This window comes from Lepisosteus platostomus, chromosome 5 (assembly GCF_059453375.1).
Source record: "Lepisosteus platostomus isolate fLepPlt1 chromosome 5, fLepPlt1.hap1, whole genome shotgun sequence".
NCBI classification, from domain to species: domain Eukaryota; kingdom Metazoa; phylum Chordata; class Actinopteri; order Semionotiformes; family Lepisosteidae; genus Lepisosteus; species Lepisosteus platostomus.
In genome coordinates this window covers 44345276-44489454 of record NC_142615.1, presented here as the reverse complement: position 1 = coordinate 44489454, position 144179 = coordinate 44345276, and the positions used below count along the sequence as shown (strand labels likewise).

General features: G+C 45.2%; 3 protein-coding genes, 2 long non-coding RNA genes, 2 other non-coding genes and 2 pseudogenes across 10 annotated transcripts; 6 read left to right on the top strand and 3 right to left on the bottom strand.

Annotated features, from left to right (window-relative positions):
* Positions 1-167: 167 nt before the first annotated feature.
* trnav-aac (transfer RNA valine (anticodon AAC)) lies at positions 168-240 on the bottom strand. The gene has a single exon. It is a non-coding gene; the product is annotated as a tRNA-Val (tRNA).
* A 9897-nt stretch (positions 241-10137) lies between these two features.
* Positions 10138-10209, top strand: trnav-uac (transfer RNA valine (anticodon UAC)). Its single transcript has one exon. It is a non-coding gene; the product is annotated as a tRNA-Val (tRNA).
* Positions 10210-17640: 7431 nt separating this feature from the next.
* LOC148666982 (uncharacterized) lies at positions 17641-20377 on the top strand. The gene is made up of 2 exons (XR_015937065.1): positions 17641-17823; positions 18229-20377. It is a non-coding gene; the product is annotated as an uncharacterized LOC148666982 (long non-coding RNA).
* Positions 20378-27144: 6767 nt separating this feature from the next.
* Positions 27145-28782, top strand: LOC148666981 (uncharacterized). The gene is made up of 2 exons (XR_015937083.1): positions 27145-28443; positions 28682-28782. It is a non-coding gene; the product is annotated as an uncharacterized LOC148666981 (long non-coding RNA).
* A 5302-nt stretch (positions 28783-34084) lies between these two features.
* Positions 34085-48704, top strand: LOC148666980 (E3 ubiquitin/ISG15 ligase TRIM25-like). The gene is made up of 5 exons (XM_088632496.1): positions 34085-35805; positions 39119-39214; positions 39358-39591; positions 39741-39900; positions 48010-48704. The coding sequence occupies exons 1-5, from the start codon at positions 35215-35217 to the stop codon at positions 48354-48356; spliced, it is 1428 nt and encodes a 475-aa protein (XP_088488622.1). The 5' UTR covers positions 34085-35214; the 3' UTR covers positions 48357-48704.
* A 1352-nt stretch (positions 48705-50056) lies between these two features.
* Positions 50057-61528, top strand: LOC148666978 (E3 ubiquitin-protein ligase TRIM39-like). Of its 3 annotated transcripts, XM_088632457.1 has the most exons (8): positions 50057-50715; positions 53058-53153; positions 53299-53532; positions 53657-53816; positions 54308-54367; positions 55445-55477; positions 55626-55652; positions 60730-61528. In XM_088632457.1, exons 1-8 carry the CDS (start codon positions 50119-50121, stop codon positions 61290-61292), a joined length of 1770 nt encoding a protein of 589 aa, XP_088488583.1. In that variant the 5' UTR covers positions 50057-50118; the 3' UTR covers positions 61293-61528. The 3 variants fall into 3 exon arrangements, with proteins under 3 accessions (XP_088488583.1, XP_088488585.1, XP_088488584.1); XM_088632459.1 differs by lacking the exon at positions 53058-53153; XM_088632458.1 differs by lacking the exons at positions 55445-55477; positions 55626-55652.
* Positions 51467-52846, bottom strand: LOC148666979 (uncharacterized; annotated as a pseudogene).
* Positions 61529-95086: 33558 nt separating the features above from the next.
* On the bottom strand, positions 95087-99499 carry LOC148666977 (GTPase IMAP family member 4-like; annotated as a pseudogene). The gene is made up of 3 exons (XR_015936936.1): positions 99440-99499; positions 97449-98339; positions 95087-96336 (listed from the first exon to the last, which is right to left on the bottom strand). The product of XR_015936936.1 is annotated as a GTPase IMAP family member 4-like (transcript).
* A 23900-nt stretch (positions 99500-123399) lies between these two features.
* Positions 123400-139046, top strand: LOC148666976 (protein FAM78A-like). Its single transcript, XM_088632589.1, has 2 exons — positions 123400-123800; positions 137682-139046. Exons 1-2 carry the CDS (start codon positions 123568-123570, stop codon positions 138205-138207), a joined length of 759 nt encoding a protein of 252 aa, XP_088488715.1. The 5' UTR covers positions 123400-123567; the 3' UTR covers positions 138208-139046.
* The last annotated feature ends 5133 nt before the right edge of the window (positions 139047-144179 follow it).

The window sequence follows — 144179 nt, the reverse complement described above, 5'->3', positions numbered from 1 at the left end:
GAGCTCGTCCTGGTCTGTCGGCACAGCCCAATTGCAAATGATCGGCTCCACGTACAGAAGGAACGTGCGTTTGGTACAAGAGTGCACGAAGGCACCGGAAATACATTGGGAACAAATGACCGGTCGTTCAAGACCTCTGTGAAGTACAGGAGCGTGCAAAACGAGTCTGCTTCCACCCGGTCTCGAACCAGGGACCTTTCGCGTGTTAGGCGAACGTGATAGCCGCTACACTATGGAAACCTGCAGGGACCGCTGCTGGTGTCTTGCTTGCATTTCGGGCTGAGAAAGGGACGCGTCACTTTAGGCAGGGTGCGCTGGAGAGAGGAACAAAGGGCGCGATGAAACAAAATACCAAAACCCGGGATCAAACCAGGGACCTTTAGATCTTCAGTCTAACGCTCTCCCAACTGAGCTATTTTGGCGGTGCGCAGAGCCCACAGCCACCTGCTCCAGCCTTCCTGTGTTGCGGCATGAGCGCACCAAGAGTAGCGGGAGAGTGTTGCAGGAACGTCACTCTGAAGGAAAGCCACCCAGGTGCGCCCTCTGAGCTCTGTCCAGCGCATCTTCCTCGCATGGACTCCTGCCTGCGACGGGCAGGAAACAATTAGCAAGAACAGAACGACACCCCATGGGTGTCTCATGACCACACCTTAGGTTGTGACACGTGCAGGTGTGAGGGGTTGCCGGGCTACTTTGGAGCAGAGCTTGGGCGGAGGGGGGGCGGGAAAGCAGACAAAGAGGTGACACCTCAAGGTCTGCACGATCACAGCTCTCCGCTGCCCCAGGCTTCCGCTCGATAAGCTACTGGACACACCCGCCCCTCCTCACACAGACCGTGGAAAAGCCCCCGAGTGTGAGGGCTCTCTCTTCCTCCCAGGAGCTCTTGGACACGACGCACAGACAGGGCGCGGGGAGCCGCCGCCTGCAAACACGGCTCCAGGCAGGAATCCACTCCGCAGGAACCGCAGAGCAGAGGAGATGGGGGCAGCTTAGCTCCTGTGCAGAGACCTGAGCTGTTGTTGCTGCGGACGCTGTCTTTTCTGCACTCGGGGTAGGAGTGAATGTTGAGTTGCCCTTAGAAATGAAGCAGAGCACTTCAACGGCACGGTTGTGTGTGTGTGTGTGCGCCCTGGTGATTCTGGGAGACAGATCGAACCTGGGCTGTGGTTTAAATGCTATTGGTTTGTGAACAGAATACCCTTATCCCAGTGCATTGTGCCACATTAAATAAACGCACGAGAAAAAGAGATTCAGAACGCAAAGCTGTGTCAGTGTTCTGTGTAAAAAATCGGTTTGAACATCACAGGAGCTGTTTTTAATAAGCTGCTGAGTAAAGAATATTGTAGCATTTACAGGTTCTTTTCAGAACAAAGGACGAGTGGAGACGCGATTAACAAACAAGCGCTTTGTTATTAATACTCACACTTTGTTATGAACACTACCATTAAAACTACCAGTTGTACTCTCACTAATGTTAAAATGAATACACTAGTAGTAGTATTAGTTGCTGCCCGTGACGTCACATACACTCTCTGTGACGAATGCGAGACACCTAGACACATACAGTGACGTGCCGGCTGTTGCCGTGGTTACCATACTTATGATTTATAAACACTGGAAAAATGTATTTAAACTGTTACTTACATACATTTATCAACTTGGAATATAATTTTCTAGCTCTAGGATAGAGTTACCTAAATAATAATATGAATAATCATTGTTTAATTTCGGATTGAACATTATTAACACTAAACGCACTATGGTAATTGATCGATACAGTCTTTATTGACTGTTTTCTAGATATTTAAACAGGGTCAAGAAAAGAATCAGTACTCACCAATCAGTGAAGTTAATCGATTATTCTATGGTCCTTCAGCTGAATAAATTGGTTGTCGATACATAAGTGATCAATAATTCTCCTCCGTTCCCTCCGCGCATCTCCCGCGGTCTCGCTCTCTGATCCCAGCACTCTGGCTGGTGTCTGTGACGTCACAGCGCTCTTTCTGACAAAGCAGAGCTGGAGGAGACTCCTGTCCGGAGCCCGGGGGGCTTTTCTTACAGATATAAAATCTCCCCCCCCAAAAAAAACACACCGGACTGTGAAGAGAAGCGAATCATCACAGTTGGAGAAGGAGAGCGACAAACCTAGGAATAAAATTCATTAAACAGAAAAAAAAGTTTACATCGCAGATTATTGCGTTACAAAGCGTACCCATGTGGAGCAGTAGAGGACAAGCACGAGTCCCTGAAATAAGCGCTTTTAAGAGTTTTACACAAATCTTCAGAGTAAAGAAGCCAGGAGGATCAGACTCCTGATCCTGGAGGTTAAAATGTGTATCCTGGTTTTATTTCCACCCAGCTCTCAGTTCCATTAGTGGTCTGATGATTTAAATTAACTGTATAACTGTTACCAGACTTAATCTAAATTGTAAATTTATAAGACTGGCTACTAATAATAAATATACTGATCAAAGTGTCAATACTGGTGTTTATAAAATAAATACTGTAGCATTTGCAGGTTCTTTTCAGAACAAAGGACGAGTGAAGACGCGATTAACAAACAAGCATTAACACAAAACCAAACACAGGATATACACACACATGAGGAGACTGAGGGAACAAGTACACATAGTTAGGGTGGTAATTACCTAACAACACACTATACTTTTACAAGACTACACAGGGCACTAGAACTACTAGGACATTATTTACACAGGTAGGGTCAGCCGCTGGTCATCGTGCTGACCCTCAGACTCTCCCCGGCTACCACTCCCAGCATGCCCAGCGGTACTACGAGCGCCTAGGGGCACTTTCTCCTCACCACCAGGCGAGGGCATTACACTGCCCCCACCTGAAGCGTCTGGCGTCTGGCGTCTGGCGTCTGGCGTCTCGCCGACGTCGAACACCCCCCTCAGGCTGTACTCGTACTGGGCTAACTGCTGTGGAACCCTGCGCCGCAGTGACGGCTGGCGACCCACGGACGCCCCACTATCGTCCGGCTCCAGCCCCGGCTGCTCCTGTAGAGCCTCCCCACACGGCTCCTCCTCCCGGGCCCGGTAGGGGGCCAGGCGGTCTCGGTGCAGGACCACCACTCTCCCCCGTGTTCGCAACCGGACACGGTAGCAGACTTCACCCACCACCCCGAGTACCTCAGCGGGACCCTCCCACGACGGCGCCAGCTTAGGGCTGAGGCCTTTGCAGCGGCGCGGGTTGTACACCCAAACCGAGTCCCCGGGCTGGAAGGCAGGCCCCCTGCAGCGCAGGTCGTAGTGCCGCTTCTGCCGGACCCCCGCCTGTGTCAGGTGGGTCCGTGCAAAGCTGTGCACCTGCTGCATCCGCTGCCGCAGGTCCCACTCGTAGTCCGGTCCAGCCGACGGTGCCGACCCGTCTCCGGGCGGCGGGCCGAAGACCAGGTCCACCAGGGTTCGCATTTCCCGGCCCAGCATGAGCGAGGCCGGGGTGCACCCGGTGGATTCCTGGACCGCGGTCCTGTACGCCCAGAGCGCAAGGGGGAGGTGGCAGTCCCAGTCCCGTTGGTGCCGGGACACCAGGGTGGCCAGCTGGGTGGCGAGCGTCCGATTAAACCGCTCCACCAACCCGTCGCTCTGGGGATGCAGCGGTGTGGTCCGCGTCTTAGTGATCCCCAGGCGCTGGCACACTCTGGCGAAGACCTCGAAGTTACGCCCCTGGTCACTGTGTAACTCCTCCGGCACCCCCAGCCTGGCAAATATCCCCTCCAGCAGTGCATCGGCCACCGTGGGGGCACTCTGGTCCGGGAGGGCGTAGGCCTCCGGCCACTTCGTAAAATAATCCATGGCCACCAAGACGTAGCGGTTCCCAGCCTCGGTGCGCGGAAACGGGCCCAAAACATCCACCCCCACCCGCTCCATAGGAGCCCCCACCTGGTGTTGTTGGAGGGGGGCCCGAGAGTGCTCGGGGGGACCCTTCTGCGCCACGCACACCGCACACGTTTGGCAGTACCTCTGCACGTCCCAGTGGCAAAGACCCCAATAAAAATGGCCTCGGAGACGCTGCAGGGTTTTCTTACCGCCGAAGTGCCCCATGCCCGGCTGGCCGTGCACCGCCCCGCGGAGCGACCGAGGCACCACCAGCTGCCACCGTACCTCACCACTGGAGGGTACCCGCCACCCCCGGTGCAGCACCCCATCCTTTACCTCCAAGGCCTCCCACAGGGCGCAGAGGGCCTTGACGGACTTTGGGTGCGGGGCGAGCTCCTCTCGCGTAGGCCGCACTCCAGCTGCCCTCCAGCGGAGCGGAGGATCAGCTGCCTGACGCCGCGCCAGGTATGGCAGGCCCACCCCCAGCGGCCCCTCCCGGGCCGTGGCCGCGGTGCCCACCCCCGCCACGGTGCGGACAGCCACCTCACGCTGCTCCCGCCGGGCGCAGTGATGGCAGTCCGCGGCCTCGCAGGGGCGCCGCGAGAGAGCGTCGGCATTGAGATGGCGAGACCCCGCACGGTGCACGACAGTGAAGTCGTACTCCTGCAGGATCTCTATCCATCGCGCCATCTGCCCCTCCGGCTCCTTTTAGTGGAGCAGCCAGGTGAGGGACGCATGGTCGGTCCTCAGCCGGAACCGGGTCCCGAACAGGTACGGCCTGAAGTGGTGGACCACCGCCATCACCGCCAGCAGCTCGCGACGGGTCACGCAGTAGTTCCGTTCAGCCCTAGTCAAAGCCCGACTATAGTAGGCCACTACGCGCTCCCCATCCGGCCCCTCCTGCGCCAACACCGCGCCCACCCCCGAGTCACTCGCGTCGGTATCGAGAACATACGGCAACCGCGGGTCGGGGTAGGCCAGCACGGGGGCCCCCACCAGAGCTTCACGCAACCGGCCGAAGGCCGTCTCACAGCCCGAGTCCCAGTCGAAACGGCGGCCCTTGTCGGTGAGGGGTTGAGCCTCAGGCCAGCACGGCGGATGCAGTCCAGCACCGCCTGGAGGTTCGTCAAGGCCTGGTCGAAGCCCCGGGCATGAACCAGCAGATCGTCCAGATACAGCACACACTGGTTCCGCGGGACAGATGCCAGCACCCTCTCCATCAGCCTCTCGAACGTCGCCGGGGCATTGCACAGGCCAAAAGGAATGACAGTAAACTGCCAGAGGCCCTGGCCGATAGAAAAGGCTGTCTTCGGGCGAGCATCGGGAGCAAGCGGTACCTGCCAGTAGCCGCAGCGGAGGTCCAGGGAGCTGAACCAGGTCGACCCGGTGATGTAGTCTAGGGCGTCATCTATCCTCGGCAGGGGGTAGGAATCTTTCCGGGTGACCTTGTTCAGCTTGCGGTAGTTGACGCAGAACCTCCACGAGCCGTCTTTTTTTTTTACCAGTACAGCTGGCGCCGACCACGGGCTCGCGGAGGGCTCAATCAGCCCCGCTGCGGCCATCTCCCGGATCTTTTCCTCGGCGGCGGTCCGCTTGGCGTGAACCATGCGTCCCGGTGGGATGCGGATGGGCCGAGCGTCGCCGGTGTTGATCTCGTGTTGGACCAGGGCAGTGCGGGTGCAGTCCTCATCTATCGCCGCAAAGAGATCCTCGTTCTGGGCGAGTAGCGCCTGGAGCCGCTGCCGCTGGTCCTGATCGAGGCCCTCGCAGCTCTGCTGGTAGATCCTCAACGGCGCGCCTCGCTTCCATGCAACGCTCGGCTCCCGCCGCCGCCGCCTTGTCTGGCCCCCCGGCTGACTCGGGAGCAGGATCCAGCACGCTCGCTCCCCGGCTCACAGGCCTGGTCTGCCCCGGCGACTGCCGCCGCCGCCGCCGCCACTGCCTCTTTTTCTCCCAGCTCCGGCAAGCCCGCGTCCCTCGGCCTTCGCCGGGCCTGCCCTCCACCAGGTGAAGTCGCTCCCCCTGCCACACCAACTCCTGCCGGCTCAAGTCCAAACTGGCCCCCACTCGCTGCAGTACGTCCAGCCCCAGAATGCAGTCCTCCTGGATGGGTGCAAGGTAGCAGGGGTGGCACACCGTCGCTGCACCTAGACGGAAGGCAAGCACCCGTTTCCCCCGCACTGCGGCGAGCTGTCCCGTCACGGTCCTTAGCCGCAGGCCGGAGGCCTCCCATCCTGGGGGGTTGGTGCCCTCGGTGTCGGGGAGGACGCCCGGCTGGAGTAAGGTTACCGATGAACCGGCGTCGAGTAGGGCCAGGCAGGGTTGGTCCTCGATTCGGCAGTGGAGGTACAGGCCCCGGCTACAGCCGACTCGCCCCACGGTGGCGTGAGGGGCGCCGGTCTTAACAGCGCTCTCCGGAGCGGGGGTTGAGGTGTTCGAGGGGCGGCCTTCCCCACGCTGAGTCGCCCCGTTCCCGTTTCCCGACGCCGATCGAGGAGTGCGAGGTTCGGGTGCCCGGCAGAACCGGGCTCAGAGTTCCCTCTTCCTGCAGCGGTCGCAAAGCAGCGTGTGGGGCTGTTCCGCAGGGGTCGCTGCAAGGTCTGGCTCCTCTTCCCCCTCGCTGGACTCCTCCGTCGCCGCCTCGGTCAGCCAGCAGTGTCTGCTGGCGCTTCCAGCCACCCTGAACACGGCCTCAGCCAAGGCCTGCTCCAGCGATGCACTTGGTGCCGCAGCTCCTCGTGTGAGAGGGCCTTGAGAAAGGCCTGGAGAGCCATCTCCCGCTGCGCCTCCCGGGGGAAAGTGTGGTATCCTCGGCGGGCGAGGAACGCGACATCAGCGGCAACCGGGCCCAGTCGCTCTCCTGGTCGGCGCCGCCGCAGGGCCAGCCTCTCCCGCATCAAGTCCGGCGCCTCCTCCACACCGAAACGCAGCTGGAGAGCCGCCGCCAGCGCCGTGTATTCGCCTCTGTCCTCCTCCGGGACGTCCAGGAGCACCTGGCAGGCCACTCCTTCCATCTCTGCCCGGCACCAGCCATTCGTCCAGGCCGCGAGCTGGAACTGCGCCTTGTAGGTTTCCCAAGGCGCTTCCCCGTCGTAGCGACCGGGTTGCACCCGCACTGATGGGTGTGGGAATCGCTGGTCAGCTCCAGCAGGGAGGGTATCTTCTCTTTGGGGCATCCACTGGGCGGGAGTAGCGGGCAGTCGCCCCAATTCTTCCGGCAGGACCACTACTGGATAGCCCTGGTAAGGGCTGTGGCCACCAGTCACACCCAGGAGTTGCTCAGGCTCCCTATGTGCGCTGCCGATGGGTTCTGTCTCTTTTAGAGTCAGACAGCACTTGACAGAATCAGCTAATGTCTGCCAAGATTTGTCCATCCTGCCCGCTTCTGACACCAATGTAGCATTTAGAGGTTCTTCTCAGAACAAAGGACCAGTGGAGACGCGATTAACAAACCAAGCAATAGCTTTATTCTTTAACAACCACAAAACCAAACACAGGATATACATGCACATGAGGAGACTGACAGAACACGTACACATCTTTAGGGTGGTAATTACCTAACAACACACTATACACACTTTTACAAGACTACACAGGGCACTAGAACTACTAGGACATTATTTACACAGGTAGGGTCAGCCGCTGGAAAGCAGGGATAATAAGGAAATGGGTGGCACCCAAGCACATGTTAAAGAAAAAAAACTTGGCTTCTTAAAAGTGATTATGATAGCCACAGGACAGAAGAGACAGTGCACTGTGGTCCAATAATGACTGTGTTGAAACAGCCAGAGTGTGCTGCATGCCATGGAGATGGAAAAGGTAGCTCATCCCAGTCAATCGCAAGGTTGTGTAGGACTGCACATGACCTGATGATGATGGTGCTGGCTCTTGATGGACTGGTATACAAACCAAATGACAGCCAAGCAAAGCGTTAGTTGTTTTACAATTCCGAAAGATTGTTCAAAGTGGCTTCTTGCATTTTTATGACTCCTGTTATAGTGCTTCTCTTGTAATGTTGTAGGATTGTGCACAGGTGTCAGAAGATATAGTCATAAAGAATAACCACAGGCAAAACAACATGCCAGCTTGCTCTTCCCTACTTTGAAAGGAAGATATTGGAACTGATTAAAGAACTTAATTTGAAATGTAAGCTCCTACTGACACAGGAGAGAGAGTTCTGAAAAGTAAGCACAAGGCACACCATGGATAAATAAATGTATTAATTTAAAAAAAGAAATACTGAGAAGGTCAGAGGAACAATAATTGTTGTATTTATTTGCTCAGGTAGTTTTATAAGTTTAACTTTCAGTAAAGTTCTGTTAAAAATAAAACTGGTCATTAGTTGGCGTCTTTTGTAACGATTTAGCAATAGTGACATGTCGGCTTGTTCGACTGGAGTGTTAAACAAAAAAAATACAGTAGCGTCCTGTCTCAAGTGTACAGCTGCAGTTCTCGTTTGTTTCGTGACAAATTGCAATTGCATTAGTCTGTGTAAAAAAAGACTTCTGCAGCTCCAGTGGTGCGATCGAACTCATGCTGAGATTGAGTTCAAGCCTCACCTGGAGCAGTGTGGCCTATATCTTCAACTATTTAAACTAACTGACCAGTTTAGGTCCTGTTAAGTATTTGCTGGAGATCAGGTCTAAATTAACATCAAAGGAACAAGTAAAGGTTTGTTCCTTGTCAGACCTGAAGAAGGCTCCAAAGCTCAAACGTTGTTTGCTTCTCTTTTCTGCATGAAATAAAATTTTACTTGTTCCTATGCAGTCCACACATGCTGACACAGCTCCCTACTTAAATTACCATCAGCAATGGACCTCCAGCAGACCTATACACAAATATATGAGAGAGGTCTACTGAAATGAGAGGAGCACGATGGAGTACCGAAGACTTGAAAAAGCACTCACTTTTCTGTGTTTTTGTTGTTACCAAGATTTGTTTTTAATGTTCTTTTTCTCTTTGTTTTGAAGTTGTTCTGTTTTTTTTTCTTTTTTGTAGTTGTTAGACTACTACAGGGATTTACCTAGGTTCTATTAAGACTTCTTTTATCAAAACATATTTTATTAATAAAAGTGTGATTTCTTAATAATCAACTTTAATGTTATCTTTATTAGTAGCTGTATTACAGGTAATGCATGCACAGCCTTTATTATGCTATAGTGAATTTTCAGGTATCCCATGGAGGGAAGAGAACTGAAATTAAGGAAATACTTATTTAAAGGGGTATAAGTCTTAAAAGTGTTCTGTCACATCTGGGTGTTAATTGAATAGATTTGTTGTATTATTTCATATGATTTGACTCTACACTTGTGTTTCTCAGGAGACAGCAGTAATATTGGGGATTTGCAGGTACAGATAATAAATTATACTATACAAGTGTAGAGGTTTGATGGGTTTACTGAGACAATTATTAATTGTAGCAGTAATCACGAGGTTGTTCGTTGTGGCTTTTAGAAAATCAATCGTCAGAACAACTAACAACGCACACACACGGGTTCAATACACGAGATACATTTATTAACATAAATTGTGCACCAAACATATACTAGTCTGCCTGGATACGAGCGGCAGACCTTACTGTGAGGGTTATCAATATACAAGGTATATAATCTCGAAGAGATGCAAACACAAAGATACACAACAGAGAATATATGTCAATATATATCGTTCGGTTACCAAATCGCTAATCAGTGTTATTACCCACTGTTACTCTAAACTCGGAAGTAAATACATTACTCATGAATTAAATTGATAACAACTTTTTTTGAGGTACAACTGAATTCTCGAGACAGAATGTAGAACATGGGGTTTACTTATCCACTGTGTATGGATTTGGAATCTCCCGGCACGAACACCAAACCAGCTGACAAGCTCTGTTGCAGCCTCTGTTCCAGCAGTTGTCCAATGGGCGTTGTCCCGGCGTCCTCTGGCTACCAGTCTGAATCCATCAAGAAGACAGGAATTTTAATATCGCACTGCCGTCTTGTGTACAAAATATTTGTTCAGCTCTAACGTCTGTGTGTGTTGACAAGGCATCTCAAAAGGAGGTATTAAATAAGAAAATGATCCTTTCTGTTACCATTCCTGTGGTTGGAGCGTTGTTTCACCCTTTTACGTTCTACAATATTTACAGACAAGGTTTTATCACTGGAGTTGTACAGAACAAGTGTGCATCAGTCCATGAAAATCATCAGTACTGCTGTTTTTCTATGCATAGTTTAATCAAGAGCACTTAAAAGATGCAAAAGATTGATTGTGGTCTGTGAGCACCTGCACATCTTCGAAAGTTCTCTATGTCGGGGGTGTAGCTTAGTGGTAGAGCGCTTGTCTTACATGTATGAGGTCCCAGGTTCAATCCCTAGCATCTTCAAGTGCTTTATGTTACTGTGCTCACATTGCAGTCTTCTGTCGAGTGAGAACTCTTTGCTCGTGTTCATAGAGAGCCAGGTTTACACAATTAAACTCGAAGTGCTACAGTGTTCTCTGCAGTTTTAGATGTACCTCCAAAGCATTTAGTTCTGTTAACTACCAAAGAATGTGAACTAATTTAAAGTCACATTCAGGAAATCCAGAGAACGTCTTCACACTTGTCGTGGCTGTTGCAGAAAAACCTCACCCGGGATTTCCTGAGAGATCATTCACCGAGCGAGTCCTCCCTCTGGATTCCGCACTGAGCTGAAAGCTGCGCGAATTCCTCACTGCGTGTCCTGTACTGTGTAGCACAGTGACAAGAACGCCTTGAGTTTTTTTCCGTATGTGAAGGAAAATGCAAAAGAGCATGAAAAGTGTTGATGGTATAAAATATCCATGGTACAACTTGAGAAAGAACTGACGGACAAAACAATGACATTTGATGATTACAAGAGAAACACAACCATCCGAACATGGGCTTGGATCCTGAACGCTTGTGTTAAAAGACAAAGCAAAGGATATAACCTGTAAATGTCTTCATGTCTTACAGTTTATGAAATAACACAATTTCTTCCTTTCTTAATAATTTCTTACTATTGATAGATGCTTTTTTGAATTTTAACAGAATCACAATTACAGACATTTGGGGTTAAACTGTTATTCACATATTCTAACGAAGAGAAACGTTAGTGTCTTCCGGTATGTGAGCCCATTTCTCAAATAAGAAAAGAATAAGTTATATAAATTGAATTATTCTATTTTGTAGGCTTGCATAGTCTTATTCATATTTCAGTTAAACCTTTTCTTCTGTAGTAATTTCACTTGATATTATATTAGTCCTGATTTACAATTTTTGGACATGGTTCATCTTAAATAATTTGTAATTAGTTTCAGTTTTGGAAAATCGCGCCCAGAAGCTACTAAAACTGGTAATGTTTGCATAATGTGTAATGCAATAGTAGCATTTTGGGTGGGAAAACAAAAGGTATTTCTTGGTATGAATCCCAACACTTCATAAGCGGTGTTCGAGGATTTCTCGCTTCAGATAAAGCTGTCAATACATCACAGATTTTTACTCAATCAATATCAGCAGTGTTATCGCTACCGAACACAAAATATAGATCCTGGCAATACTTCGTGAGATCTTCGTAAGAAAATCCAAAAAAGTACAGAAGCAATAAACGCTTTTTTTGGATCAAGAAGAGGATAATTATGAGACTCAAAATATCCCTGTCTTTTCTTTTTTCGAGGACAAATGGATTATTGAGGTGTAAAGATGGGTTCAAAACCAAAATCATCTGCTATTGCTGCTGTTTCTTTGATAGTTTCTTCAAATCCTTCAATTGATCATTGATTTAGAGGAATAATATTATACAAATTGTGGTTTTCTGTGAATTGCCAATTTTATTGTAATTACATCTTCGTTTACAGATGTCTTGCATGTATCACAAGGTACTGTATAATAGTCGCCGTGTGTCCTCAGCTAAAATGTTTTAAAAAGTACGACAAAAGTACAATATGCTTAACAACATTTATGGTTATATCTATATTAAAATGAAGGTAAATATACCAAGATATTAAAAAACAATTGTACAGTCCTAATCTCATAATGCTTGTGAAGTTTTCCAATAAATCCGAACTGTAATTTTGAAATATTATTGCTGAGAATGCGAAGAGAATACAAAGATCAAAATCAATGAGTGAAAATACAAAAGTAGTTCATTAAACTGAGTTTCTTCCCTGAAATGATTTGATTTGCTTGCAAAGTACTAAGCAGCTTTGAACGGATCACGGGAATCAAATATACAGATGGGTTCAGAGTGTGCTTTCCAACTTTTGTGTAACATTTTCCTTTGATAGGGCAGAGTTGTCTTCACAATCTGGGTTACATAAAAAGGAGTGACGTCAGTACAAAACAGCTTTCCTTCTTGGGGAACAACGGTTGTGTTCCATATTTCTAACTATTTTGGTTTCAAGATCTCAATTTAGTGTGAAACATAAAACCACCCTTTTGGTTAACAACCGAGCCACAAAGACTCATGTACATCTTAACACTCCTCGGTCTCAGTGAAAGTAATACACTCCGTAAAATTTCCAGAGATTCATTTATTTTTAAAGGAAAATCACCAACAGCGGCCGAGATCTACTGGAGTTTTTCATTCTATACTGCGATTTCTGAAGGGTACCCTGTGAAAATATGAGTTTTGACGAGAAGGGATGGACATATAAGGCTTGGGGAATTAAACTTTAAGGTGAAGACTGCGGGTTCAGCAGCAGCAGAACCTGATCAGTATCAGTTGACTCCGATATACTTTGAAAATTAACTTCGGGATTTAGAGTCAGACGTGCTACCGTTGCACCATGGGGTACTTAATTAAAAAAAAATAGAAAAACAGTCAGTGTTCCTGGATCTGTTATCAAGAACAACACCTGCACAAGAGCTGCGCAGGAAGAATAAAATATAATCTGAGATGAAGAGACTCTCTTCGGAAGAGCGGCGCTCTTCACAGGAGAATTTTTTGTGAAGCTGATTTGTCTCCTTTGGGGAATTCAAAACAGCTGAGAGCTGTGACCTTGTGGCACAAAGGTAGCATGTCTGACTCCACATCAGAAGGCTGTGTGTTCAAATTATGTCGAGGTCTGCTTTTAGTTTTTCAGGTTCTGCTCGTCCTGAACACGGAATTCACACCATGTAGTTGAGTTCTATCTGTACACCACATAGATAATCTAAACAAAATAGAGCCCTACTGGACATACAGTTAGGATCTCCCACAGCGAATACCCTTGAACACAAGAGAGAAGGCACAGTTCACATCTGCGAAACATCACATCCGTCTTTAGAGACAGCTACATCAGAGAATGGAATCCCGGAAGTTTCAAATAATTTCTTTTAATACAGGTTCAAGCAAACCTGAAAGTTAGGGTGTTTCTGGACACTTTTGTTTTATTAAAAAGTGTCTGAAGCCTGAAAATGTAATTTGAAAAAAAAAAACGCTATTGGACATTAGCAGGTACTTTTTGTAACGATTTGCTATTTCATGCTGGAAAACAAAGGAAACAGACCCAATGTTTGCTTTCAGGTGCGGTTCATTACATAATAGACATCTATTACTGAGGAGCTTGAATAAAATTTACATGAGCCAGGTAGAAGTCAAACCTACAATCTTATGATCCAACATCAGATGCGTTATTTATTAAACTGCTGGTATTTCACATAACCTGAATTCCCCAATAGTGTGCTCAGCGTTGCTACTAGTAATATACCGCCCCGTCTAAAATTTCAAAGTGAGAAACGTGTGTTTTCTGATTTTTTATGAGTTTTAAAATATAATCTCTTTAAATCAGACAAAGGCTTTATGTTCCGCACTGAAATTCCAATTGATTGAGAATTCAAAGAAAGACTGTTTTCTTCCACAACACCGTATAATTATCACATCCACCAGACTCTCCAACTTCTCCAGACCTTGCTGGGTGAGCATTCGCTCCGATAAATTAGGTCACGTATCATGTTAAATCACTTCTTCTCAACACAACATTTCCTGGTACACGTTTTCTCTATGAAAAAAAGACATTTTTCCCTTGCATGATTTCTCGTTTTTTATCAAAGCGTACAGAAAGAAAAAAGAAGAAGAAATAGTGTTGCAAAAGAACTCTGTCGCCCTTGGGAAATGTCAAACGCATTGGACATGAAAAATGCCCAATAAAAGCCATTTCTCTTCGTTTCTTAGTGTCGGGGCTGCTACTGTATGTAAAAGAGGCAATTTGCTCTGAGAGCAGGTTCAACACTTTCTGAACGCAGATGTCTCAGAGCAGTGTGTCCAAGTAGCTGTAAAAGGTGACAGTCATCCCGTCACCGTAGCTTAGTTGGTTAAAGCGCTTCTCAATTAAACAAAAGAACCTATGCTCAAATCCCAGCTGTGTATTTCTTCTTATCTTGTAGTACAGAACGTACCATTTTGGGCAATCACAAAGGGCTTGACTTCGTTAAATGCATGTGTTCATTTCCTTTCTGGAAAACTTGTTTTTGATTAAATTCACACAGCTTGCGAAACATGAAATTCAGTTTTTGGTTATCAGTGCAGAAGAAATATTACCGGCTGGCAAAAAGAACGGTAAGATATTTTTTTTTTGATTCGAGAAAATACTCCACCAGTCAGTCTCTGTGGCACAATCGGTTAGCGTGTTCGGCTGTTATCCAAAAGGTTGGTGGTTCAAGTCCACCCAGGGATGGGTTTCTTTTGCGATGTAAACATTGTTTTCGCATCGGTCGATTGGATTTCTCAGCTAAATCACAGCCATTTTAATATTTGTAGGAAATGCGATTGTTCAACACGTGTCAAAAATGTCCAATAATGCCCAACATCGCAACTCCCCAGAAAACCATATTCACCCAAGAAAAATGATCGTCGAATCGTCATTTATACTCCCGTCACATCCTCTGCTGAAATATTTTAAAAATACAATGCAGATTTGTTTGAGAACTTGACAAGCATTGTTTTGTTAGCACTGTGCAGTTGGATTTTGATATTTTGACATATTTACCTTAATTTTAAACTGTAAATACTGTACAATCTATTGTAATTGTGTTGTAATATTAAAATATGTTAGCTGAGGATGCAAAGGGGTGAAAGGGAAAGGTCAGAGGGTACAGTAACAACAAGGTTAGGATTGGTGGAGGTGGTAGGGGTGTTGATGGTTTTTCTCTGTAGAGGATGATTGAGTTTTTTATCGTTCTCTGAAGTGAGAAACTGGAAGAGTTGGGAGTTGAGAGATCTGATGAGGTTAGTTATAAAAGGAAGTTGATGTGGAGCTGTTAGCTGTAAGAATTCCTTAATGTCTTTGATGTTGTCATCAAAGATAAACTGCAGTAAGCAAAGATAAAAAGAAAATTATCTTTGCATACTGCCCTGTCTTTCTAACAACTGAAGAAGGCATGGAATAACCTTTTACTTGTTCCTTTGCAGCCTACGCATGCCGACGCAGCTACAGTATAGTTCTGCAAGTCCATCTAAAATAACTTTGTTAATATATGCAGGTGATAAATTAACGTGTCTGAGTATCTTTTCCAGCTTTACTGAATTACATCAACTTGCCCACCGAGGATAAGCGTACCTCCGTTGCCCGAGTAACGTGACGCCTGTGAATGACGTGTAAAGAGCGCATTCTATACCTAGTGGAGACGGACAACGTTTCCAGCGCTGGGTTTCAGGGGCTTTCCCAACCTCTCCTCGACCTTTAAACGCCTTACATAGTAAATTTACATTATCCTGTAATATGAATTTCCCTAACAGAAAAAAAAAATGTAACAGAAGAAACTCTCGTAAGGTTAAATTCCCCCCCCCCCCCCCCACGATTACAACCTCCGATTAAACTGCTGCCTGGCCGGTGTACGCGTCGCCAGTCCGCTCCGGCTCCGCAGGAGACGGGCTGTCAAACCCGAGACGGGAATCCGGGTCCGGGCTGCCCCACGGGTGAGTGAACCGCCGTCCTCTCCGGGCTTAGTCCGGACGGAAGCTCAGTAGTACCTAGTGCCCTGTTCACTAACTGCTGTAGGGTACGAGAGGTCGGCGGTGACTAAACACTCCGCCTGCAGGGAGAGGGACGGGACGGAGACGGTTATTCTCTTCTGGCAGTTTATTTTAACTGTCACATTTCCACCGTCTCTCTCTCTCTTTCATTTTCGTCCTGCTCTCTCCCGTTTCCTCGTCACATGGCCGCCGCATGGCCAGTCAGAGAACAAGGAAACGCGTGTATCATCATCGTAAACCTGTTCAGAGACGGAAGTAGAGAGCTCTCTTTAACTTAAAAATATTTTAAACTGCATAACCGAATAAAACAATGACAACGGCCCAGGGCATAAACGCGCACCAGTTTCTGACGCGTAGGCGGACTTCAGAGGCGCCTGACTCCTTTTGTCGTTGAACCGACTTCTGTCTTCATTACTTCGGAGTTTCACTCCTACTTCGTATCAGAAATAAATAACTTTCCACACGACTTTACAGGAAGCTGGAAACAACAGGTTCGAGAAGTGATATTTACATGTCTCTATATATAATACTTTCCGTACAAATAAAAGGTATAGATGTCTGGGGGAGGCTCAGTGGTTGTTATTCCTGCCCTGGGATCAGTTCAGAACCTGGGGTGCTGTCTGTGTGGAGTTCTGAACTGTGTTTGTGGGGGTTTCCTCCTGGTGCTCCAGTTTCCTCCCAGTCCAGAGACAGGCTGGGGGGTTAATTGACTTCTTGGTGTGTGTGTATATGTGTGTGTCCTGTGATGGACTGGTGCCCCGTCCAGGGTGTGTGTGTGTCCTGTGATGGACTGGTGCCCTGTCCAGGGTGAACCCTGCCTTGTGCCTGTTGCTTGCTGGGATAGACTCCAGCTCCCCCCTGTGACCCTGGACTGGATACAGCTGTTAGAAAATGGATGTCACTGTCCCCGGTCTCTTTGTGTGTGTGTCACTGTCCTTGGTCTCTCTGTGTGTGTCACTGTCCCTGGTCTCTCTGTCTGTGTCAGTGTCCTCGGTCTCTCTCTCCAGATGCGCTCCAGAGGTGGCAAGGCTGTAGACTGGAGGATGATGGGAGTGTGGCTCTGTTGGATCACTACAGCTTCAATGGACAAGACTTCCTGTCCTTTGAGGTGGACAACATGACCTGGAGAGCAAGTTCCCTGGAGGCAGAGGGCACTCAAAGGGACTGGAACCAGAACAAGATTAAAAACCAGTATACCAGATTCTTCCTGGAGACTGACTGTATGGAAACACTGAAGAGATTCCTGCAGTACAGAAAGAAACACAAAAACCACACAAAGGTGAGACAGAGAGATATCAGATACAATATGAGACAAATGCACCTAGAAGCTCTACACAAGAAGTTCCCCCATGTGCAGAGGAGTGGGTGGCACAGTGCAGTTTCTGGGGTGCTGTCTGTGTGGAGTTTGCATGTTCACCTCATGTTTGTGTGGGTTTCCTCCCACTTGCTGGTGGGTAAATTGGCTTATGGGAAATTGGCTCGTGTGTGAGTGTGTGTCTGTGTCTGTGTGAATGTGAAGCTTGTGTGATCCTGTGTGAATAGGACGTGTCTGCAGTGCTCCAGTTCTACTGTGATCTCCTTTCTTAGCCTGAGGAACAGACAAAGAGAAAATGTGTTTGATTTGTATAATTGTCTAATACTGACATGTTTTGGTTGTAAAGGTTTGCAGAAAGGAGCCACACAATATTTTGTCTGTGCAGCGATGTCGCCTCACCTTGCACAGTGTCCACACTAATTCTCAGTGTGTTAACATTGCTTCCGGTCTCCCTCTCAGTCTCTCCTCAGGTGTTTGTCTCTTCCGAGCATCTGGGAGACACACAGAGCTGTTCCCTGTCCTGTCTGGTCACCGGGGCTTCAGTCCTAGAGTCATAGAGGTCAGTTTGTTCAGGCCTGGAGAGACCGAGGGAGAGGACGTGTGGTCCAGTGGGCTCAGACCCAATGGAGACAGCTGAGGAAGAGTGTGGAGATCTGAGAGAGTAAGATCGAGGAATACAGCTGTACTGTCACTCATCACAGCTCCAACCACAGCGTCACGCTGAGCTGGGGTAAGTGTCTGGAGCAGATCAGTGTGTGTTATACTATATCACACACGGGGGTGAGAGTGGAGCAGATCAGTGTGTATTATACTGTATCACATACAGGGGTGAGTCTGGAGCAGATCATTGTGTATTATACTGTATCACATACAGGGGTGATACAGGAGCAGATCAGTGTGTATTATACTATATCACACACGGGTGAGTCTGGAGCAGATCAGTGTGTATTATACTGTATCACACACTGGGGTGAGTCTGGAGCAGATCAGTGTGTATTATACTGTATCACACACAGGTGAGTCTGGAGCAGATCAGTGTGTATTATACTGTATCACACACTAGGGTGATAACAGAGTCACATTATTTTTGTTATGCAGCAGGTAACGTCTGAAACTTTTCTTGTCTCTATAGCAGATTATGCCGCATGTCTGAACTCTATCCACCTGGATTCCAGACTGCATGTCAGGGTGATTCTGGCACTTCTGTGTGTGATGGCAGCAGGGGCTGTAGTCATCTTGCACCAGAAGAAGCTGTGCTGTGTGCCATTTTTACCACTGTCTTCACAAAGTCTTTTCACAGACCCCAGCTTGCTCTCCATGAGACACACAGACAGGGAGAGAAGCTGGGGGTCAAAGTGCAGGGTCAGCCATTGTACAGCACCCCTGGAGCAGTTGGGGTTAAGGGCCTTGCTCAGGGGCCCAAAGGAGTAGGATTCCTCTGCCGGCCGCAGATTTTTAAAAAAGATTTTAAGATTTTTGAAGTACGCAGGCTGGATAGCCAGTAGCCATATCACCCTGCAACTCGCAACTGGTCAGTACTTGGATGGGAGACCTCCTGGGAAAGCTGAGGTACTGCTGGGAGAGGTGTTAGTGTGGCCAGCAGGGGGCGCTCACCCTGCAGTCTGTGTGGGTCCTAATGCCCCAGTATAGTGATGGGGACACTAGACTGTAAACAGGCGCCGTCCTTCGGATGAGACGTAAAACCGAGGTCCTGACTCTCTGTGGTCATCAACAATCCCAGGGTGTTTCTCGAAAAGAGTAGGGGTGTTTCCCCAGTGTCCTGGTCTAATCCCCCCCTGGTCTTTACCAGTCACAGCCTCCTAATTATCCCCATCTCTGAACTGGCTTCATCCCTCTGCTCTCCTTCCCACTGAGAGCTGCTGTGTGCTGAGCGGACTGGAGCATCATCCAGGTGGGGCTGGAGGGGATCCCCATTAACCTGTAAAGTGCTTTGAGTGGAGTGTCCAGAAAAGCACTATATAAATGTAAGGGATTATTATTAATTTTTATTATTAAGCTGTTTAAGATGGCAACACACTTCAGGCGCATGGAACATGAATGCTGGACACGAATATTAATAAGCTTCCAATGACAACACCACAGAGCAAGAACACGTTTGAGCTGAAAGATGTATATTTCACATTGAAACCGCAGGAAGTCTGATTACAGAGTAATTATGTGGTGAATGTTTCTACCACCCTGGGGGTGTCAAAGCATGGTGTTGTAGTCCTAGATGCATTTTTTAAAACTCTGTTTGCTTTTGGACATCCACTTTGTAGGAAGAGATTTAGTCCGAGTTTGCTTTTTATTTTATTTTATAGAAATTGGCCTGTCTCATTATTGTCCAGTGCTTCAGGTTAAGGAGCTAGAATTGTGTTAAGGAGCCTCTGAGACTCCTTATTTGATATATATGGAGTACCTGGGGGACAGCTCTGTGGCTCAGTGGTTTTGCTTGGCTGCCTCGTACTGCAGAGGCCCCGGGTTCAATTCCAGACCCAGAGTGCTGTCGGGGTGGAGTCTGCATATTCTTCCGTGTGTGTGTGTCCCTTATTGGACTAGCAGGGTACACCACTATCCATCCTGGATGCATGCACATGATCTCACAAAAGACTTGAACGCGGGTGCCTTGTGCTTCCATTGGATGACAGAGGAGCTACGACCACGATGATTACACAGTACCTAGTTTGGATGATGTCTTACGCTCATGAAAGTCGACTGCAGTTCCAGATATTGAGCAGGTATATTCAAGATTTATACAACCCTGACAGCCTCGATCCTTTCTTGACAGCCTTGTTAGGAGCAAAGGCAATTACTGCTATGTTTAATTACTCTGGTGACCGACACCAAGCTGCATGGTCACTATAATCCACTATTTATTCCATACATGCCAGCGTGATTAAGTAGCACTATAACCCTGAGTATGCACAGATATATACAGTATGTCTCCTTCAAGAAGTTCCTTGAAGTATGTTCCTTTTAAATCATTAATACTACACTTTCTTATATTGATTAAATGAAATGGTCTGAGACACATGTTTGAAAAGTTTAAAATAGGCATGAGGGCGTTATCTACAATACAGTATTTCTAAATGTAAGAATGTGAGAGTTGTGTGGACCTTATCTTTTTTTTACCTTGTTTAGTCTTTTTTTTGGTCAAGTGCAATTGTATTACAGTATGTAGCCCCTGACGGTGTTATTGGTGTTATATGTTATATGTACTCTTGTTTGTACGGTATAAATTTTTGCTGTTGCAATAAAAAAAAAACGAAAGTCGTGCATAGCAACGGTCACTAAGGAAGTGCGGCTTAATCCCGGAATTCCGGTGTCCGTGCAGTAGAGGGAGACACTCCCTCCGCTCTCACAGTGGATCAGCTGTCACCCTGCTCATAAGGGGGTGGAGGGGATCCCCATTAACCTGTAAAGAGCTTTGAGTGGAGAGTCCACAAAAGCGCTATATAAGTGTAAGCAATTATTATTATTTATAACAAATCAAATTACTTAAGAACATATGAAACGTTAATGATACCAATAGACAATTCAGCTTATTAGAGCTCAGTGTTTGTTCTGTACACATGTACTTATAATACATGGAATAATTTACAAAGATCCCACTACGTCCCCCTGTGTAGAATAGATGTTCATAATCTGTTTAGTCTATTGTTAGTCTCTAAACTGTCAAAATTGAAAATCTGACGTTTAATCATATTCCACTTACTGTAAGTCCACCTGTTCTGATCTGTGGTTTCAATGTCATCAACCATCAACTAACCAACCATTTTTATTCTCCTTAAAACTTTTGAAATCCAACTTTTGAGCAGCTGGTCAGAAAGTCAAGTTGCCCAGTAAGGCTGATCGAATGTTCCCTTCCAAACATACGTGAGAGGAAAAATACACCAGTGATTGCCAAAGCAAACAATTCTCAAAAAGTATTTCCTTGGACCTGAATACTACTACTACATTTAAATGTGATAATATATATATATATATTCATTAAACAACTCTCAATGCATTTTCACTGTACTGAGACCAGACCTTGATGTTTAAACAGAGAACCACTCATAGAGAAAATATTATACTATATCCATATATATTGAACCTTAATATAAATGCTACGGTATTTGAAGCTTGCATTATTCTTAGACGTCGGTCTGTTGCCAGTGGCCAGTCGCCAGTGTTTCACAGAGGAATCCTGTGCAGACTGATCCTCCGACACTCAGTCTCCCATAGGGTGGCACTGCCCTGTGGAGCAAAGACATCACCGATGAAGTTCCTGGCGTTCAGAATGCGCGTCGCCAAGGCTGTGCTGCTTAAGCATCTCACCATCTTCCTCCTTGTCTTTCGAGAACACCACGCCATTGTCCTCCTGGCCCCAGCGCAGGCTGGTGTTGCCCAGCTCGGTGTGCCTGGACAGCTCTCTCGTCACCTGTGGAGGGGACAGTACCACAGCAGCCCGGGTCAGAAATCAGGGCCCGGTACGTCTTCCTGAACGAGAGCCGCGGTCTTGTCGCGGCAGGGAGGACGCGATCGCCGGGCGAAACAGGGAAGCAGCAGCAGACAGCGCCTGTGGTGGGTGATAGTGGTCTGTAGTGGGAGGTGGCAGCTGGAGTGAGTGCTCTGGAAAACGTGGGACGTAGTGGGATTCAAAGTTGCAGAACGAAGCAGGGAGGCAGCCAGATAGGTGACGTCGAAAGCAAGCAAAGCCCGGAGCCGATAGATACCCAAGCGAAGCAGCTAAGAGACGAGGTCGAGGCGAGAAATCTTCGACGCCAAGGAGCAAACACAAGGGCAATCCAAGAGCAAGGTCGAGGGAAATGGGGTCAAAGAATCAAGGAAAACTTGACTAAGGAACACCAAGGCTCAAGCCTGAACTCCCTAACACTGAGCGAGCGGAGGGCTGACTGTGAGCAGGTGGAACTGATCTTCCACCCAATTGCACTGTCACGGCAACCAGGTGACTGACAGGTGGCCACGTCGGTTGCTGTGGTTACTCGGAAGGGTCTTTGAGCAATCCAACGTGAGCAGGCATGATAAAATAAACAAAGCCAGCAAGGGAAAGGTCAGCGCTTCGATATAACTGCAACTATGATCTCCAGTATTCTCTCTCTTATATTCTAGTTTAAAGCCCTTATTAACTCTATAACTCTACCCTGCACTTTTGGGCCTATTCATATGCTCCCTTAATTCAAAATGCCAAAAGGAAGATAATAGTAATTTCTTCTGTTTGTTTTGTATTGTGTTTATTAATCACTTCCACTCCCCAGTTTATAAATACTCCCAGTCTGTCCACAGCTCTGCGCTAATCTTCTCTTGCTCCCCTCCCTCCATCCTATCTTGACCCTTGCAACTGCCTCCCTGGCTCATTCTTCACAAATGATTTCCCCAGCCAGGTGAGGTAACACTACAATAATAAGTACACTATCCCTTTATATTCATCTGATTGTTTCCTGAATTCCTAAAATGCTGCTTTTTAACCAAAGAAAATCCCCAATAATGATTCATATTGGTAGGAACCCACTGCGTGCAATGTGTGACAACCATTATGATTGAGTGTATTTCTGATTTCTGTATAACAAAGCAATGTGTGGCTCATTATGCATAGCATTGACTGGATGATCTTTTTTGTCTACTGCAGCTCCAACAGTATGATTTGCTTAGTTTCTTCTTTACGAGGAGCCTGGAATATCGCAAGCCACCTATGCACACTGACACAATCTAGTAGTCGATTTCCTATACCTGGACCAGAAGCCACTCTTTAACATCTGGGTCATTAGGATTCACTTCCGAGTCCATTAATATCCTTACTCTCAGCACCACTCTCTTCCCTGTGGAGGAAAGGATGAAAACAGCATAGAAGACAAAAAAAGAGGCAAACCCCATTCTGAAGTAGCATTAAGTGATTCACCCTGCCTGGTCTGAGGGACAGTTATATGGTCAAGGACGTCAAAACATCACTTACAATATTACAAAAGACTGGTGCTCTGAAGGTGGCTCCAGAGTCTATCCCAGCAAGCAACAGGTGCAAGGCAGGGTTAACCCTGGCAGTAATGCCAGTCCGTCACAGGGCACACACCACAGCTCATTTTCCCAGGAGCCGATTCAAAACCTACCAGCATGTCTTCGTACTGCAGGAGAAAACCCACGCAAAGACAAGGAGAACATTCAAACTCCATGCAGACAACAGCCCAGATACTGAACCCAGAGCTCAGGCACTACGAGGCAGCAATGCTAACCACTGCACCCAGTGCACCCTGGGACCGACTCTGGGCCACCACAAGTGCGAACTGGACAAGCGGTCGTGGAATAGCAAAGTGAAGGCGATGTTCCCCGCAAGGTTACCCCCATAAGGCTGTCGAAGTGGCACCGCGATAACTTACCACTGTAGCAGAAGAAAGCGTAGGTGGTGTTGCAATTATAGTCATTCCAGGAGCCTCTCGCACTCCCCTGAAGATTCACGGCGCCACAGCTCTCAATGCCGCCATAATTGTTGGGCTTGCCCACGTGCCAGGGGCGGAAAGTGGAGACGTCCCCATCGGACCACTTCCAGGGCTCGGTGAACAGTCCGATCCAGACCTCCCTGCCTCCGGCCGTAACTCTTACTAACTCATTCTCGCTCTGGCTCCTCACCCGGGTCAGGTCGGTGTAATGTTCTCTGCAAAACGTCAGGGCTTCTGTCCAGTTCTTGGCCTCAGCCACCAGGAAGTATTGATCGGCTGCGCCTTCCCCCCCTGAAGAAGTGAACCCCAGTCAGTAGTCGGGTTGAGGGTCGCGGAGCAGCCTCGGCAAGCAACAGGCAGGATACCACCTGGATGGGACGCCAGTCCACTGCACGGAGGCACAAGCACCTCATACAGTCACACCAGGGCCAAACATTCCCAGCAGCCAATTCACTCACCAGAGCGTCTTTGGACTGTGGGAGGACACTGGAGCACCTGGAGGAAACCCCCACGCACAAGGGGAGAACATGCAAACTCCACCTCGCCACCCCAGGATTTGAACCCAGGGCCCCGGTGCCGCCATCCCATCAGCCCAAGAGCCACTCAAAGGATTCAATTCCGAGAACAATGGGGAATTTCATAAGGAGGAATTACTCGTACTCCCAACCCCCCCCCCTCCCACCACCACCTTCACATGCAGTAGTCGTGTGAGAAAGACCGTAAAAGGCCGTAAAAGACTCAGGGGCCATTTACCTTGATAGCAAACGGAATAGCTCGTGAAACTGCAAGGGTGATCGGCCCACAACCCGCCGCCGACCATCGCCACGCAGTTCTCCTTGCCGCCGTAGTTGTTTGGTTCTCCCGCACGCCAGCTGGTAAAAGCAGACCTCCCCGCGCCGTAGAGGTAGCCCCCCCGAGGGACCACTGCCACAGGTCCCAGACATAGTACAGGCCGGTCCAGGAGTGGCGTCCTGTCCAGAGTGTAGCCCGTCTAGTGCCCTTTGCTTACCAGAATAGGTCCTGTTGCCCTGAATTGATAAGATCAGATCACTTTTATTAGCCATATTCAGTTTCTTGCATTAGGAATTTGTCTTTTCACAGACCCCAGCTTGCTCTCCATGAGACACACAGGCAGGGAGAGAGAAGCTGGGGGTCAGAGCGCAGGGTCAGCCATTTATACGACACCCATGGAGCAGCTGGGGTTCAGGGTCTTGCTCAGGGGCCCAACAGAGTAGGATTCCTCTGCCAGCCGTGGGATTTGAACCGGCAAACCCTTCCAGCCACAGGCACAGAGCCTTAGCCACAGAGACACCGATTTGTTTTTAACTGGATAAGCAGTTACTTAAAGCAAGGTGATGTCATGATAATAAAGGAGAAGCTGATCGTTTTTCATCTTTCTCATCAGGTTCTCCCTGGGTCAACATCGTTTGACCGGTACAGTTTCACTTAAGGCAGAGCCTGGCTTTGGAGTCGCCACTTACTCCAATAAAGCAACCGACCACTCCCTCTTCAAAACAGGTCGCATCGTGGGCTTACAGTGAAATAAACGCTCTTTTTGGGCCCTGTCGGTTCACTAGGTACTTAAAAAAAAAAACCTACCCGCTTAAAAGTTCCCAGACTCTCAAATGACCAAAGCTTACATTTCTCGCAGGTTTGGACATTGACAATCTTTAAAATGTCCTGAAATTTCCCTATAATCCTCAAAATATTCCTCCACACCTCGAAACAGTAACATCGGGATTTCCTAATAAGTCACTCATTACACAGCGTTTCTGAAACTTTGCACTTTTTCTGAAACTTTGCTCCTCGATATTTTTTTCCCCTCTAATTTAGTCACCACTCACCCTTCTTCTCCCCTCTGGATGCAGGGAGTGTCTCCGACCTCCCAGGACGCTGCGTAGACGCGGACTGTTACCAGGCCTGTACAGCCCTCGGATCACCTAGCTGCGGTCCCCATGGAAACCATTTGGGCTTAGCTAGGCCCTATCTAATTGATTCTCTGCAGGGACAATATTCAAATCGGACTCCTTCCCCCACCCCGTTACACTGTTCAGAAGTCAGATGGTGGCACAGTTCTGGTATAGTGGTTAGCATCCTTTGACGGACTGGCACCCTGTCCATCAAAGGTACACTGACAGGCTGAAAGAAGTCTTTAGTCTGATGGAACTGAGTCTCCTTAGTCTGAAGGGAATGTCCCACACTGACAGGTCTGAAGGAGCTGAGTAGCACAATCCCCGGTTGCCATCTTATAGTACAGATCAGCACTGGAATCAGTCTTCAAGAGAGCTGCAAACGCCTTACACTCACAGGCTGTGGGACTGAGCTTTTTTTTGAGCACCGAAAACTCTGAAAACTACGAGGGAAGATTCTCCAAAGCACGGACAAAGTTAACACAGTTGGGGGATGTAGCCAGATTTGGGGGGGGGGGCAAATCAGCTGCCCCCGCCACCGTTTTAGGCGTTACCCCCAAACCCCCTATTGTCTTACCAACACAAGCACAAGAAAATGTAGAAACGTTTCAACAATTGTGATGTGTCTTCATGTGGGTCCGGCAGTCCCAATTTCTCATACCAGTGATTAAGCCCCAGTAACAAAATAAATCCATGGACAATTTAGAAAAATTGGAAAAAGTCTGAATTAAGCAATGGCTGGGAAAATTGGTCCCGCTGTGTGTGTGTGTGTGTGTGTGTGTGTGTGTGTGTGTGTGTGAGAGAGAGACTCAAAGGGCTGTCTGTGCGGAGTCTGCATGTTCTCTCTGTGTTGGCATGAGTTTCCTCCAGGTGGTCCAGTTACCGACAAAGAAGACAGTCCAGAACGGGCTCTGATGTGAGTCTGTGTCTGTGATGGACTGGTGTTAGTGGGGCCAGCAGGGGGTGCTCACCCTGCGCTCTGTGTGGGTCCTCATGCCCCAGTAAAGTGACGGGGACACTGGACTGTAATATCTCCGGCCTCACAAGCTGTTCACGCACGTGGCGGTTTTCATGCTGCTGCTGCTGTATTTTTGAGGGGTTGTGGGTCACCCAGTCTGCGGCTCTTACCCCCGGGGCAGGCAAGCCGAGCGCAGATCCCTGGGTCTGTCGCCGTCAGCACCAGTGAGCTATCAGGGGATAGGTGGTGGCCTCTGCTCTGATGCTGGGCGGTCTCTGCTGGGGTGGGAGCTGAGGTGAATAGAGGAATAGAGCACTGTGGTGTCTTCTTCCTGCTCGCAGAGAGACAGACACACACACACACAGAGGTGTGCTGAGCTCAGCTCAAGAGCTCTTGATCTTGTCTCTTCTTGTACACGCCTCCAGGAAACTCACAGCACGCACACAGAGCAAGGACAGCTGAGGTTCCACACACAGACACACTGAGACTCAGCTGGAGTCAGATGAGCTGTTAATAAACTTTCATTAAAAAACACACTTATGGACCAGCACATAGAGTAAACTCTCAGTGTAAAGACACACTAAAGACCAGAGATTCAACACACACACACACTGAGACTCAGCTTTTGTGAGGCTGGAGTCAGATGAGCTGTTGAGAAACATACTTTTTCTCAGATACCACTCCACCTTCCTGTATACCAGCACCCACAGGAATCTCACTGTCAGTGTGTGTGTGTGAGAGAGAGACACTGTCAGTGTGTGTGTGAGACACTGTCAGTGTGTGTGTGTGTGAGAGAGACACAGCAGATACACTTACTTATGGACCAGCACACATAGTAATCTAACAGTTTGCACGCAGAGCAAGGACACAAGATTACACACACACAAACACTCACACACTCACAGAGGATAACACGCCCAGGCTTATTCTACGCAGAGCTTGTCTTCGCTGAGCCAGAATGAGTCACGGTTTCCTCCCACATGTCTGAGCTTGTGTTCTGGTTGGAGCTGAAGTTGTGGGTTAGTGTGTGTGTGTGGAATCTGCTGTCTTGTTCTGTCTGCATACTGACAAAGAAGACAAGCTCTGTGTAGAATAACAGTTAGTTATCCTTTGTATCTGTGTGTGTATAATCTCGGGTCTTAGTTCCGTGTAAACTGTTAGATTACCAGGTGTGCATAATGTGAGTTTAGTATGTGTCCTGGTTCATAAGAAGGTGTTTTGAAATGAAAGCAAGTTTATTAACAGCTCATCTGACTCCAGCCTCACTCAAGCTGAGTCTCAGTGTGTGTGTGTATGTGTGTGTGTGTGTGTTGAATCTCTGGTCTTTAGTGTGTCTGTATACTGTGAGGAAGTGTATCTTGAGTGAAGCTGTCTTACAGACTCCTACAGTACGTCTTGGATTTCACTGCTGGTCTGGCCAGGCCAAATATCGGCAGTTGTTTTATTTGCGTGTGGTTACGGGGTCATCGTCGAGACTGTTCCCGTCCCTTGTGCTCCACCGGTTTCCTGCGGCTCTTCGGTGTCCAGACCACAAAGACGGATGGAGGGACAGAAATGAAGAAGCATCATGATGAGAAGCCTGCTTTTAGTGTACTGACTGAGCTCCGGAGAATGTCCTACAGGGACAGGAGGTGGAGGAAGGGAAGGGTCTCCTGTCCCGATCGGTGGATCACATTCAGACTAAAGAGACTCAGTTCCTCCAGCCTGTCAGTGTGGGACACTCCCTTCATACTAAAGATACTCGGTTTCTCCAGCCTGTCAGTGTGAGACACTCCCTTCAGACTAAAAAGACTCAGTTCCTCCAGCCTGGCAGTACTGTATAGTTCTTTCCTTTAAGAATGAAGAACAATATCTATTTCAGAACGTGGGCACAGTACTCCGGTCTGATCGAGAGGTGCTCTGACCTGATCAGTGGGAGAGGCAGTAGGTGCAGCAGGAGCTGATCACAGCCAGCGTCACAGCTGTGCAGCCCTGGAGGACAAAGCACAGTGGGAAGGCCCCGGGTTCGACACCCGAACCTGTAACAGAGCGGCAAGACAGGGTGAGGGGTGAGTCAGCCTTTACTGATGTATCCCTGTGAGAGACAGCACTTTGGACAGATTGACTGACTGACTAGTGCACTGACTGACTGGCACACTGATTGACTGACTGGCACACTGATTGATTAACTGGCACACAGACACACTGATTAACTGGCACGCCAGCACACTGACTGGCCAGGTCCAGCCTCGCTGAGCCCCCCCAGATCTCCCACCTGGGAAGACGAGTGACATTCTCAATCCGCAGGCCGACGGAGCGCAGCAGCGAGTCAGGCAGGGCGGAGAGGCGGGAGTCATCATCCCGGGGGGGCTTCGCGTTGCACTGGGCGGCGCCCGGGCGGACCGCGAGGAGCTCCTGGCAGCTGTGCGAGGGCAGCGCCTGGTTGGGGGGGAGTAGACGGGGAAACAGATTGTAAAGGAGCAAATCGTGAGCAAATCCCGCGTTTAAAAAAACAAAACAGAACACTCCAGGAGAGTGCGGTGGCGGGTACCCCCGGGGCAAAGGGGCACAGCTCAGGTCTCAAACGATTAATTGAATCTCACCCAGCTGTGACTGGAGAGAAGCCAGGGTATCGGCTTCAACCACAGGGCTGGGCAGCTTGTTCCCCCTCCCACCCCCGTCTGTGTACAGAAGAGCCTCCTGTGCTGAGTGGAGGACCTCATCCAGCTGTGTCTGGAGGGGAGACGGGGTATCAGCTTCAACAACAGGGCTGGGCAGCTTGTTCCACAACCCCACCACACTCTGTGTACAGTAGAGCCTCCTGTCCTGACTGCAGGAGCTCACCCAGCTGTGGCTGGAGAGAAGCCAGGGTACCGGCTTTGAAAACATCAAAGGTTGGAACCTTTGCAAGCTTCTTTTCTTCCACTCAGAGGTATGAGATTTTGCTTCTTAAAGCAGCGGAAAAACACGACCTCCTACCTGGCGTTGAACTGAAAACAACGAGCTCGGAATGAACCCCTATCATGCGGGTCCAGTGAGATCTGATTTCAGTTATTTAATTGAGGGGCTCGGGTGGAATTAAAAACAGCGGGTGTGTGTGTAGGGGGGTCCCCAGAACTCGAGTTGGGGGGACCCCTGCTCTATTTTACCGACGCCACCTCGCTGCCCGTTAATGTGACGGGTTGGGCGAGTGTCGAGAAACTTCGAAAAGGAAGCCGAACACTGTGACGGCCGCCGATGTTGGTCGAGGTCTGTGTTAATAAAAAACGCCCTGTCCTCTTATCAAACGATGGCTACTCGGGAATGTACTGCAGGTCATAGTCTGAAACAATGAGCTAAACAGTTACTGGCCCAGGAGAGTTGTTTTACAGACATGAAAAACCAAGCCAATAACCTGTTTATTATCCAGGATTCGGCGGCTATTACAGATTAGATGTGTTGATTATATCAGGAAATAAAAAGTTTCTAAACACAAGATTGGTGAGGTCGCTATCTAGGTGGCTACAAATAAACCCCTTTAAAGAAAGATGGTATTTATTATTATTTATATAATTATTGTATTAGTCGGAGCGGCGGAGGCGAGAGCACCGGTGCGGGCGCAGTAGGTTTCGCAGGCAAATATTAAAGTCGTGCGTGGTATTTACGTGGTTTAATGATATTTTAACGAATCTCCCCCCACCACCACCACCAAAAAAAAAAGGAGAAAAAGAGGCGTTTTGTCGCAGTTCATCAAATTATGCGCCACCTGTTCCGAACGAAAACGGGTTAGAAGGCGAGTCCATGAAGGTTCTCCACTCAGAAAAGTTTTAATAACCGTTCTAAAAGCCTCTGTACGCATATCGGGCTCTTCAACCCGGTTCCGGGGACAGGACCTCTGGCGGCTCCGGACCTCTCGCGCGGGGGTTCGTCTCCTAGCAACCGGGGGTCCGAACACAACCCCGGTCCGACCGCAGAGTCCGGCTCCTCGGTCGGGTCCTTCGCTTACAGCCTTAAAAACATCGAAATGCCCCCCCCCAAGCACGGCTGAGCCCTGATATTGAAATCCGCGGGTATGTACTCTCTGAGGTGGAGAAGGAAGGGAAAAAAAACGCCGTTATGTGGCGTGAAAGCCAGACTTTAAGACCCCAAATGGAATTAAAACAAATATCTGCGAAATGCATGAAATTTATCTGAGAGATCCTTTTGTTTTCAAATCAGAAGACTGAGTTTCTTTGCTCTCCAAAAAAAAAACAGTACTTATTAAAGCAGTGCTCTGTAGGACAGACACAGAATTTAACTCCAAACTAAGAATCGGGGTCTTTCGTCGCCGACAGTCTCTCTACTCCGTTCAAGCGTCAGTAACGAACCATTATAACCCCCTGCGTGATTTTACAGCGCGGTGTTTTCCGCGACAGAATTGAAGTGTCTGCTTTCCGACCAGCACATTTCCAACGGTCTTCTCCAGGACACGGGACACGGTACACGGGGGGGAGCTGGAGTCTCTCCCAGCGAGCAAATAGCGCAAAGACAGGGTACACCCGGGACGTGACGCCAGTCCGTCGCTGGGCAGGCACACATACACACACACTCACACCGCTGGGGGAAGCCAACATTATCCACCAGCATGTCTTTGGACTGCGAGAGGGGGGAAAAAGCCGGGAGTCAGTCGGTTCTCTGAGACGGTGGGTTATTTTCTCCAAATAAACGCCGACCAAACCTTCCCCCCCTCCCCCCAAATGGCACTGAGTCTACCCCTGTATTCGACCCAAGGCGGAATGGGTTAAACACGCCGCGGCACAGTTAGTTACAAAGGCAGCGGCGAGGGAGAGGCAACACGTGGTACTCACAGATCAGGAGGAATTTCATTTTGCCCCCTGGTTCTCCGAAAACTGCTGTCCTGTTAATATAGTGAAACGCTTACGGCCACCAGTGAGTGTGTAAGAGCCGGCTTACCAGTGCGGTGACGTCACTGCCCTTCCCTGTGATAGCAGGGGCTGCAGCCGCTGGGCTGAAGGGAGATGTTGAGTGATGCCGGAGGCCTGGGTTCGAGTCCCTGATGGTGGGGGGCTGACCTGATGCAGCAGCAGCAAGGGTGCCCATGTGAACCCTGAAACATTACAATAGCAAGAGGGGCCCCCCCTTTTTTTCTGGTGGCTCTGCCTTTGGCCTCGGCCTCGCCTTCCGCTGCGGGCGAAAGGGCTTGTTAGTTTGAGGGTCGTCGTTCTTGTTTGCGTCGTTTGGTTTCGAGGCCCCGTTCCTGTCCGGCTCTGCGTCTTGCGCGTCAATCACACAATTAACCGAAGGGAACGTGTGTGTCTTCGCCTGAGCTCCGCCAAGTCACAGTATTGGGGGTTTTGTTTTTATTGTGTTTGGGTTTCATTCGGACACCCGCTGGCTTTTCGTGTTAAATAGGTCTGGCGGCATTTTAGGAGGCTTTTCCTGTGGAAAGTCTGTTTCTTTTTTCTTTTTTCTTCTGCAGGGGAAGGATGGGTCTGGCCTGTGAGGTGTTAATAATAATAATTAATAATAATTGCTTACGCTTATATAGCGCTTTTCTGGACACTCCACTCAAAGCGCTTTACAGGTAATGGGGATCCCCTCCACCACCACCAGTGTGCAGCCCCACCTGGATGATGTGACGGCAGCCATAGTGCGCCAGAACGCTCACCACACACCAGCTATCAGTGGGGAGGAGACCAGAGTAATGAAGCCGATTCATAAATGGGGGTTATTAGGAGGCCATGATTGGTAAGGGCAATGGGAAATTTGGCCAGGACACTGGGGTTACATCCCTACTCCTTTCGAGAAGCGCCCTGGGATTTTTAATGAGCACAGAGAGTCAGGACCTCGGTTTTATATCTCATCCGGAGGACATCGCCAGTTTACAGTATAGTGTCCCCGTCACTATACTGGGGCATTAGGACCCACATGGACCATAGGGTGAGCACCCCCTTCTGGCCCCACTAACACCTCTTCCAGCAGCATCCTTAGTTTTTCCCAGGAGTCTCCCATCCAGGTACTGGCCACACCTGCTGAGCTTCAGTGGGTTTCCATTTTTAAGTCTGGCGAAATTTCAGTGCCACATAGCCTTATCTAATGCTCCTGTTAATCCTCAGGCAGTTTCTTTGCCCAGACAGCTAAGAGCTACAGTGTGCTCTTAACCCTTTCCTTCAAAATCATTTAATCTATTTATATTACTGGTAGTATTACTGTAGTCCACTTTCTTTGGAAATCAATCGGAGACATTCACTCGTGAATACTTTGGAAACATTTTGATCTATCCATTTCAGGTATGTTTCTGAGTGGTGTGTTGGTACTGTGGGATTGGTTAATGTCTCTTAGACCCTGAAGATCTGTGTTTATTCCCACACAGGGCACAAGTTTTCTTAACAAATGACTCCTTTTTAAAAAAAGTAAATAGTAAATATTTTGTATACTGTATTGACTTTTTATTATTTTTAAATATCACAGCATGTTCAATGTTAAATGATATTATTAAAAACATGAATAAGCAAGTGTGAATACTGTTAACAGTGGGAGCTAAAACCAGTTCAACTGGTTAAATTCAATCAAAATACATTATTAACCCCAGTGGGGCAACTTAACACAAGTCTTTACAACAAGCCATAAAATGAAATTGTATGTATTATAATTATAATAGAGAACAATGAAGTAGTATTAAAAAAGACCACTGAAACGGATCATTATTAACAATATTAATTTATTGATTACAAATAATTTCGAACTTCTTGTATTTTGTTCAGGGTCATTTTCTTTCTCCATTTCTCCAATAAATTATAATATTTATTGTATATATCATAATTATAATAGAGAACAACAAAGTGGTATTAAAAAGACCACTGAAACTGAACTATAATAATGTATTTGATCATTATTAACAATATTAATTTATTGATTACAAATAATAATTTCAAACTTTTTTGTATTTTGTTCAGAGTCATTTTCTTTCTCCAGTTTTCATAACCTTCACTTATTGAAACGTCTGTTTATTAGACACAATGTATCAGATGTCAATAACTTTCAACCAAATAGCACAGAGCCTTCAAACTGCAGGCATTTTAAATATTGCGATTTGTGAAACTTTTTGCAACTATTATTTAAACATCATCTAGTACCTGGTTGCATTTTTAGAAACCTCAGTTTGAATAAAGCAGATCCACCTGTAAGTGAGTTTATAACGAGACGATTACTATTCAAAAAGCTACTGTATGTTTGCGAAACAGCTGAACATATAAAGCAGAATAACACAAACTTCATCTCCAGCTGTTCCACACACGCCAATCCCCTGAAATAAGATACACAGATATACCGAAACGTTAGCGCACACGGCAATGAACGACAGTGAGATTGTATGTAAGTTATATATATATAACTGTAATACAGCATGATACTGTATGGTTTTAAAGCCACTACAGTACAGTATATGTGAAATATTTTTCATAATCATAAATTGAAGTTAATTGCTGATTTCTCATTGCTGAAATTTGAATTAAGACAAAATATAGACAATGTAGAAATTACAGCCAAAAGGATTGCTCTGACCAGGATCTTTTTATGAAGTATATAAACTTTATATAGTTAGAACAAGCACATCAACACTTTCCCAAAATAAACACCGCAAGTTACAGAGTAAATTTGATGCATAAAATATTTATGAAGACGGTGGAATACTGTGTATAATTTGTATTTTTTTATATTGAGCTACTGCTACCATCTACTGTATGTACAGGAGGTATGTATTACGTATGAGACTGTATGGCTTTTAAAGCTACTACAGTGCAGTATGTGTGAAATACACTATTATAAGAATGTAAAGTTAAATTGTTTCCTGATAACTTGTTGCTGAAATTTGCATTACATTTGGTATATATTATGTTATACTTTCTTATGTTCATCCACCAAAATTTCCCTTTAGTTGTACAATTCCATATTAATATTCCATATGAAGTGGATTTAAACATGCACAGTAGAGATACAGATTCAATGAAGCAGTCGTTTCACTAACATCTAATGCTCCACAAGTGCCACTTATCGATCATCTTTGGCCAGCAAACTGCATACCGCAATGCACCGCACAACCTTTACTGTATTAGGAAGAAATACTGCGAGCTGCTGCACACAGAGATCAGGGGCTCGCTGTTACACTGGGTGGATGGAGATCACAGTCACACCCACATGACACTGCCCTGTCCATCTGCTCCTCTAGCGTCTCTCAGGGGAGAGATGGGCTCGTGATTCTCTGCAGCGGCTCACAGAGGGGGTCACTGCGCAGGATGCCCTGGACGTACCCTGCTGGCCCACACGCTGCAGGACAGAGCCAGGCAGCAGGCTGGGCTCACTGGCCTGGAGAGAGAGACACAACAGGCTGGACTGCTCGCAGTAAGAGTTCACACCTGGACAGTGAAGTCCTCTGCACCATGTGGAGCTGTGACTGTGACACCCCTTTGTCAAAACACAGCTGGAGATGATCCTGGAGCTAAATAACTCCCAACGATTAAACAGCTGGATGGGCCAGCTGGCCTCCTCTTGTTTGTCACCATTATGCTCCAAGTTTATAAAAAAAAATATCTGTCAGCCCAAAATAACACTGTAAGTCACCTCTTCTACAACACCAAACCTTCCCCAAACAATAACCACCAAAGAAATGAAATTGCAGCTGGTTTATAACTGAAGCTCTAAACCACACCCTCTAACAACCCTAATCACACCCCCTAACAACCACAACCCTGCAGCTCAGATCAAGGAAGTGGCTCAGGGATTAGTTTCGTTTCACTAGAAACAGACTCACTGCAGCTCCGTCTCTACTGCTCCTCTCTGTGCAGTTTTTACTTGTCAGAATAATGGCAGAAGGCAGTATTTCAGTTTCTCAGGACCAGTTCAGCTGCTCAGTGTGTCTTTATTTGCTGAAGGATCCAGTGACTCTGCTCTGTGGACACAGTTACTGTTTGAGCTGTATTAAGAACCACTGGGATCAGGAAGATCAGACTGGGATCTACAGCTGCCCCCAGTGCAGACAGACCTTCACCGCAAGGCCTGATCTTGGCAGAAACACCATCCTGGCTGAAGTGGTAGAGAAATTGAAGGAGACAGGGTGCAGTGGTCCTTCCCCTGCTCACAGTCCTGCTGGCCCTGGAGATGTGCTATGTGATGTCTGCACTGGGAGAAAGAGGGGAGCTGTGAAATCCTGTCTGGTGTGTCTGGCCTCTTACTGTCAGACTCACCTCCAGCCTCACTATGAAGCTGTTCCATTGAAGAGACACAAGCTAGCTGATGCCACAGGACAACTGCAGGAGAAGATCTGCTCCACTCATGACAAACTGCTGGAGGTCTACTGCCGTACTGATGAGAAGTGTGTTTGTTATCTCTGTGCAATGGATGAATACAGAGGCCATGATACTGTCTCAGCTGCAGCAGGAAGGACTGAGAAACAGGTGAGGACTTTGAGTTTGTATTGAGTATCTATACAAGATGTTAAAGTCTGTATCTGTATCTGTAATGCTGTATCTCTCCACTGCTGAGTCCTTCTCATGTACTCAGCTGTGATCCACACAGATTATGTCTCTGAAGTGTCTCCTGTTCTTCTGTCTGTTGTTCATTATCTCCTCCTCCTCCTCACCTTCACTGTTTCTCTCTTTACTGTCCTCATGTAGCACCGATGAACCTGTACAACTACACAGCACACTCAACATCTCTAGAGCAGACTGCACCCTCATTAATGCACAACACATTCAACACCTCTAGAGCAGACTGCACCCTCATTAATGCACAACACATTCAACACCTCTAGAGCAGACTGCACCCTCATTAATGCACAACACATTCAACACCTCTAGAGCAGACTGCACCCTCATTAATGCATAGCACATTCAACACCTCTAGAGCAGACTGCACCCTCATAAATGCATAGCACACTCAACACCTCTAGAACAGACTGCACCCTCATTAATGCACAACACATTCAACACCTCTAGAGCAGACTGCACCCTCATTAATGCACAACACATCCAACACCTCTAGAGCAGACTGCACCCTATTTAATGCACAACACATTCAACACCTCTAGAGCAGACTGCACCCTCATTAATGCATAGCACACTCAACACCTCTAGAGCAGACTGCACCCTCATTAATGCACAACACATTCAACACCTCTAGAGCAGACTGCACCCTCATTAATGCACAACACATTCAACACCTCTAGAGCAGACTGCACCCTCATTAATGCACAACACATTCAACACCTCTAGAACAGACTGCACCCTCATTAACGCACAGCACACTCAACACCTCTAGAACAGACTGCACCCTCATTAACGCACAGCACACTCAACACCTATAGAACAGACTGCACCCTTCATTAATGAAGTCCTACTTTAATTTCACCACAATAGTATTATTATTAATAAAAAAAAATATTATGATATGGAATCTTTACAATGGCTTCTCAAAGCACTTTACAGAACAGAGAGATGCACAGTGAGAGGAGATAGTAGAAAGGGGTTTGATAAAACAGTAGAAAAGCAAAGGGGCAGAAACAGACCCAGGTAAATTAAAGCTCTTAATGAATAGAAGATTGTGAGTCTGAATTTAAAAGAGCCCAGGGAAGGTGAGTTATGATATCCACAGGGATAGAATTCCAGAGCTTTGGGGCGCAGCAGGAGAAGCCCTGTCACCCAGAGTGCTGACTTTGGAGACAGACAGGAGACCATAATTAGAAGAGTGAAGGTTGTGAGGTGGGGAGTAGGATGTAGTAGCTCTGGCAGGTACTAAGTTGTCAAACCATGCAGAGGCTTTTAGGGGAGCATGAGGATTTTAAAGTCAACATGAAACCTGGTAGGAAGCCAGTGTAGGGACTCCAGGACAGGAGTAATGTGGTCACTTGCACTAGACCTGGTGAGGACTCTGGCTGCCAAATTCTGGACATACTGTAGTTTGTTCAGTGTGGGCTTAGAAGCTCCACTGAGTGGAGCGTTACAGTAGTCAAAGCGTTACAACTATAGAGCGGTACAGTATTATCAACACAATTAGGAACCCCTGGCCTCACAAGTGCATGTCATTGGTGCTTCCCTACCATCCTAACACCCCTTCCATCCTCAGGATCATTAACGACAACTTCCCCATCCTACAGGATGATCCCTCCACTGGTACCCTTTTTCTGACCGCCCCATCATCTCATCTCATATTACCAACCACCTAATCTGCATCACCTTCTTGTTCACAGCTCCCTTGACTGCCCTCAGCAACCATCCACACCAGGCACTTTCCCTTCCAACAGAGCTTGCTGTATCACCTGCAAGTACATATCTAACACCACACTCATTCAAGGCCCCTCAGGACAATTCCAGATCACTCAGATGACGTCTTGTACCTCCAGTAATCTTATTTGGTGCCTCTCTTGCAGAAAATGCCCAGCCAGGTTGACTCGGAGAACGCATCAGAGAACATGTTAGGGCATTGAGGATCAAAGATTTCTCCAAGCCCATAGTTTCTTATTTCACCTCTAATGGCCATGATCACACTAATCTCTGTATCCACAAAGAAGGGTTTCTTAACTCCTATTGCAGAAAGACATTAAAAACCCAAATTATCCTGAAACTAGGATCACACCTTCCGAGATAAGGTTACTGCATTTCTGGGCCAATAAACTTGTCTTCTTGCAGTTTAAATGAAGGAAATTGTGAGTCATACATGTGTTTATGTCCGAGAAGCAATTGGAGCAGAGACATGTCAGTGTCAGTTAAGTATGGACGTACTGTACTGTAGATTTGAGTATCATCAGAACTCATACATGATGAAGGGTAGGGAGCCCAGTGTCAACCCCTGAGGAAGACCAGACTTAATGAGTCCAATTTCCGAGCTACAATCGCCAAGAGACAAAGTGAAAGTAATCAGTGAGGTAAGACTGGAACCATTTAAGAACAGTGTCAGAAACTCCAAACACAGTCTCAAGACAAGAAAGTGTGATGTCATGGCTGACGGTGTCGAAAGCAGCACTGAGTTCAGTAAGAATGAGGATAGAAAGAGAATGAGAATCAGAAGCCATTAGAAGATCGTTAGTGACTTTGAGCAGGCCAGTTTCTGTGCTGTGAAGTTGTCTGAAACCAGATTGGTGGGGTTAAAATAGGTTATTTAACTGAAATGTAACAGCTCGTTCTAAAACATTTGCAAGAAAGGTTAACTTGGATATAGGGTGAAAGTTGTTCAGGCTGTCCAGAGCCATGATTATTTTTCTCACATAGGGGTAACAGCAGCAGTTGTGAAGGCCACTGGTTCCACATCAGTACTCAAGGATTCATTTATTATATTGAGGACTATGGGGCAGAAAGCAGTGAAACAGGAATGAAATAAAGTGCTGGGAAGGGGATCCAATAGGCAGGTGGTGGATTTCATACACAAAAACCAGTTAACTGTGGTATAATACCTTCACCTGCTTTATTGAATCCAAGACTCACACTGGGCCATGCTGGAGTCAGATCTGACACAGAACATGTTTCTAGGAAGCAGACAGGATGTGAGATGTGGTCAGACACATGGTCTCCCTGGTCCAGAACTTAAGCCAGTGGTCAAGCACGTCAGCCACAAACTAGTAGCAACCGGACTCATCAGCACTGCTGAAGTCCTTTGTTTTGTGGATAAGACATCAGGGGTACAGAGTGTGAATTTTCCAGGGTGACTCTAAGGGGTGTCTCTGTGATGTGATTCTCTTACAGCAGAAATGTCCTGAGTGTCTCTGTTTCTCCACAGAAGCAGCTTGGGGTGACACAGACACAAACCCAGCAGAGAATCCAGGAGAGAGAGGAGGAGCTGCAGGAGCTGAGACAGGCTGTAGAGTCACTCAGAGTGGGTATTCACCAAAGCAGTGGACACACTGACACATTTCCAAAGTTGGACACTGGACAGTACCCTTAGAAAACACAACATACAGCATAATGTAGTTTGAGTGTTTTCATGTGTAATAATCCACTGTGTGTCTCCTCCCTCAGAGCTCTGCACACACAGCAGTACAGGACACTGACAGGATCTTTTCTGAGCTGATCCAATCCATTAAGAGAACATGCTCTGAGGTCACAGAGCTGATCAGAGCTCAAGAGAGGGCTGCCGTGAGTCAGGCTGAAGGACTTCTAGAGCAACTGGAGAAGGAGATCACTGAGCTGAAGAGGAGAGATGCTGAGCTGAACCAGCTCTCACACACAGAGGATCACATCCATTTCCTCCAGGTAACATCACTGCTCTGTGACTCTGCAGTACGGAAGGGTGTCTCTCACACAAAGCTCTCAAATGGAGCTGCTCCTGGTATCCCCCCTGGAATATGTGTTTGAGCCCCTTGTGTTTGACTGGATACTCCTCTTTCTCTTCTGTGCTGCAGAATTTCCAGTCTGTCTGTGTCCCTCCTGGAGCTGGAGACTCACCCAGCATCCCTGTCAGTCCACACTTCTCTCCTGAGGCAGTGAGGAGAGCTGTCTCTGCACTGAAAGAGCGACTGGAGGACATCTGCAAAAAGGAATCAATAAAGATTTCCATGACAGGTTAGTGGAGAAACACACTGATATCTTTCTGGATAGCTTACATATTTCCTGTTTTTCTCTTATATTGTTACTGGATTTTCTGTGCAGTGAATGTATTTATCAAAACAGTTTATCAGTCAATAATTTAATTTCTAGGTCAAATATCTCAAATATCTGGAAGCTTTCACAGGGGCTACAGTCCCAATATAGTAGTTAAAATAGTGGCTACAGACCTAGTACAGTAGATCAGTTCTGTTACACTAGGAGATACAGTCCCAGTCTAGTAGAACATGTTATTCCCGTTACTCTGTTACTGCAGCCCTGATGAGACATTTCTCTGTGTGTCTCCCCTGTGACTGAAGCCTGCATTCTGCCGACTCCAGAGCCCAGGTCCAGAGCAGATCTTTTCTACTGTGAGTCTACAACAGCTCTCCCCTGAAATATACCTGGAGCTCAAACACACAGCAGAAACAGTGATACATAAACTGATACACACTCTGACACACACACTGATTCACACTCTGATACTTTCTGATACATGTCTGAATTCATAAAGTCAAGCTTGCAGACAGTCACTCTGTGTGCATCACAGTCACACTGTGTAAGAAACACACAGATGGCCAGAGACAGAAAATCCAGTGGGGTCATTTTTTTGAGAAAATGCACTTTATTACAATGTCTACTGCACAATTCTTACAAAGAATACAATTCTAACAACAACACTTCAACAGAATGTAAAATGTCTTAAACAGAGTGATTGTCCATTATCAGTATTTCTATTTTGCAAGTGGTCAGTGAGGCTGGTTCACACAATAAGAGCCCCTCTAAGCCTCCTATGTGTTACCACTGGCTGCAGTACTGGCTCTGAAACTGCGATTGTATATTTTTCAACAGAAGCACTAAGGAACAGTTTTTCTGGGTTTTCTTCAGCCCCTTTATGGGGCCCTAAGACTTGTCCAGAGCTCTTTTGCTGTGATGAAACCCCACCAGGCTACATTGCTACGTCATGCTTCATTCTGCCTTTGAGGCTCATGAGGATCCTCTCCTCCACCTCTCCTGCTTTTCTCTCTGTGTGGTGCTGGACGAGCGTGTCACTATGGATGGTAGCTCATAACCATTCCCCCTCCCAGGAGTTGCACAGTGTTGTCCATTCTGTCCCACACTGCTCTGGTGAAGGTCGAGCTCTTGAACAAGTGCTCCTGCGTCTCCTCTATGAAACACGTGTCCCAGGGGCGTTGCGATTTCCTGGTGAGCGAGTACCTGTGAAGGACCTCTCTGGTCACCAGCTCTGGTGCACAGTAATCCAGCTGAGGGCCTTCAGCATGTTGTCTAGTTTTTTGGGTTGAGTCCTTACATTGGTGTCCTGTGGGATCGTCAGCCTCTCCCTGGTGACCAGTTCTTTCCTTCCCTTCCTTGTACAGGGCCCTTTATTGATACCATGCTCTGATTGTCTTGAGGCCTTATACCTCCTGCTCCACTTGACGGTGTGGGTGTAGGTATCCGGTTGCTTCTCTGCTTTGGGCCCAGTGTTGGACCACTGGATCAGGTGCTTCACTGGGAGGGAGAACCACAACCTGACCAATTACTGGTACTTGTGACCGATTGGGTCCAGCCCCTAGTGACAGAGGTTGTAGAAGAAGATGCAGTGGAGTTTCAGGGGGAAATTCGGCACGTCTCTCCCCCCTTCCTCAACGGCTGGCACATCTGGTTCCTTGTGATGTACTCGTACCTGTTCTTCCATCCCTAGCAGCCCTCGTCTGAGTCTGGCTAACACGACCAGGTCAGCTAAAGCCAGCAGGGTGTCTGCCTTCAACACCCTCACTTTCCCCATGAGAGTCAGCGAGCGAGTCTTCCACAGGCCCAGTTACACGTTCACCTTGACGGTCCTCTCTGTCCAGTTTATGTACTTGTTGTCCCTGCTCTGGAATTAAACCACCAGTATCATTAGGGGCTCCATGCAAAGCTTGACATTCTCTAGCGCCATTTCTCTGTCCCTCCAGGGTTCAAAAAGCTTGCCCTTGCTCTTTCTGTTTATCAGCCTCAAGTCTGAGGCCCTGGAGTACTGCTCCCTAAACTGCAGCCCACTCTGCAACCCCCTGTCTGAAATCAGGAACAGCGTCATGTGTACTGGGAGATCTTGAGGACACCTGTGCCTCTGCCAATGGTTCTATAATGAGACCATAGAGAAGAGGTGAAACATGAAACATGAAACTTTTATCGTACTGGATTCCTGAGGGATGAAATTCCAAAGATGTCTGTTCACGTTGACCCCTTTGGCCAACTTCAGAGTACAGTATCTATCCAGCAGATGAAGCTTTCTCAGAATCTGAAGTGTTCCAGCGTAATTATAAATGTTAATGCAATGTAAACATATATGGATATGGAATATCCACAACATTTCTAATGTGTAATTATGTAATTTGAGGTTCATGGACCGGTGTCACCACACCTGTCTGGTTACCAAGAGATCTGGGGCAGATGCCTATAGCCTCTCAGTCCAGGGTTATTATCTTGGAAGGGGGGGCTCTTCCTAGGACAGGGGGCATATCTGTGTGTCCTGAATGAGCTCTCGAGTCTAGTCAGAAAGAGACTAGGGATTATATCTTTTACTTGACCATCAGGTGTCGTATTAGTCCTGGTAAGAGAGGGGTGCTGGGGTGTTTATCTATCAATAAGGAGTCTGTTTACTGGGCTGGGGAATAAATCTGAGAGCTGTGAGCTCTACTGAGACAGGTTGCAGTGATGTGGGCTCAATAAGAGACTCAGTGGTGTGATTGACTCAGAATAGATCAGACATTTCAACATCAGTTCATTATTCTCTACTGTCAGCAATGATTGGAGTTTTTACCTCAGATATTGGGGTGACTTCACAGGGCAAGGGGAGTAAAGTTAGCTCCTGTGTTTCCATGTCAGACAGGTCTTTATCTTCTTACACAGTGTGACTGTGTATCTAAGAATGTATGTGTGAAAAAAATGCTACTATAATCATTGGGGATATTTTGTTTGAATTGAGGAACCATTCCTAGATCAAGGGTAATAAATTCTTAGTAGTTCAGGTACTGTAGGTAGTAGCGTCAGCATGCATAGGCTGCAAAGGAACAAGTTAAGGTTTATTCCTGCTGAAAAGAGAAGAAAACAGACACAACATTTCGGCTGTGGAACCTTCTTCTGGTTGTTCTTGGATTCCTGCCAAAACAAGAATGTTTCATGTTATTGTTAGTCGTTGTTAAATCTTTAATCACAAAGGTCTAAAAAGCTTTTAGATTACAGTATGCTGATAATTTAGACAGTGAAATGCAGGAGAGGTGTAATTTGAAGGGTGAAGAAACAGTATTTCTGTGTCTGTTTGTGCAGATGAATGTAGAGACAGGTGTATCCGTGTGTAGCTGCGGAGAGCACTGGTAAACAGTCAACGCTCCATGTGCTAGTGTCACAGTGAGCTGAATCATTTCCTGCCTCATATATATGATGACGCCACCTACTGTAGCAATACAAATGGGGTGCTAGGGCCCCTCTACATTACCACAGGTTCTGTTTATCTCCCAGAATCACCAATGCACACACAGACCAGCGACAAGCATTTGTATTGTATAAGTGCCCTTTTTATTTTCTAAGTACATTCACATTCACCATCACCCAATGACACAGTGAAAACAGCATCTGCTGCAGCAAAAGGTCCTTCCAAGGGTTGTACTGAATTCCTGAGTGTCAGCTATCCTTTTCCTTAAAGTGCTGAAGAGAGGACACTAGAATTTTTCTTCTATCTGTGAAAGTCTTTGATGGCTCAGAGGAGAGCAGACACTTAGAAGAGAGGGATACTACTCAGTCCAACTTCCCCAGTCTCCATTAGGGTATGACTAGAAATCCTCCCATGGGCTGTGCTACATTTCCCTTGGTTTGTATCAGCTATCTGGGATGGTTTCTTTGTTCCTTTCCTAAAGAGATTTAAAAGTTTATGTACACTACCTATGTTCCAATGCCAGTGTCTCCCGTAGTCATCAGTTCCTAGACCAATAGTTCCTTGCCCCCATGGTCTCGCACTCTGCAGCTTCCCTTGTGCTGTCTGTGTCGTCTTCAGGGTCTTGTGGGAGTCAGGAGCCCACTCTGTTCCGGCTCAGATGTTTTTATTCCTCCCCTTAGCCAATCCCCCTCAGGGGGTTCTCCGCTGTCCCTGTTGGAAATGGCTTTGCCCAGTATTATACCAGGAGGAAGCTTGTGTTGTTTGAGGGGTGTGGGAGCGCCGACCTTAGATGTTATGGGCTCTTATCACTTCTTTGTTCACTCTCCTGCTCTCCCTGTTCCTCTGTATGTCTGGTTAAAACTGTTTCCGCCACTCCTCACACCCCCAATCATCAGTTCTCATTACTTCCTGAGTGAGTTGTTCCTGACTGTTTCCTGCTAGACTGTATTCATTAGAACAACTGAAGTTGCAAGTCTTTGGGTGAGAGACAACATTGACACCATCCTGGCAATCTCCATAACCCAATCAATCCCAGCCTGTAACTGCCTCAACGGCCCACATCCTGCGACGTTAGCAGGGACCAAAAATAATACAAGAAGAGTGAAAAAGCAGTGCCTTTATAGGACCAATCCCAGCTGTGGCTCATCAGCTAAAATCCAAGACTGCTGGGACTACAAAGGCGAGGCATCTACCTAGGCTCTGGCTCCACACTGGGCATACCCCTGCGTAATGCCACATAAGTCTTCCTTTTAGTTCACTAAAACAGACCTTTTAGAACATTTTAGTCATACAGACCTTTAGTCAAAAAGTACAGATGTTTGGCTTGCTGTTTACTGGGACAAACAGTAACAGTGACAGGAAGACAACAGGAGGTATAAGTCATTGTAAATGTATTCTGTTCAGTGTTTAAAGAGTGAGCAAACACCCTGTACAGGTTTCACATCAAGAGTAACAGACGTTTGGAAAGCTGTGTCAATTCTACTTGTCACAGAAATGGTAAAAACGACACACATTTAACCCAGGAACGCTCACTGACAGAGGGTTGTACTTCATGTGTACAAAAGACAGAGCATGTGCTCCTTTAGATTATTTTTTTCCAGAAATATGTCTGGAGTGTCTCTGTGGCCTGTTTTCCTCAGCGCAGCTCAGACATGTCAGAGTCAGGTGCTCAGGGTTAGATTAAGAGGGGTATTTACTGGGGCTGTAGTGCTCCTCTTACTGGCCAGGGGTAATAACTTTGGGGTCTTTCTCTTCAGCCCAGCTGGTGTTCTTACATGGTCCTGGTCATTAAGAAACCCAGTGGTGTGTTTCACTAAGAATGACACTGGAGTGTCAATATTATTTCATTAGTCCCACCAGAGTGAGTGTGTATTGGGGTGTTTGCCTGTGAAATTGGGGACCTCATTTCAAACATGAGTGATCTAGAGCAGTGGTTCTCAAACTTTTTGGACCAAGTACCACCCCTAATCCAACCAAAGCATCCAAGTACCACCTACAAGTCATCATCTCATAGGAACCCCAGAAATTATGACCAACATGAACGCATGTGCACACACACTCACACATACATATAATAAATATTATAATAATAAACTTTGTTTGATATATTAAAATGTGGCTTCTCAAAGTGTTTTACAGAAAAAAAACAACATAAAAATAAAAAAGCACCATTTCAGTGAGAGGGGTGAGCCTGTTTAGTCGAGCAAAGCAGATGTGAATTAATTTTTCGAGCCTTGATACAATTCACAACAGTCTAACAGATTTTAAATCGTCAGGCATTTTCTTGACGGCAAAGGTCTCGCGGTGGATGTTGCAATGAAACCATTAATTTCTGGAGCAACCTCTCTAATTCATGCAACTACACTGCTGTGTCGGCTTGTCATTGCTCTAGCACCGTCTGTACAAACTCCGACACATTTTATCCAGTCGATGCCATTCTCTTCGATAAATTCATTCAGAAGCTGAAATACGTGCTCTCCTGTAGTTCCTGTTGGTAGCGGCTTACAGAACCGAAAGTCCTCACGGGACGTGCCCTCAAACTCGTATCTAACGGAAACGAGCAAATTGGCCAAATCAACTACAGACTCATCTAATTGCAGTGAACAACATCTGCTCATCTTAACGCGCGCTGTCAGTGTACTTTTGATATAATATTTCATTTAAATAATTCTATGAATGACTGTGTCTTTCGGGGGGGCAGCAGGTCGAGCTGTTCAGCAGCTCTTTCTCCACACATAATAGTGTGGGGCTTACCTGCTTTAGCCATCCGCAAGCACGCATTTTTCCACGTTTCCGTTTTTATTTCAGTGTTTATTTTAAGTATTTATTTCATGTGCATGGGAGAGAAATACAGAGACGCTCTGTGTATTTTTCTCAAATTAACTTAGAACAGTTCTTAAATATTTTTCAGTTATTTTTCACGCTTTCCTGTGCTCACAAGATTACCAGCGTTCGTAGCACGCATTTCTATGCATTCCTGTGTTTACAACGTTGGCATTGTTCCAAAATCACGCACATTCTCCTTTCTCCCTATTTGTTGGAGATACAGTAGCTTTTTTAAATACAATTGGTCTCTTGCGTCCGTAGCACGCATTCCTATAGAGTGGTATAGAATTACAGAGTATCTCTTGTGTCTACTGAAGTATTAGCGCGCACTGTATCGTAGTACGTAGGCTGCGTATTCGACACGTATAAAAATACAAAATATGAAAACCCGTCCCGATTTTTTTAGCACACACAACACAGTTCCAGGGTCAATTGGGGTACCACCTGGCGGCACGCCACGTACCACTGCCGGTACGCGTACCACAGTTTGAGAACCACTGATCTAGAGGTTGTGTGTGTTTCCAGACTGATAGACTCTCCTGTGGAATAAGTCAGTGTTTGACACTGTGTCCTGTTCTATACAGAATAAGTGTGAAATATCTGTCATGTTGGCTTCAGAGCTGCAGTGTCCAGTCTTGTTCAGAACTCTCTCTCACTAAACCAAAGGGACTCTGTGTCCAGAAATGAGTAAGGTGTTTTTATAATTCATGTAGGTAGGTGCCACCCTTTCTAGACTGCAGGAGTAAAGAAAAATTTAGCACTGTGAAGAATCTCTTTGATTTTCACTAAATTGGCAGGCAGACAAAGGGAGAGTATTTATTTAGTATTAAGTATTAAGAATTAAGAGTTAATACTGCTCGTATTGTCTCCTATCAGAGAGGCGGACAGCTGAGCGCGAGCAGTCTGAAGTCAGTATGAGCGCCTCTGTTTCTCTTGTCTTTCTGTTAGGGTTTCTTGATGTGTTATTTCTGGTTTAAATTGAATATTTCTTCATTTTCAAAGTATGTGTGATGGCTTTCTTATATTTTAGCAAGGTTTTGCTTTTGCCATTACATTTTTCTGTAAAATTCACCATTATACACTCTTTGAATACAGCACTTTTTTATTCAGCGTCATCAGGAAAATGGTCTTAGAGAAGATGAACGAGCTGTTGAACTGGGATTTGAAATTAACCGTTTTAATAGACAGGTTGTCCAGTTTCTTACAGTATACAGGTCGTTGTGGTGGGTTTTGAAGTATTTGAAAACGAGTGGTCCGGCTGTAGTTTCTCTTGTGTTGCTGTGCAGGCTGGGAACTGTAATTGGAGGATGTTCTGAGGGTCACCTTGCTGGTATGAATAGTCACTATAACACTTTATGTAACTGGAGTTAATCATTTACTCCTATTTTCTCCGTTGTCTGCAAGTGTGTCTGCAATCAAAAACGTTGTCTTGATTATTCCTGCACAAACCCCACGAGCGCTAGAATATTAAGAGGATTTTGAAAATCATTTGGATGTCTGATACTTAGTGAAACAATAACAGAATATGTTCTTTCTCTGGCAGGGGAGAGAAGTAATTAGTAATGTAGCGCCTTCATCAGGCGCTTATGTCTGCCTCAGCAGTGTATGATGGGATAGATGGTGTTGCTAGGGAGAGCAGCTTTTAAGCATACTATACATTTCTGATCAATAAAAGAACAATTCCACTACCACACGTCTGCATGATTATTGCCATCGCTACAGTAATTTACTTGTTTTTCTCTCTTGGTGTGTTTAGGGGACAAAGACATTTCACAGTATAATTGAGTTGAACTGGAATTTAATCGGCAGGAGCCTTTTGTGATGTTTGCTGTTTTATTCCCCAGCTGCTGTGACTCTTGACCCTGATACAGCTCACTATGGGCTCAGCCTGTCTGAGGATGGGAAGAGAGTGAGAAAGGGAGAGGAGGAACAGGATCTCTCTGACAGTGATGACAGTAATGTCAGCGTTTTCAGCGTTGTCAGCATTGTCAGTGATGACAGAGATGTCAACGATGACAGCGATGACAGCGATGATGGTGATGAAGATGTGGAGGAACAGAAGCTCTCTGACAATCCTCACAGATTTGATTCCTGGCCCTGTGTCCTGAGTAGTGAGTCCTTCACTTCAGGGAGACACTACTGGGAGTTGGAGGTGAATGACAGCTGGAGAATAGGAGTGACCAGAGAGTGACTCTCTCCCAGCTCTCTGTCCCACCTTTTTTATAACAATGGCAGCAAGTGTTCTTATTACAAATTCTTTGAAAAGGATAAAACATGATAGTTTTTTAATGAAGAATATATACTTCATATACATAGAACAAGTGAATTAAACCACCGTACATTACTGAGTTAAAGACTTTGATGCATAAAATATTTATGAAGATGGTGGAATACTGTGTACTTTTTTATATATTTAGCTACCACTACCATCTACTGCATGTAAATGAGGTATATATTACATATGAGACTGTATGGCTTTAAAACCACTACAGTGCAGTATGTGTGAAATATATTTTTAATAAAAAAAATTAAAGTTAAATTGTTTCCTGATTACTTGTTGCTGAAGTTTGAATTACATGAGGTATATATCATGTTCCACTTCTGATTTTTTGTTTTACTAGCAACATTTCCCTTTATATGTTTTATATTCAAATTTTAAAGTTTAATTATTTCTTGATTACTTGTTGCTGAAATCTGAATTACATTAGGTATAAATTATGGTATACTTCTGATTTTACCAGAATACTACCACAATTTCCCTTTAGTTGTACAATTCCATCTTAATATTCCATGTAAAGTGGATTTAAACATGCACAGCAGAGATAGAGATTCAATGAAGCAGGTGTTTCACTAAAATCTAATGCACAACAAGAGCCACTTATTGATAATCTTTGGCCAGCAAACTGCATACCGCAATGCACCGCACAACCTTTACTGTATTAGGAAGAAATACTGCGCGTTTTGAGTGCCTGCATCTGGAGTTAGGGGTCTTTTGTTTGAGAACGATTTGAAAGTCTGGTTTTTGACGATGGCTTGTCTTGGACTCTTGAAAGGACAAAGTGAGTAATCCTGTAGTTTGGTGTTTGTATTAAGGATCCCATTTGACTGCATTTTTCTTCCTAAAACAGGTAGCTTGTTTGTGTCTTTGGATTCCTTTGTTATAAAAGACTTGAGGACAAAATCCTGGCTTTTCTCAGGGAGTAGAGCCTTGAGATCCCAGTTGGTTGTGACCAGACGACCTCTGAAAATGTCACACTGAACACCAGTGAATCACAGCTGCAGGAGATTCAGGAAGGACTTACTGTATCCAGACTGATTAACTTCTCAGAGGTGTTGACAAGAAAGTGGGTTTCTGTCACAGGAGTACTACTTTACACAAACAGTGGTGGGTGTGTGAAACAGGTTCCACAACACTTTAGAGTAACGTGATGAGATAGTCAGATTATTTTGTTTCTAATAATAATCAGACACACGGGGTGTTGTCAATCTCACACAAAGATCAGGGGTTTGTTAAAACAGCTGGATGGGCCAGCTGGCCTCCTCTTCTTTGTCACCATCATGCTCTGATCTTCTCATGGTGAGTTAGTATTTTATTGTTTTGATTATTGGGAACACAAACCACTGGACTGACTTCACATTAATATCTGTACATGAGCAGCTACTGACATTAAAACATTAAAAAGTGCAATATGACACGATAAGTCACATCCCTACAACACCACACCTTCTTTCAAACAACAACCACCAAAGAAATCACAGCTGTTTCTAAACCACTCCCCCTAATAACCTTAATCACACCCCCTAACAACCACACCCTCGAACACTCACACCCCTACAGCTCTGTGCAGATCCAGGAAGTGAAACTCTGAGATCAGTTTCGTTTCACTTGAAACAGACTCACTGCAGCTCTGTCTCTACTGCTCCTCTCTGTGCAGTTTTTACTTGTCAGAAAAATGGCAGAAGGCAGTATTTCAGTTTCTCAGGACCAGTTCAGCTGCTCAGTGTGTCTTTATTTGCTGAAGGATCCAGTGACTCTGCTCTGTGGACACAGTTACTGTATGGGCTGTATTAAGAACCACTGGGATCAGGAAGATCAGACTGGGATCTACAGCTGCCCCCAGTGCAGACAGACCTTCACTCCAAGACCTGATCTTCACAGAAACACCATCCTGGCTGAAGTGGTGGAGAAACTGAAGGAGACAGGGTGCAGTCCACCTCCACCTCCACCTGCTCACAGTCCTGCTGGCCCTGGAGACGTGCTATGTGATGTCTGCACTGGGAGAAAGAGGGGAGCTGTGAAATCCTGTCTGGTGTGTCTGGCCTCTTACTGTCAGACTCACCTCCAGCCTCACTATGAAGCTGTTCCATTGAAGAGACACAAGCTGACTGATGCCACAGGACAACTGCAGGAGAAGATCTGCTCCACTCATCACAAACTGTGTGAGGTCTATTGCCGTACTGATGAGAAGTGTGTTTGTTATCTCTGTGCAATGGATGACCACAGAGGCCATGATACTGCCTCAGCTGCAGCAGGAAGGACTGAGAAACAGGTGAGGACTTTGAGTCTGCATTTAGTGTCTAGTACAAGATGTAAAATGGATATTTAGGATATTTGGGGCTCTAACTGATCTCTGGACTGTATTTACTGTATCTGCAATGCTGTATCTCTCCACTGCTGAGTCCAGCTTATGTACTCAGCTGTGATCCACACAGGTTGTGTCTCCTGTTCTTCTGTCTGTTGTTCATTATCTCCTCCTCACCTTCACTGTTTCTCACTTTACTGTCCTCATGTAGCACCGATGAACCTGTACAACTACACAGCACACTGAACACCTCTAAGTTACAGAGCGTTAAAGTAGCATTAACTCGATTAGGAACTCCTGGCCTCACAAGTGCATGTCATTGGTGCTTCCTTACCACCCTAACACCCCTTCAGCCCATGTAAAAGACAGCTTTCTATTGGTGATGTTCACACCCAAAAATGGGTGTCCAATATTATTGTTTATTAAGTAATTATAAATATTTATTAAGTTACAACTTCATTCCTAGTCATTATCACAAGTTCTGCACTTCTTTTTGGAACTTATGGTATATAGACCTAATTTACCTGAAGTTATGCTACTCATTTTTGAGTAAAATAAGCACAATGTATGTGTTTTTTTGACTACAGTAAAGACCTGAGGAAAACATGTTGAGTGATTATCAAAGACTAGATTATGTCAAGGTTTAGCCAAGATACTAGTTTTGAAACCATTTCAAATTTTGCAAGGTGCCACATATTTACTTCTGTTATGTTTCCAGTCACAACTGACCATATGATGTTATCTACAAAGAAAAGACAGAGTCACAAATTGTGTTCAAATGACCCTTTATTTTGCAAACATCACAAATTCAACAAGCCTTTTAGATAAAATGAACAGTGACATTTGTGTGTGTTTGTGTGTTCACGCACATGAATGCAGCGGGTAATGATGGCGTGTGCCTATATTTGTGGTGTACGATGCTGGTTTTTACACCCCTTGGGGCACAGAGCTGGCACCTCTTCCTTTTGTCTGTTCTTTTGTCGGGGGGCAGCTGCTGGGGAGGTAGAGCTGCCCAGATCTTTATGCCACATTTGCCTGGTTTACTTGACATGTATTGTTGGGAAGGACAGCTGTAATGAGTCCACGTGACGAAGTAGTAGGATCCTATGCAGACGAGAGAGAGAGTAGAGGCATAAACAACACAGGTGTCCAATCTGAATCGACAGGCGAGTTCGTGGTCAAGAGCAAAGGTAAGTTCAAAAAGCCGAAAGTAGTCGTACAAGAGGTTTCCAAAAAAGGAGCGAGGTAGGAGCTCTCTAGGAGAGAAGTCAATAGCGAGCAGCAAGTAGCCAGTTTAGAGGGTTTAAATAAAGCTGAGTGCAGAACAGTACAGCGGTTGGTGATGGTTTAACACATGGGTGGCGGTGCTTGTTATAATTAGTCCGCTGCTGTAACTGGTGTGTGGTTTGTGGGTTGATCTCTGATGACTGGCAGTCCTGACAACAGTGACCTCGGAGGGGGACCAGGCGCTCATCCACAGTGACTTCCGGGCCACGACTGTAAATGAGTGGCAGGTGCTCAACCCACTTGTCCCAGACATCTCCAGTGCAGCGAGTTCGTCTCGTTGACGTCGAGCAGGTCTTGTGTCCCGCTTGTCAAAGCGAATGGCTCTTGAGAGAATATGAAAGGATTGACATAGTAGCCCGAAAAATGGCCCGACCAGACTCGGCATGCTATAAGCTGGTGGTGGCCTCATTCCTTGATCTGTATATGCCAGAGAGAATCAACAGACCCACGTATGGTTGAGAGTCTACCAGACCACCTCCCTCCAGCTATCGCTATGCACACGTCTCCCCTCCAGGTTTGTCATATCTAGGACTGTCCTTACAATAGCCTTTGGCAGAAACAATTCAAAGCTGGACTTTATATCTTCAACACGGGACACGGTATACCTTTTGAAACTAGCAGCTACTGGGCTCATCAGCACTGCTGAAATCCTGTTTTGAGGTGCAGAGAGCAGTCAGGACATAGTATTGAGCTGTTAGAAAGAAAACTGAATGCTCTAGATTGTGTTTCAGATATAATTTCTGTGTTTTTATATTTCACTTCACATACAGATGTGCAGACCCAGGTGTGAGGTGTAAAACTCGAGCAGGAGGTGGAGACTCGTGCTCTGCTGCGCTGCACACGCTGCCGGTGTAGATTAGACATGAAAAAGGAGCTTGTCAGATAGGACCAAGAAACACATCTCATGTGGATAAGACATCAGGGATACAGAGTGTGAATTTTCCAGGGTGACTCTAAGGGGTGTCTCTGTGATGTGATTCTTTTACAGCAGAAATGTCCTGAGTGTCTCTGTTTCTCCACAGAAGCAGCTGGGGGTGACACAGACACAAACCCAGCAGAGAATCCAGGAGAAAGAGAAGGAGCTGCAGGAGCTGAGACAGGCTGAAGAGTCATTCAGAGTAGGTATTGACCAGAGCAGTGGACACACTGGCACACATTTCCACAGCTGGATATTGGACAGTACCCTCAGAAAACACAGCGTACAGAATAATGTAGTTTGAGTGTTTTCATGTGTAATAATCCACTGTGTGACTCCTCCCTCAGAGCTCTGCACACACAGCAGTACAGGACACTGACAGGATCTTTACTGAGCTGATCCGCTCCATTGAGAGAACACGCTCTGAGGTCACAGAGTTAATCAGAGCTCAAGAGAGGGCTGCCGTGAGTCAGGCTGAAGGACTTCTAGAGCGACTGGAGAAGGAGATCACTGAGCTGAAGAGGAGAGACGCTGAGCTGAACCAGCTCTCACACACAGAGGATCACATCCGTTTCCTCCAGGTAACATCACTGCTCTGTGACTCTGCAGTACGGAAGGGTGTCTCTCACACAGAGCTGCTTCTGGCTTCTCCCCAGGAATGTGTGTTGTGTTTGACTGGAAACTCCTCTCTCTTCCCTGCTGCAGAATTTCCAGTCTGTCTGTGTCCCTCGTGGAGCTGGAGACTCACCCAGTATCCCTGTCAGTCCACACTTTTCTCCTGAGCCAGTGAGGAGAGCTGTCTCTGCACTGAAAGAGCGACTGGAGGACATCTGCAAGAAGGAATCAATAAAGATTTCCACGACAGGTTAGTGGAGAACCACACTGATGTCTTTCTGAATATCTTACATATTTCCTGTTTTTCTCTTATATTGTTACTAGATTTTCTGTGCAGTGACTGAATTTATCAGTGCAGCTTATCTGTCAATGATTCAAATTCTCAGTAAAATATCTTAAAAGTTTTAGTCTCACAAATCTTTATGACAGTAACTGTATTGTTATATTGTGCTGTATATAGTTCGACAGGAATGTTTTAATATGAGCTACAGTCCCAGTATAGTAGAACAGTCCTGTTACAATAGGGGCTGCAGTCTCAGTATGGTACAACAGACCTCTTACAATAACAGCTATAGTTCCAGCACAGTAGATCAGTCCTGTTACAATAGGAGCTACAATCCCAGTACAGTAGATCAGTCCAGTTACAATAGAATCTACAGCCCAAGTGAATCAGAACAACTGTTATTCCTGTTACTCTGTTACTGCAGCCCTGATGAGACATTTCTCTTTGTGTCTCCCCAGTGACTGAAGTCTACAGTCTGCTGACTCCAGAGCCTGGGTCAAGAGCAGAGCTTTTACACTGTGAGTATGTTTTCACAACAGCTCCCCCCTGAAGTGGTCAGTGAGGCTGGTTCAAACAATAAGAGCCCCTCCAAGCCTCCTGGGTGTTACCACTGGATGCAGTCCTGGCTCTGAAACTGCAATTGTCCATTTCTGAAGAGGAGCACTAAGAGACAGGTTTTTCTGGGTTTTCTTCAGCCCCTGTACAGAGCCCTCTGTCCTGTCTAGTGCACTTTTGTCGTGTAGAAACCCCACCTGGCTACCTCTTTAAATAGCTTCATCCTACATGGCTATGTCATGCTTCATGAGCTGGAGGTTCCAGCTGACAGATCTCTGTTCCACCCCACACGTCTGGTCGCATTTGATGATGTGGGGCAGGACGGTCCTCAGTCTGCTGGCCAGTAGCTTGGACAGGATCCAAGTAGCTTGGGCGGAGCGGTGGCTCTGTGGCTAAGGATCTGCGCCTGTGACTGGAATGGTTGCCGGTTCAAATCCCGCGGCCGGCAGAGGAATCCTACTCAGTTGGGCCGCTGAGCAAGGCCCTTAACCCTAACTGCTCCAGGGGCGCCGTACAATGGCAGACCCTGCGCTCTGACCCCAAGCTTCTCTCCCTTTCTGTGTGACTGTGTCTCCATGGAGAAAAGCTGGGGTATGCGAAAAGATGAATTCCTAATGCAAGAAATTGTATTGGGCTAATAAAGAAACATCAACATCATAACATCATAGGATCATTGACACCTCTCACTGTCCAGCTGATGTCCAGAGTGGCAGTGTTACCAGTGAGCAGAACATCTATGTATCTCAGTCAGTGATACTGGTCACTGTGGGTATAGGTCACCAGTAACACTCACTAACTGAGTGACCTGTATCCACAGTGTCCAGTATCACTGACTGAGTGACCTGTACTCAGAGTGACCAATAACACTGTCTGAGTGACCTGTAGTCACAGTGACCTGTACCACTGACTGAGTGACCTATACCTACAGTGACCAGTATCACTGACTGAGGGATATTGGTCACTGTGGGTACAGGTCACTCAGTCAGTGATACTGGTCTCTGTAGGTATTAATACAGTAAAAATCTGCTCTCTATCTGCAGATCCTGTGAAGCGAGCCCCTATCCCTAAATCACGTACGTACACTCTGTGAAAATCTGCTGACTGACAACACTGATTGTACTGACATTTTATTACCAGAGTGTGACTGTGATTCACAGCGTCTGTATCTCTGTGTTCCAGTGTGTGACTGTAATTCAAAGTGTCTGTATCTTTGTGTTTCAGAATGGCAGTGGTTGTGCAGTGCTGCAGGTAAGTCTGTCTCTTCTTGATGACAGAGATGCTGTTTTAAGCTCTAGTGTCTGTGGTTATTGAGTTTTTGATTCCAGAAGGTCTCTTTAGTGTGAGGAAGTCATTCCTGGTTTGTATACAGAAGGAGATGTATTTCAATTTCATGTTTCTGTATCATCCTACATATAATCTCAGTGGGCTGTGAAGATCAATCAAAGTTTCATGGTGGGAATTTCTATTTCCATCCTGTGTTTCAGTCTATTGGCCAGTATGAGTCTCTCCTGGAGGGACTGACAGTGTAGGAAACTAATTTTCCCTGAAGGCCATGTGCTCTGGTCTCTGCTTACTCCTGAATGAGGGTCTACAGACTGAATGTGGCAGAACCAGTGATTCTGGATTTGGGAATAACTGTGAAATACCAGGAATGAATCAGGTGCAGAGCCAGTCTCATAATAACAAGCCATTCAAATCCTGAGGAGAAGGACTGTTAAAAGATGGTATAATGACAGTACTCTTCCCCTGCAGCTTCACAAACATACAGCCTCTTGCGAGAGGCAGCAGTTTGACTCTGGTACAGGGGCTCCTCTGGGGCCTGTAGGCCTCTTCCTTGTCTGCGAAATGGCTACTTCACATGCCGACCGGGCTGATGGGTCAGAGTCAGGGCTTGTTCTATCTGGACAATTAGAGTGAAAGGAAAACTCAATCACATTTATCCGTTTATATTGGGAGAGAGTGCATCTTCTTAATTTGTTGTGAGAAGGAGGGTCTTATAGTGATTTTCAGCTCAGAATCATTGTGATAGAATATTCTGGTGTTTCTGCTCCAGTGTCTCATTATAGGAGGTGACTGGTACTGATTAAGATGAAGATGGTAAACTTGGTGTAAAGGGTTAATATGAGTTCAGCACACTAGGGTGTCTCTGTTTGTGATTATAGTATCTGTAAGACATGGAGTACCTGAGAGGAACTCTCCTGTTCTGACTTCCTGAGTTTGGCTGAAGGAGGAAGAGCTAATCTGAAGAGTGAAAGTCTCTTTGGGAAGAATGTCTGAACAGTGGACTGTGCTGGCTTCTCTGAAAGGGGACCAGTAGAAAATCTGGGAGCCCAGAGGGGTTCCCTCTGCCAGAATTAATTACAGGACACTCAGATGTGCACATTTTAACATCATGTGTTTACTGAAAGCTGTAATTTGAAGTTAATGGTTTGGTGTCACCACACCTGTCTGGTTACAAAGGGGTCTGGGGCAGATGCCTCTCAGTCAGGGGGTAATTATCTGGGAATGAAGGGCTCTTCCCAGGACAGAAGGCATATCGGTGTATCCTGACAGAGCTCTCAGGTTCAGTTAGAAAGAGATTTAGTGGACTGTTTCTCTTCCAGAGTCTGAGATTCTTCACCATCAGATGACTTAGTAGTCATAGAAAGAGATGTTGGGGTGTTTATCTGTCAGTAAGGAGTCTGTTTCTTGGGCTGGAGAATACATCTGAGAGCTGTGAGCTCTACTGAGACAGGCTACAATGATGTGGGTTCAGTAAGAGACTCAGTGGTGTGATTGACTCAGAATAGATCAGTAATTTCAACATCCGTTCATTAATCAATATTGTCAGTGAAGACTGGGGTTTTTACCTCAGATTTGGGTTTGTCTTCACAGGGCAGGAGGAGTAAATTTAGCTCCTGTGTTTCCATGTCAGACAGGACTTTATCTTCAAAGAGTGACACAGTGACTGTGTGTCTAAGAATGTATGTGTGAAAAAAACGCTACTATAATAGTTGGGGATATTTAATTTGAATTGAGGGACTATTCCTAGGGCAGTGGTTCTCAAACATTTTGTTTTTGTTTGAATTGAGGAACTATTTATAGGCCAAGGGTAATAAATTCACATTTAGTAGTTCAAGTAAGGAGATGTGTCAGCATGCGTAGGCTGCAAAGGAATAAGTAAAGGTCTATTCCTGCTGAAAAGAGAAGAAACACAGCATTTCAGCTGTGGAGACTTTTTTGGGTGTCTTTTGGTTGTTCTTCGTTTCCTATCAAAATAAGAATGTCTTAGGTTATCGTTGGTCACCCGTTAAATCTTCAAGCAGAAAAACCTCAAAAGCTTTTAGACCGCAGTATGTAGACATCAAATACACTTGAATTGGGAATTACACAATAAAATGCAGGAGAGGTGTAATATGAAGGATGAAAAAACAGTATTTCTGCGTATTTTGTGCAGATGAATGTAAAGAGATAGGGGAATGACAGACAAAAAGAATGTCACAGATGTCGGAAAGGACGAACCGTGGAATGACAGGAGAGCGAAAAGACCCTATGCGTAGCAGCGAGACGGAGGTTAGCCCGGGCTCAGCTGTTCAGGGAATGCGGTAAAGAAACCTATGTCCTCAGGTAGCGGACGTGGGGGGAACTGGTGCTATGCAGCTCTCAGGACATCCGAACGTCAATGCTGAGCCAAGGCAGAATGAAAGACCCAGAAATATATAGCCCCAGAGAGAGAGAAACACCGGAAGGACAGCAGAGAACCAGAAATGAGAGACAGGACAGAGAAGGAGCGCCCTCTGGCTGCAGAGGACGTGGCAAAGAAAAGAATTCCAGGACAACACACAACCAGTTATACAGTTTGTCTATTGCTGGCTTGCTGTTTAATGGGACCAACAGTAACAGTGACAGGAAGACAATAGGAGGGATAAGTCATCGTAAATGTATTCTGTTCAGTGTTTAAAGAGTGAGCAAACACCCCGTACAGGACATGTTTCTGCAGTTTCACATCAAGAGTAACAGATGTTTGGAAAGCTGTGTCAGTTCTACTTGTCACAGAAATGGTAAGAACGACACACATTTAACCCAGGAACACTCACTGACACAATGCTGTACTTCATGTGTACAAAAGACAGAACACATGCTCTTTTAAATTATTTTTTTTTCCAGAAAGAGGAGTGTGACCATATTCTTCTGTTGTTAGAGTCAATGCTACTTTACACAGGACAGTATCATTGCATATATAATACCAAATTAAAATAGTAGACAATATTGTTCACAAATTAACTGCTGCATTCAAACACAATACTATCTCATCTAACCACATTAACCACATCTAACCACAATAAATACCTTATCTCCGTGGTGCTAATAAGGTTCTGTAAATTTCAGTTACTCATGCCAGCACTGTGAAAGGAAGTGGCAGTTGAGTATTAAGCTGAGAATTGCCCTCCTCTCAGAACAGGGGGGTAATTAATTCTGATCTCTCTTTACTGACAGTGTTTCAATGACATGAAATCAGTCAGTGTCTCTGTGGCCTGTTTTCCTCAGAGCAGCTCAGACACGTGTTCTCAGCTGGTGTTCTCACATGGTCCTGGTCATTAAGAAACCCAGTGGCATGTTTCACTAAGAATGACACTGGAGTGTCAATATTATTTCATTAGTCCCACCAGAGTGAGTGTGTATTGGGGTGTTCGCCTATGATATTGGAGACCTCATTTCAAACAGGAGTGATCCAGAGCAGTGGTTCTCAACCTTTTTGGACCAAGTACCACCCCTGATTAAACCAAAGCATCCAAGTACCACCTACAAGTCATCATCTCATAGGAACCCCAGAAAATCTCAATGACCAACATGAGCGCACGTGCACACAGACACACTCACATACACTTATAATAAATATTATCATAAAGGTTATTTGATATAGCGCCTTTAAAGGTGGCTTCTCAAAGCTCTTTGCAAAATGACAACAGGAACAACAACAATTAAAAATAAAGTATAAAAAAAGCACCATTTCATTGAGAGGGGTGAGACTGTTTAGTTGAGCAAAGCAGATGTGAAGTCATTTTTCGAGCCTTGATACAATTCACAACAAAGTCTAACAGATTTTAAATCCACAGGCATTTTCTTGACGGCCAAGGCTGCAGTGCGTCCACTTCATATCTAGAACAACATCTCTAACTACACCGCTGTGTCGGCTTGTCATCGCTCTAGCACCGTCTATACAAACTCAGATGCATTTCATCCAACTGACGCCATTCTCTTCGATAAATTCATTCAGAAGCTGAAATATTGCAGTGAAAAGCATCTGCTCATCTTTTGATATCATCCGCCATATCAATAATTCTACGAGTGATTGTCTTTCGCAGGGGGCAGAAGGTCGAGCTGTTTAGCAGCTTTTTCTCCACAGACAATACGTGTCAGCTCTTTTCCCAGTGGTAAATAAGGTTCTTCAAAAATAGTTTGGGGCTTACCTGCTTTAGCAATCTGCAAGCTTGCATTTTTCCCTGTTTCAGGGATCCATCTCAGAAGTTAAAAGAAGTTCTTATTTCATGCGCATGGGAGCGAAACACAGAGACACTCTGTGTATTTTTCTCAAATTAACCTAGAACAGTTCTTAAATATTTTTCTGTTATCTATCACACTCTCTTGTGCTTACAAGTTTGGCATTGTTCCAAAATCACATACATTCTCCTACCTCCCTATTTGCTGGAGATAACTTTTTTAAAATACAATTGGTCACTTACGTTCATAGCACGCACTCCTATACAATGGTTTAGAATAGCTCTTGTGTCCAATCAAGTATTAACACGTGCTGTATCGTAGTACATAGGCGCCGTATTTGACACAAACTAATTTTATTAAAATAGAAAATGTGAAAACCCGTCCCAATTTTTCAGTTGGAAAACAAAGTTCCAAGGTCATATGGTGTAACACCTAGTGACGCTCTGCGTACCACTTGTGGTACATGTACCATATTTTGAGAACCACTGATCTAGAGGGTGTCTGTGTTTTCAGACTGATAGACTCTCCTGTGGAATAAGTCAGTGTTTGGCACTTTGTCCTGTTCTACACAGAATGAGTGTGAAATATCAGCAGAAGACGTTGTCATATCGGCTTCAGGGCTGTAGTTTCCACTCTTGTCCTAAGCATCACTTGCACGTGTAATACTTAGTGAAACAATTACAAAATATGTAATTTCACATGAAGGGAAGAGAAGTAATTATTAATTTACTTGTTTTTCTCTCTTGGTGTGTTTGGGGGACAAAGACATTTCACAGTATAATTGAGTTGAGTTGTAATGTAATCGGCAGGAGCCTGTTGTGATGTTTGCTGTTTTATTCCCCAGCTGCTGTGACTCTGGACCCTGATACAGCTCACTGTGAGCTCAGCCTGTCTGAGGATAAGAAGAGAGTGAGACGGGGACAGAGGAAGAGTCTCTCTCACAATCCTCACAGATTTGATTACTGGCGCTGTGTCATGAGCAGGGAGGCCTTCACCTCAGGGAGACACTATTGGGAGGTGGAGGTGAATCGATACTGGATAATAGGAGTGACCAGAGAGTCTGTACGGAGTAAAGGAGATTTCAGATTCTCCCCTGAGAAGGGTTACTGGATGTTGAGATACTGGAGTTTGCACTCTAAGCCTTTTGATTTATCTGCTCTCACTGACCCTCGGACCCACCTCCCCCTCAGTCTGCGGCCCAGGAAGCTGGGGGTGTGTGTGGATTTTGAGGAAAGGAAAGTCTCCTTTTACACAGTGGAGTCCAGAGCTCATCTCTACACTTTCACTGACATGGTCTTCACTCAGGGGGAGAAGATCTATCCTGTCTTCTGTACCTGGGATTCAGATAAAGACCTTGAGCTGCTGCCTGCTGTCAGTGTGGAGATTAAACCCGTTACTGACTCATGAATACAGACTGACTCTCTCCCAGCTCTCTTTCGCACTGCTCATACTGGCAGACGGGTTTAGTGACGGGTAGTGAGATTATGTCATAAATCTAATAGTAATTTTAGAAATGACGATGTTGTGTCGTGTTTAAACATTTAAAGTTTGAAACAGGGAAAAATAACATGTACGGGAGAGGGAGATATACCACGCTACCAGCCTGCTGTACTCCTGACTTTAATATACAATATCTCTAGAAACCCTACTGTTTTTACATTTATTTTAAAATAAGCTTTTAAAAATGCAATCTGTGTTAACTTCTCCTGCACGTGTAATGGGTTGTAATGGACGCTGTTGTTTCATATAGTACATAACAAGTACAGGTTTATTCCATGCTGAAAAGAGAAGAAAAAAAAAGAAGTTTATACAATGAAATGCTGTTTCTCTTCAGTCTGAAGGGGGTGTCCCACACTGACAGACTGGAGGAACCGAGTCTCTTTAGTCTGAAGGGAGTATCCCACACTGACAGGCTGGCGTGCGCAAATTGCCTAGATCTGGCGTGCACAAAGCTTGATCAGCTGCCCTTTCCCACAGGAGGTATGGGAATGTCCAGTGATAACGGGCTTCCCTGTCCGTTGGGGCAGTGAACAGTTTCTCAGACTGAGCTATTTTATATAATCGGCCCAGAACGGAAGAGAGATGTTAGGCCTCTTGCAAAGAAAAAAAAAATAATCTTCATTTATGGTGTATTCAACGGAGATGGAGCCCTGCAAAACTGTATATAGGAACCAGAGATGAAGGATAAGCTGTTTAAGGAAATCAGCTCAGGCGTGCCGAGTGTGAGAGAGGTGGGGGTACACGGTTGTGAACGGGTAAGGCTTGTGTGTTTCTTTCGGTGTTGTGTTTTTATCCTGATATATTTTTAAAATCTTATCTTTATCAAGCTCGTTTGCATGGGTCAAACTCTGTTCAGGCGTATGTTTGTAACCGTGTGCGTCTTCTGTGTAGGTGGGGGGCTGAGCCTCATTCAAATCAGACTGAGCGCTGCTATACTGTATGTAGGAGCCAGAGATGAAGAATGAGCTATTTAAGGTAATCAGGAGTGTGTGAGAGAGAGAGTGTGTTTTTCCTCCCAACAGAGAAGACTTGTGGTTCTTTCTGCTTTTCTGCACAGGCTGCCAGCGTGAGTGCGTGCTGGGATCTTGGTTTGATCTTGGTTTGAATGCTCGAATTGTCTGGCTGGCGTTTTTTGTTCCTATTTGAACCCATGTTTGTGCACAAGGCGCTTGCGGATGTCTCCGTGTGTGTGTGCGCGGCTCTGTATCAGTATAAAAAACGCATTTAAGACGTTCAACCTTTTCATGTTCATATATTGTTTTATTCTTGACAATAATAACTAAGGTTGCTGCTGGAAGAGGTGTTAGTGGGGCCAGCAGGGGGCACTAATGCCCCAGTATAGTGATGGGGACACTATACTGTAAACAGGCGCCGTGCTTCGGATGAGATGTAAAACGGAGTTCCTGACTCTCTGTGATTAAAAATCCCAGGGTGTTTCTCGAAAAGAGTAGGGGTGTTACCCCAGTGTCCTGGCCAAGTTTCCCATTGACCCTTACGAATCATGGCCTCCTAATAAGCCCAATCTATGAATTGGCTTCATTACTCTTCTCTCCTCCCCACTGATAGCTGGTGTGTGGTGAGCGTTCTGGCACACTATGGCTGCCGTCGCATCGTCCAGGTGGATGCTGCACATTGGTGGTGGTGGAGGGGAGTCCCCATGTCCTGCAAAGTGCTTTGAGTGGAGTGTCCAGAAAAGCGCTATATAAGTGTAAGCAATTATTATTAATTATAATGTAATAAGTCCATTATTTCTCACCACTCCATTGCAAGGCATACACAACACAAACACCAGGAACAATTATCTCAGAAGCCAGTTAACCTCCCAGCATGTCTTTGGACTATGGGAGGAAACCCAATTGAACATAGGAGAACATGCAAACTCCACACAGATAGCTCCCTTTCTGAGCGCAAGCTCCCTGCTCTCTTCTGTTAACAGCCCTTGAAGGTCGCTACAGGTCTTGCAGATGTGGGCTGTGTTAAAGGAGCCTGGGTCAAACCCAGAAATTGTCTCATTGATGAATTCAGGTGGCAAAACGAACTTGTCTTCTGGATGTGGGCTTTGTTGATCACACAGCTGTGTAATGTGGTGCCAGCTAAGATACACACCGGCATGCACGCACTCAGACCAGGGCAATATAATATACACTATACATAACATTACAGTGTAATAATATAGTGTGTGATCTCCTGTCCCAGCCTGAGGAACAGTCACCCTGTCTCTCAATAATAATAATAATAATAATAATAATAATAATAATAATAATAATAATAATAATAATAATACACTGTGTGATCTCCTGTCCCAGCCCAAGGAACAGCATGCCTGTCTCATAACAACAATAATACTGTGTTGATTCTGCTTTTTAAACTCCAACCCTAGCACTGTCTCATTTAACCAGCCTGTTCATTATAGCAATCGTCGGGTTATGTAGCCCAATGCAAAATCATAAGAATAATTAAAATCATTTGCCCAGAATGCCTTTTGTAAACTCCTCCTAGGAAATAATCCATGAGTGCCCAGTTGTGCTGTGGTTAGCACTTCTACACAGCACTGGGGCCTGGGGTTCAATTCTGAACTTGCGGTGTTGTCTGTGTGGAGTTTGCATGTTGGTAGGTTCATTAGCTTCTGAGAAACCTGGCCCTAGTGTAAGTGTGTATCTGTGTCTATGCACATTCTGTGTGCGTCTGTGTGTGTCCTGTGAGGCCTGGAGTCCTGTCCAGGGTGTGTGTGTGTCCTGTGATGGACTGGTGTCCTGTCCAGGGTGTGTGTGTGTCCTGTCCAGGGTGTATGATAGTGCATGTGTGTCCTGTGATGTACTGGTGTCCTGGTGTGATCAGTCCTGATCCTGGCCAACACCTGGCATCTCCTTCAGCTGGTCCAGGGTCCCACCTTGAGCCTGGCCTGGTTGGGACTGTACCGCGAAGGCGGTGGCTGGCGGTGGTCGTCGGGCGAGGGGGAGGGGAGCTACGGCTTTCGGAAATGGAAAGATGCCCTGTGCAAGCAGCAGAAAAACTTAGTCTGCTACAAGAGTGAATATTCCTGCTTCGGAATGGGAGTGTTGATGTGTAGCTTGCGAAAGGGCTTTGTAGCTTAACCAGAAGTAATAATAATAATTGCTTACACTTCTATAGCGCTTTTCTGGACACTCCACTCAAAGCGCTTTACAGGTAATGGGGAATCAAACTACCACCACCAATGTACAGCCCCCACTTGTGGCTTTCAGTAGGGAGGACAACAGAGTAATGAAGCCAGTTCAGAGAGGGGGGTTATTAGGAGGCCATAATTGGTAAGGGTCAATGGGAAATTTGGCCAGGACACTGGGGTAAAACCCCTACTCTTTTCGAGAAACACCCTGGGATTTTTAATGACCACAGAGAGTCAGGACCTCGGTTTTATGTCTCATCTGATGGACAGCGCCTTTTTACAGTTCAGTGTCCTCATCACCATACTGGGGCATTAGGACCCACACGGACCGCAGGGTGAGTGCCCCCTGCTCGCCCCACTAACACCTCTTCCAGCAGGCCACGCGTGTTCTGTAATGGCAGTGTAGTGTGCCGCGACATCACACCCCACAATCCTTTGCGTTGCCCCTCCTCACTGTCTGCAGGTCTTAAGGTGAACGCATTGCACATGCTTCATCTTAATGTATCTATGCAAACCTGTAACCCTGAGTGGGAACCGAGGTGCTGGCGCAACATTAAGAGTTAAGAGGCCAACTTTAGTGGGAGAGTAGCTGTGAAAACAGACTTCCACCATCAAGCTTAAAATCCATTTCCAAGAGGAGTAAGGTACTTGTCTATTGCTGTTTACTGTTTTGAAAGGTTATGAGTACATTATACAGTGGCTGGTGCACACTCCTGCCCGGAGGTGAAAAAGTATTCACCCCCCCTGGACTTTTTCACATTTTAAGATGTTAAAACATGAAATCATAATGCATTTATTTGGGATTATTTTGTTTTGCCAGTGGTTGACACAAAATGCTGCATAATGGCAAATGGAGGTTAAGCTCGGCAGATCCTCCTACATTAATTACGAACACAAAGCAGGGCAAGCCCTCCCCTGCGAGCTTTTAAGAAAAAGCAGGCCAGCTCACGAAACGAAAGGTTTCTCACGGGTGGGCGGGTGTTTCCAGTGACCGGCAGCGGCGGTGGCGCTGCGCTCCAGTACACCCTGATCCAGGAACAGAAGAACTGGACCGAAGCACAGAAGTACTGCCGGGACTGATACACTGACCTGGCCGTCATAAGGAACCCAAGTGACAACGCCGTAGTCAACAAGCAGGCACGGAACACATGGGTGTGGATTGGTTTGTTCCTCGATCCCTGGAAGTGGTCCGATGGGGAGAGCCTCACTTTCCGCCACTGGGGCAAGGCACAGCCCCTGAACGAAGACTCCAGGAGTATGATGAATGACGGGAACGTGGGGAGACAACAACTGCAGCAAGGAGTATTCCTTCTTCTGTTCCAAGAGTAAGCGGACCACCATCTGTGTTTGGTTGGGGTTTTTAGTGGGCTCGTTTAGACTGTTTTTGCAGCATGCCCTGGTCATGCCCAATCTGACAGAAAAGAGGAAAGGAAGCAACAAGGGGTGGGAGGGGAGATGATAGATGATGCGGGCGAGACGGAAAAAAAAATGGGATTGCGCTCTGCTGCTGCAAATTCATTCCATGACAAATAGTGTTACCGATCAGAAACTCGGGAGGTGTCCTAAACTTGCATTTCCGTTCTCCTACATATCAATATTTTCTGGCTGACCACAGCTCTGAGCTCGTTTTCCCTAGCTCCCCTCCTTTTATTCCAATGTCACCCTCGCAGCGGACTCCCTGGCTCATTCTTTGTAATTACAATGGGAGAGCCGTGACAGTGCTGCTCTCCTGCCAGCTCTGTCACTCCTCGAGCGTTTAGTTAACGTCAACGTAGGAAGTACCCTATCTTTGTATTCGGGTTGGCTTGTTTTTGTCCATTATTAGAATTTGACCCGACTATTGAACTTGGAAGTTGGATCACAGCTTCAGTTCTGGTCATTAAAACAGCAAAGAAAATAAATAAGTTTGATTTCAAAGAAGTAAGCAATAGTTAGAAACATTGCAAGGGGAAACGTGATATCGTAGGTTATAACGTCAGCGGAACAAGTCCGAGAGTCTGGGCTCACTAGTCTGGCTGTGGCCTCATACTGTCAGGAAGTAGAAAAGAAGACAGAGTTCATTAAGGAAACGATAGTGGTACAGTGGTTAGCATTGCAGTGATAGAGCCCTGAGTTCAATTCCAGACTGGGGTGCTGTCTGCCATGAGCAGATGTGAACATGTAAACTCCATGCAGATACTGTGCCACCTACCTGTCTGTTATGTCTTCACATTCCTTTTGCTTGTCTCTGTAGAGAAGAGGGTGGTGATGAAGGTCAGAATCTCTCTGGATAAAAGCCTGAACCTGTCACGATTATAATCCCCCCTCCTTAAGGGTGCTCCAGCCCTTTCACTTTAGATTTCATTCTCTGCACCCGTTTCCCATTCCCAGCCCACCTTAAAAGCCAGGCGCTGACGCTCATCCGGGCTCTGCATCTGATTTCCATATCGTGCGAGTCCGGGACCTGGAAGCGCCTGGTCCCATTAAGGTTTTAACCTCTGTTCCCGTTCCTGTTACCTGTCCGCCGGTTCCGACCCAGCCTTCGTGGTTTTTAAATCCTTGCTCTGATGGATCTCCTGGTTTTGGACTTACCCTTGCGTTTTGGATTTTCCCTAAGGACTACTCTCAGATTGTTCGCCTCGGCCACACCTCCCCCGTGCACCAGCGCACCGTGGACACGCCCCCTTGTCTTCAGCCCCATTTTCCTGCATGACGTTTCCCTAGTGTTTCCCCACTCCGTCGGACTGTGTCTTCCGCATAGGGTCCGGAAAGAACTGTTCGTTACAGAACCTGAATGACCCTGAAATGACAGAACATCTCTTAGGCCAGGTAGGGAAAAACAGGGTCTCCTGCAGATCCCCTAATTCTTTAACACTACAAACCTCATCCTATTCCTTGTCATTAAAGAACCATATCAGTTTATCAAATCATGGTAAACCCCACCTTAAAACACAATGTCCATAGAAAGTCTGCACACTCCTTCTATACAAACACGTCAAGACCTCACATGCCGAAATCGAAATATAATTTATTTTATCCATATTTACGCTGTATAACCCACGACCTCCAATCGGAAAAAAACCTTCAGAAACATTCCAAAAAGATCCGACAAATGAAAACCAAGAACAACAGATTGGATACAACAGGGCGTCCACACCCTTGAGTTTTAGTGTTTGGTGGAAGTACCTATTTATCTGAAATCACAGGCATAATTCTGTGCGGACAGGTCTGTACCCATGTAGCATGCCTAGAATGGGAAATGTTAGCTCATCCCTTCTTACAGATCTGTAAGAAGTGCAGTGGCTCTGTGGCTAGGGATCTATGCCTGTGGCTATAAGGGTTTGCTGGTTCGTATCCGCGGCCGGCAGAGGAATCCTACTCCGTTGGGCCTCTGAGCAAGGCCCTTCACCCCAGCTGCTCCAGGGGCGCCATGTAAATGGCTGACCCTGCGCTCTGACCCCAAGCTTCTCTCTCCCTATCTGTGTGTCTCATGGAGAGCAAGCTGGGGTCTGCAAAAAGAAATTCCTCATGCAAGAAATTGTATATGACCAATAAACTGATCTTCTCTTCAAAAGCTCGATTAAATAAATTATAGAGGGGACTGTTGATGCACCATCAAAATCATTCCACGGGTTTTCAATTTCAATGGCGATTCAATTTTTATTTGGATGTACCCATTTCCCATTTGCCGTTACCAATTATGGCCTCCTAATAATAATCCCCCTCTATGAACTGGCTTCATCCCTCTGCTCTCCTCCCCACTGAAAGCCACATGTTGCATCATCCAGGTGGTGGCTGTACATTGGTGGGGGTAGTGGGATACCTCATTACCTGAAAGCAGACTGGCGCATCATCCAGGTGGATGCTGCACATTGGTGGTGGTGGTGGGATTCCCTATGACCTGTAAAGCGTGTAAAGAGTGCAGTGTCCAGAAAAGCGCTATATAAGTGTAAGCAATTATTATTACTACTTTACTGGTTAAGCTACAAAGCCCTTTCCCCAGCTATGCATTAACACCGCCGTCATGTGGTGACAATGCTGATATAACTAGTTTCAGGGCATTGACTGGCCATTTGAGCATGTTTACACCTCTGTTCCTTGGCAGCTCTACTGTTGCTAGGACGGAGTCAAAATATCTGCAGACTTTTCAGGGATTTGTGATGTTGTTTGGTGAAACGCAACCTCCGCAGGAACACAGGTCCTCGTCCACACCCGGGCTCAGACTCCAACCCCCGGTGCTGTTATTTCAGATACGCAATGAGCTGTCCCAGCCCGTGTCCATGGAGAACACCAGCCTGCGCTGGAGGGAGCAGTGGGATGGGCTGGTTTTCCACCAGGAGGAGGAGGAGGTGAAATGGGGGTCTAGCGAAGATCCTCCCCTATGGGCCAGGTGGGACTGAGTGATGTAGGCGCCCCCTGCCCTGGATGAGTGATGCAGAAGGGATCAGTGATGCCAGGGCCATGCAGATTGATGGGTTTCTCTCACGCTTAGTCATTCCTCCAGCAGCCGTGTCACCCTGCAGCTCCCAGCTGGCAGCCCCCCCACTGGAGCCCAGCAGGTGTGAGCCTGGCCAGTACCTGGAGGGGAGACTCCTGGGGCTGCTGCTGGGAGAGGTATGAGTGGGACCAGCAGGGGGCGCTCACCCTGCAGTCTGTGTGGGTCCTGATGCCCCAGTATAGCGACGGGGACACTGGACTGTAAACAGACACTGTCCTTCGAATGAGAAGTAAAACCAAGGTCGTGACTCTCTGTGCTCATTAACAATCCCAGGGTGTTTCTGGAAAAGAGTAGGGGTGTTACCCCAGCATCCTGGCCAAATTTCTCAGCCCAGGGTGTATGTGTGCATGTGTGAGAAAGATGTCCAGCATTCCCACACCCACACCCTGGTAGTCCAGGGTGTGGGTGTGGGTGTGAGTAAGTTGTCCATCCGTACCGCAAGGTGATTAAATGTGCTGGTGTTTGTCCTGTCCACAGGGTAACGGGTCTTCAGAGCAAACTGAGCTCCAGCCTGACGGGCTTCACTACATGGCCAGGCTATCCAGCAGGACTGGAACACTATTCTCATCCAAATACCGGGGGCATCTTGTGTGTTCCGGGTCTGAAGAACAGCATTATTAGATCCAGATACACAAGGCTTTAGATTCAAGCTATAATCTAGAATCCTATATCCATATCAATAGATTCTGCTGCAAGACATGCAAAACAAGTTTATGCTCTTTTTCTTGGGATTTCTTTCAAATTGTGTAACCTAGTTTCCCACGCTTTAATTGTATTATTAATTTGCAAAATTGTAATGACTATTTCATTGTTAATGTGTGATTGTTTCTAGAGATGCAAAGTTCAGAGTTGTGAAGGCCACAAGGTTAGGAACTGGACTGTTAGGGAATGTAGTCACTTCTATTATAAATCAGTGTCTCTTTTATCAGTATTCTGTGTTACACTGAGAAATTCTAGTCGCACTCAAGATGATCTAGAATTTGTTTTCGTACACTGCCCAAGTGTGAGCCTTTAGAAAAATGAAAAATGTAACATAGCCTGGGCAACAGGGCTCTAGTTATCGAAACAGGTTACGCATTCTCAGAGCAATGTGTGAGTTATTTGCCAAAACCAGAGATCACAATGGTGTCGTGAATACTCACAACAAACACAACTACAAACTCGATCCGGACATTTGACTGAGACTCTTGAAATTTGCCATTTTAGTTTCATACTTGCACGAGTCCTAGCAATTTCAGCTATTCATCTCATTTTAGCACTAAGAAATAAAATATTAATTTTATGTGCAGTTTCTATTTTCTAAAACAAATGGCATTATTTTTATATTTATTATTAAATTATTTTCATTATAAATTGGAAATATTTTTGCTTGTTTAACATGTTCATAAGGACTAGCATTCTGCCTCATCACTGTGCATTGTCACACTGAGCTGCACCTGACTCAGCTGGGATAATAAGGAGTAATAAACCGAGCTGTCCGAAATAACACTGAAATATTAAGGAAGTATGCAATATCACCTGAAGACTACATTGACTTTATACATATATATATATAGTGATGATAAATATATTTAAATTATTTAAATTTAACATTACAGTATTTATTTCCATAGCCCACTATATCAGCTGTATATGTATCCAGGTTTCTCTAAACTTTATATTATGAATCAATACTTTCAAAAATGATCTGTGACACAGGGTTATACAATAGTTTGTGTACACAACTGTATTTAAATGATTTGATTATTCATGTTTTTTCATTGTGACTTTCTTTATGCTTTAGGTGGGTGTTTGCTCTCATCCATAGAAAAGCTAAATAAAAATGTCAATCCAATCCAATTCTTTAAATTGCAGACTTCTGCTCCGGCAGCAATCTTAATGCTGCAGAAATCAAGCTCTGATTTCTCTTCAAAAGACTCTGCTCCTACAAGAGTAAGCCGTGTTATTCCCTAATTGATCAGAAAATCATCGGCTGTGGTCTCACAGAGATTAAACATCTCTATGAGGACCACTGCCGTGGTAGAATTCTGGCCATCACAGAGGACAGTCACCACCCCGGGTATGAGCTCTTCACCCCACTGCCCTCAGGCAAGAGATACAGGAGGATACAGACACTTACCACCAGCTTCTAAAATAGCTTCTACCCACAAGCAGTGCAATTGATTAACACATTTAGCCATGCCCCTCGGACCACACCTACACCATCTAACTCATTATAATTTCTAATTTATTGCACATTGAACATTGTCTGCTGTCTGTTTGTATATTGTCTTGATGCACTGTCTGCACATTGTGTGTTTGCACTTGTTTTAACCGAGAGACTTTCTGTCAATAAGAATTCCATTGTACCAGTACATGTATCATTCACATATGGGGATAAAGCTCAAGTTCAAGTTCCAGTTACTTGTCAGATATCCCATTATCTGATTGCTGATTACTCAAGACCAGGAAGAATTTGGCAAGTGTGCATTACGAGATGTTAGCAAAAGGGGGCGCTGTTGGGTTATAAATGTGAGTGGTGCAGTCCCACTGTGAAGAATTCCCATCTGGGACACAGTTCCTTTTCAAACCAGGACTCCAGGGTCTGTCACCAGTTTCTGTCAGCACAGGGGGTGATTTGATCTTTCCTTGTAGATAAACGCCCGCGTGCACGATGATGAAGAGGGTGGTGGTGGTGATGATGACGATGGTGACCTATGCAGAACTCCGGCTCTCTGCGCTGCCGGTCCCCAACCCGGGTGAAGGAGGAGGAGGAAGGTGAGTGGACCATACCAAACTGGGACTAAGCCCAGGGCTCCCCAGATACGATTACAGCTGCTGGTACTGATCACAATCATGTGTTTCCTTATTAACATAAGACACAGAGGAGGCCTCTCAGTCTTCTAGCTGGTTTGGTAATTAGTGGGTGACTGACCCTTCACCCAGGTGTGTCTGGAAAGAAGCCAGGGTATCGGTTTCAACAACACGGCTGGGCAGCTTGTTCCTCTCTCCCACCCCTCTCTGTGTACAGCAGAGCCTCCTGTCCTGACTGGAGGAGCTCATCCAGCTGTGTGGTAGTGGCTAACTGTTGTTTCTGTTTCTGGGTGATATTTTGTGATGACAGTGTGACAGTGTCCAGGGGTTTCAGTGGAAGTGATTGAAGTGCTTGGCAGGAGAAAAGAGAGCAGAAAGGTGCTGTCAAAGTGGTTTCTAATCATTTTTGTTATCAAATAATATTGTTTTGTATTAACAGATATTTTACTTCTGGAGCGTGCATTTAGTTCAGCTCAGAGGCAGAGAAGTGTTATAAGACAGTGGTAGCACATGAATATTTAATCCACAGCCGACAGTAACTCCAAACTGAGGATCAGAGTATTCCAGATGATTTCTGAGCTACACCGACAGTCTTTGCCAGTACATGTAAAACCTTGCTTTACTTTAGTACAGCAGAGACAGCTATATCACCCTGCAGCTCCCAGCTGGTAGCCCCACTGGAGAGCCTAGCCAGGACCTAGATGGGAGACTCCTGGGAAAACTGAGGTTGCTGGTGGAAGAGGTGTTAGTGGGACCAGCAGGGGGCAGTCTGTGTGGGTCCTAATGCCCCAGTATAGTGACGGGGACACTGGACTTTAAAAAGGTCCCATCTTACGGATGAGATATACTGTAAAACTGACGTCCTGAGTCACTGTGCTCATTAAAAATCCCAGGGTGTTTCTGGAAAAGAGTAGGGGTGTTATCCCAGTGTCCTAGCCAAACTTCCTCCTGGCCTTTACCAGTCATGGCCTCCTAATAATCCCCATCTCTGAACTGGCTTCATTACTCTTCTATGCACTCTGGTGGGGGTGGAGGGGATCCACATGACCTGTAAAGCTCTTTGAATGGAATGTCCACTTTTAAATTTAAGGAATTATTGTTATTATTATTACAGGTCAACCACATGGATTCTGTTGCTGATTCTGTCATCAGGTGAGGCAGCTTTTGGGGAGCCCTGAAGTAACTGGACCAGAGTCACAGACCCCTGTAGTAACTGGACAAGGGTCACAGACCCCTGTAATGACAGGGGACACAGACCCCTGTACTAACTGGATCAGGGACACGGACCCCTTTACTTAGTGAACAGGAGTCACAGACCCCCTGGACTAACTGGACCAGGGACACGGACTCCTGGACTAACTGGACCCAGACTACTTCTCTAACTGGATTGAGGTTCTTCAGGACCAGGTTTGGAGACCCCTTATTTAGATGAGCCTCACCCACTTTCCTGTTGTTTGATGGGACAGTGCAAGTGTCTGTGAAGCCACCAGCTCTAAATTGGATGTACAATTGGATATATTGGGTGCTGTAGTTAGTGGTGTCCCGGTTTCCTCTGACAAGCACAGATGCATGCTATTGGGTGGAATTGGCTTCTGGGTGTGAGTGTGTGTCCCAGCTGTGTGTGTCTGCCCCAGAGTGTGCCTGGCGTCTCATGGGGTTTGTACCTTGCCTTGCACCTGTTGCATGCTGGGATGGGCTCTGGCATCCCCTGCAACTCTTAATTGGAAATAGTGATCAGAAAACGGAGGGATGGGATTTAATTTATTCCGAAATTCCCTCACACGTTCTTGCTTTTTTTCCCCATCGCCCAGTCTCCTCGGAACATGTCCCGGTGACGGCAAAATTTGGGGATTCGGTCACTCTACCCTGTGATGGAGAACCCTACAGCCTTGGGATCCCCGAACGCAAACTCCACGTTTTCTGGGAAACCCTGGATTACCGCGTTTATGAGTTCATGGGCGGGAAGGGCTATCCTGACAACGGGTTCCAGAACAGAGTCGAGATGTCCCGAGAGAAGATCAGCCGCCTGATCCACCAGGTAAAGCATATCCCTTTTACATCCCTAAAGAGGAGCAGATCTCCCCACCTGGCGATGAAAAGGAGCTTTCCTTGTGCACCCTGGCACCCAAGAGGGGTCAGGAACACCACCCTGCAGTGGTGTTGCCAGGAATGTAGCCGAATGGTCAGTATAGTTAGGGGCACCCGAGATCTTTATTCTTTGGCACAGTTTCAGCAAGGGAGCAATAAATCGGAGGCCAACTGGGTTGATCACACATTACTGAAGAATGACAATGACAATAACAACTAATCAACACAACAGACGACATGCACGTGGCCCTAATTCAAAAACAAGGCATCTCGGAGGCCAATGTCCTGACCAGCCAGTGAAACCTACACTACTGCCCAGTGTTGCTGCTCGATTCTCCCTTGCTATAATTCTGGATAAAGCGCATGAGAATCTGACTCCGTATTTAACTCATCTGGCTCCCAGAAGCCAGGGGAGAACGTTTTTGACCTGCGGATTCCTGATAGAGGAAATTGAGAGTTTCCTAAAATAACAGAATGGGCAAGGTCCCTTGGACATCAGGTCAAATGCTGAACTGGAATCTGGTCTGTAAGGCCGATCTAAGGTGGAACTAATGTACGGGTCTCATAACTGCGTGCACAGGGTTCGGAATGCAAGTAAGGCTCCCGGCTGTCATCTGTGAGTAAAACGTTTTCCGGAAACATTGGTTGGGTAAAAATTCCTCTTGCCCTGCAGAAGAAGAGCCGAGCTCTTTGCTTTATTTCACAGACCTCTGGTGATGGGCTCAGTCCTCACGAAGTGAGCTGCTGTCCTGTCCGAGGAGACAAAGAGAAGCTCTCCACCTGAAATTCTTTGTATCCCAACATGTTCTATGTTTGATGAATCCATCACAAGTTGCTCTGTACGGGATATTAGCAGAGGAGATTCTTCCTGTGTGTTTAAATATCGACTCAACAGCATATTAGTGTGTCAGCGTTACCTGTGTAGAGGAATCACAGCTGAGATATTTTCTCATACACCGACACCTAGAGGTGATGTGAGGCACTGTGGGAGGATCAGTGAGGAAAGGGGGAACGTTTTTCCAACATCCTAAAACTGATCACAAGCTCTGATGGCAGTAAATTTGCTTTTTCACCAAAATAATTAATCTTTTTTGTCCATTTAACCAAGAACGGTAAGGTTGCTTGCTTTATGATTTTATTGGGGATATGTTTGTTTGAGGGCATTCTAAGATGTCAAAGAAGAATTAAAAGGTTTAAAAAGTTAGTATCTCCTTTAGATGAGGACAGACTGGATGAAACAAAAACAACATTTGAAGTGAATTGCAAATGTATTGATGCAACCATAACTTGAACCTAACATGACTGGGGCGTGTACTTGTGAAATTGCATTTTGAAATATAAAATGAAGCTGATCGCAGTCCAAACTCAAGGTATTGTTGTAAAACTAAATATTCAACATGTTTCTACCTGTCCCTTTTCAGCTCGCTCAGAAGTCCACAGCCTGCAGCCTGGTGCCTCTCTGTCTCTCCCCCTCAACACTGCTGGTCCAGCAGAGGTGCTGTTTGATCCTGCAGGATCTGTCCAGTCTCCCAGAGATTTTCTGAGCAGCGCAGGGCTCCCTGGCCCTGGGTACGAACAGAGAGTGTCAGTGCAGAACAGCTCTCTGACACTGCGCTCCCTCATTCCAGTTGATCGGGGGAGCTACACAGTGAGGGACCTTCAGGGAAACACCATCAGCACTGTGATCGTCACTGTGGGAGGTGAGCAGGGTCCAGCGCAGCGCAGCCAGCTGTGTCCCCCAGTACAGAGACAGAGTGTCAGTGGAGAATCAGGAGTTGAGACTGCAGAACCTGAGGAAATCTGATCAGGGGATCTACACAGTGTTGCTCTCACACATCCAGAAGGCTGTCAGCACTGTGTCTCTCACTTGGAGGGTAAGACTGGACTGAGGTGCAGGAGAACTCCTCAAATCTTGTAACCCTTAACTTCTTGTTCTCAGTCTGAGGTTTTTAACTCCAGGACATTCTCGAGTGTAGAAGAGTTTGTACTGTTCTTAGTCCTGTGCAGAGAGATCAGAGGTGTGTCTGCTGGTCAGTATCTCGCTGGTGTCACTGGTGTTGGTGTTGCTGGAGTCCTCATCGCGATCCTGGGAGTGTGGATCAGGATGAGGAGATCAAGGACGACGATCAGGAATGACAGGACCTATAAGCCAACGAGGAGAGATGATGCCCAGACCCCTGAAAGCAGCTCAGTGATCGGTCCTCTAGCAGATCAACACGTGGAAACTGGGAGTCAGAATGGATTCAGTCCTAAGGTCCCTGGTGTCCAGGTGACTGTGGAGACAGAAGACAGACACTCTGGTCCTGTTGATTCCAATGGACACAGTCTGCAGGGGTGATGGGGAGAGACAGTGCAGTATGTTGGGGGTCAGACCAGGACTCAGTAGTCTGGGGGTCACTGGGAAGCTGAGGGAAGGTACAGATACAGGGATTGGGGACTCTGTCCACATCAGGGTCTCCAGTGGGTTCAGCAGTCATGGTCAGAGGAGAGAGAGTCTCATTGCTGTGGAGCTGTTAGCTGTTAGTGACTCTCTCCTATAGTGTTCTTACTGGCTGACATCAGCCTACAAAGGCCTTATTTTTTCTACCAAATATCCTATATAAGCTGCTTTTTTTGCACTGTCAAGCTTATTTTTGCACTTTAAACTTTATCCTGTAGTGATTGTATTGTGGTCTTCATGACTAGGAAGTTGTAGGTGAAGTGAATCAGACTCTAATCTGTGATTTTACTACTAGGTACACTGTAGATCTGGGTTGTGATGGTGTTCATATTAATGGTCATGTTGTATTTTAGAACAAGTGTAGCCTTTTAAGTTAAAACAATAAGGCTGTGTTGGGAACTGACGATAGCAGTGTTCAAAGTCTTTCAAGACCTTGCCTAGAGGCCCTAGAAAGCTCGGGCTGGCCCTGCAAGTAATTACATTTTTCAAAAGGGAGAGCAGTTTGTGATCACATCTCAGGGATATTAAAGACACCGGTCTTCATCAGACTAGCAGGTCTGTCAAAGATTTGTTACACCTTGATTACGGAGATAATCAAGGTGTCATATGTCACCCTATGCAGGGTGACATAGCCAGCAGCCATGTCACCCTGCAACTCACAACTGGCAACCCACTGAAGCTAAGCAGGTGTGAGCCTGGTCAGTACCTGGATGGGAGACCTCCTGGGAAAAACTAAGGTTGCTGCTGGAAGAGGTGTTAGTGGGGCCAGCAGGGGGCGCTCACCCTGTGGTCCATGTGGGTCCTAATGCCCCAGTATAGTGATGGGGACACTATACTGTAAACAGGCGCCGTCCTTCGGATGAGACGTAAAACCGAGGTCCTGACTCTCTGTGGTCATTAAAAATCCCAGGGTGCTTCTCGAAAAGAGTAGGGGTGTAACCCCGGTGTCCTGGCCAAATTTCCAATTGGCCCTTACCAATCATGGCCTCCTAATAATCCCCATCTATGAATTGGCTACATTACTCTGCTCTCCTCCCCACTGATAGCTGATGTGTGGTGAGCGTTCTGGCGCACTATGGCTGCCGCCGCATCATCCAGGTGGATGCTGCACATTGGTGGTGGTGGAGGGGAGTCCCCATTACCTGTAAAGCGCTTTGAGGGGAGTGTCCAGAAAAAGCGCTATATAAGTGTAAGCAATTATTATTAATTATTATTATTATTATATATTGCATTCTGTCATATATGTGTCTCCTTTTTTGTGTTTTTGGTGTTTAAAAACTTATTAAAACAAAATTTCAATTTAAATGGCTCCTCTGTTAACGAGTGTCCGTATTGCATCTGGAAGTGGGTTTTTTTTAGCAATGAGAAGTAACTGGGAAAACTAGTGCTATCGGTCTTCTCAATTTGTTCATCTGGCGCACACTTGCGGGGCCTTGGTTATAAACTGCACATGGAGGACTAATAAATGTTTTAGATCACTTGAACTCAATGAAAGTGTAAAAAAGAAGCTTGATTTCGTTTAGAGAACTGAGTCTGATCCGGGCGAGGGATTTCCGCGTGTCCTGCAGTTCGTAAGCCGCCCTTGCTCACTGGCGTTAGATCCGCGTAAAGGAATGGAATTAGCGTGTGAAACTGAAGTCGCTCAGGATAAGAAACGTCAAGGTGGGGTCTCCTCTGGGCTGGACAGGGCGGTAGGGCGGGTGGACCGTGGGGGAGATATAGTGTGCTTAGCAGGTTAGGAGGGTAAATAAAATACATTCAGCTGCTGTCTCATGCTTGGAGAAGTATCAGGTATTGTATGCGCACAACTGTTTCCTCATCAGAGCGTTAAATGTCTCCTAGCTGCGCCTCTAAATGGCAGCGATTCAACAGGGCACCGCCTGGTGGGATTTTTTTGAAAATGCAGCCATTTTGACTTGAAAGTGTGAGCATGGGATGAAGCTTGTACAAATTAAACTAATTAAACAAATTAAACCTGGATCATGTTATTTTGGGCCTGTTGCTTCAGGGGTGAATGTGAAAATGCCACTGAGTAGGGAAATGATTTTAAAAAACACTGTCATGTTGCATAATTTACAGGAAGTTTTTAGTTTATAGTTTATAGTTTATAGTTTATAGTTTATAGTTTATAGTTTATAGTTTATAGTTTATAGTTTATGGGAAGGTGGCGTGCCTTTTCAATTTGACTAGCCTTTTTGTTTCACTGATTATTGCTAAAGACCCTACAAGAGACGCCAGGACAAGACTAACCGTGGTCTGCAATCTGTAATGTCTCCAGTCACATCGGGAAAATATAATCGGCTCTTTCCGGGAGAAAGACGGAAAACCTCCAGGACCGTCGCTTCTACAACAGATTCGGGTTTTCCCGTTCACCTCTTTAGTGAGGATAGGACACTAGATCTCTCTACAGCAGGGATCTGTCCGCGCGGTGCATTGGGGATTAAAAATAAATGCTGTGCTTTTCAGAAGCATCTCATCCGAGTGGCCCCGTCATTATTGATAACCAAAAAAACAAAATAAGAATTAGTTCCCGGCAGTCTGTTTGGGCTGCTATCCTTTTTTCACAGTGTGTGCTTCTGTTATTTTAATAATATGCCCCCAAAAACTTACTGTAAATGAAGGTGCATTTTCAATTCATAGTAATAATTCCTAAAACTTCTATAGGTCTCTGCTGTAAGTGGTGCTGGAGCACAGAACCGATAGGTGGCGCTCTTCCCTATACAATGGGATTTCCAGAGAGGCAATGCTAACTTACCATTCTGTTATGTTTCTGCAACCAATAGTGGTCCGAGTGACCAATTATATTCAGATTTGCACCAGGGTGTTTGTAAAGAAAAGTAATACTACAATGAGCTAATTAAAAGTCATCAGTCAGCCCTGGAGATGATAAGCAGGTGTTGTGTGTGTGTGGGGGGGGATATTGTGGACCCCTGTATTAATACGGGGGCATCATTCTCAGTTCCTGGTGTGTCTTCCGGGTTTTGTCCCAGTTGAGCTCTCGGTCACTGTTACGTCCCAGTGTGTGTTCTGTGTGTTTTTTCTGTTATGTCCACACTGTTGACCCTTGATTGTTCTCCCTTCCCCATTGGCCCACCATTACACCACACTTTCAGTATGACGTCATCATCAATTAGCTCTCAGCCAATCAGAACACATCTTATTCACTATATAACATGGAGGCTTTCAGAAAGAAGAGGCCTTTTGTTTGACTTCAGTCCCGTTCGGTTTTGCTTCGCGTTATCGCTTCGCTCCTGGTTATTGCTTCGGCTTCGTTTGTTGGTTTGTTTTGCTTTGTGTGTGTGTATTTTCGTATAGCTTTGGCTTTGTTGTTTTGTTGGATTTATGTTAGTTTCTTTGTACTTTTGTTTGTTTGTGTGTTCATCCTTGTTTTGTCATTACCTTGCCCCAGTGTTACATGTTCAACTTTTGTGTTCTTTTTGTACCCTGCTCCTATTTATTACTCTTGTTTTCCCTTATTTGTCTTCCTGGTTCACTTGTGTTTTTGTGTGAACTTTTGTATATAAGGTTAGTTTAGGTTGTTGGGTATACTTACACACTTAGTTGATTTTGTATTAGTACACTAGTTTAGTACGGGTGAGTGCCGCTTGTCTTGTATGGTTTTGGGTAGTCAGTGCAGGTTAGCTAGGGTGTTGAAGACGCCGAAGACCGTGTGTTTTGGGGTTTCTTTTGTAGTCAGATTAGCTTTCGCTCACTGTCCTAGCCAGCTCCATTTTTGTTTATTTTCTTTCCTTTGGCACCACTCTAGTTCCTTACCCTTATCACGCTTCCTAGTCCCTCACCAAAACCCCCCCCTGCTTCCAAAAGAATTATCCTAAATGTTTCACCCCTTTTCCCCTAGACACTTAGGGTCGTAACAGTCACATAGCTGGTCTAATTATTTAATTAACTGTATAATTATAATGTAAAATAGGCTTAAAGGCCCTTTTTTCAGTAGCTGTGCCCCTCCGGAAAGTGACTGTAGGGGTACCGAAGTCTGTCTGATTAAATAGTTGAATTGTGTAACTGACTCCAGTCATCCAGGGAGTGAGTCTAAGACCCCCCCCTCCCATGTTAAAGGAAATCTCACCATTAAAAATGGACCCAGGCTGGGATCTGTTCTGCCTCTTCATCTCAAGCTAGTTTTATACCAGTGCTACCCCATAGTGAAGTCATTCCCATCACAGGAAACCAGGGCCAATTTGCCCAGAACCCACTTACCCCCACCTGCACGTCTGGGAGGAAAGCAGAGCACCCAGAAGAAGCCGACACAAACTCAAGGAGAACATGCACGACCAGTCCTGAATTAAACCCAGGAGGGCCCTAGCCGCTCCCCCTGGGGTCTTATTAAAATGAGAACTGAGTTTAGAAACGCCCACACCTCACAGCGGGTCAGCTCCGGCCTCAGAGAGCAGCGGTGAAATCTCTTGGCCAGAGACCGGATGTGAACTCCCGCCGGAGTCCAGCGCCTTGTCAGTCTGGCTCAACAGCAGCTGAGATGAACGGGCTACACGGTGCAGTTCATCTGCTCTTCTTCATCTGTGAGTATACCTTCGTGTGTCGAAGACACGCATTTCAGTCTCACCTTAGCGGGGGGGAACCGCTAAACGTTTCCTTACCTGACTAAGTGTAACATTACAAAGCGGAGCTGTCGCCTGTGTCCGCCGTCAACTAGAGAGGCCGCTATCGGGACTTGAAAACTTGAAAAACTCTACATTTTTTCTTGTGGCGCTCATGTCCCGGCTACCGACCCAGGGAGCAGGTATTTCTCAACCAAAATACTGAAATATTATCTTAAACTGACACTTAGGTGGCTGCACAATAACCAGCTCTTAAAACACGCAAAACCGATAGAAGTCTAGTCCCGGGTTTCCGGCGGTTACGAACATTAAAGACGGTTTGGTTGTATTTTTTTCTTTTAAGAAGAGATACTGCACAGTGACCACTTTTTAAAACGGTACTCTTGATTTGTAATGATCCCTCTGTTGCACTTTAGCGAAGAGGCCACATTAGGTGATAGAAGGTTTTGGTCGATATCGATCTGTATGTAGTCGCGGTGAAAATGATTGGCAGTGACTTAGCTGAAACAATAATTCATTAATTGACTCACTTGTTTATTGAACTCGTATCCACCAGTGATGAGGGCTACTAATTAGTCAAGGTAAATCACTTCATTTAGAGTTGTTTTGCTGAAGTTCTGTACACGTAACGTGATAGCTTGTGCAATCCTACACAAGAGGCGCTTTCTCTGCAGAGGGATAGATTCCTTTCCGCGTCTCTCCAGGTACCGCCGTGCGGGAGGCAGCCGGTACCGGTGCCGCGGTGAGACCCGTCGGACCCGGCGACACGGTGGTCCTGCCCTGTGACCTGCAGCTTGGCTACAAGGTGATGTGGTTTGTCCAGCGTGACGAGACGGTGTTTCTGGGGCTCCTGGCCAGTAAGAGCCAGGCGGAGACGGTCAACTTCAACTACGCGTCCGACTCCTGCTTCTCTCCACCGCTGAACTCGTCCACCGGCTCCATCGACCTGAGGATCCGGAACGTGTCACGAACAGACCTGGGGCTCTTCTACTGCACGGGGAACCAGGCTCGTCTGTGCGGATAAGTATGGAGCCTCTTTCTAGATGCTGTCGGGTGTCAGATAGCAAAATAATGAGAGATAGTGGGTGTCGGTCGGCAGAGCTCTTTCTCTCCAGCTACAGGAAAGAACATTTCTCGAACACCTGCGGTTTCTGTCTTTAATGACACACAACGACCTGCGCAGTTTCAGGGAGCTGAAAGCGTCCAAACACGCCATGGTGTTTCTAATTAGCACCCGATTGGTAATCTACATAATGAACAGGACCAATCCGAGAAGAGTGTAAATAACAATGACATAAAAATATTTCGTACAATATCCCAAAGCGCTGAACAATATGATGGACAATTAACAATAGAAAAGTTCACACTCGGGCTAATTTCTCAGACTGCTCTGTCTCAAGCTGGATGGGTATTGATTTAATTAATTAAAACAAATTCTCCTTTCGAGCACGCTAAAACTGTGACACTCCCCCTGCTTATTTGCGGAGATCAAGAGCCCCCTTTCTCCCGTGTTTCCATCCAAACCTGAACACTAGTGGGAGCGACTCTGTGTCCGTACTGTACTGCTCATTGTAACAGCATTTTACAATGTTTCTGGTGACAGAAGATCCAAGGATCGATTATTTCCTTTCTTAAAGACGGCAACTGTGATGTGGGGAAGCCCATTTTGTTATCCCATTTCGAAGCAAGCCATTCTCCAAGTCTCCTTCCTGCACTCGTGTTTTCACCAGGTGGACGGTGTGATGATGATGACCATCGGCAGGCGCGGTCTCCCTTTGAGCTGGAGAAGTCGTGCTTCATCATTCTGTTGCTGGTGCCTCCTCTCTCTGTCCTGATAATGTCCGGCTGCGTCTTCGGCCTCTTCCGCCGGACAGGTCAGTTCACAAGCCCAGGAGGTAGTGTCCCCTACTGTCAGAGGACTGCAGAGAGCTCTCTTCTGTACGGGGTTAAAGACATGTCTCTTGGACTGTGGCGAGCTCTCTTCTGTACGGGGTTAAAGACGTGTCTCTCGGACTGCGGCGAGCTCTCTTCTGGACGGGGTTAAAGACGTGTCTCTTGGACTGCAGGGAGGTCTCTTCTGTACGGGGTTAAAGATGTGTTTCTCGGACTGCGGCGAGCTCTCTTCTGTATGGGCTTAAAGACGTGTCTCTCGGACTGCAATTAGCTGTCTTCTGTACGGGTTAAAGATGTGTCTCTCGGACCACACTGAAATCTCTTCTGTATGGGTTAAAGACGTGTCTTTCTGACTTCTACGAGCTCTCTTCTGTACGGGGTTAAGGACATGTCTCTCGGACTGCAGTGAGCTCTCTTCTGTACGGGTTAAAAACTTGTCTCTCGGACTGCAGTGGGCTCTCTTCTGTACGGGTTAAAGACGTGTCTCTCGGACTGCAGGGCGTTCTTTTCTGTACGGGGTTAAAGACGTGTGTCTCAGACTGCAGGGAGCTCTCTTCTATACGGGGTTAAAGACGTGTGTCTCAGACTGCAAGGAGCTCTCTTCTGTATGGACTTAAAGACGTGTCTCTCGGACTGCAGGGTGCTCTTTTCTGTACGGGGTTAAAGACGTGTCTCTCGGACTGCAGTGAGCTCTCTTCTGTACGGGTTAAAGACGTGTCTCTCGGACTGCAGTGAGCTCTCTTCTGTACGGGTTAAAAACTTGTCTCTCGGACTGCAATGAGCTCTCTTCTGTACGGGGTTAAAGACGTGTCTCAGACTGCTGTGAGCTCTCTTCTGTACAGGTTAAAGACGTGTCTCTTGGACTGCAGTGAGCTCTCTTCTGTATGGGTTAAGGACATGTCTCTCGGACTGCAGGGCGCTCTCTTCTGGACGGGGTTAAAGACGTGTGTCTCGGACTGCAGGGAGCTCTCTTCTGGACAGGGTTAAGGACGTGTCTCTCGGACTGCAGTAGCTCTCTTCTGTATGGGTTAAAGACATGTCTCACGGACTGTAGGGAGCTCTCTTCTCTACAGGGTTAAAGACGTGTCTCACGGACTGCACGAGCTTTCTTCTGTACGGGTTAAAGACATGTCTCTCGGACTGTGGTGAGCTCTCTTCTGTACAGGGTTAAAGACGTTTCTCTCGGACTGTAGCGAGCTCTCCTCTATACGGGGTTAAAGACGAACTTGCGTGGTTATTATCTATACTTACCTGCTGCAGACCTTAGTTATAGATTGCATGTTACTCTGGACAAGTGTTTGCTAAGCACATTGTTTACATAAACTGATATATCTTTACTGCTCAATCACTGATTTTCTCCAGTGATACTTGATACTTGAATGTCTGTGTGAAACCCACATCAGAGGTCAGTACAGTGAAAGTCCTGCACAGTAATTACAGTACCTCCTCCTGTCTTTTATAGGAGTACCATCACAGTCAGAATAGAGTCTGATCAGATTTGTTTCTGCTCCTTCTGACCAGGTGCAGAAATGTACATCAGCCCTGAAAAGAGAAAGAGATGCAAGAGGAATGTACAGGTATTTGGCATCATTCCCCAGTGACTAACCATGCAGATAATACTCGTTACCTGTCCTCTAATCAGGACAGGAGTCGCATCTTTACACAAAGGATGGTGGGAGTGTGGAACAAGCTGCCCAGCCATGTTGTTGAAGCCAATAACCTGACTTTTAAAATTTTGATTTGATAATGAAAGAATTTACAAATACAAAGTACAACAATTTACAGCTTTCATCTTTCATTTTTTGATTATATTGTTTTTATATAATGAACTATTTACATTATGCCAGCATAGGAGGGAGGTTACAACTAGAAATACAATCAGCAAAAACACAACAAATAACCCACATTCTAGACAAAATGGTTTCATCCTCATTTACAGAACAGAATCAGGTCTCAGCTGGGCCACAAACCCAATCCAGTCTTGCCAGCATTTGCTAATCCTTTCTGCTTGTAACCTGAGAGAAAAGGTGATCTTTTCCATTATATACATCTTTCACAACATTGATCCACTGTTCTGGTGTTCGAGGTCTTTAATAGACCATATTCCCATGATCGTTTTCTTGCTAGGAACTAAAAGAATTAGGAGGCACTTGTTTCTACAAAGAGTGGTGGGGGTGTGGAACCAGCTGCCCAGCCACATGGCTTCCCTCAACACACAGTTGGATGAAATCCATGAGTCTTGACTACCAAACAGACTGAGAGGGCTCTTGTAACTGTCCTTGTTTTCTTGTGATTTAAGAACAATGTATCCAGACTGTTGCTCTGAAGTACAGCTGGACCCTAAGTTAATCTTTGTTCTGTTTTCAGGAAGTGGACCACTTTGATAAATCAGACTTCATCACTGTCCGGTACGCATCAGGACAAGACAGTCCCAGTAAAGTGTGTCTGTGTGTCTGTGTGTGCCCTGAACTCAGCTCTGTAACTCCTGGACCAGCCTGTCCTCTCCTGACTCAAGACGAGGGTCTGGTTGTTACTCCCATGATCCTCATCCTGGAATCTGCACCGTGTTTTCAGAATACCTCCTGGAAAGACTCTGGAATTCTACCTTCTGGGAAAGAGACCGGAGACACACTGGATCCCAGACAGGCCAGAGAGACAATGAGCATCAACAAGGTCACGTCGTGTGATCGGGGACGTACTGGACTGTGTCTGTGCCACGTTTAATCTAGACTCCTAGCTCTACAGCTCATGTCACACAGCTGGCAAGAGCTGCAGGACTTTACAACTGCAGATGACCTGGATTGGTGAAAGTATATTACTGCAAAAGGTAAAAATACCAAAGAAAAATGGAGTTAAACTCTTTGAATCAGACCTTATTTGGCAGTATTTCTGCAGATAGCTTTTTTATATTTTGGTTAAATATCACTGAGTGCACACATGGTACTGATGAAATATGCTTAACAGATCTAACTAAGATTTTGCACAAGAGCAGGTAGGCTGGACAAATTTAGGAACTGTGCTGACCGCTGTACTCACGCACTGCACATGCAACTTAAACTATCACATAGTTTCTTATTTTAATTTAATAATTCTAAAAAAAGTTATTTGCCAAGAGTTGCTTTTGTAGTATATTTATACACATATAACTTTTAAACAGAACATGTTTTTTTAAACTTGTAGACTTTGCAGTGTCTGGCCGTGAAGCAGTGAGTGGGGGGGGGGGGGGCCGTGTGAGAAAGACGCCATCATGGCTCAAAGCATTGGCCCTATAGTGTGGCCTTGAGCCAAGATGGCCCCCAGCTAAGTTGAGCTGGAGACTCAGCTGGTGTGAATGAGTAATTAGCACTCGGGGAGAGGGAGTACAAGTCCATGTGAGGGAACACAGCTGTCTACACTACAGTTGTGTAGTGACGGATTGCAGGCTGTGTTTAGGCTAAAGCAGGTGCTGCTTTACACAAAGTGTAGTGGGAGTGTGGAACAAGCTGCCCAGCCTTGTTGCTAAAACCGATAACCTGACTTCTGTCAAGACACAGCTGGATGTCAACAGAACTGGAGGACTTTCATTCCTGTCATCAAACCAAACCATGATGTAAAGGTTTATTCCTGTGCTGAAAAGAGAAGAAAAACACAACGTTCCTGCTGTGGAGACTTTGCATCTGAAGAATGCTCCACAGCTGAAACGTTGTGTTTTTCTTCTCTTTTTTTTGAGCACAGGAATAAACTTTTCCTTGCTCCTTTGCAGCCTAAGCATGCAGACACAGCTCCCCACCTGAACTACATGATGTAAAGTGTTTAATGATTCTAATGAATAGTCACCTGCAGACTCACTTACTGAAAGAGCAGTTTCTAATGGGTGAAAACAGACTGAGCCCCTGGCCTCTGTCTGAGCTGCTCATCTGGTCCCTCTGAAGAAGGAGGAAGTGCTTGTGGCTGAGAGAGTACAGACCCCTAGACTCAGGGTCCTGCAGTAGCTCAGGGGTGTGAACTATGATCACAGAGAGAGGAGCTGTGCGGTTTGGCTGCTCTCGGGGGTGTCTGTGCTCAGGGAGGGCTCACACTGACCGCAGAGAAACTGTAGGCAGTCGAGCTCAGAGCAGAGCGAACCACAAACCAGGACAACAGGCTCACTACACTCTGGCTGCCTACACACAGGAAGACAGAGCCTCATCTGTGTCTGTCAGTGACACCGGCTTCAGTTACAAATAAACCAGTTAACTCCTTCTCAACGGGCTAAATGATCTGACGAAGGGATATATATACTTTTAAAAATGTTTTTCCTAAAAGTGTATTGAGATATGACCCTAAGGGTGTTTTTGGTAAAAGGAACAGCAATAAAAAGTAAGCTACGTCTTGTCACGATCGCTAACCCCTCCTCTTAAGGGAGCTCCAGCCCTTCCTCGTTCCCTCCCATTGTTTGCACCTGATCCCTATTCCCTTCCCCCTTAAAAGCCAGACGCGGACCTCACTCCTGGTTCCTCATTGATTTCCACATCATGAGAGCCCGGGGTCTTGCTGCATCTGGCTCCGTTATGCTTTTAACTTTCTGTTCCAAGTTCCTGGTTCCCCTTGCCGGTTCCGACCCAGTTAGTGTTTTGGACCTTGGACTTTACCATTTGTCTCGGATTACTCTTTTGGATTTCCTACATGGATTGTTCGCCTGGACTCACTTCCCCTGGACACCTGCACTGCATGGACACGCCCCCTATCTCCAGACCCTTTTCCTGCATGACTATTTTTCCCCTTGTGTCTTCACTATTCTGGATCGTGTCGTCCGCATAGGGCCCGGAAAGAACTGTTCGTTACACGTCTATTATGTGTACATGTACCTATTTAACATCATCAAGTTCTTCTGAACCCATTTTAAACTCAGTAACTTTGACCTTGGAGGCTATCGGTTAGCAAATGTTGATGATTCGGAAACCACTTCCTGTTATTATTGAAAATTAATACCCAACAAAGTTTTCTGGATCTAAGAGATAAACAACAAACCAGACTCAGAGACAGGGCAGCTGTAATACAGTAGCAGATCTGCCGATAGTCTTCAGCTCCTGCCCTTCAACATCCAACCGTCTGCTGCAGTTTTATCAAGTTTTTATCAAGAGCCCAGCCTGAAGTGCATGTTTTATAGGACCAAAACTAAGGTTCAATAGAAGTTACGATCAACGGGACTGAAAGTGATTAAAAAACCACATGTCGATTCTACCTTTAAGTCTCTCTTTATTGCCTTGTGGGGAGGTGGATTGGAGAAATCTTCCCATTACGAAGCAAATGTAACCCACTTCCACACTTCCTATTCCAGGGCCGTGGGCAGAAACGTGCTCGCCAGTCGGACACGGACTCACTTTGCGCTTTCCCCTGGAATGGCGGCATACTGGTTGGCCCGCACGGAGTTTCATGGTTTATGACCATCAATCAAAATCCAACGGGTGGGTTTTTAAGATGCGGTAGGTTCTCTTACTGGGGCGCAGAGCGCCTCTCTGCTGCAGGAACGGCGGGGCGATGTCGCACAGAGCGACACACCTCACATTCTGCCGGGAACAAGCTATACGACCAGTCGTGGTCTCTTTGGGAATACTACAGCCTATAATAACTCGTTTGTTTTTTACCACGACGGGCTCCAATTCGCGTTTCGCTGGGCGGTATCCGTATGACCTCTCCTTCATACATTTAAAACGGACAGAACGCGAAGATCTCCTCATTATATAACGTAAAATCCCCAAACGCGTTGAGCGAGGTCCGTCTCCTCCAGTCGTGTTACCGCGCTGTTTCTGTTCAAACACACAGCTCTGCTAGATGAAGCGGAGCTCATTTCAGACATTTCAGATGCGTGACCTTGCTCTTGCAATTGGTAGGGAAATACGTGATTTAATAGTGACATCTCACGGCTTATCCCTAAAGAAACAGTAAAAAGACAGGTTCAGTGCTCGAGATATGAATTGTATTTTGAAAACAAGTGTATTTAAAGTCAATCTTAAGGTACACAGCCTTGATGTATGGAAGCCCGTTTCTGCCAGGGAGTAAAAAAAAAACGCGCTATGGTATCTCAGAATTGCGACTTAGTAACTCAGAATTGCGACTTTATAACTCACATTTGCGACTTCGAAATAGCCCATATTTCATTGTCTGTCCTTTTGTAATTGTATTGCCGCTCCCACCCAGGTCTTGCCAGCTGAGCTAAAGAAGACCTTTTTTAAGTAAAAAAGGACGTACAGTTGAAATATGTAAAAAGTATAAGTTTCAGTTTGTGAATTCCTCTGGATGTGAAGTGTCTATTTCTCTATCGTATTTTATCTTCTGTCTCCGTTTTTGTATAAATAAAAACTTTTTTAAAAACCCACCGTCCACTATTCCATCCGGGTACTCCCTGGTGGAAATGGGATTCCATAAAAATAATGTAATTAATTTGATTTTTATCAGGGCACTGTACAAGACAAGTCTTCAGGCCTATAGATCCTATGATCCTGTACGATTCATGAATATAGTGTAACAGAACGGCCGACAGACAGGTTGTACAATCTGGTCTAGACAGCACCACCCTCCCCTGTGTATTTTTTTTTCTTATAAAATATACTTTATTCCCAAAAAAAACATCTCAAAAAGAAACATCTCACAACAACGGCGGAACGGCAGTGATTGTCCGTTATCAATCATTGCAAGTGTGAGCGGATTTGTGCTTTTATGAGAGTCCCTCCAAATCCTACCACTTGCTGTTGTCCATTAACCCCTGTACAGGGCCCAAAGTCCTTCACCCTCCTCCTGAGGTCCGCCAGGATCCTCTCCTCCAGCTCCCTCGCTCCCCACTTTGTGCTGTGCTGGATAAGATTGTTCCTCATGTCCCACAGGCTTTTTTTTGTGAGAGACAGCTGCAGCCACATCAGGAACTGCGTCCCCTTGTCAAATCCGGTAGGTGCCAGCCCCACCAGAATGTACTGGTAAATGTGCACCGCACCCGTTCCCAGGAGTTGCATGATGTTGTCCATTCTGCCCCACACCAGCTCCAGAACACGTGCTCCTGAGTCTCCTCGACGAAACACGTGTCCCGGGGGCAATGCGGGTTCCTGGTAAGTGAGTGTCTGTAGAGGACCTCTCTGGTAGCCAGTCTCTTGTGTACGGCCATCCAGTTGAGGTCCTTCAGTTGGTTGTCAAGTTCTTTAGGCTGCGTCCTTTCCCAGACTTGTCTGGGAACTTGCAGCCTTTCGTCGGCGACCAGATGCCCCCTCACCTCTTTGTACAGGGCTCTGTGGTTGGTGCAGAGCTCTGGCTGTCTCGTGACCTCTTACCTCCTGCTCCACTTGACAGCGTGGGTGTAGAACTCCGGTCGCCTCTCTGCCTTGGGCCCAGTGTTTGACCACTGGACCAAGTGCCTCATCGGGATGGAGAGCCACAGCCTGACAAAGTACTGGTACCTGTGGCCGATGGGCTCCCGCAGCGCCCTACAGAGGTTGCAGTAGAAGATGCAGTCGAGTTTCAGGGGGAAATGTGGGACATCTTGACCCCCTTCCTCGACCGGCTGACACATCCGGTTTCTCGTGATGTACTCGTACTTGCCGCCCCAGACAAAGCCAAAGATCATCCCTTGCAGCGCTCGTCTGAGTCTGGCCGGCAGCGGGTACACCACCGCCAGGTAAACCAAAGCCGGCAGGATGTCTGCTTTCAACACCATCACTTTCCCTGTGTAGGACAGCGACCGCGTTTTCCACAGACCCAGCTTCGTGTTCACCTTGGCGATCCTCTTGGTCCAGTTGTTGGTCTCGTTGTCCTGGCTCTGGAAGGAAACCCCCAGTATTTTGAGGGGCTCCGTGCAGAGCTCGAGACCCTCCGGCGCCGTTGTCCTGTGCTTCCAGGGCCTGAAGAACTTCAGTTTGCTCATTCGGCGGTTGAGCTTCGACCCCAGGGCTCTGGAGTATTGCTCCATGACCTGCAGGGCCCTCAACCCCCTGTCCAACCTCAGGAACAGCGTTGTGTCATCGGTGTGCTGGGAGATCTTCAGGGTTTCCCCTGCGCCTCTCGGTATCTCCAGGCCGTCGATGACAGGATCTCGTCTCACCGCCTCTGCTAAGGGCTCTGTGAAGAGAACATAGAGAAGAAGTGAAAAGCTGGAAGTTTGCTGACGGATTGCTCTTCCACCCCACACGTCTGGTCGCTGTGGATGATGTGGGGGAGGGCGGTTCTCAGTCTGCCGGTCAGAAGCTTGGACAGGATCTTTACGTCCACGCAGAGCATCATGATCGGCCTCCAGTTTTTGAGGTCGGCGGCGTCTCCTCCCTTGAAGAGCAGGGAGATGACGCCCTCCCTCATGGTGTCTCCGAGTTTCCCCCGGTGGAAGATTTCCTGTGCCACTTCGACCAGATCTGCCGCCAGGGGGTCCCAGAAGCAGGTGTAGAATTCCTTGGGCAGTCCGTCCGGCCCCGGCACCTTGCCATTCTCCATGGACAAGAGCGCCGCCTTCAGCTCCTGGGCCACGATCGGACCCTCCAAGTCCTCCCTCACCTCCTCCGGTACTCGTGCCTTCAGCCCCTCCAGAAAAACATCGCCTGCCTCCACCTCCGTCTGCTTTTCTGAAAAGAGCTCCGTGTAGAAAGCGGTGGCCGCTTCTACCTTGTCGCTCTTATCCAGCACTTCCTCTCCATCTCCCCGTCTCAGGCTGTGGATCAACCTCTTTTTCTGGGCTCCTCGGACCTGATTGAAGAAATAATGCGTATAACAGGGATGCTGGCCGCCGGGGCTAAAGAAAGTGTTCTCTAGCTCAGCTGGCAAGACCTGGGTTCGAGCCATTGCAGTGAGGCATGAACTAGGGTGGGAGCGGCGAGGGGCACAAGCCCTAGAACCCGAATCCATTACAATAACAAAAGGACAGACAATGAAATAGGGGCTATTTCGAAGTTGCAAATGTGAGATATAAAGTCGTAATTACGAGATATAAAGTCCGAATTCTGAGTTTATAAGTCGCAATTCTGAGATATCATAGCGCGTTTGTTTTTATTCCTTGGTGGAAACAGGCTTCCACAGTTTCCCGTCTGCTCTGTGATGCTGCTTTGGCATCACAGCCACCTGGCGCCACCTGGTCGAAAAGGAACACTACTAAATAGACTGATAAATAATTCCTGACTCTTGCATAGCGCTGTTCTTGACATTTCACTCAAAGTGCTTTACAGGTAATGGGGATACCTAAAGACAGAAATGAATTTGATTTTTAAGTCAACACCCATGGGATCTTAAATGATTAAGTTTGTCTCCTGTTTTTAACCTTCCTTATGTTCAGACAATTAAGAGAAATACATTGACTTTAAGTCTCATAACGTGATTAAAAAGTGAGGAAAACTGGCGCCAAAACCTGCTTCCGGCTCATCTTTCGGATGCCGCTGCTGCGCCTGTTGCTAAGCGACGCTCTGAGTTTGAGCGCTCGAGCTCTTCTCAGTGCTGTTTTATTCCCAGGTGAGGAGCCGCTTCTTTCCTGGAAATCCAGGGAATGACTGGGAATCACCCGCCAGCTCCTTCCAGCGGGAATCTCCTGTGGGCTGGGAGGCTCTTCCCTGGTGTTTCTGCAGACGAGGGGAGTCTTGGTGAAAACGCTCCCTGTGCTGTGTGTGTTGTAGGCTGCCGGTGTCTCTGAGAGAAACGGGCTGTTTGTGTGGGAAGATGTTCTTTCCTCAGGAGGGGAAAAGTCTGTCTGGGGCTCAGCTGGAATAACCGAGCGGGAAGGAAAGTTCTGGAAGTGCGTCTCCTCTCCGGCTGCTCCAATCCCAGTTACGGCGACACGGGGACAGAACAGGAGTGATGAGCGAGTCTTCTTTCCTACACGGGGTATTAGTGGGGTTTTTTAGGAAACAGGACAGAGAGATAGAAAAGGACACCAGTGGGAGAGAGTCCTGAAACTGACTGATGAATCTCTCAGTTCTTGTCTTGGTCCGGGTTGTACCCAGTCCCAGTTTAAACTGGTTTACAATGTGGGACTTCTGCCCTGACACGACCCTACATGTGTCTCCACTGGAGACGGGAGTCCTGTAAAGTGTTTTTAGACAGAAACCCAGCAGAACAGACACATTAGAAGCGACCTGGAGGAGAGGTCAGAGCGGGGAGAGTCTCTGGATAAGTATAAATACCAGAACTTCGCTTTTTACAGCAACACTTTCTAATTAAAGTGTCCCGTTACTTCACTCTCAAGAAAACAATTTAAAATAACAGAAATGCAGTAGTCCCATTTTATTAGAAAAGGATTTGATCTCCTGATTGTTACTCTCACTAATATAATACTGTCTGTGTTATCAGTTACAGTTACTCCGACGCCGGGACTCATTACAGCTCATGACATTAATTACAGTTAATTAACTCTTTATCCTGAGTGTCTTCAGTCGTGAACAGAGGTCCTTCCAGTTTCTATGTGCTGTATCCAGTACGGGGTCGCGTCTTTCACACTAATGAAATGTTAAGAATGAAAACTCATTGAAATGAATTTACAAGATAAACAGCGGAATTTATTCAAACGAGACTGTATTAATACGAGTGAAGTTTATATGTAAATATTTATTAATACCTCATATTGTATTTCGGTACCTCAGCAGATATATGAACCTGGTATTTTCACCCACGGCTGTTTAAATAAGTTCAAGGAGGCAGGTAGTTCGCTCTAAGTGTAACCCTGTCTGAACGCTTCACCACAGCAGGCAATAGCTACTAGTTACGAACTACAATTCCCACAACCCCCCTGGGCGACTTCCTGCGGGCGTCTGCACCGCGAGTCCCTCACAGCCTGGACGTGGTGACGTCACGCAGGTCCCTTCCTTTGCTGGCTGCAGTCAGAGACGCGTGCAGAGAATAAACTCACACTGGATCCCTTTTTTAAAAGTTTTTCTAAGAAGTTAGTAACTATATGGGAGCGTTTCCAGAGGTTCTTACAGAACAGGAGAACTGCAGCTGGTATTGCGGATCTTCCTCTCAGTCTCGTACATCCTACACTCATTACAGGTGATGTTACACTGTCCCGTTTAAAAACTCTCACACTCTGTTACACATACACGAATAAACAGGACAGTTCCCCACACTGCACCCACGAGTGTGTTTTTCTCTTTTCACTCTGTGCTTCTGAAAGCTTCTTCAATTAACCCTTTTTATTCTTTATACATACAAGTATGATTAGTGCTGAATACAGGGAGGTACATTATTATTTAGACTTTATAGTGTAACGCAACAGGGGCTCTGGCGGGCGCCCTTGCCGCATCAGGTCGGCCCCATCCCGACTGAGGCTCGAACCCGGGACTCCCGCGTCTCTCTGCAGTGACCCAGCCCCTAGAGCTAAAGAGAGATCTCTCCACAGCCCACTAGCTGTAGTCCTGCTATCACAGGGAAGGGCGGTGACGTCACCTGCTCTGGTACGCCGGCTCTTACACAGTACCTGTCGGCCGTAAGCGTTACAATAGAAAGCTGGTAGTTTACTCTAATAACTCCAGTAAAATATCCACAATTTGGTAGAAATACAAGATTATTTGAATAGAAATACATTCAAAATAATGTACAACCTGTGTGTGTAGTGTGTATAATGATTATGATCCCAGTCTGGACTGGTGAGAGGAGCACAAGGACAGAAGACTGGGGGTTAACAGCACTCAGCTGGTCTGTGTCACCTGATAGTGCCCAGTGTAGAGTCTCACTGGCCCTGACTGTGGAGTCCAGCCTCTCTGATGAGTCTCTGTTAGGCTTTACAGACTGCTGGGGTTAACGGCACTGAGCTAGTCCGTATCACCTGATAGTGACAAGTAATAGGTTTATTCCATGCTGAAAAAAAGAAGAGAGAAAACACAACGTTTTGGTGCTCACACCTGAAGAAGGCTCCACGGCCGAAACGTTGTGTTTTCTCTCTTCTTTTTTTCAGCATGGAATAAACCTATTGTTCCTTTGCAGCCTAGGCATGCTGACGCAGCTACCCACCTGAATCACCTGATAGTGCCCAGTTTAGAGTCTCACTTCCCCTGACTCTGGAGCCCAGCCTCTCTGATGAGTCTCTATCAGGCTTCACAAACTGCTGGGGTTAACAGCACTGAGCTGGTCTGTATCACCTGATAGTGCCCAGTGTAGAGTCTCACTGCCCCTGACTCTGGAGCCCAGCCTCTCTGATGAGTCTCTATCAGGCTTTACAAACTACTGGGGTTAACAGCAATGAGCTGGTCTGTATCACCTGATAGTGCCCAGTGTAAAGTCTCACTGCCCCTGACTCTGGAGTCCAGCCTCTCTGATGAGTCTCTTAAAAATATTGGTCCATTAAACTGATGAGGTATGAAAACAGGAGAAAGATCCTTATACACAAATACTTTTTAATAAACAGTGAAACTCAATAATCTCAATAATGTCTTCCAATTACTGTATATATATAAAAAATCTCAACATTTCAATGCAGCACATAAAGTAATACTATTGTACTCTCCCTTCTGTTGGTAATGTTCATCTTAAAATGTTCGTTGATAAAGCTGGGATTCGCTTGACTAAAGTTAATAGAAAAACCTTAATTTGTAAATGTTTTCAAGGCACTTGGCAACACAGCAATCACGTCATTACACAATAATACTGGCAAAAGGAGCCTTCTTCAAGAGAAGTACTGAGCAAGATACCGTCTCTGCCATGTTGGAGTCTCCACAGGAACAGGAAGTAGGATGAGGGAAGAGGGAGGGGCTTCAGATGGGAGGCTGCTGTGATTGGATACAAGCTGGGAGGGAGCAAAGCTGCTGTTATTGTTCTCTTTAAACATAATTAATTTAGTTTAGGTTAAATACATCAGTACCATAAATTCAGATGATTAGAGATTAGAGAATGTTTTAAGCAACACCTTCTCTCAATCATCTTCTGTGGCCTTTCTCTCATTGTGCTGCTTCTGCTTATCATTCAAACTCCTTTATGTCTTGTATGTCTCTTCTGCTTCAGGGGACTGAAATAACAAACTACTGTTCTGTATCTGTCTACAATTGAGTCTCTCTACTGTCTCTCTCAGCTCCTCAGACCTCCTGCAGATCCTGTGGTCCTGTCCTGCTGGAGTGAACTGTGTTGTTGACACACTGACCTGCTGGAGCGTTTCTGCCTCCTCTCTGGCTTTTTCCTCATAGCGCTGCCTGAGCTCCTCCATTTCCCTCCTGTGTGTCTCCTCTCTCTCTCTCCTCTCCCTCTCCTGCTCCTCTCTCAGTTCCTCTATGTCTCTCTGCAGCCTCTCTCTCCCTCTCTCTCCTCAGCTCCTCTTTCAGTTCCTCTATGTCTCTCTGCAGCCTCTCTCTCCCTCTCTCTCCTCAGCTCCTCCTCCAGCTCTCTCCTCCTCCCCTCATCCCTCTCCTCCCTCAGCCTCTCCTCCAGCTCTGCTATCCACTCCTCCAGCGCTCTGATCTTCTCCTCTCGTGTCTGGATCTCCTCCTCCATCCTACGGAGGTAGTTCTGCAGCTCCTTCTAGTGCTCTCCTCGTCCCTCTGTTTCCTCTCCTCTCTCTTCCTCACGATATGCAGTTGTCTCTGTCTGATGTGGGACTCGACCTCCTGGTTCGACTGCAGGGTCTCCTTCACTCACTGCAACAGGAGGTGAAGTGGAAATCTAATAAGTAAATTGATTCTTAAAAATGTAGAGAGCTTTGAAAAAAATATATTGGTGCTTTTAGATAACATATTTCAAGGATGTAACTGCTGTGCTACAGTACGTGCAGAATTTTAGAAAACAGTTCGTCAACAAAGTACACTGTTTAGGTTAGTTTAGAAGACAATGTACCAAAACAATATATGCTGTCTGGGTCATTAGAATTAGCTGAAAGTAACTGATAAGCTTTGAATAACAAATCTAGTTTTTCTTATCTCGCTCTATGATGTAATCTGTTTTCTCTTAGAGAAAGGGGAAGTTTTAGAAGGGACCAAGTGCTGAACTTTTTTACAGCGCAACGTCTTATAAAAACCCTGTACTGCTTGTAACAAATTGAGTCTCTGGTTGCACTTGGCGAAGTGGCAGCAGGGCTCCCAATATTGCAATATTGAAATAAAGACCTTACTCAGGTGAGAACTCTCTCTTGTGGCTTCCTTGATAGTTATATTTCCATGACAGAGGAGAGACAGGAGCATCAGGGAGGTTAAACATGAGAGGAGATTAATATTAATTGATGGCCCTCTGTTCAATCAGACTTCTGCTCCTGTTCTGAGCTCTTCTGTCAGTGATACACTGAGGAGTTTCAGCTCTATTGGCATTTTAGACTCTTGAGCTCAGATCTAACGTAGAAAAGTATAATTCACTCAACAGATAATAATTTGTTCAATTACAGTAAAGTGGACTAAGTCACCTCTTGTTAGAGTTTCTAATGATCTGGTGATGGGCTCTTTCATCCATTCCTGTCCTGCTGGACTTCAGAGCTGCCTTTGACACTGTTGGTCAGACAGTCTTGAGGAACAGATCAGAGAGGTTGTTGGTGTGACTGAACTTCGCTGTGATGGATTAAATCTGATCTCAATGATAGAAAACAGTTCAAGTACAGCACAGAAGACCAGTTTAAGTTGGTAGATATCAGTGTGTTAGTAATACAGTACAGAGTGGAGCACAGTATGATTTTAATTCCTTATAGGACACCAGATGGTTGAATCCCTGGGTTTGATGACAAGTAAGATAAGTGACTCGGTAATACAGCATCAATCACACTCACTGGCAGGAGGAATCCACTCCACACTGTTCCTCCTCTTGACAGGCAGTCTGGGCTCCTCTGTCTCTTTCTCCAGCTCCTCTTCCTTCATTGTTTTTTTCATCTTCTCCTTCAGCTCCTCCTCCACTCCTCCTCCAACCTCTGTCTCAGCTCCTCTGTCTCTCTCTGTCTCTCCTCTTCCCTCTGTCTCAGCTCCTCTATCTCTCTCTGTCTCCCCTCCAACCTCTGTCTCAGCTCCTCTGTCTCTCTCTGTGTCTCCTCCTTGCTCTGTTTCAAATAATCAAGTCTGATCCTCTCTTCAATCTCCTGATATGTCTCAGTAGTAAAGTGCCACCCATAGTTTCCTTCCACCATGTCCTCTATCTTCTCCAGTAGTTCTGTGACCTGAGTGTGGTCGCCCCTGTTCTTGTTGAGAACATGATACCTGTTCCCACATTTCTCCACCAGCCACTGGAGCTCCTTCCCTCCTCTCTCAAAATGCTGCTCAATGGTTGTGTGTCTCAGTGTGTCCCCCCAGGTAAACAGCACTATTGTGTGTCTCCAGACTCTGTCAGTGAGGAGCTGCAGGTGTTCCTCCAATGTGTTCCTTTCTTCCTCTGTGAATGAGGAGTCTACAGGTATGGCCAGGACGAGAGCGTGGGGTTCTGGGAGGCACAGAGAGACACTGCACAACCTCCTTTTTGATAACTTCCTGTCTGACCTGCTGTGGATCCCAGCCTGGAGTGTCAACCACAGTGACCTGCCTCTTAGCTATTTCACCTTGACTTCTCACACAATGGTTCCTAGTCTGAAACTCCTCTCTGCCCATGATGGTGTTTCCTGCTGAGCTCTTCCCAGACCATCGTCCCCCCAGCAGCACGATCCTGATCTCTGAGAGACGCTGTGGTGCCTCCCCTGTCAGAGACAAAGATCACAGATTATTCTTCTTCAGAAACTAACTATTGATATTTCACAAATTCTTTTCATAGATCTCTTGTATACATTCAATTTCTGATAAGTTTAAATTAATGTTATTATTTGTATTACAGTTATTATTTTACGTTTATCAGTTCTCTCTACAGGACATATTTCTTTTGTCATTAGATACTGGCATTTTATTAATTTCACTGTTGTTTCATGGGGTTTCAGGAACTGAGTCTCTTTAGTCTGAAGGGAGTGTCCCACAATGACAGGCTGGAGGTACTGAGCCACATACATACAAAATATTCAAAATCCTCAGTGACGATTAGTGAACATTTAGATATTGATATTTCAGACATCCTCAGAATTAACATTGAAACACAAAGGACCACTAAGACTTAAAATCAAAAAGAGGTTTTGTGTTGTTGAAGCAGATACACTGGCTTTTCTCCAGACACAGCTGGATGAGCTCCCCCAGTCAAAACATAAAGCTCTACTGTACACAGAGAGGGGTGGGTGTGGGGAACAAGCTGCCCAGCCATGTTGTTGAAGCCGATACCCTGGCTTCTCTCCAGGCACAACTGAATGAGCTCCTCCAGTCAGGACAGGAAAAACAGCTGCATGAGAACCTGGAATCACTACTAATTATGGACCAAATAAATTCCTCTGTTGTTCATCTGTACTTATTCCTCTCTGGTATTATCAACTGTACAATAAACACAGCCTCTGAGCAACAAACAGGAAACGATCATATCTGAGCATGTCTGAGCATCATGAATACTAGGTGTGAATCCAATACCATCAGCAAACAGACAGGTTTTACATCAATCATTTTTGCCTTAAATTAACACTTTATTGAAATATTTAGTAAATTCCAAACAGCTTGGGTTTTACAGTACCGATCTCTGATCCCTGACAAGAGAAAGTGGAAGTAAACAGCTCTTGTCTCTCTCCTAGTTCAGACCCTGTGTGTTTAACAGACAGAACAAACTCTCAGCAGACGAGAAGAAACTTCTTCAGATGCTACTGTGCAGAGAAGAGACCCTCAGTGACTCCCTTACTGACACTCTCAGTTAGAACAAAAGAAAGCTCACCAGGGCTGAGCGCTGAGCTCTCAGAAGCCATCTCTCTCTCTCTCCTTCTCTTCCTGCTGATGTGGGGTGGAGGTTTCCTGTCCTCGCTGTGACACAGCTCTGGTGTCACCTAGTGGATTTCTAAAGTTAATTACCAACTGAACCGGTTCATCATTAAGACCAAAATAAATCACTTGAATATCCAGGTCAACTCTTACCAGCAGCCAGGACACTGGGGTCCACACCCCTACTCTCACACACAGTGTCCTGGATCTGTATGACCAGCAGTCAGGACACTGGGGTCCACACCCCTACTCTCACACACAGGGGTGATATTTCTTATAGTGAGAGTGCTGCTGGAAAGGTGTTAGTGGGGCCAGCATGGGACACTCACCCTGCGGTCTGTGTGGGTTCTAATGCCCCAGTTTAGTGACACGGACACTAGACTGTAAAAAGTTGCCATAAAGAATTATTATTATCATCTTGTACTTCCTTTATTCTGAGGACAGACATGTCAATAAAGGGGAACTTTAACGCTATTCTTATATTCCAGTGTTAGAAAGATTCAGCATTGATGGGTGCATTTCAAACACAATAAAAGTAAAATGGACACAGAAACATGAAAACCTCAGTGTTCATCACAACACAGTGAAATTTCCAGGTCTGCACAGCGCCATGTTCTGTGATTCAGAACGAGGCAACAAACCTTCCAGTGAGGTGAAGCAGCCCTGTGACACTGTAAACAAGCTGGCTTGTAAAAATATCTCTTTTGATCCGATGGAAATAGTGCTCTCGTCTTCCTGATGGTTTTACTGACAAACTCTACTTACTCTGCATACAGAGTTGTAACATTTCTGCAGGGAAATGTCTGCTGAAAAACCTGTAATTATTCACTCGTACATCAGTAATTATGGAGACTAATGAGCAGGAAGGGCCTCATTACATCAGCATTCGAGGTAACTGGAATGGGAGTTTGTGACAACATGGTGAATGACAGTATTTCCACAAAGCCCAATTTATTGTAATTCATTTCAAAATATGTAGATTTTTTCTACATGATCCATGAATTTATTTTGTTACTGAGATTTCATGTCCGGCGATCTAGGCCTCAGAGAAGCAGTCAGGAGATTTGATGTAATGGCGCCCCCTCTTGACCACAGGGTGCCACAACAAGTGATGGTCAGAAAGCAGAAGGTTTTTTATTGCAAGAAGAAACAAAACAAGCAGAAAATAACATACAATACAAACAAGGACACATATAACATCACCAGGGCTAAATAAAACAGGAGCATTTCACAAAAAAAGATTACGTTCACTTTTTCATTCAAGTTCCTACATGTAGAAAAAATCTGGAGAAACAGCCTTATGCCTGTTTAAAATTCTGTGTCAGCAGGCTGCACAGGAACAAGGAAAGGTTTGAAAGGACAAGACTAGAGACACAATGTTTCAGTTGTGAATCTTCAGTACAGTAGCAATACAGGTTCAGAACAGAGAAGTTCAGTTCAGTTTCTTGTCATCTGCACAAGTGCAATGAGATGCTTATTTGCATGTGTGCTCCTATACAAGACATCAAGGAAACACCAAAAACACAGAACAGCAGCAACAACAACAACAACTTAAATAACATACAACTAGAGAATAAAACACATCAGTATGAGTGGTGTGGGTGGAGTTCAGTGATCTGACAGCTTGAGGGAAGAAGCTGTCTCTGAGTCTAGACATTTGTGCCTTTATGCTCTTATAACTCTCACCAGGGAGAAGGGAGGAGAACAGTGTGGAACCAGGATGACTGGTGTCCTTAACGATACGCCCAGCCTTCCTGAGACAGCGAGTAGTAAAAATGTCTGAAATAGAGGGAGCTGTACTCCAGTGATGGACTGGGCTGACCTGATCACCCCCTGTAACTCCTTCTAGTCAGACAACAAGCTGCTGCCAAACCACACTGTAATCTCACACCTGAGCCACTCTCAATAGCACACCTGTAACATGTGGTAAGGACAGCTGAAGACAGTCCAAATTTCGTCAGCTGTCTGAGGAAGTAAAGGCACTGTTGTACCTTCTCAGTAGCTCCAGTTACATGCTGGGACCCTGTTGGCGATTAAGGTACCAGGAACTTGAACCTGCTAACCATCTCTACAGCCACCCCATTGATGTGAAGAGGGGTGTGGTCCCCACCCTGCTGTCTGAAATCAATGACCAGCTCTCTTTCGTTTCACTGACATTGGGGCGGAGCGGTGGCTCTGTGGCTCAGGATCTGCGCCTGTGACTGGAAGGTTACCGGTTCAAATCCTGCAGCTGGCAGAGGAATCCTACTCTGTTGGGCCCCTGAGCAAGGCCCTTAACCCCAACTGCTCCAGGGGCGCTGTACAATGGCAGACCCTGTGCTCTAACCCTGAGCTTCTCTCCCTGTCTGTGTCTCCATGGAGAAAAGCTGGGGTATGTGAAAAGATGAATTCCTAATGCAAGAAATTGTATAGGGCTAATAAAGAAACCTTATATATTGAAGGAGGTTATTGTCAGTGCACCACTCCCCCAGGTTCCTGACTCAACCCTGTAGGCTGTCTCCTTATTAGCAGTGATTCGGCCAGTGAATGTAGTGTCATCAGCATATTTGAAGATAGAATAGGAGCTGTGTCTGGCCAAGAAGAAAGCTGTCCATCTACCCTCACAGTCTGTGGTCTGCTGGTCAGGAAACCCATAATCCCCTTGCACAGAGAGGTGCCGATGCCCAGGTCATTAAGCTTCCTGACCAGTCTGGAAGGAGATACTGTGTTAAAGGCAGAGCTGTAATCAATGAATAGAATTCCGACGTATGTGTCTTTGTCAGCCAAGTGAACCAGGGCAGTATGAACAGCCAGGAAAATAGCGTCCTCAGTGGACCTGTTGCACCATATGCAAACTGCAGGGGGTCTAAGCACTCAGGTACAAGTGTGTTAATGTGCCTCATGAGCAGCCTTTCAAATCACTTCATTATGGGGGATGTGAGTGCTACTGGCCTGTAATCATTAAAACAGGAGTATTTTTCTTTGGCACTGAAATAATTGTAGTTTTCTTAAAACATATGGGAATAAAAGATTGTAAAAGTGAAAGATTAAAAATATCCATAAACACCGAGGCCAGCTGGTCCGGACCGGACTGCTAGCTTACAGCTTCTGCTTGTGAGCTGGCAGGAGAAGCACTAACAGATGATCTGACTGTCTGAAGAGTGGGTGGGGTGGGGGATGGAGCAGTAGGCATCTTTGATAGAGGTGTATCAGTGATCGAGAGTATCTGCACCCCCTTGCTGGGCAGGAGACATGCTGGTAAGATTTCAGAAGAACCTTCCACAGGTTGACCTGATTAAAGTCTCCCGCAACAACAGATACAGCATCAGGGTAACTGTTTCACAGCTGGTAATGTTGGCATATAATACACTGAGTCTGTACTGTATATGAGCTGGGAGACCCCAGTAGTGTGTCTGTACTGCAGAGGTCTCCACACAGAGGTCCTGTTGTTTATGTATATTACTCAGGGATTCTCTGTGATCTCCTCTCTCTCACATTGTCTCCTGTCTTCTTGTGTGTGTGTTTACTGAGAGATTCTCTGTGATGTTGTCTCTCTCACTGTGTCTCCTGTTCAGTTGTGTGTGCTTATAACTGAGAAAGCCACCAGCTGTTAGAAAAAGAGCACAAAATGACAAACAAAATGGCAGCTACAGAGGTTCTTATGAAGAGTTAACACACCCATGGTTCTGAGAAATGACAACCTTTCTCAGAAACGACAACGCTGTGAGAGGTGTGGAGACGTGCAGTAACACAGAAACACAGGTCTGCAGGTCACAGTACAGCAGAAATAGCCCACAGAAACCACAGAGAGACGTGCTGCACAACGTGCTTCCCTTACACTGAGAATGAAAGTGAAACAGGAGTGGTGTGTGACAACTTTTCTTTTCTTAAAATGTTAAGTGTTGCTTACAGATGTTTAACTGGTGTCCTGTGTACAGTGAGAAGGAGATGGTCTTGGGCAGTTTCATATTGAGCTCAATACACACAGTGACACAGAGCTGGGACTGTCCTGCAGGACAGACACATTGCTTGGGTCTCTCAGCTCTTATATACAGTACAGATACATGTCATACAAGAGACAGTCAGTGCAGATTCAGGGTGTATTGAGCTCAATACACACAGTGACACAGAGCTAGGACTGTCCTGCAGGATAGGCTTAGTGTATTATATGCCAACATTAACAGTTACCCTGTTGCTGTATCTGTTGTTGCGGAAGACTTTAATCAGGTCAACCTGTGGAAGGTTCTTCTGAAATCTTACCAGCATGTCTCCTGCCCAGCAAGGGGTGCAGATACTCTCGGTCACTGACACACCTCTATCAAAGATGCCTACCGCTCCATCCCCCACCCACTCTTCAGACAGTCGGATCATCTGTCGGTGCTTCTCTGACATTTACTCTTTTCGAGAAATGGGCACACAGACAACTGGTAACAGATTAAGGAACTTTATCACCCTGCAACTCCCAGCTGGCAGCCCACTGGAGCTCAGCAGGGCACTCACCCTGCGGTCCATTTGGGTCCTAATGTCCCAGTATAGTGACGGGGACACTAGACTGTAATAAGACTGTCCTTCAGATGACACGTAAAACTCAGGTCCTGACTCTCTGTGGTCAATACAAATCCCAGGGTGTTTCACGAGAAGAGTAGGGGTGTTACCCCAGTGTCCTGGCCAAATTTCCCCTTGGCCTTTACCCATCATGGCCTCCTAGTAACCCCCATCTCCGAACTGGCTTCATCTTTCTGCTCTCCTCCCCACTGAGAGCTGATGTGTGGGGAGAGGACTGGGGCATCATTCACGGTGGGGCTGCACACTGGTGGCGGTAGTGGGATCCCCATGACAATTGAAATAGAAATCTAATAAGTAAATTAATTCTTAAAATATAGAGAGCTTTAGGAAAATATATAACAAGGATGTAACTGCTGTGCTACGTGCAGATATTTTGAAGACAGTGCGTCAACAAAGTACGCACTGTCTAGGTTACTTTTAGAAGACAGTGTATCAAAACAGTATGTACTGTCTGGATTATTAGATTAGCCGAAGGTAACTGATAAGCTTTGAAAAAAATCTATTGGTGCTTCTTCTTTCGTTTTTATGATGTAATCTGTTTTGTCCTAAGGAAAGGAGAAGTATTAGAAGGGACAAAGTGCTGATTTTTCCCTTATATTGCAACATCTTATAAAATCCTGTACTGCTTGCAACGAATTGAGTCTCTGACGCACTCTGCGTCTGAGTGACAGCAGGGCTCCCATATTGCAATATGAATAAAGACCTTACTGAGTGAATGAGAATACCTCTCCTGGCTCTTCTTTGATAAAATTTGAAAAGCGAGCCACAGGGGTGTTCTCTTCGATAAGTCAGGGACTTATAATGGGTCTGGGACCCGGCGAGTCTGGGACTCGTGAAACGAACATATCTTAACACAGACATGTGGTTTTTGCTCTGCGGAGTAGTTAATGTGATAGTGTTCTAGAAACAGTAAGGCATTGTAGACAATGGGTAATGAGAGCTCTAAAGGCAAAGCTGGGCTGAGTGGTCCAGCAAAGTACATGTACGACAAATTCAGAGAAAAAAGGAAAAAAAAGAAAAAGCAGGAGTAGGTAGGTTAGAGTCCCACTAAGCCCGGTTTAGAGTGCCGGCAGAAGAAAAATATTTTTATGTTCATGAACTGGTAATAGGTGCAAGGGAACTTGCACATAATTTATATATGCAAAGGAACAAGTAATAGGTTTATTCCATGCTGAAAAAAAGAAGAAAGAGAACACAACGTTTCGGCCGTGGAGCCTTCTTCAGGTGTGAGAGAGACAGGGCAGTAGGCAAAGGTAAAGTAACGGGAGAACAAAGGTTGGGAGGGAGGAGGAGTGAGAGGCGGGAGCAGGGGACAGAAACAGAGGCCAATCAAGAGGTGTGAAGTCAGAATGGGTGCAGAGAGGTGTGAAGTGAAACTTCCAATGAATGGAGAAAATTTAAAAGAACAGTAGTCTGTCATTAAGGGAAGGGAGAATGTGTGATCCTAGCTGCAGAATAATTTTAGTTTATTGGAATTGGAATTATGTCAAGGAAAGAGGAATCACAGAAATGATGGGAAGCTTCAAAAAAGTCTAGTCTTGAAACTAAAGAACAGCAAGCTGCAGCTAAACTCATGGCCTCATGCCTTCTAAAAAGAAAAAGTCTCCACCGAAATTAGAAAGCGGTCCGGAGCCAAAGCCTTTTCACTTGTTCGTGAAATGCCAATGTGCACTTTTCCAGGTCCAGAAGGAACACCAGCATATGTACATTGACCTTGGTCTCCTAGTGAATTATTTGCATTAGTCAAGACTTTTCCTAAATTGCCTGATGATCGTAAAGAATTTAGAAGAAAGGCAAGCCTTGTTCTTGATTGTCTTAAGCCTAATTACAGTGACATAACCTTGTTGCTAGATCATATTGTTCCTAAAGGTTTACAACGTCCTCTAAAAAGGAGGAGGCAGATTGGCGGATACATGAGCCAAATGATGAAGAAGTATCCATCTAAATTAAACCACACGGACATGGAGAGGAAAAGTTAGGTGGCCGCTTCTAAAAAGAGGTAAGGGTTCCTCTTTTCTAAAAAGCCCCTTGTCCTTTCCATGTTGCTGTGGTGGGTTCAGGGTTTTTCTGAAGCTGAAGCGAGTGAAACAGAAAAATTTATTAATGGTGTATGTATTTTTAGATGCCTGTTTTGTGAAGGTGGGGTAGAAAAGGAGGGATTGCTGAAGGAATAGCGTCTCTCCCTGCCCGTGTGGTAAAACTGGGTGTTGTATCCTGGTCAGGTGTTGTATCCTGATACGCGGAAAAATCCAGGTGTTGTATCCTGGTACACGACTGCAGTACGGCTGAGGGTAGTAACTTAAACTGTACTCGCAGAAGAGCCGAGGTTGGTAACTCGATTCATGTCTGTTATTAAAGCCAGGATTTGGAACCTGGACATTGTTCCCGAATTGTGATAGTTCGTCAGTTTGTCTCAACTGGGGGATTCCGCGGGACGCGTGGGAGACGAGAACATGGTTTGGTGTAAAAAAAAAAAGAAATTAGATGAATGTAAAGTGAAACTTAAAAAGAAATATGGACGAAATTTAGGCTGAACAGGAATGTAGAAAAGTGTATGAACATAGGGATAAAAATAAACAGATAAGAGTTTTATTTGAGGAATATTTGCAGATTCAACAGAATATTATAGATGAATGCAAAAATCCCTGACAGAAAAGCTAAAAGCAATGGCTGAACGAAACGAAGTTATATATGCAGAAAAAGCAAAAGAAGAAATAGAACGCCTTAAGAGAGAATCTGGGAGAAGGGTGGGAATTAGTGTGGAGATTTTTAAAAGAGTATTACCCACCGAAAACTGAGTGGAGAAAAATAACAGCATGTAAGCAGAAGGAAGTGAGGATGTTTCAGATTTTACAGAAAGGTTTATAGCTTTATAGATAGTATACTCGGGGTTAGCTGATGAAATGGAAGTGAATGAAGATACTTACACAATAATAAAACAAATTTACTTGAGTGGGTTAAAACCTGATGTTGCCATGAATGTACAACTATGCTTTCCTGATATTACGGAGAGAGGAGACAGATTTGATTTAATAACTCACGAAGCATGTATGCAGAAGTGCGAGTTCTGCAAATGGGAGGTAAAAAGACTCCCAAGGAGGAGAAAAAGGAGCCGCCAGTTTGTTGCAATTATAGTGTATATTATAGTAATATTATACCGAGATATAAGACCCCTTCAAGAAAATAATGAGGACTGGGATAAATCTTCTGATTGGGCATATCCAGATGGGGGAAAAGGGGGACAAAACCCCAAAGCTAAAACTACTAATAGGCTGGTGTGCAGTTAAAAATAACTGTGTTTTTTGGAGAAATTGTAAGAAAAGAGGCTTGATTTCACAATTAAAGAACATGTCAGAAGCTGAAACGAGAGCCGGGCGTGAACTAATAGATTTAATCTAGTAAGCCCCTTTGTAGCCTTCCTAAATTTATCTCAGGATTTAAATAAAAGTGAAATAATCTTAAAATGTGCAGTAACTGGGGGACACAGGAGCACAGCTGTCCTGTTTTTAGACTAAAACAGCATAAAGATGTGATATAAAGTTTTCTAACGGGTAACAGGAGGCTACAGGAGAAGGGGGCATTGGTTGTGTTTAAAGCAAATATAAGCTGTCACAGTATGCTTGGGAAAAGATGTACAGTTTTAACTACTGATGTGGGTGGGGGACACCCCAGACCTATTGGGCTGGGATGCCCTGCAGCATTTATAAGGAATTACTGTATGAAATAGCATTTATGTAAACTAACTCAATAGAGTTATGTGATATTGTGATTGTTTTACCTAATGAGGGAATCCATAAGGCCGGGCTACTCCAAGTATTAGATCTTCAGACTAATAAAAGGAGTATAAACCAACTACATGATAAAGCCAGGGTGAATGCCGTCTCAGAACGAGCTCGTCTGGTGACGTATTAGCTTAAGGAGGGTAGTGCAGTCCAAAGACAAAATTGCCTTGACCCCTGCAGCAGAAACCGTTTTTGATGTTTTGAAACAAGCTTTCTTGCAGGCACTGGCCCTGGACTGGATTCCCTCAGACAGATCATCTGTATGTAATCTGTATGTGAGTGAAAGAAATGGGTTGTGAGCTGTTGTGCTGGTGCACGAGCATGGAGATAGGCATCGTCTGGTGGGTTATTATTATTCAGGACCCCTCGATGCAGTAGCCAAGGGGCCGTGTTTATGTGTTGTGCAGGCTACCTGCCTGGCTGTGAATAATCTGGTGTAGAACCAGCAGACCAAATGAAAAGATTTAATTGAAACTTGTAAAAATGCTAAATGGAAAATTGTAGCGATTTATATAGACTGTATATATACATTTGGTGTATGCCACAATTTTGGATGGCGGTGGAGGAATAGGGATTTCCTCAACACAGCAGGGACTCCAGTTGAGAATGCTGGGTTTGTCTCTGAACTGTTAGAAGCTTTGCAGCTACTGACTGAAGTAGCTGTGGTAAAGTGTAAATCACATAATAAAGAAATGCTTCCAGTAACTCGAGGGAACAACTTTGCAGATGCAGCTGTCATGTGAGCAGTACTTGTAGAACAGGAGTCTGAGACCCCTGTGAAACCTCTGTTGGTGAAAAGGGGACAGCTACAGGACATTCAGGCTGAGGCCTCTAAAGCAGAGAAAAGGACATGGTTAGAAACGAATGTGGGGCTGCACGATGATTGGGTGTGGTCCTGCCAGCACACTGGACGCCCTGCATGCCCTCACAGCCTAATGGCCTTTGTAGCCCGACAAAGGCACTCTGTCGGACACCCAGGTGGGAGTCAAATAGTGTGCCGGTTACCCGAACCTGGGTGGGGACCGTGTTTGAAGCAGTAGCCACTTATGTGGTATCTCAATGTGACGCTTATCAAAGGAACTCAACTACAGTTCAGGTGCAGGTGCTACAGCTCAAAAGGCCTGCTCCTGAGAAACCTTTCAAATCTGGGAAATTGAAAATTGTAAAGGGAAACCTGGGCTCTTATAATCTGTTTTCCCAGTGGGTTGCTGCCACTGCCTCTGTGTCTACCAAACACTTGATCACAGGGAAGGTGTGTCAGGCTGTGGCTGCATTGTTCGGGGTGAGATGGACTGAGATCACCCTCAGTCTGCTGGAACAGTGGAATGAAGGAACAGAACTCTGAAAGATCGACTAGACATCAGACTGAAGGAACGCCATGGGATGCGGGCTGGATCAAACAGAACTGTGTAACAGAGCCTGTTTGATATCATCACAGGCCAACCAACGAAACTTCCTGGAGGGATGAATTTGGCTAATGGATTGTTGAATTTGCTAATTCTCTATTTTAGTATTGTAGGTTGTTATTTGAAGTGGTGCATGGGGCTGGTGAACAGGTGCTGGACGCTTGGAGACCTCCAGTAGAGAGAAGACACGGCCTGATACCTGATGAGTGGGTGTGGGTAAGGATGATATACACTGCCAGATGTTGCAACCCTGCTGGGGAGGGACCATATCAAGTGCAACTGACTACCGACTCTGCCATCTGAGTGACAGGATGAGATTGCTGGATCTACGTGTCGCACTGCCACCAAGCCACTGCACCAGAGACTGAGTGAACATTATTATGTTGTTACTGTTTCTGTGTTTGTTGAGCTTCCTGAGGGAGGCCGACAGTGTGCCTGTTAAGTGTAAGGAGTTTTACTTTGATAAATGGGGATATGGAATCAATACTTTATCAATCAGCCACAAATAATAATCAGAGCTCATGTTGGGTTTGTATTGCTATAAAAGATGCTTATGGGAGTAATCCCCTTTGATAGAGGTGATTATTTAGGTTAATTGGCATGGGTAAATAGTTCTGCTTTTAGTCTGAGTGTAACTTAAATGTCTTAGAATGGAACGAACCGAATGCTCCCTGCTATAATCACAGTTCTAGGCCATCCTCTGTTAGGGTGATAGACAGCTGTTTAGGTGAGCGAAGACTAAGCAGTACTTGTATTCCAGACAATTCTGAGCACCTTAATGACTTAGCACAGCACATTTATGATGAAGAATAATAAAAATATATCATAATTATAATTCAGATGATTGGGGCATTGGTGCGTGGCTACAGTCTGTGCTAGGGACTTGGGGAGGGTCTCTGGTTCAATACATATTTGTTGGTCTGGTATTAGTCTTTATGATCATATTGTTAATATCCTGCTTGAAAAACATGTGGACTAATGCTGCTGCTTCTGTGCTAATCATATGCCCTGAAGGGATCACGAAGGTCAAGAATGATTTCCTGGGAAAGGTTTCTACATCTCTTATCTAGAAGTAGAACATAATTGGTAGAACAATAATGTTCTAAGGGAGGACTGAAGAATAAAGAGATAAGAAAGATGCCCAGGAAGTGGGATAATAATATCATTTTTGTGTTTTTGTATGTTTTTGCAGACTATGCAGTCTCTTGGCTTGAAGTAGGCTTTGTGCTCAAATATATATGAAGATGCTGCCTGTCCTTGGTCAGTAAGATAACGGGCATGTATTTGGTAAGCTGGCTATATGCCCAGAACATGAAAAGAACTAACTGCTAACTAATATAATTAATTGGCAGGGGTTGCTGTTTTATTATTTGTTTAGAATATTTCATAGTAACTCTTTGTGTTTTAAGGTATAAAGGACTACTTATTTTTTAAGTCTGGTGGTTGCAGGCCAGACTTCCATATGCATATGAATAAAGGGACTTCCGCTTCACAGTCACCTGAACTTTGTCATTTGTTTGATATTACACTCTCCTACTGGGAAAGACTGTGTGGATCAGCGACTGACCTGCGGCAGTGTCTGTCTGTATCTCTTTGTCACTCGAATAACACTGCCTGAGCTCCTCCATCTCTATTCTGTATCTTTCTACAGTCTCTTTCAACTCCTCAGTCTCCTGTATTTCTCTACTGTCTGCAGACTGTGTGTGCTCTTGTGTGTCTGCGGGCTGTGTGTGCTCTTGTGTGTGAGTTTGTGCTGCTCTGGTTTCTCCTCCCAGTAAAGCTCCTATCTGAGCTCCTGCTGCAGCTCCTATCACTATTCCTTGTGCTGCTTCTGTTGCTCCTGCTAGGGCCCATATTGCTGCCCTAGTCGTGCTCCCAGTATCACTGCTCCTGTGCTTAGGTGTGGCTTCACCAAGTCCAGGTGTCTCTCTGCCTTCTCTCTGGCCTTTTCCTCATAGAGCTGCCTGGGCTCCTCCATCTTCCTCCTGTGTGTCTCCTCCCTCTCTCTCCTCTCCCTCTCCTGCTCCTCTCTCAGTTCCTTCATCTCTCTCTGCAGCCTCTCTCTCTCCTCTCTCTCTCCTCAGCTTCTCCTCCAGCTCTCTCCTCCTCCCCTCATCCCCCTCCTCCCTCTGCCTCTCCTTCAGCTTTGCTATCTGCTCCTCCAGTGCTCTGAACTTCTCCTCTCGTGTCTGGACCTGCTGGAGAGTCTCTCTGTGTCTCTCTGCCTCCTCTCTGGCCGTTTCCTCATAGAGCTGCCTGAGCTCCTCCATCTTCCTCCTGTGTGTCTCCTCCCTCTCTCTCCTCTCCCTCTCCTGCTCCTCTCTCAGTTCCTTCATCTCTCTCTGCAGCCTCTCTCTCTCCTCTCTCTCTCTCCTCAGCTCCTCCTCCAGCTCTCTCCTCCTCCCCTCATCCTCCTCCTCCCTCTGCCTCTCCTCCAGCTTTGCTATCTGCTCCTCCAGTGCTCTGAACTTCTCCTCTCGTGTCTGGATCTCCTCCTCCATCCTGTGGAGGAAGTTCTGCAGCTCCTTCTGGTGCTTCTCCCTCAGTCTCTCCTCCTCCCTCAGTCTCTCCTCCTCCCTCTCCCTAAGGATCTGCAGTTGCCTCTGTCTGATCTGGGACTCGGCCTCCTGGTACATCTCACTGTTGTAGTAGCTGCCCTTGTATCCTGCTACCAGCTCCTCTAACTTCTCCAGCAGCTCTGTGACCTGAGTGCTGCCCCTGTCCTTGTTGAGGGCGTGATACCTGTTTCCACACTTATCCACACTTATCCAGCAGTGATTAATGAATAAGGGTATTAATCCATCCATCATGTCTTCTGTGTGTTAGTACTCCATGCAGATCTCTGTAGACCAGTAAATTCTTCCTAAACGATAGCTACATCCACGATGTCCCTCTTGGATCCATGACAGTGATGCAGTATTCAACTCAGATGCTATCCAGACTGGGCACCATCTGGACATGTGGGGAGGAGAATAGGATAGTTTGGTCAGAACAGATGTATTTACCTGGTGGGCCAATACAGAGACACACAATGGCATGTACAGCAGCACCAGCAGCCATGGTTGCAACAGGCTATAATGTAAGGTGTGAGTAGACTAGGCTGAAGTAATATGTCTTCAGTCTGGATTTGAATACTGAGATTGACTCTGCATCCCAAATATGGAGTGTGAGACTATTCCATAAGCTAGGGGCCCTGTAATTAAGGACTTTACAGCCAACTGTTTTTTTATTAATCTGTGGAATATGAAGAAGACCTACATTCAGTGATCTAAGCAGGCAACTTGGATGGTCAACATTAATAAGTTCCATTAGATAGACAGGTGCCTGACCTCTGAGAGCCTTGTAAGTAAGTAGAAGGATTTTGAAGTCCGCTGTGTACCTGACAGGAAGCTAATGATGAGAGCTAAGTATGGAGGTTATATGGTCGTACTTTCTGCTCCTAGTAACAATTCTAGCTATTGCATTCTGAATTCACAGTAAGGTGTTGAAAGAGTGGTGGGTGTTCCCTGATAGTGGGGCATTGCAGTTGTCTAACATGCTCTATGCATTGATTTCTTTGTATCTTAAGTGGAGAGAAACTGCCGTAGTTTTGCAATATTTCTTAACTGAAGGAAGCATGTTTTAGATACTGTTTAGACATGAGAGTTAAATGAGAGCCTTGTGTCTAATATGACGTCTTGGTTACGTGCTGAGTCTCTGAGGCAAATTTTTAATCCTGTGAGTTAAGTGCTGAAGTTATAGTAGTCCTATCAGTATTGTTTCCTCCAAACAACAAAACTTCAGTTTTATCAGAGTTAAATAACAAAACGTTTTCACACATTCAAGTCTTTACTTAATTAATGCAATTAAATAAAGTGATAATAGACGAGTTGTCGTTAGGTGTAAACGAAATGTATATTTGAGTGTCATCGGCATATGAATTAAAGTTCATATTATGTTTTCGGATTATCCTACCTAGCACCAACATGTAGAGAGAGAACAATATTGGTTCCAGCATTGATGCCTGTGGTACCCCAAATTGAACATGTAACAGTAATAGCGTCATCCTTTTGGAACTTTAATCTATTTGGGATAACCAATGTCTAAAATCGCCATAATGCTGGAAAATAATAGACTCAATAGTGCAATCTTGTGGTGCTATTTCGAGCTAACTTTGTAGTTTTAACTCTTAAAACAAAGGTTAGATTACAGCACTCACCCACAGTCTCATGACACATCACACAGTGACACACCACAGATCATGACACATAGAGCTACTTTTGACATTTCTAAAAGAGGAAATGTGTTTTGTTCGGACTTTACTATGTTCCCCATCCTTTCACTAAACTCTTCCTCAAACTCTTATACAGTAGATTTTGTACATAGACACACAGTACCCTGGCTCCAAACCAGTATCATCTTTAGACCGTATGAAAATTTGAAAATGGGCTCCTTCTATGGGTGACCGGTGAAGTTTCAGAAAAAAAATGTACTCTGCTGTGTCACAATATATAGTGTCATAGTGTCCACATACTTGAACTGCACCAGTACAGTTGGCTCAACACCATGTGGTGTCTCCGGGGGAGAGTTTATGTAAACGAAGGTAGTACTTACACCACACTTTTCTTTCCTCAGATCCGTGGCGTTTCTTCCAATAACTGTCTTCCTAATACAGTCCGTAATCCGTTCCCTTAGTCCTGATCCGTTCCGAGATCCAAAAGTCCGTAATAAAGCCAATCCGCGATGTATCCTTAACCAGTGTCCGTAATCCAAAACCATAAACCTTTTCTCCTTGCAGTAGTCCGTTATTCCTTAGTCCGATCCTTAACATGCACCTCTTTCCACTCTTTTCCTCCAAAACGCATTCACCTAACCGGCTTCCGCCCTGTTCACTGCCTCCGGGGCACTTATATTTCGGTTCCTGATGCGTCTCAGCTGTGTCTCATCCCTTTCCATCTACTGGTCAGCTGATTCTTTTTGTCCGCCATCTTGCTAAGGTCCATCTCTAGTATTTTCAGTGTTTCATTTCGGAAATACCTGTTAGAGATGACCTTTCTCTGGGTCCTCTTACAACCAGTATAAGTTTCACACCAATATACTTGGCTCCATACTAGAATGAGCAGCACACCAGTCAACATACTCTCAATGTCTGTTGCTCCGCTGCAAAATCATCTTCTGTTACCCACTGAAATGCCACTTCGAATCTCCTCCTTGATACTGCAGACACCAAGATTGCTGGTCTTTCACCCAAAAGACCAGCAGATCCTTCAATCTTTAAGTGTAGGACACTCCCTTCAATCTAAAGAGACTCAGTTACTCCAGCCTGGCAGTGTAGTTCATTTTCTTCAGCTCAGTTTGCTCTTCTCTACACTAATTCCAATATACAGTAATTTCTATAACATCTATAACATGGTGACCACTTTTGTACACAATATTTTAAATGAGGCCTCACTAGTGCATTGTACAGTTTCAATACCACTTCCCATAATTTTAATTATTCAATTTTCACTACAACTAAAGATTTTGTTTTCCTTTTTAACTGTTTCCCCTGCATCCAGAAAATGTGAATGTTTCTGTCCTGGATTCAAAATTGACAAAAACAAACACGTAGTGGTCCAAGCTTAATTCAACATGTTCTCCATGTGTCAGTAGGACAGAGTGCCTCATCCTTGCAATTTCCCAATATCCCCTGTGCCCTTGAGATGCGTTACAAGCCAGCCTTAGTTGACAACAACAGGGGAACAGGTCGTTTCTGTACTGTGTTCACGTATGTGGACACTATGATACTATGTGTTGTGACACAGCAGAGTACATTTTTTTCTGAACCTCCATTAGTCATAGAAGGAACCGATTTTCAAATCTTCTTCCTCCATAAAAAGGCATGAGAATCAGGCACCTGGATCAGTGGTTAAAATTGATCCTATTTCCAGATCGGTGATAAAAGTTCCTCATATGGTTGCATGGTGTTCAATCCAAATATCACTCTCTCAACCACCCTCTAAAAATACTCTCATTATTACAGTGTACACTATGTGAATGAGTCTCCGTGAACACTCTATGTACACAGTGTATGATCACAGTATAGAAACTCTCTGGAGAGGAAAGTGCAGTTCTCTAATCCACAAGGTCACTAAGATATTTGACAATATAAAACAAACATAGGCTAATGGTGTTTTAAGCTGTGTTCTATTGTGTGTGCAGATATGCTACATTTTTCATACATATATACTGTGTATTATCCAATAGCCATTCAAAAGTATCAGTGTCAGATGATCTGCTATACAATGTCAGATGGTGCACTCTGCCTGCAACCATCATTTGTAGCCAGGAAAGTGACTCACTGATTCCAGGTAAAAGATGTACTCTGCAGAGAGCTGTCTGAGTTCTGTTCTCAGACTGACTCTTCCAGCTGGGAATGCTGTATGTGTTACACTGTGGCAAAGTGGAAGAAATCCTGCAGCCTATTGAGTAATGAGAGGATTCATACATGAGATAAAGACTAGTTTATTGAAAAGAGGCATTAATGCGAGCAAGAGTTGATGTACCTGAAAGGACGAGGTCTAATGGAAACATGTGAAGCTGAGGCAAGCGATGATGGAAGACTCCGAGGCTGATTTGCAATAATGGACAGGAGCAGTGGGAGTGATGCAGGCAGGTGACTGTGCAGCACAGCAGGACTGGACAGGATAATCAGGAACAAGACTGGAAATGACCAAAAGTGCACAGACCACCAGGTAAGCAGGAACAGAAGCAGAAGTGTGCAGGATCGCCAGAAAGTAAAATGAGACTAAAACATGGAAAATAACAGATCAAGGCAGAGTGAGACAGAGTGCAGAAACAACATTCAATAAAGAACATTTTATATTTTGGTCTAAAATCAACATGCTAATTATTATAGAAAATGCAAATTAATTCCTGAACTTTATACCATGTTAAGAGAAACATAATCCACTGTCAAACTAGAAATCAGTTAAAAGCAGAATCATATCAGCAGGTTAACAATCCATACCCTGAGTGAACACTCCTGGACACTGGTTATTATCACTCTACTTGCTCCAAGAGGAAATACCGTTGTAGCGGCAAGGCTTAATAATAAGGCAGAATTAAGTGTTTCTGAGCTTCCCAAATGAGGCCCCATTTCTCTGTTCATCTCTGTGGTGCAGCCACAGAGAAACTATTCATGCAAGATGTTTTCTTTTGATAAGGACAGCTCCCAAAGGGGGATGCACTTAGCTAAGCCTGGCTATCATGATCAATGGTCATCCATTGGCGCCTATCTGTCTAGGGAGTGCGAGTTGGACATCTGGATTGCATTCCTAAGTGTCAAGAGTAAGTGACTCATATCTCACCTTGATCAACCAATCAGGGACTGGTAGGGCCTAGTAACCCACGTGGGACTCTGATGCCCATGGAACTTTCAGCCAATCAATGAGCTGAAGTTCCTCCAGGTAAAAACAGGCAACACAGAGATTCAGACGAGATTCAGATTCAGATTCAGATTCAGATTCAGATTCAACAATTCTAAAGGGAATTCAAAGGAGAATTCCAGGGCAGGACGGCCCAGGAGCAGAAGGCTCCCAAGGGCAGGACATTCTCGCAGCGCGCCTCCTGACCATCCTGAGACTCAGCCCGGACAACCACGGAACGGCCAGTGTGTCCGAGCGCCAGAACTTTCCTTTGTTCTAAGAGTCTAGAGTGGAGGTTGCCAGAGAGTAACCAGCAGCAGGCCTCGTGAACAGGTCGGAACTGTGGACAGCTGAATTACTATTCAGAACTAGCTCTTCATCAGGAACGAACCGGTCCTCTTCCTGACTTGCTGGGACCCACAGTCATCTTTTCTCCTGTGCACAAACTTTGCTAGTTAAAGCCAACACTAACTAGCCGGTCAGTGAGCATCAGCAGCGCACCGTCGCAAGCCGCACAGCACAGCCTGGCACGGAGCCAGAGAGCGCGGATTGGACAGCAACAGCCTGCAACTGTTTCTTTGTGCCCGCAGGAGATCTGAATCCCCAAAGATTGGATGAGTATTCAACTTCAATGCATTACAGCTCGAGAATTCAATTGTTATCCAAACCAGTTGATATCAATTTAATTCCTAAGAGTTATGTACTTGTTTGAGTATCTAATGTAGAAGTTGTAACCAAGTTCACTTTACGAAACGGTCTTAATGAATGATATACTGAACGTATGTCCTCTTGATATGTGTAACACTTTGTAACTGATTGAATATATACCTTTTGTATTCTGATAACCCTCTCGATAAGATCTGTTAGGTTTACATGCATATTCTATGTATTAATAAATGTATCCTCGTGTGTTAGTACCTGTGTGTGTGCGTTGTTTGAGTTATGTCGCATGGTTGGATTCTAAAGCCATCAAAAGAATCAACTTTGTGATTTACTGCTACAATTAATAATTGTCTCAGTAAATGCCCAAACCCTACAGAACTGGTGCCTTCAGAGAGCCACTATGATTACATATTTGGCGTCCCTGAACCGGTTTTCCCTACACCGTAGAAGGACTGGAGTGCTGAATTTCTTAGACCTCTTTACTAGGTTCATTTTTAGCATGCCACTCATTGAAGACCTGCTTAAATAACTCTTATCTCCTCAGAACCATGGTATCAATAAATATACAGCCTCATTTTGAAAGTGAAAGGGTAGCTGTATCTGAGCTTGGGGGCACTCTGAAGTTGAAACTTCATTGTAACACGAGGTTCTTGGGTGGTGAGAGGAAAACTGCTATTCCTATACTTTCTGTTTTTCTACACAGTGGTTGTTGTAAAGAGCTCATGTTCATTCTCTTAATGGCTAAGGTCATGGGCTGTGAGAGCCATGTCGGCCCAGAAAACAGTAACAAGAAGAGATGAGCCAGGGCTGATTGATTCTTTATTACCCCCTCTCAGACTATGAAAACCGGTACAAACAAAATATGACAGGTTAGAACACAAACTCAACATTGTTCTCTATCAAAGTCACCTGGAGTTGTCTTCTCTTGTATTCATCTAAAACTCAAATGTCACCAAACGTCAGAGTCAACTCAAAATCAGGTTTTGGCATATATCATCATATGTTGAAAATGGGTGTTGAGCAACATTTGTGTCCGAACACTGAAGAGGCAGGAGAAGGACATGAAGTAGTAAGAAAGGAAACACACACAGTCATTGGTAAAAATATCAGGGTTGATTTTCCTCCTTCTCTTTCTTGAGGTGATTCTTGACACGAACGATTTTGCTCCGAGCACTTGAGCACACAGGAGTTGGTTCTCTAGGACAGGTGGAAAGGAACAACCTTCAAAAAAGAAAGTAATTCATGAGTCAAGGTGAAGAGTTTTATATTTTGGGCTGAAATCAACATGCTAATTAATGTAGAAAGAGCGAGTTAGTTCCAGAACTTTATACCATGTTAAGAGGGGAATGATCCGGTTTCAAAACTGAAATCAGATAAAAGAAGGATGATCGTTTTTTGGGGAAACCTGCATTTCCATTAATCAAGGTTATAAATACTGATGGGTTCAAGAGCTGTCAAGCAACAGTCCAGATATCTGAAGTGTACAGAAGTGTACATTTGAACATAGACACTAAGTACAGAGCAACAATATTTACACTTCTATGTCTGCCTTTGCTCAGTCTCAAAAGAGAAAAGCTCCTCAAGCAAGCGTTCAGTAGTTCTAGGGCTTTCCTTAAACACCTGCTTACTGTTTAGCTTTACTAAACACCGGAACAGAGTTTAGACTGGAACAGACAAGAAGGGGGGATCTTACAGTACCATCTAACATGCAAATTCCATGGGCTCTTGAGCGTAGCTTGAGCCTTGCTCCTTGGGAATAAGCTACCTGGTGCTGATCATGAGGTCAACAGCCAGCAGATACATATCAGCAGGGTAACAATCCATACCCTGAGTGAACACTCCTGGACATTGGTTATTATCACTCTACTTGCTCCAAGAGGAAATACTGTAGAAGGACTGGAGTGCTGAATTTCTTAGGCCTCTTTATGGGCAGTTAGTTTCACAGGCATTTCTTATTAGTGCAGTTGTAATAGATAGGAAGCTTGTACTGTTTGAGCAGCACTATGTTGATTTTATCTTTGGCCTTGACAGTACTGAAGCTCTAATATGCCACATACATTTTAATTTTAAAAGTGACTTCAAAAGTTCAGTCAACAATCTAGAATCTAGAATCTGGCATCACAGCCATCCTACTATTCCAGATCTGTCATCAAGTCTCTGACCCCCTGAGCTGGTGTGAACAGGCCCCTCAACAGATATTTTGCTTTGCCAGTTGTAGTTAATAAGACCACGATCCCAGGAAGTGCAAATATATTTCTATTGTGCAGACTTCGCTAGGTTCATTTTCAGAATGCCACTCATTGAAGATATGATATGCTTAGTTTTATGACCTGCTTAAAGAACTTTTATCTTATCTCCCCAGATCCATGATATCAATAAATATACACAGCCTCATTTTGAAAGTGAAAGGGTAGCTGTATCTGAGCTTGGGGGCACTCTGAAGTTGAAACTTCATTGTAACACGAGGTTCTTGGGTGGTGAGAGGAAAACTGCTATTCTTATACTTTCTGTTTTTCTACACAGTGGTTGTTGTAAAGAGCTCATGTTCATTCTCTTAATGGCTAAGGTCATGGGCTGTGAGAGCCATGTCGGCCCAGAAAACAGTAACAAGAAGAGATGAGCCAGGGCTGATTGATTCTTTATTACCCCCTCTCAGACTATGAAAACTGGTACAAACAAAATAGCAGTTTCACTATGACAGGATAGAACACAAACTCAGCATTGTTCTCTATCAAAGTCACCTGGAGTTGTCTTCTCTTGCATTCATCTAAACCTCAAATGTCACCAAATGTCAGAGTTCATTTTTTATGTTTATGTATAATGAATGAACAGGGCCTGCACACATGCTTTAAAGAACTCAAAATCAGGTTTTGACATATATCCTCATGTGTTGAAAATTGGTGTTCTTGTCTGAACACTGAAGAGGCAGGAGAAGGACATGAAGTAGTAAGAAAAGAAACACACACAGTCATTGGTAAAAATATCAGGGTTGATTTTCCTCTTTCTCTTTCTTGAGGTGATCCTTGACACAAATTATTTTGCTCATTGCACTTGAGTGTCACAATTGAAATCCCTCCCCCTTAAGGGCACTCTAGCTCTTTCACATTCTAGCTGATTTTGTGCACCTGCCCTCTGTTTCAGCCCTTCCCTACGAAAGCCAGACGCTCACACCATTCCTGGCTCTGCATTAGAAGACGGACGTCCAGAGGCCTGCCTACCACAAAGTTGCTCTATGCCTGTGGCCTCCATCAACCCCTCAACTGCCACCAGCTCAAGTCTAGGCAGCCACCTTCCTGCCAACCAGTCCCCCAGGATTCAGTCCTCACGAATTGGGATGAGATAAAAGGGGGCGGCCCTAAAATTCACATTCACGTCAGTCAGCACCCGCTCGCTGAGGACCTCTGCGCACTGTCCCGTCACCGTTCTCAGGCGCAGGCTGATAGTCTCCCATCCTGGGGGTCTGGCTGTCTCGATGCCCAGCCCTCAGTGAGGCAGGAAAGGAACAAACCCCATGATGGCAGACGGGGTCTAGCAGTCCTCCGGGTTTTCCTGCCCCCCTTTAGGCTGCTCCACTCCTGTTTCCCGACAGCTTCCGGCTCCGGCGCCCGACACCTCCTGGGTGAAGTCCACAGTGGTAAGCAGGTGGCCAATTCCTCCTCCCCACCTGATTCCTCTGATGTGGCCTCTGTCGCCCAGCAGGGAGCGCCCATCTGGCTGTGCCCGCCGGTCTCCTCAAACACAGCATCGGCCAGCTCCACCAGAGCCAAAAAGCCTGCTCCAAGGAGACCGGTGTGGCCAGCATCACATGGTGCTGCAACTCTGTCGCCTGGGGTGCTATTTCTCATTGCGCCTCTTACGGGAGAGTGGTGTCACCCTGGCAGGCGAAGTAGGCCATGTCTGGGATGACCGACCCCAGGGGCTCTCCCAGTAGGTGCCGTTGTTGGGCCAGCTTTGCCCACAGCAATCTGGGCGCCTCCCCTCCTCCACTGAAATGCCTCTGGATGGCCAACGCCACATAACTGTACCACTGGTCAGTGGGGACATCCAGCAAAGCCTGGCGATGGCAAGGTGGCCTGGCATCTCCCCCTGGGACCAGCTGTTCTCCCAGGTTGCCATCTGAAACTGATACTGATACCTCGGTAGCTGGTCCCCACTGGTCCATTGTCCCTTTCCCATCACTTCAGCTCAGGTGACGTGGTAAATAGTCCCCTCTCCATTGGGCACATAACCGCAGGGTAGCCCTCAGAAGGACTGCGCCAGTGGTGCCAAGGAGCGATTCTAGTTCTTGGCGCTTAAGGGTGTCCCTCATCTGCTGGGAGAACTGGCACATCTCTGAGTCCGACAGGTGCTGTAGGTCTCTGTCCATCCATCCCACCCTAACACCAATGTAACAAATTTGGGTTCTCGGACTTGTGCCCCCACCGCTCCCAGTTCCCAGTTCCCAGATCCTCCCTCTACCACATGGGCGTGAACCCGGGTCTCCAGCATCGCTCAACAGGGGTCTTGCTGGCTTCCTCAGCCCGGGCGGCGAACATCCGTGTTATGCGCAGGGGCATATTTGTTACAGTATCTTTTATTTATAAGCGCCTGCGAATGAAGGTTTTCTAAGCAGGGAAATTATATATTTTTTTCCTGTTATGAAATTTGAATGTAAACGATGCAGGACGGAACCGTTACATTGAGGATTACATTATTGTATAATAAATTCAGGCAATCCAAAAACCACAAACTGTCCTAGCCTGATTATTTTTTCACAATGCAGCAAATCCGAACTTTCTGTTAAATGCGAATTACGGGCAAAGAGCGGGTATAATGTAATTTATTTTCTGAGAATGTAATCTTCGATTAAACGACTTATACAATATGTAAGAGGTTGTCATATATTTTATATTATTTTCACAGTTAAGTATATATATATTTTTAAGCGATAGTACTTTAACCCTTGCAACGCTAAATCTATTAATCTTAGCCTGAAGGCACGAGATGTCATCAGTCTGAATGTTACATAATGAAGAGATCAAAGTATTAATTCCACTCTCTTTCACAACCAGAAACATGCAAACGTAGCTTAAATCGCTCTCACATCATCTCCCCCGTCTTTTAAGGAAAACTATAACAAAAGTAAGAAAAAAACGACAGATCGTATAAGGGTACTAAAACTTGAGGTAGGAACTTCAAGCGATCGACGGAAAGATCGTTTATCAGGCATTGCTGTTCAGATAATCGACTTCAGTATTATTTTATGTATCAGAGCATGTAGATCGGCCTAGCTCTGTCAATCACTACTTTGTTGATTGATAGCTATTTTATTTTAAACCACCGGTAGGTTAAAGGAAAGCGTGGCTGCAGCTCTCGGTGTAACTCTGTTGAGGGCGAACTTGAACTCATCTGGGACTGGACACTGATGTCCGCTCTTCTTCTCTGCGGCAATGGACAGAGGAAGTTATAAGAAACGGAAACCTGCTTCCGAGCACTAAACTAAACTGTTTGTAAGTTTATAAAAAATGCTACTGATAACTAGAATATTATTATTATTATTATTATTATTATTATTATTATTATTATTATTAATAATAATAATACAAATGCTGGACCTCCTTAGCTTCCCAGCATAGAAATACTGATTTGGAATAAAACGTGCAGTAAGTTTCTTATACAGAGCATGTAGCGCGAGTGGATATTTTTAAAGACTGGTAAAAAATTGAAACTGCAACAGGATATCTAACCACCGCAATAACGCTAGGCTATGTGCCATGAAGACCTTCAGTTAAGACCCAGATGTCCCGATCAAAACGTAGGCGGAGACATCGATAACCACCTAACCTACCGCTTTGCTCTCTTGCCCTCGCCCTCTCCTCTAAATGCATTTAAGCGCCACTCACCTATCCTCCTCGCTTAGTATTGTGTTTACCTTTTAATCTTCCCTTACCGTTGGCTGTTCATTTAGAGTGTCTTCTTGTTTCCGGACCCATTTTGTTTTTTTATTTTGGATTGCGGCTTTGTGTGACTTTCGGACTTGTCGTAAAGGACTTCTGTTTTTTTTTTCCTTTTTTTGAGCAAGTCTTTCGGATTGCGAATTCACTACCGAGGAACTTCCTGGTTACTGTTCTGTCTACTGAATCCGCATAGGATCCATCCTTCGGTTTAGGAAGACCGACCGTAGCACCTTCTTTTAAAAAAATAATTTCTCTCTTTGAAAGAAAACGCGAGACAAAATCACTGTGACTGTAAATGTTTTCCATGAGTCTGTTGCCGTTCTTGTGAATTCTAGTGATATTCAATGCAATAGACTCTATCCAGAGTATGCCCAAAAGTTTCCATGAAAGCATCGCCGTTCTTGAAGTGAATTCTATCATAGACTCAAATCCCAGCAGCATCTACGAATCCTCCTCTGCTCTGCGGTACACAACCCCGTATTTCCGAGCTTCGGCCCGGGTACTGGTGCCGCCCATCGCTGCTAAGGAGACCTGGACTGTGGGCTGGATTCAAGCCTGCAACCACATGCAGTTTTACAGTGAATACGGGAATGAAGGAATGTAAGTACCGCGTTAGCACGCGAACTGATGTTCACATTACAGTATATTTATATACAATGGGTTATCAGGGCTATCTACTAGACCTCAGTAAGAAATACATATATAGCCCTATAAAAACACGTTTCTGTGTAACCTCTAAGAAATGCTTTACTGCATAAAAACACAAAACTGAAAATGCTCAGCACAATCTGCTACAGTATACAGTATCTACAAAAAACGTTTCAGAATCTTTTGACCTTCTACAGCCTGTATAAATTGGTGAACAGACGCAAATCTGATAACATTATTCTATAGTTCAGGAGGGTAGCTGCGTCAGCATGTGTAAGGTGCAAAGGAACAAGTAATACTTTTATACCATGCTGAAAAAATAAATTAAACACAACATTTCGGCTTTACAAAATGATGAAACCAAACCGGCTGAACACAGCAAACCCAATCTGTTTTCACAAGTTGCTTCCACTTCTTGCCATGGGCGAAATAAAAGCTCCTGAGCTAAATAAGGAAAGCTGTAACTATTACGACTGCTCACTGTTCCTCAGGCTGGGACAGGAGGTCACACACTGTATTATTGTTATTGAGAGGCAGGCTCACTGTCTGTTCCTCAGGCTGGGACAGGAGATCACACACTGTATTATTATTATTGAGAGACAGGCTCACTCTCTGTTCCTCAGGCTGGGACAGGAGATCACACACTGTATTATTATTGAGAGACAGGCTCACTGTCTGTTCCTCAGGCTGGGACAGGAGATAACACACTGGATTATTATTATTGAGAGACAGGCTCACTGTCTGTTCCTCAGGCTGGGACAGGAGATTCACAGCCGAAACGTTGTGTTTTCCGTCTTTTCCATTATTCTTTTCAGCATGTAATAAACGTATTACTTGTTCCTTAACATTAGTCTGTGCCTTATGTTGATTGAATGTAGACAGTAAGGTGTGAATTAAACAGGCAGTTATGCTTTACCTTACTTCAAACCCCTCTTACCCACTTTTGAAACTTCAGAAATTTCTAGTTTCTGCAAGGTGACGGAGGAAGATGCTCCCCGGTGTTCCTGTGTGGTTTAACAGTACGCGCAAGCAAGGTGCGTTGAGCATCAACAGAAGCGACCTTTTAGGTTTATACCTAAAGTATACCTGATGATGAAGTGCAGGGAGGTTCACTAGCTCAGGGAAATACTGGATGAATCAGTGGCAGAGGTGGCATGTGAGCTGGGAAATCCTTGTTGACAACCTATTTCCATTAACCATTGCACAATTGCAATTTATTTAAATGGAGATTTTGTGTAGGGAGTTAGGAGAGCATACTATAGGGAATGCTGGCTAGCAAGTGAGTCTTGGGTTTGATTCCAGCATCAGGTGCTTTCTGTGTGGAGTCTGCATAGTGCATGCTGTATATTACGTTTTCTTCTGCTCCAGTTTTCTCCCATAGTCATGATGCTGACATGATGCTGTCCAGATTAATTGGCGTCTCTAAATCATGCCACGTGTGGGAGTGCCCTCTGACAAATTAGTGGCTCATCATGGGCTTGGATGCACCATCATTATGGGATGCATCCTGTCTGCCAGGTTAGACTCTGGCTCTCTGCTAAGGATAAAACAGAATATAAACCAGAAAAGACACAGCCCAGCATTACTGACAGGTGTTTCAGTGACACTATCCATAGTGGTTCACTGGTGTTCAGTGGGAAAGTGCGAGGAAGTCACTGTATCTACAAATCCAGAGCCTCCGAAACGCTCAACATGTTAGCTGTTCCACAAAAGAAGTAATAGGTTGTCCTGGTTTACAGCTCCGCATAAATCAATGCCTCTTGTTTGACATGTTTTCCTTCTTTGATGCTAAGCATTTCTGATGACAACCAGTATTTGCAGTCACGGGATAGTCAGCCATTCAACTTATAACAAATACATTAAAAGACATTATTATTTTTTCCTTCTTGTAATTTGCCTGTGCTGGCAGAAATTTGACCATGTCAAGCAAGGCCTATGTACAAAAAATTACACCCAAGTATTTGGTCATCCAAGAGCTGCTTTCCTCCTTTGAGGTAGATCATTAATTGGTGGCTGTTTGGGAGAAAAAGGGTATAATGTAATGAAGGTTCTGTTAATGAGCAGGGTGATTGAACAAGGAAAAGTAACCAGGCACCACATTTAGAATGTTTACTTTTGGATGGGAGACCTCCTGGGAAAAAATAAGGTTGCTGCTGGAAGAGGTGTTAGTGGGGCCAGAAGGGGGTGCTCACCCAGTGGTCCATGTGGGTCCTAATGTCCCAGTACAGGGGCGAGGACACTATACTGTAAACAGGCGCCGTCCTTCGGATGAGCCATAAAACCGAGGTCCTGACTCTCTGTGGTCATTAAAAATCCCAGGGCATTTCTCGAAAAGAGTAGGGGTGTAACCCCGATGTCCTGGCCAAATCTACCATTGGCTCTTACCAATCATGGCCTCCTAATAATCCCCCTCTATGAATTGGCTACATTACTCTGCTCTCCTCCCCACTAATAGCTGATGTGTGGTGAGCGTTCTGGCGCACTAGGTGGATGCTGCACATTGGTTGTGGTGTAGGGGAGTCCCCATTACATGTAAAGTGCTTTGAGTGGATTGTCCAGAAAAGGGCAATATAAGTGTAAGCTATTATTATTATTATTATTATTATTATTATTACTATTATTATTACAATTGTAATATAAATTGTACACAGAAATAAAGCAGAATGATCAAATCCAGGGCAGCATGGTGGACTCCAGGGGCTAAGGTTCAGTTCCTGGGGTGCTGTCTGTGTGGAGTTTGTATGTTCTCCCCATGTTCACATGGGTTTACTCCCACAGTACAAAGACATGCTGGTTGATAAATTGGCCTCTGGGAAGATTGGCACTGGTGTGAGTGTGTGTGTTTGTGTCTGTCTGCGCTGTGATGGACTGGCGTCCTGTCCGGGGCGTGTCCTGCCTTGGACTCTCTGCACTGTCTCCCCCACTTCCCTGAATTCTAGGTCTAGTGGATAGTACTTGCAGCCCTGTATTTAGTCTTAACTGTGAGGTTAATGTTAACATGGCTCAGTATGGAAGAGCCCAGCTTCACTGTTTGTATAACCTTCTTCCAAACTTCCAGCACAGCACAGCACAGCGCACCTAGAACCCCAAGCTGGCAAGTGCTACTAGAGTTATTGCAGTGTTCTTGTGTTATCGGCTAATTCACAAGTGGTGCACATTTCTTTTGCTGAGTCCTAAATTAAAAAGCAAAGTTTCATGTGTCAAGATGGCAAACGTTTTGGTTTCACTTTTAGATTTAGTGTAACTATCAGTATAATCAGTATAAGTGAGGTTTAATTAGCATTTAGCATGTTCATACTATGCAATATTTATACATACAGTATATACAATGGAAGTATAGAGTTGCATTCTAATATATTTTTACACATGGTAAATGACTGGATTTATTTGTATCTGTTTTTATTTTTGAAAGCTTTCTTTCCTCAGTAACTTCCAGTACCTCTTGCTTTGCTCAAGAGTATCAGATTATCAGGTATTTGATATCCTCAGTGAACTGTCTAAGGGATCACTAACAGGTAGAAATCAATATTAATCCTACGTGTGCTGTTATTTTTATAACTGCTGTTCTTTCACCACTCATAGTTGCCTGTGAATGTTTGCCTTTATTTAAATCATGATCTTTAGCCAGGAACTACTGTAGCTATATGACTGGAACACGTTCTGGTTGTGTTTGAAGGACAAATAACTGAACTCTAATGTCTGTGAAGTGGACCTATCAAAACATGTTCAAAACTGGTATTATTTAGGGGGAAAAAATAAGGTATTATCTGATGTTTAGTTTCTTAATCAAAACTAATTGCATTCTTCCTATGCCATGACACAGCCATGGTCAGCTAGAATGAGATGTATGCAAACTGCTCTAATGAGCTCAGCAATGGTTTCTGGATTAGTACCAAATGAAGGTTAGAGAATGGCTGTGGAGAAAGTGACAAGGTCTATATTAAAACGCCTGAAACAGTGGCACACGTCAAGATGTGAATATTCTCAGAAATTTCACATTTCCCAGCAGAGTACTTGTTCACACGGTTCTTAATAGATTCAGCACTAGTAGCCTGGACTCGAATTTCCCTCTGGAGAAACCCTTTTGTGTCTATGAAATGAAGAGTGACAGGGAAGGGATTGAGAGAAATGAGAAAGAAGGAGACGCAAATACAAAGAGACACATATTTAATCTTTTGTTTTTATGTACCTGTAATAAAAAAGGAAATGCTGATACAGTACATATTCAATCAGTGCTTACTGTAAAGATGTACACAATTGTGTTCTGCTGTACAGTAATCTTTTTATTGCCAGGTAAAAGGTTAGGCTTAACCTTCTCTAAATAGTCATATGCAATCTCACTACTACTACTGACGCTGTGCACACTACACATTGCATTTATACGATTTTCTGCACTTCTTGGTATACTGTATAAGGATTTTCTTGTATTCAATGTCCAAGAGATGAACTCAATGTCCAAGAGACAAAACTCAATATAAATAGAGCTGCTATGTGTCCAGGGTGTATGCAATACATTATGTCCAAGTAGTGCAGTACGTTGAATACAAAGAAATAAATAAAAACTGTATGTCCATGTAGCCATTACAGTGATTTGCTGAAGGAGCTGCCGGTTGGCTATTTAGCAGTCTTATTGACTGGAATTAGACACTGTTGCGTAATCTGTTGGACTTTGACTGAATGCTTTGCTACTAGGATGATTGGGTCCTTGAGAATGGACCTGGCCTTCTGAAGACATCTCGCTGAGTAGATATCCTGGCTGTTTTGGTAGCTCACAGCCGGTTATGAGCTGCACTGACTTCACCACCCTCTGCAGTACTTTGTGATCCCAGGCGGAGCAGTTCCCATACCAGGCAGTGATGCAGCCTGCCAGTCAGGATACTCTCAATAGTGCACCTGTAGAAGCTGGCCTAGATATGTGATGGCATGCTGAACTTCCTTAGCCTGCGGAGACAGCAGCACGCTGCTGTGCTGTTTTGACCACGATGCTGGTGTGGTGGGTCCAGGTTAAGTCCTTAGTGATGTTAACTCCCAGGAACTTAAAACTGCTGACCCTCTGCACTGCAGTTCCATTGATATAAATAGGTATGTGATCTCCCTGGTGGTTACTATAATCCACAATCATCTTCTTAGTCTCTCTGATGTTCAGAGACAGTTGGTTCTCCTGGCACCATGCTGTCAGGGTTTCAACCTCCTCTCTGTACGCAGACTCTTCACCATCTGTGATCAGGCTGATGACTGTTGTATCATCCACAAACTGAGTAATGGAGTTTGAGTTATGCCTGTCATCACAATCATGAGTAAATAAGGAGTAGAGGAGAGGGCTAAGCACACAGCCATGGGGAGGTTCCAGTTTTTGGAGTCTGGCTAGAGCATACAGAAGTGCTAGAATGTTTGTGAACCCTTTAGAATTTTCTGAATTTCTGCATACATTTGTAAATTTATGTAAAGCATAAAAAACAGGTTCACACACTTTTTCCAACAGACATTTAATGTTGGATCATTTTGATCATTAAATGAATGAAAAAGTATATCCTTTTGTGTTATTTGTTTCATTGGGTTCTCTTTATATTTTTTTTATGACTTGGATGAAGATCTTATCACATTTTAGGTCAGATTTATGCAGAAATTCAGAAATGTATGTTGGTGCCCACCCTCACCATCTGCGGACATCAAAAAGTCCAGGATCCAATTACAAAGGGAGGTGTTCAGTCCCAGGTCCTGGAGCTTGAAGACAAGCTTTGAGGGCACTATGGTATTGAATACTGAGTTGTAATCGGCAAACTGTATTCTCACATGTTCCTTTCTTAACCAGGTGTGAGAGGGCAGTATGGAGGGCAGTGGCTATAGCATCCTCTGTTGACCTGTTCTGGCGATACGCAAATCCTAGTGGGTCTAGGGTATCAGGCAGTGAGAGGTGATGAATGCTTTGACCAACCGCTCAAGGCACTTCATGATTTCACGAGGAATGACAGCACCCGATAGCTTGGGAGAAATTAGAATCGTTTATTGGGATGTGAAGACTTGGCATAACCCGCTTGGCTGAAGGCCAACCTCCCGGCCGTTGGACGGGGAGGATAGGACCCCCAAAAGAACCAAGTGGGACCCCAGTCACCAGTGCAGAAAAGCAATGATTATTAAACTAACTCAGCCGAGGAGAGAAAGTGCCTGCTTGAGGATACCAGGGTTAGTTTCAATGTATGCGTGATAAGCCTCGGAGGACCAGCGGCCGAGTTGCTTGATGAGATACTTGGGTATGCCTTGGCAAACGGCAGAGGACGTGGCCCCTGATCTGAAGGGGTGGCCGGAGAATTGTTCAGGGGGGTATCCGGCGGTTAGAAGGATGTCGTGGAGGTGAGAGAGACACCAGTCATGATATGGCCCATCGCGTTTACGAACAGAGGGTCAGTAGGCAAAGCTCCGGCAGAGGTGCGAAGATGCGTGTAATGAGATAGAGGCTTGTATGGGCTTACGTATGAACAGAGTTTGAAATAATAAATGAGAGTGCCGGACCTGAGTTGCTTTTCTTGAGATAGAAGGTCAATGTATTGTAAGATAAGATTGAGATGTCAGATAAGCAGGGTTTAGAAGAAGGATCGAACGATGTGGAAGCAGCGGTAATTTCGGAGCATCTTAGGATGCCGAAAAAGGCTAACAAGAATAAAGATTCAAAAGTGCGGTCGACCCAGGGTGAGTGGTAACCCGACCTGAGAACGTAGACGCAAGATTCAAGAATGTCTGAGGTAAGTGGTGCGCGTTGGTCCGGAAGTGGATTTTCGAGCCGCTGAAAGCCTTTAAGAAGGAGAGTAATTTGAGGGTGGATAAGGGATGGACAAGTCGTGCCAAAAAGGAGTTTTGGAAGAAGTGGATGCCGCCCAGGTATACTTTGATGGTGGATGCTCATACCTTGAGTGAGTTTCTACAATGGCAGACGAAGGATATGGTGAGAATAATTGAAAGAAGGGAATTTTATGTTCGCAGAGAGGTGGAAGGATTGGAAGCCCTTCCAGGCAGTCCAGTAAGAATTGAGAGTTCGAAGGTCAATCCCTGAGAGGATAGTTTGCTGGGCCAGCTGAAGATAGTGATGAAAAGGATGATTCAGAGGAACGTGAGTTCTGAATAGGGAGGTACTGTGCACGGGTTCGGTCTTGCATCTGGTGCCAAGTTCCTGAATTTCTGAAATTGAAAGCGAGAGAGAGTGTCAGCAATCTCATTAAGGTGGCCTGGAATATGAGCTGCTACGAGGATGAATTGATGTGCGAGAGAAATCCATTTAAGGCGGCGGAGAAATTTCATGATAGATTGGGATGAAGAACTTCCTTTGTTGATTATATGAACTACTGCGCAGTTGTCTGACTGGATGAGGATGGATTTTTGTTTCCAATTGTGGCCCCAAAGAAAAGCGGCAACGACAATTGGAAATATTTCGTACAAGGCCGATGACTGGTCGGCGAGAGGGATTGAAGAGAATTCGGGATGCCAAGGGACTGCAAACCATTGGCCTTGGTAATAGCCTCCGAAACCAACTGAGGGGACTGCGTCTGTGAAAAGCTGGTTATCCTCGGGATCAGAGAGGAGGTCATTGTAGAAGAGAGATATGCCATTCCAATTGGCCAAGAACAGCTGCCAAAGCCTGAGCTTGGATTTGCAGTCGTCTGAAAGGCTAAGTGGTGGTAAAGAGAGGACACGGAAGAGGCGAGGTTGAGAAGGTAGGAGATGAATGATACGCATGGCATAGTTGAGATGGCTGAGCAGAGCGAGAAGTTCCCTCTTTGCACAAAATTTAGCGGAAAAATAGGTAGAGATATACATCTGTCAATTTTGTCGCGAGGCAGGGAGGTGGAAAAATAGATGGAATTGAGGGTGATACCGAGGAATTGGATGGTATGAGAGGGGCCAGTTGTTTTGTCCATGGCAAGAGGTACCCCTAGTTTCCTAAAAATGGAAATAAGTGTGGAGGAGGCTCTTGCAGGTGGGGTGTGAGGAAAATCTATTGTAAGGAAATCGTCGAGAAGGTGGATGAGAAAAGGAAGCTTATAGTTATTCAAGAGAATCCAGCAAAGAGCTTCGGCTAAGGTATTGAAAACTTTTGGGCTACTCCTACTTCCGAAAGTAAGGCGGACTCCAAAGAAGAACTTGTTCCGCCAATAAACTCCGAAGAGGCGCCAGAAGTCTGGGTCGAGAGGCATGACTTTAAAAGCGCTAGAGATGTTGGCCTTAGCGAGCCAGGCACCCGAACCTGCGATTTTGATGAGAGAAATGGTGTGGTAAATTGTGGCGTAGTGGAGGGAGAAGTCTGAGCTGGGAATAAGACTACTGAGACTTGGTACGTGGGAGTTATGAGGAGCTGTCAAGTCGATTATAAGGCGTTTTTTAACGTAATACTTACGGAACGTAATACTGATGGGATTGATTCAGTATGCGGGGAATGGGGGAGAGTCAAGTGGGCTGATCATGAAACCGTTCTCGACTTCGGATGCTAACAAGGAATCAACGGACTGGGGATCGGCGGTGGCAGATTGCACATTTTTGCAAAAGATGGGGGAAGTGTGCACAGGCCTGTTGAGAATCCGAGTAAGATGTGAGTGGAAGAGGGATAGGTGACAGAGCAGTTCGGAAACAAGAGCGGGGATATTGATTGGGTAGACAGATAAGCCAGTAGTCATTTGGGAACACTGAAGGTGGAGCGAGCGTGGAAGGGCCGGCGGGGGCAGGCAGAGCGAACATGAGCTTTGCCGCAGAAGCTGCAAATGTGAAGGAAACGACAGAGGGAAGAGGTACATGTCGAGGAATTAAAGTTGTTGCAGATGGCCTCCGATCATTACGATGAGGCGACCGCGAAGGTCTTTGGACCGAGAAGGTTTGAAGAAGACCTTGCGGGAAAATTGATGCTGTGGGGGAGAAGGGGTGGAGTTGGGGTTAAGCTTGCAGACGATATGTAATGGAAAGTTACTGAGAAAAGGTGTTTTATCCTAAAAATGTTGTTTACGGACAGAGCTGTGCTGCAGAAGCAGCTGGATACTTAGAACAAAGTGTGATAGCACCCAACTCACCAAGGGCATGGGATGTTTTAATAATGTTTATCTCTGCTGCTTGAAGAAGGGAGTATGATAAACTATTTGAATAACTGCTCTTCTTTGCTTAAAGCAAAAACCTATAAGGAATGGAAAATTACTGCTTTGCCTGTCCTTGAAGTGTTGCATCAGCTTAAAAAAGATTTAAAACAAGGGCTCTCCCTGCTTGCTTTTGTATCAGCTTTCACTTCTCTACACAGACGGGTGATGGCTATTTTCCAAATTGCAATTTGAATAAAGACCTTACTGAGTGAATGAGAATACCTCTCCTGGCTCTTCTTCAATAAAATTCCATGATGGGTATCTGGGCAAAGATTTGAACAGAGGAACAGAAGTCCCAGGAAAGAGCTCTGATGCCAGCGAAAGTGTCGAGGGCTCCCCAGTAGGTGCGCTGATTCCATTGGAGTAGGTGGGCGGCGGCCTTGGCCGAGAACTGCTTATGATAATCGTAGAACGGACAGATAAATCGAGGATGATGAGCATGTAATCGTCGAGCTCCTGACGATGGTCGGGAAAGGTGGAGCACATGATGTCGAGAAAAATACTGAAAGCCAGACAGAAGTCGGAAATTCTAAGGACTGAAGCAGAGTGAGGGTTGGAAGATTTGAGAGTAACAGAAATCATGCCGCAGTCGACTGTTCTAGAATCGGAGTTGTAAGTGGAGGAAGAGAGAAGGTGAGTTAGATTGACGTCCGCACCTCGTGGAACTTGCTGCTGGAGTGAAAGGGGAGGAGGACTAAACTTTAGTGCGTTAGGAGGAGCTGGGAAAGGAACGGCTGTTCGGAGAGAAAAGTCCTTAGTAAATGGGAGATTGGAATCCAGGGCCGAAGGCATGGGATGACTGATGCCGTGTTGGACACCGGGGATGGGAGAAGATGAGGAGGGAAGAAGAGCAGAAAACAGATTGTGAAAGGAGGGGTTAGACAGATCTGGGGCCTGAAGCTCAGTGGCTTGTGATATGGAAGCCGAAGACTGTTGAGGAGGAATTGAAGCAGGGGCGAGGGCTGCGTGAAGGACTGAGGCGGCTGCCGAGTTGTCTTGGACGCCAGGGGGTGGGGGAAGGTAAGGGCCCCCTGCTGGCTGAGCTGAGGGAGACAGTGGCAGGGGCCGAAGGCACCAAGCCGGTGGACCCTGAGCCATGTTGGATGCTGGAGGTAGAGACAGAGGAGAGTGCAGAAATTAGATTAAACAGAGAAGAAGAGGGTTGGAGAGGGGTGTGAGCCTGGGGCCTTAGACTCGGCAACAAGGAGTTTAGGGAAGGAGGCTGAGAGGAAGAGGCTAGGTGCAGTTGTTCAGCAGAGGTATGGATTGGTTGGGGAAGAGATGCGGACACAGATATATCGGGACAAGACGGAAGATGCGACAGGCAGAGGCGCGGGCGGCCTCGGGTTCCTCACATTCGGATGAGTGGCAGCAGCGCGGGTGATGTAATCAGAGAGTGCCGGGGGGAGCCGTTTTGTGTAGACTGCAGTTAGGTACAGGGAAAATAGAGCTTTTTTGGAGGCGTTTCTTTTAAAACGGATGCCATATTTTCAAAGTATCCTCTGGAGGCTTGCTATGGTCCAGTTGGAAATCATGAGAGATGATCCGGGAGAAGGGGGAGCCGATGTGCGGGGGTTATTTGGAGACTTTGCCGTAGAGGAACGGGAAGGGTGGGTTTGTGATGAGAGAGGGACTACGACAGCGGAACGCAGTCTTCGGCGAGGAGTTGGATCTTGTGAGGACTGGCTGGGAGATGAGCGGCGCTGATGTGGCATGGCGGATGATGGGAGCGATGAGACGGAGGTAAGGGGAGCGGGGGGGGAGGACTGGACGAGAGGGGTAGGGGAGTCCCCTGCACGGCAGAAAAGGTCTTCATTGGAGCAGCAGATTTGCACTTCTCACTTGCATTTCAAGAAGGGAGCATGGATTTGAGCTATGCGAAAACAAACCATGCAGAAAATGAGCGAGGAAGAAGAGAGGGTAACGTTTGATATATATATGATATATATATATATTTGATATATATTACGTCAGAATAAGTGGGAATTGCAGCAGCTTTGTCGAATGAGCTCGGCTGCTTTCATTCCTCCCAAACTTTCATTAAATACTCTGTAACTGATGTGAGTGCAACAGGGCGGTAGTCATTCAGGCACCTGACTCTGTTTCTTAGGAACGGGGACAATGGTGGTTTTCTTAAAGCAGGAAGGAACTATGTACTGAGCAAAAGAGAGATGGAATATGTCTGAGAAGACATCTGCCAGCTGGTCTGCACATGCCTTCAGAACACGGCCAGGGATGGCATCAGGGCAAGGAGCTTTGTGTGGATGGGTCTTTTTTGTGCGGGGCATGATTGTTGTGCTGCCTCAATCTCACCAGAACGCCTGCTGGTTTACCCCTCTTCCTACGATGCCGTCTTCTTCCCAGTACAGGTATGGGTGAGACACCTCAGTCCAGATAGTCGGCAGTAATTACTGGTGTAGATTTAACTGTGCCAATATTCGATCTTATGTCCATTCATGTTTGTTGGTCATATCTAATCACCGAGCATACAGTATGTGCGGTTAGCAGTACGAAAAACAAAAATAAAGAAATAAACAAGGACAAAGGATGCTCGCAGGATACTTGCAGGACTCCAGCCTTCAGTGTCGGCATTATCTTACTTGCCACTTTACATCTTACTTGTCAGATGCACTAATTTATGTGGTAATAAGCCATATCCATTGGTCCAGCCATAGTACCGTTAGGTCTCCATTCCTTTGTTTTGCCTCCTTTCTACACTAATACAGTACATCCATGTACTTGTTTAGCAGCATGTAGTCAGTAAGTCGTCTTGCCACAATTGCCAGAAAGCTCTTTCCTTCCACATTCAACAAAGATATAGTTCTAAACTATCCTATGCCCTGGGCATTCTCCTGTTTTGGTATGAAACATCCCTCCACTACATGCCAATCTGCCTCTTCTCCATACAACCCTTAAAAGCCTCCATAGCACTCTTGTTACTTTTAGACAGTATTTGCACACTTGGCCCAGGTTCTGAGGATGATCTTGCTTTCCTGATGATGCTGGTCATTTCCTTCAGTCTAGGCTCCTGCATCCATTGGATCATCAGATTTCAATCTGTCAACAGCTGTGAGAGCTGTGTCAGTCCCCCAGGCAGTGGTGACTCCATTGGTATCTGTGGGGCCTGTGAAGTGAAAAATAGCAGATAACTCTGACAAGCACAGGTTCCTGCAAGGTTGCTGGGTTTCACCTTTCCTGTGCTGGTTTTAGGAGCTGCTGTAAACGCAGGCCTGTTAAACTATGGAGAATCTAAATTGGAGAGGGGGATTTAAAAGAACATAATTGGCCATTTTAATTTTTTGGGGGGAAAAATTACAGAATGTGCAAGAATTGGGTGGAGTGGTAGCTCTGTGGCTAAGGATCTGCGCTTGTGGTTGGAAGGTTGTTGGTTCAAATCCCACAGGCGGCAGAGGAATCTTATGCTGTTGGGCCCCTGAGCAAGGCTGTTAACCCAACTTCTCCAGGGGCCTTGTATAAATGACTGACCCTGTGCTCTGACCCCAGGCTCTCTCCCCATCCGTGTGTCTCATGGAGAGCAGGCTGGGGTATGTGAAAAGACAAACTCCTCATGCAAGAAATTGTAAAGGGTTAATAAAGTGATGTTTTATTATTATTAACAACTTCTTAAGTGGTGCAGTGGTTAGTATTACAGCATCTCTGAGTTCACTTCTTAGGGTGCTATGTATATAGAGTTGTATCTTCTAATGAACGGGGGGGTTCTTCCCATAGTCCAAAGACATACTGGTGGATTAGTTGCCTTCTGGGGAAAATTGTTTGTCTGTGTGATGGACTGGTGTTCCATCGAAGGTGTATCGTGCCTTGTGAATTTTGCTTGCCGGGATAGGCTCCCCTGCTATTCAGAATTGGATGAAGCAGTTATAAAATGTGTGGATAGATGATGGATTTACATTTCAAAAAAAGTTAATGGGCATATCTGAACAAATCTTGCGACATCTGAATGACTGGTACTGCAGAGTTTTCCCAAAGAGGATGCAGAACTTGTGTGATACCAGTGCGATCCTCTGTTTATTTTTAACAAAAACAGATGCATGGGATATTAAGAATGAATATGACTTCTGTCAGATAAAGCCAATACAGGTCAAACAGGTATATATATATATTTTCTTGTTAGATGGGAACACATTTTCCTGCTGGGAAATAATTTTCCTTAGTTTTAATTATGTGCATTGCTGTGCAAAAGCCTTGGATATTTTACACAAATTCAGGAATTACTATATGTTATGCGCATCATGAATTGGTTCAAAGCCACCATTAATGTTTTTACTATAGTACTTTAATCATTTTGACTATTTTTCCTAGAGTTTAGGTTGTGTGAGTTTTTGATCAGAATAAGGGATCAGAATCTTCAACATTATGATCTCAGGAACTCAAAGTAATGATGACCCAATTAGAAACATTATAGTAGCCAATCAATCATATTTACTAATCAAGTCTGACTCTTTGCCAGGTGTTCCTTGTATAAGTGATTGTTGACCTTGTCCCATTTCTTCCCCTGAATATGTTGGTAATGTAAAAAATATGCTTTTTTCAGTACAGGATAAGGAACTGTCTAGATCGTTTCAAATAAAAAGGCTAAAACTGCTGTAGAAGCCACCATAGACTTGTTTTACTATAAAGGAGGAAAGTGTCAAAAAAAAAAGCACTGTTGCTGTGTTTCATGTTGATGTGCTAATTAATTAATTGGTGTGTTTTGTTTTAGGTCTAGCTGGGAGATCCCTGATTTAAGGGATGGTAAAATTCAAGCAATAAGTGACTCTGATGGGGTGAACTACCCCTGGTATGGCAGTACAACGGAGACCCACACCATCGTCGGCCCCACCAAGAAGGACACAGAGATCGAGGTCAGCATGGATGACAATTTCAACACCAGTGTGTCCTGGGACGTGCCCAAGAGAAACAGCAACCTGCACCAGCTAACCAGCATCCACAGGGACCAGAGCTTCATCACCTGGCTGGTGGCCATCAACCAATCCACCAGAGAGCACCTCATCCTGAAGACCATCAAGTGGAGGATGCAGCTCCACATCAAGATCGACCCCAGGAAACCCCTGGGCCAGCGTGCCAAGCTGCTGAAGCCCACTGCCCAGGAGCAGCCCCAGATCCTGGCCAGGAACGAGCCCATTCCGCCCAACGCCATGGTGAAGCCCAATGCCAACGACGCGCAGGTCCTGATGTGGAGGCCAAAAACCGGAAAGCCTGTGGTTGTTACACCTCCAAAATTCTAGGGTAGTATATTGAAGAAACTACCCCCCCCCCCATCTTTTTTTTACATCAGAAACATGAATTAAAAAATCTAACAAGATGCCCCAAGTGGCAAAGCTATGAACATCTCCTGGACTTAACAACTGCAACCATTCTACCTTTAGCACAGTGATACCCGGCCCAGTTTAAATTAAATCATTGCAAAAATGGCTAGTATTATTTTTTGCTAGGCATTTTTTTTAACATTATATGAGAATATATACAGTAGGTGTGTGTGTATATACAAATTTGCACATCTTGTTTCCTGGGATAGGAAGGGTGGGAGACTTTTTTTTTCAAACAGGAAAAAATTAATAAAGAAGGTAGTCCCCTAATTAAGTAGTCACATTAGAAGCTAAAAAAACTATGATCTGAGTATGCTATGCAGTAATTTTGTACCTAAAAGAACCCGTACTGTTGTAGAGAAAAGAGGCACAGCGCAGTTCAGTGAAGGATTGAAAGAGGTTTATTAATAATGAAGAGGCCTCCCCAAGATCAGACTGACAGAGTAATCCTATCTGATTTGCTTGCCATTGTTCAAAAGAATCCTTTTATACTGTTATAACCATCTCCTCTATGTACCTAACATGGTATTGGAGAAGCACATATTTTATGATCAGTATGTTTAGGGCTAACTGCTGATCCATCCTACAGACGTTCATGTATGCAACACAACAGTCTGCTTGTTCAGCGTACAGATGCAGCCATTCAAAATGCGCGGTAAAAACCCGCGGTACGGTAACCTACCCACAAGCCACCGCGGGGCACCGGAGCATACCGCAGGGCAAGTGATTGGCTGGCCAAAATGACCGACAGGGGCACTCGTGGTGCATTGGTTGGTAGTGCAAAGATTTAATCATTTAATGTCTTTACTGTGCACATTTTAATCCGCTTAGTTTTGAATATTTATATGGATTTTACCACTAAAGGGAAATTTTAGTAGCTGAGCATAAAAAGAAGAGGAGCATAACGCATCTGAAGGTCATAAACGATATTAATTTAAAACATTACTGTATGTATGTAAACTGTACTGTGTATGGCTGGTCTTGGTAGTTTAAAGAAAAAATACACACCAGTCTTCCATTTCGCCCTAAACATTTTAAGCATGAAAGTTTTATGAAACGGTACCCAAATATGCGATTGCTGTATAGAATGAATTTTAATTAAAAAAAATTATTTAACACGAACATTAAGCTGTTTACATGTTCCGCCTGAGAACAGTCACCCGTTGCTACCCAACGCAGAATGGTGATTGGCTGACACCATCTGACACCCCTCTGATTGGAGAAAAAAGACGTGCTGGTTTGCTATACCAGGAAGAGGATTTCTTTCAATTCTAAACGTGTATTTTAAAAGTTTAAGAAGTAAAAACCTTACAGCGTACACAGATTTCTAAACTGATCAGGATCGTTATCTTTGTCTTATGCATAATAATGTTCACCGCTCTGTCCAGCAAATTAATAATAAACTTTATTTTATATAGCTTTTTAAACGAATAAGTAATTAGATTGCTCATAAACCTAATCACTTGCTTTTTCTTTTTGTTTAGGCTCAGATTTCAACTATAGATCGTATTATTAATAACCATAATAACAACCAACCAACAAAAACAACCATATAAACATAATACCAACCAAAAACATAGATAACAACCACAATACAAAATCAAATAATCAAACCATTTTACTCTCGCAAAGTCCTCCAATTATCATAATCCCGCCCCTTATGCAAAACCAAACCTTCCTCCCATCCCAGTTTATCCTGTTTATCATAAACAAAATCCACCTCAATTTTCAACATAAAGCATTACACAAAATCAATACCTCAACACTCCATACTCAACAACGATAATTCACAAACAGCCAGAACATGTAACTACACATTCCCAAACATACCTACTTTCCATAGCCCCGCCCCTTATGCAAAACCAACATCCCTCCCCTGTTCTCTCTCTCCCCTGGCGGTTGTAATTGTTTTTATTTTCAAATAAATTTTAGCAAAGTCATGTATTTTAAAAATCTTAAGATTTTTCTATTTATGTCTTTATTAAGTGGTTTCATTAGTGACAAAGGCTAAACTTTCTTGGAAAAATGTCTTTTATGTAAACCATGTTTGCTATTAATTCATTCAGGGCTAAAATATGTTCATTGTCTTCTAATGAAAGAAGGGTTCCTTTCGCCGTAGTCGGGTTGAAATTAGAAGCTTGCCACGCCCGGACTGTTACACCAACGCATTAGCATGTTAAAGCGATTTCATTGAGGAGCCTAGCCTTTAACTAGTGAGTACTGTACTTACTGGGTTTTTGAGGGGGGGGTGTCTTTCGCTGGAAATCTCGCCTCCTACCCGTGAAACCGGTTCAATTCGTCACAGCCAGCACTCCTGCAGAGAGTTGGGTTGTACTTGCTGTGCATACAGTACACGCGTTATGCTCTTCGTTAATGTCTGTGAAGTTTTATTTAATCTCTGAGCCATACTGATTCTTCTGGAAGCCAGTTTCCGCCAGGGAGTAAAAAAAAAAACACACTATGGTATTCTCTCCAATGCAGTGCAGTTAAAAACATACCTCTGATGCTGCTCCTAAATGAATATCGTTTATGACCATCAGAAGCTTTATGCTCCTTTTCTTTTTTCCAGTGGATTGAACAGGGAGAGGCATTTCATGATGTACTTTTCACTGATGAAACAACAGTGGCTCTGGAACAGTTTTCAACCAAGTCGTTTTATAAAAAGGGGAGATATGTACACGTTACTGAAGCTAAAAGTTTAGCCTTTGTCACTAATGTAAACACTAAATAAAGACATATAGAAATCCCATTTTTAGGATCAGAGTCTTACATGTGGTTATTTCGAAAACGTTTGTACGTGCTCCTTCTTACCATGTTACTGTTTACCGTTACTGACCATATTAAGTTTAAGTGCCTGTGGGCACTTTTCCTGTCCGTGGGGGGTGGACCGTCTTTCATTAGAAGGTTAGTCTGTTCAACTCTGAGAATGTAGAGGCGGTGGGAAGTGCCCGCGGTCATTTAATTAGTATTAAAATCTTAGTTATCTTTCTAGTTCACAGGTTTGCATGCATAATTTAATTTTGAAAGCCACTGAGACATCAGGTACTACTGTTGTATTTATGAAAAAGAAACAAAACAAAAAACATACAAACAACTGTGCCATCCTACTCCTTAGTTAATACATTTTATTCATAAACAGTTAACATTGTTAGCAAAATATTTTGAATTATATTTAACCCTATTTTTTCTTTAGTTTTGTATTTAACTTATTATATGATAGTCAGACTTAATGTATATTAATGTATATTTGAACAATGAAAATATATTTTTACAAGATTTTACATTAAGCACTTAAAATTAATATGGTTAATAATAGTAAACTGTAACATGCTGTTACAAGATCGGTTAACTGCGAAGAAAATCCTTTCAGAGAAAATGTTTCAGGTGTGAAGAACAAACCTGTTCCCACACACCCTGCCCCCACTACCATTAGAATATACACAAACATTTTAGCGTTTCATTCTGAGCAGAAGACCCTCACACCTGAAGAGTGCTGGCTGTGACGAATTAAACCGGTTTTACAGGTTTCAATCACAGATTGGGACTCAGTAAAGTAACACACAGCGCCACTGGATTTGATAATACTGTACCTAACCAAAATCCGCAATATGGAAACAGAACCTAATTGTTGATAGATTATGTACTCGTAACATTTTTTCAAGACGAACTACAACATTTAAAAAATGACTTGTATGTACTTGATATCTCTAATCAATCCACGGGTTCCAGCACAAAACGAAACTAAAACGCATACCGTTTCTTGCTTCTTATTAGTTGCTCAAAAGTAATTTGACCGTATGAAATGCATAATATAAACCTAGAAACATATACGTGAGCAGTACTTAAGCACTGTAGTATCGGTGTTAAGACATACCTCTCAAATACTGTAAATCAAGTTAAAAATATCTCAAGACCGATTCTGGTCATAATGAAACCATGTTTCGTGTATGTTTTCTTTTTCATCTTGAAATAACTCATTTCTAAATACCTTTTTCACTGTTAACATCTTGTAGCAACTTTGCGACAAAATATACACTCTGACAGTTCATCCTGCTACCAACATTAAATAAAACAAATCTTAAGATTTCTATATTTATGTCTTTATTTAGTGGTTTCATTCGAAGCTTACAATGTTTAGGGAGAAATGGAATACTGGTGTGTATTTTTTTCTTTAAAGTACCGAGACCAGCCATATACTGTATGTTTATGTTAAGATTTCCCTTCAGTGGTAAAATTAGATATGAATATTCAATACTTAAACGGGCACAGTTAAGACATTAAATAAACATATACATATTGTATACAGTACAGTTTGCATACGGTAATATGTTTATGTTACGCGATTAAAAAATAAATAAATAAAACTGAAAGGTCCAGCACTAGCTGGATTCGAACAAACAACCTGCCAGTTGGTAGTCACACACATAGACCAGTAGGCTACAAGACAGCTCGCATAAGCAGGCAGGCGAAACAGCCCTGCCGCAGTACACGGATATAATCATACCGTTATTAAATTCTTGAGATACGCGATTCCATATTATATTCCCTTTTAATCAAATTCTAAAAGTATGCTTGTTGACTCCGGTATCACGTTAGTTAAAGACTTCAAAGCTTACAATGTTTAGGGAGAAATGGAATACTGGTGTGTATTTTTTTCTTTTCATGATAGGTGTCGCATTTTAAATCATTTTCGTAGTTAGAAATTATGAAACGCCCTGTTAAAAGCAAGGAAGTTTTTATGCCCGTTGAAGTAAAACAAAATGCCTGACAAAGTATGGCTTGGACAGATTCCAAGTGCTTGTACAAATGTGCTAAAGAAATTATACTTTGAGTATACAGCTTGTCCAAAGTCATCCATTATTAATACTATTAGTAATATCTTCAGTAAAGGCTTTGATGCATAAATATTTCTGATAAAGGTAGGTTGTGTACTTTTGTCCAACTGAGCAATCTTGCTTTCATAAAATATACCAACATTTGAATGACTGATGATTAACATGCTGTAATACACAGTTCAAAATTAAAGGCTCGAATGCTGTACATGAGAGGTTAAGCTCCCCCTGGCGGTTTTACAAGGCGACGCCGGATAGCTAGTCACGTGACACACGTGATACCGCGTGATACCCCGGTGGGCGTGTCGCGGTATGCCGTGAAATACCTCACCCATTTTGAATGGCTGCATCTGTATGTGTCCTTCGCACAAGCAATTCTTGCATGTAGGGCAAATCTTACACAGAAATCCTATAAAGATATCAAAATACTACACACACCCCTCTTGTTCATTGAACATTTTATTAAATGCTACAATGGAACAACTTATATAATACATGAATGATTCGTTTTACCTGATGCTATTTGTAAAGTTTTTGTTTTAGTGATCTTTTTTTTTTAATTTATCGAGTTGACATTTCCAACATATACTCAGTAATGATCCTGTAAATATACAGATAGATGCCATTGCAGACCCCAACTGTGCTATATTCCACCATGAATATTTATATGTAGTGCCACTGTGAGAAGCTCCCAGGATCTGTGCTTCCATACGCATCAAGTCAACCACCAACTACCTCAGCTTAACTCGGGTACTGCACACCTATTGACATTGCTTTATCAACAGCCTGTTGCATTTGGGCAAGAACACTGCTTTCTTCATGGTATATGTTCTCCCACCATGGGCTAAATTTGAGCAAAGGCCGTGTTCGTCCGGCAATGTCCCATGTGGAAAGCATTTGTTAACTGTATGCAGAAGTGTGGTTTTCCGGTCACAATAGATCCCCATATATATATAGGTTTCTCTATCAGACATGATATACCATTCAGGTGGGTAGTTCAGGTGGGTAGCTGCGTCAGCATGCATAGGCTGCAAAGGAACAAGTAATAGGTTTATTCCA

Coding starts and splice junctions, on each gene's coding strand:
- LOC148666980 (XM_088632496.1), top strand. CDS start 35,215: ATGGCAGAAGGCAGTATTTCAGTTTCTCAGGACCAGTTCAGCTGCTCA. Junction 35,806..39,118: donor CAGGAAGGACTGAGAAACAG/GTGAGGACTTTG, acceptor GTTTCTCCACAG/AAGCAGCTTGGGGTGACACA. Junction 39,215..39,357: donor AGGCTGTAGAGTCACTCAGA/GTGGGTATTCAC, acceptor CTCCTCCCTCAG/AGCTCTGCACACACAGCAGT.
- LOC148666978 (XM_088632457.1), top strand. CDS start 50,119: ATGGCAGAAGGCAGTATTTCAGTTTCTCAGGACCAGTTCAGCTGCTCA. Junction 50,716..53,057: donor CAGGAAGGACTGAGAAACAG/GTGAGGACTTTG, acceptor GTTTCTCCACAG/AAGCAGCTGGGGGTGACACA. Junction 53,817..54,307: donor AATAAAGATTTCCACGACAG/GTTAGTGGAGAA, acceptor GTGTCTCCCCAG/TGACTGAAGTCTACAGTCTG.
- LOC148666976 (XM_088632589.1), top strand. CDS start 123,568: ATGCCCAAAAGTTTCCATGAAAGCATCGCCGTTCTTGAAGTGAATTCT. Junction 123,801..137,681: donor GAATACGGGAATGAAGGAAT/GTAAGTACCGCG, acceptor GTTTTGTTTTAG/GTCTAGCTGGGAGATCCCTG.